This window comes from Anser brachyrhynchus, assembly GCF_964034855.1.
Source record: "Anser brachyrhynchus genome assembly, chromosome: 1".
Taxonomy (NCBI): domain Eukaryota; kingdom Metazoa; phylum Chordata; class Aves; order Anseriformes; family Anatidae; genus Anser; species Anser brachyrhynchus.
In genome coordinates this window covers 181,105,542-181,249,232 of record NC_137694.1, presented here as the reverse complement: position 1 = coordinate 181,249,232, position 143,691 = coordinate 181,105,542, and the positions used below count along the sequence as shown (strand labels likewise).

Here is a 143,691-nt window from a genome sequence, read left to right as displayed (position 1 = left end):
TGGCCTCAAGGAGAAGTGCTGCGGAGGAGCAAGGCAGGGATCAAAGTGCTCAGGTGGTAGAGCTGAATCTGGCCCTGTAATTTTAATTTGAGGTTAAACTACGCAGTGTTATATCACCCCAAGGATCATGGACAAAGGCCAGGCTGAGCTCAGAGGCTCCTGCCATGTCAAGGGGAAAAATATCAGGGCTGATGGAGAGCTGAGGTTGCTGCAGCTGCCTGTAGGACACCAGAGCTGGTCAGAACAACTCCTGCCGGGGGAGGTTGTGCCCCCACAAAGAGTGACACCCCAGCCTCTCCTTCCATAGACTCCAGAGTGGTCTCTGGCTTCCCAGGGCTCTGGAAAGAGCAGGGTCACAGACCTGGACCCTTCCCTCCCCATGGGGAGCTGCCTGCTTTGCCTGTGCCTAGAGCTTGTCCCCCCCTTTGGGGCTAGGCTTATTGTTTTATATAAAAGATACTTCCAAGAAGAGCAAGCCAGTGATTACTTGACACGCTGACGATTGCCAGTGATTACTCCCAGAGCAGTGCCTTCTGGACCCCACTGTATTTCTATCGTGTGCTGTAAGCTCAGCTCTCCGGGCTGACCGCAATCATTAGCTAGCAGATTTCGTGGAATTTCACTCTGGAAATGAGCTTCCTCTGTAATTGCTGCAAATTCCTTGGAGTTTGAAGGCACGTGGGACATACCCAGACTACATCCCCAAACTTGGGCAGCAGGAATGGGTCCCGAGGAGGGATTCCTTGGAGGGGCTGGGCGGAGACTTCTCAGAAGATGCTGGAGGTTACCCTAGCCACATGGCAAAAACTGCCTTCATGGCTTTTCTATAGAAAAATAGAGAGGGGGAGGAGACAGGACTGGGGCTGAAGCAGAAATAGGTTTGGCTGCAAGGAAATAGATGGCTTCACCAGGTGTGCCAGCAGTTTGGGCTGCCCTTGAAATATAGAAGAAACTAATGTGGGAAAGCCAGTCCAGGTGCTGTGGCTGGACTGATCCAACATCCAAGGGCCTGGTGGGCTGGAGACCTGGGTTCAAGTGTCCATTCCTATATCTTCTTGGGCAAACCTTTCAGCCAAATGGTTCTTCAGTCCTGCAAAACACCACATGGAGATAAAAGCTTTTCCTGACCTCTCAGCAACGCACACACTTGAATAAACCTTGAATACTGAGACCGTGGGTGCAAGGCAAAAGTAGTGGATATTTAGGTATAGGGGCAAAACCAAGAGCTGGCACTTTCAGGTCACCCTTACAGAGCACACCTCTAGCAGGTGCTACCACGGGCTGCCCAGAGAGGCTGTGGGGTCTCCTCCTGGGAGAGCGGCACAAGGCGCCTGGACGGGGTCCTGGGCACCCTGCGCTGGGGGGCCCTGCTGGAGCGGGGCTTGGGGACGGGGGCCTCCAGAGCTCCCTGACAGCATCAGCCATTATTTTTTTTTCTGTGATTTTAATAATGAAAGAGATGGTTTGAAGACCTCCCTGAAGGGTTTCACCCAATAAATCCTGATTATTTGGGCTTTGTGCAGACAAAACGATTGTTACCCTAACTTCTTAAGGCACATAAGCATTTAAGCTTTCTTAAATCTTTAAGGTAGCACAATGTAAGCATTAAAGCCAACTTAAATCCTTATTAAGTCTTCTAGGTGCTTAAAGCATTTAAGCCATTTTTAAGTCTTTTTTAGAATGACTTCTGATTTCCATGGGAAGGATGTAAGGCTGACAGACACTTTGTACCCAATGTCCTCTTAAAGTTCACGCTGTCAGACAATTCAGTGTCTCATATTCAACCTTATCAGGAAGAAATGAAAAATGTCTAGAACTTTAATTTCCCTGTCACTTCAGCTTTGGTCCTGGGTTCACAGCAATGCTTATAAATGCGACAGGGTTTTGAGAGCATGGTGCTCGATCCACCAGCTCATCCTGGTGGTTCACGTTACCCCATCCCGTAGCTTTGCCACATCGTCCCGTGGCACAGAGGACGGTGGAGGAAGTTGCAAAGGAGTGAATTTCATGCACATGCAGGGACAATCGCTGTTCATCACCAGCTAAAAGCATTTTGCCCTGACTTTTCAGCAGTGACCTTTGGATCGCAATCAACCTTGGAACGTCCCATCTGAAAAGGCAACGTTTCTGGCATGCCGTGAAGGCAAGGCTTTAGAGTAGAAGCCACTTTTGCAACTTTTACTGTATGATTGCACTCAAGAGGATGCCGTAACAAACTGCTGAGTACAGTAAATCTTTCTGTGAACAGGGATCCAATCCAGCAAACATTGTCCTTTGCACACAGTCAAAGAAACTGCTTAGCCCCATGAATAAAGGCTACATGTGTGGCAAACGCTTTAGGGGACTGGGCCCTCAGCTGACAGAGCGCTTTTCCAATAACTCCTGCTACAGTTCTGACCTTTTCTGGTTCCTAACTTCCCTTGCTCAGTTAAACCCCTCGTACAAGGGGACAGCTGATGGAGATCTCCTGTCTGTGCCATTCTGGATTTGCAGTGCCTGGGAAGTTGGCTGCCTCCTTCTGGTCCTTAGCTTCTGTCAGCGTCACAGGCACCCATTGAAGCTGCCCTCCAAAGTTAACAGAGGGAGGAATTTGCTCTGAAGGTTCCCACTGAGAGCAAGAGGGACATCTCATCTAAGTGTAGACCACTGTGCTGGAATCCTTCAAGAGCTGACACTGTAGGACCCGGGTCTGATTCATCTTTCTTAACTGTATCCTAATAAAATATATTGCCAGGACATCTGTGCCTGACCTAGCCACCCTTTGTAGTCAATGGCCAAGACTGGGCACGTTCAGAAAGCCATTCACCTCAGCTCTTTCACACATCTCTTTTAGTACAAAGGCAGCCGTGCCTTAAAAAAAGCTCATTTCTTTCCTCTGTGAATCCAGACAACCAGACGTAGGCACCCACAATGCCCATTTGATCAAACAAAACCATACACCTGGTGCCTAGGCACAGGCTAAGTGCTTAAATCGGACTGACAGGGTCTTACCTCCTGCTTCAGTGTATGCAGAAAGCGAGTGACTTCTTTACCCACATCTCAAGGTCAGTTTTGAAACGGCCCCTATACTCTATAAAACACCATCGCTGCTGAATCATGGGGTCAGTCTATTTTTTCCTCCTTGCACTTAATTGCAGACTGTTAGTGCATGCCATAAAAGGTTTATGCAAGCATACCCGAGTGGCTTTGAATGCTTTCCACTTCCCTGCATTTGCATGTGAGAAGTGACCAACTCACAGTTGCAGGTTCTCAGCAGACCCGGGGTTTATGACTGAATGCCTCCAAGTTGGGGTATTCAGATGGACGGCAGTGTTTGGAGTCAGTGACCGCACTCATGCCCACATAATCGTGAGCATGTACAGGCCACGGGGAATTGTTAAAACGGAGACTGATTTGTCTGCAACAAAAGTCTCGGCTGAGTTTTGCTATAAAGTGCCTCATTAGTCGGATGTTTTTTGTGACATCCCATTGGTAGTAGATATGAATAGAAGTGTTTTGTGTTTTTTTTCCCCCCCGTTTCACACATGAGCAATAGGCACAAATTCCCACGTCTGCTGAAAACTGGCCTGCCCTCCACGTGTGAGATGTGTACCCGAAGAGCCTGCAAGATGCTGAACATCCCCTGCTGATGAGAGCAGCCAGGTAGTTATGTGCCTCAGCCTCTCGGATAATCTAGCCCAAAAAGGGAATGGAAAAGTTCAAGAGCTTATTTAAGAGCTCCGTGCCCAAACTTAGCTCGTGCAGAAGGAATCCGCGGGCCGAGCGAGCGCAGTTTGCTGCAGCTCCCTTTCCTCCTTCTGTCCCGGGACGAGTCACGTACCCCAGCCCGCCCGGAGACCGCACCTAGAGAAGCTGGAAGGGGATTGCCACGCACAGAGCAGCACACGGTGGACGGGGCAAATATTTATCACGCTTGGAAGTGGCAACCCAGCCGATGGGCAATGCAGCCGGTCACCCAACGTGGGGCACAAGCAGGGGAGGGGGCTGGCTGCATGCCAGCCCGAGGGGATGGTGAGCTCTGCTGCTGCCACCAGGTGCTGCTGGCTCACGGTCACCTCGCTGGCCACCAGGACCCCAGGTCTGCTTTCCTCTGTGCTGGACTTCATCAGTGTTGGACCATTTCTCCAGCCTGTGGAGGCCCTTTGTGCATGACGGCCCTGCTCTTCAGCTTAGTGACCGCTCTCCCCGTTTGGTTTCACTGGTGACCCCACTGATGAGGCAATCCGGCCTGTCGTTGGGTCCTGAATCACAACCTGACAAACTCCTCCAGCAGGACTCTGCGCCACTGACCACCACCCTTTGACTCTGGCAACCCAGCTAATTTTTCACCCACCTTACATTCAGATCATGATAACCGGGGCAGGTCCTATCAAGCATTAACTTTACAGATGAAGCCACTGTGGTCAGGAATTCAAAATAATCATTCCTTTTGGGTGCGTGTGTGAAGTTTACCCTCTTCTCCTCCACTATGTAAAATGTAAAATGATTCAAACCGCCTATCCCATGAGAAACAGCAAATGCCATCAGAGATGTCACAGAAACCATCCCTTTTGGTATTATAGCCATGATTCTCACTAAGGAAAAGGTATAAATTATATTGAATGGATTACAGATCAAAGACCCTAAAAGAATCCTTGCTATCACCTCACCTATTACTTGGCTGGAGAAAAGAATATATTCCTGGTAGACCAAGACATCTCTGCTTATCAGAATGATCTGAAAGACAGATTTGTAGTCACCCCAATGAGATTCATGAAAAATATACCACATGCCTAGCTATCGTGGAGATGGAAAGCAAGTGTAATGCACCATTGTTAAGTTGCTGATCACCTGCAGAGACAATGACCTCTACTCTGCAGTACCCCCTTGATAGCTAATGCGAGTGATACTTTGAGATGACAGTCAAGAGCTCATTCTGTTCGCTAGACCATTAACATCATTATTCTAATTACCTATTGAGTCTTATTCTTGCGTGTGGTGCTGCACACAAACAAAGGGAATATTGTATTTGTCTCCCAAAGTTTGTGCTCTTAATCAAAGAAGGAAAGCATTCAGGCACCTAACAAATTGCAGAGGCTAGAGAGGGGTAGAAATTACGCGATGAATTAGCTAGGCAACATTTGTGAGAAAAATGGCTGGTGAAAAACATACTTCCCTGTCAATCCCAAGCCCCTACATCCTCACCAAGTGGAATGTGGGAGGGCTGAGTATCTAGCAGCCTGATTCGCGGGCAGCAATTCCTTTGGAGTATTTTGACTGATTTACTTGACATTTCCTTGTGGCGTTGACGGTATAAAAATGATCCAGCGATTTCTGCTCCATCATGTCAAGAAGGTAATTTGCTCCTTCCTGGTATTTGTTCATAAAGAACAAAAAGAGGTGAAGTGCTTGAATCTCCCTGAAATCCAATATGGTTTGGATGCAAATCTTTTTCTATAGTATAAAGAAAGAATTTGTGCAATTCCCTTTTCTATTCCATTAACAAAGTTTCCTGCTGGCAGTATCCAAAATAAATCTGAGGTCTGGCATAACATATAGCAATGACTCTATAGAAAAATACTTTTAATTTAATCAATAATATGGCTTTATAAGGAAATCTTGTCAGAATGTAATTACGTATCCGAGCAAATGGATTGTTGCGTGCGTCTTACTAAGACCATTCCTGAGCGAAGCTGTGAACCGAAAAGGAACTGAGAGGTTTCAGATACCCAAAATATGCTACAGTCCCTGTGAAGATGAAAATCTCAGTGAGTATGGCAGGGCTAGAAAGTTGTTGTAAACCTTCTGTTTAGCATAAGCAGCTATTAGGGACATCGTTTAATGGGTGACATTGGTGGTAGGGGGATGGTTGGACCAGATGATCTTGAAGGTCTTTTCCAGCCTTAATGATTCTACGGTTCTATGGTTCTATTTGGGAAAAAGAATGATCTTTTTTGGGTTGTGGCTGAGCGCATGCCTGTCCTCACTGATACATCAGGTTCACTACGCTGCAGTCTCCTGGCGTGGGTTCAGACAAGTTTGTATTGAATTAGATGGTTTGGCCCAATACACTGACCCATTTATTTTTGCCTACATGTTTAACCTTTCTGTTTCTGTTCCTGCTTTTTCTCACCCATATAGCTCTCCAGAATCAGTCCTTCTCCCATATTTATCGTGCTTACTTAGCAATACTCAGCGTGGCTTTGCTGAGAGCTTCTGCCCTGGGTACAGTGACTGCTCACAGAATCTCTATTGAGAGCACACGGTTTCTGTCCATGGCAGAACAGCCCTTCTCCTGATCCGATGGAGTCAGAACAAATGGAGGGTTGGTACTTGCTGTGCAGGAGTATCTTTGATTTGTTGCTGTGTCTCTTCCCTTTGTTTGCTTCCACCATCTGCTGTTACTCCCCACATATCTAGGTCTTTGCACAGGGGGAATGTCCTGTTACATGCACCACCCCCTGATTTGGGGTGCTTCATCCAAGGTGCAGGTTAGACACACAGCCACAAGTTCATTCCTACATGTAGGACCCAGCTGGGCTAAATAGATCATGTGAAGAAGGATGAAAATGGGCTATTAAGGTCAGCTCATGTCTGAGAACTGCTTTTGTGCTATATAAAGCTCAAATCTCCAAGCAAACTGTTCCATTCTGCCCATGTTATCTGGATTTTTCCACCATTTAGGGAACCCAAGAGCCTAGATACCCCAGCAAATGAACAGTTGACCTCACACATTCTTCAGGCTTAATGAAAAAAGGACCCAGGCCTGGAGCCATAGAATCACAGAATCACAGAATGGTTTGGGTTGGAAGGGACCTTAAAGATCACCTAATTCCAACCCCCCTGCCATGGGCAGGGACACCTCCCACCAGACCAGGTTGCTCAAAGCCCCAGAGGTATCACCAAAACACACTTAACTGGGTAAGGAGCACAAGGCCTGCTCTGCTGTTTGCCGCAGACTGAAGATCAGTTCTTGCAGGGTATGAAACCAGCTCCTCGTGGAAGCCCAGGGAAGAATTCAGATTTTTCAGGTTCTAAAAGCTACATGTTATTTCCTAGTACAAGCACTTCACAGCACACCACTACCTACTTTTTTTTTCTCTTTAATATTTTTTAAAAAAAGGAAATAAAATATCGTTGTAAGATTAAATTAGTGAGAAAAGGCTGAGCCACAGGTGCAACCTGATCTCAGACTTTGCCTACATTTATTGTGGTGCAAGTTACTGCACTCAGAGGAGTGCGCTGGCACCTGCTCACACATTGGCCACAGCTTGGGCACAGCTTGGAGAATATTTAAAGGCATGCACTGAATGCTAAGAAAAATTGGCAGTTTACTGACAATGGCTGTGCTAATATTTTTATGCAAAACTTGTCCTTTGATTCTCCCGAGGCATGGGCAAACACATGCAAGCAACGTTAATGACTAGCTGCAGAAAGTATCGATGACTGTGAGCTCTTATTTTACTAACAGCGCTGCATGTGTAGGCAGGCATGAAGCCCAACCAGCTCATTTGGGAAGGTCAAAGGGCTCGGATCCACACAGGTGCTCAGGCACTTATAGCCCATGTAGGCACTGGTGGCCAGGCTTTCCCCAGCTAGCAGTGAGCATATCATGGAGATGCACAGGAGAAAGAAGCACTTTCAGGCATGGTTCAGACCCAAAACACCCCTCAGAGGCACACATCTCCATGGAGGGAGCCTGCTTCACATATAAAGCTCCCAGCTCAGCAGCTGCGGGTGCCTGCAGGCTTTCAGAGCAGGTTCAGTGCTGTGTGAGACAGCAGATGAAGATAATCGGTGTCCTGGAGAGTGAGGGCCATAAACAAGCCTGGAGAGGAATTTCGTGGGAGAGGTTGGAAAACGCTTCTGTTAGCAGCAAAAAATGTGAAAAAGTTCGGTGCTTCACTCCCTGGGGGTGGCGGATAGAGGCATCGGTGTAACCCACATCTGGGAGGTGAATGGCTCTCGAATCTCCATTTCTGCCATACAGACTATTTTCACTTCAGTGCTTAAATGCCTTCCTTAGGACTCTTTTTTTTTTTTTTTTTGTAATGCTGTGAAGAAGTTGTCAGCTATTCCCATTTCCTAAAAGAGCCCTGACTCACCTGCAGAGTTCATTCAGTTTTCCGTTCTGCAAACCACCTAGCATGGGGAGGGGGGAAAAAAGCACCTGCAGGTAAGACAAAAGAATACCTGAAAGGTTTAAGACTTGAAACAGTGTGCTTGTCCAGTAAATTATTTTTAATAATTAATAACAGTTTAATTATTTTATTTCTAGAGCTGTGCTAGCCAGTTTCAGAACATACCAATGCCAACATTTTATTTGCATCTGCCTGCAAAGAGGTTACAAATCAACTAAAGATATACTATTTTATCTTGGAATTTATTCTATGAAGATGATTCATGCCGGACAGCTAAATGCCATCAGTGTTGTCTCAGCTTTTACTGACTAAAGTATTTTTCCATATGTGATAGCGGACTGTTCTCATTAATGGCTGAGCTGTAAAATCTTGCTTTCCTTCTTATTTATGATACTGGAAGACATCCAACGTAGCACAGTACATGTGTAAGTCATTACTCTCCCTCTAAGCTCCCCCCCAAGCATGGAATGTTGCTGTATTTTAATATATTACAGAAATAAACAAATGCTATACATGTGGGGGATGAGTATAAATCAGACTTTACTCGGAGGGCAAAATGGCCGGAGTTTGCTGGGCCTGGAAACCTCCGGAACTTGAGGGCTGCATGGGGTGGGGTTGAGCTCCCACCTCGCCCTTTTGGCCATGCCCAGTGCTGAATATTGCCAGATTTCCAGTCCATGCAAGCCTTCCGGACTGGTGGTTAAGGATCTCGGGCTATCTGATATGTTTTGGGTCGTGCGGTCTGTGCAACAGGCCACGATGCTCCTTGCTGCTGCGTCCCAGAGTGCGGCACGAGGAGCCTGCCCTTCCTGGTGGTGGCTGCCGGCTGCCGTGCCACCTCCTCGCCAGGCCCTGCAGTGCCCATCACCACAGCCTCCCGAGGGCCACATCCAGACCCTGAGCGCTCCCGTCCTGGCAGCTTCAGCCATCCGCCACCGTGGAGGCCATGTTTTTTCTCATCAGAATGAGTGAAGGCTGGTGGAGGCCTCAAGTTGGATCAGGCCTCGAGCTGGGTCGGGCCTCAAGTTTGCCGTGACAAACGCTGCAGCCCAAGAGCTGACACTTTGATCAATTCTCTGTCACAGAGGGGGAAAGAAAAAAGAATATACTCCTCCTGCAAGAGTCTTTTCTTCCCCCTGGATCAATGCGTACATCCTCATTCGACATCAGTGGGAGTTCTGTCACAGATCAAGAGCAGTAAATGGCCTAATGGCAAGAATAATAATGCTAGCATGCATCTGTACTGCTTCTCATCCATCTTGTGGTTTTAAAGACCTTCCTCCAGCAAGCTTGCTGGTCATAACGCTCACCCTCAGCTAATTCAGATCTTTTAATTATCTTCTCAAAAGTGCTATCAAAAATCAGGATGAAAGTGGAAGAGCAGAGAATACGCAGATTGCAAGCTGAAATGAGATGCTCTAAAACTTGAGTCTTTCTGCCTTTGAAACATAATAGGCAATATAACTTAAAAAAATAAGCAGATTTTATTAAGTGCACCACCATTTAAAAACTGTGAGCCTGAGACTTAATTTCATCCATAAGCTGCAATATAATACCTTATTGACCTCAAGTTGTTTTATGCTGCATGTTTCTTCTACCTCTTAATGCTAAGAAGCACATATTTATAAGCCACCAGCTTATTCACTAATGCAACATTTTCATTGTATTTCAAGTGGGAAGCAAATTTATTTGTTATGAGATTTTATTTTATTTTATTTATTTTATTTTATTTTATTTTATTTTATTTTATTTTATTTTATTTTATTTTATTTTATTTTATTTTATTTTATTTTATTTTATTTTATTTTATTTTATTTTATTTTATTTTATTTTATTTTATTATTATTATTTTTTTCCCAGTGATGTTGCGGGTATCTTTCACCTAATACTATATCAGCATATATGATGGGACTGGCTGCTTCCTTGACATTCACTGAAGCTGGATAACGAAGTGGGAAAGAGTTAGAGAAAGACAATCGAAATAGAAAAGTCTTGCACATACGTGTTGGCTACTTGTCTTTCAGCAGCACCATTATGTCCCCCCTCCAAACTGTATCTCTGTTCGAGATTTCGCTCTTGTTTTGACAATTTTGTGTCTCAGTGACACTTAATGTAATTATTGTTATTTTTTCCTTTGCTTGTACAGCAAAAATTTGCTGACGCTCTCAGAAATTCGGGGGTCTCATTCACTTATAGTTCCAGAAATGGAATTATCGGAAAACATTTTTAGGATACTGTGCAGTGAGTCAAATAGCACACACAGAAGGGATGCGAGCAAAGCTGAATTATTTTCTATATTTATTTTGTCATACAGAAACATGTAAATCACCATCTTGTTACTGTAAATGGTATTTAGGAAATAAATGAGAACTTCTTGATCACATAGTTGATGACTTCTTAAAAATGAGGACATTTAAAGAGTGCAATAGTGTTAACAAATTGTTATTGATTGCTTCTCAGGAAATATTCTGTCTATGTCATGTACCACTGTATATTCACATTATGGAAGGCTTCCTACATGGTGAACAAACAATAATAGTCTGAACATGATGAATCAGATAAAAGCAATTGCATTTAGTTTCAAAATGTACCAAAGAGCTAAAATTAAACCCGTGCTTCCTCTCCCTGAGCCGATTCATCTCATTCTTCAAGAGCAAAGCAGAAGCACATCTGTATGTGACACAATAAAATGCAGAAATTGAGACTATTGGTAGAAAATGATTTTAGGGTAATTGCTGTTTGCATTTAGCCTGTTCCTTGGAGAGGAATGAGTTGTTACTAACGAAATGCTCAAAAGCATTACACGTAAGACTGCATTCCTTCCACGGCTCGTGAGACGGGTTTTGGAGAACACAAAGGGTTACTGGGATGAGAGAGGCATTTTAACAGGAAACTTGCTGTAATGTGCCACGGTCCTTAAACAAAGGAGAGAACTTCCTTCATGTTGAGGAAGGAATTCATTCAGCAATTCTGAAATTTTCAGGGCGGACAATTGGGGCTGAATTCACACGATGAAACAGCGCACCAGAAGGTGGGCTTATTCAGCACCAGGAGGGCTGGGAAGAACTTGGCTTGTCCAGCGAAGCCTCGGGATGAACGAAAAAAAAAAGCTATGAAAATGTTCGGTATGTTCCCCGCGAACATCTGGGTGTGAGAACACAGGGCAAGGAGCCGAAATGCCTCGTGCGCGTTTGGGACCCTGCCAGCCACCGCGGCGGGGAGATGTGCAGCTGCCATGGGCTCAGGAAACAGGCAGGTCAGGTAGCGGGACGCCGCAGCCTGGCCCAGTTCAGACTTCAGAAAGCATTATCAGGGTCATCTGCTGTTCCTTGCTCCCCTTTTAACTCCTTCCAGCTCCCGCTAACGAGCAAAAGCAGCTCATTCCCAGCTTTCAGAGTGCTCCTCGCGTGAGGCTCTGGAGCAATTTCTTTCACAGAGGTCACAACTGAACCTCGGGGAGGTTAAGTGCCTTTCCCAGGACTTGAGGGCGACAGCAATCAGGGCTATGGGGAGCGATGACGGAGATAGGTCACACAGCAGAACAATTGCAAGTCAGGGAAGGAATCTGGGCCATGCGATGCTCAGACCCCCGCACAGCCGGACGCGAGATCACCATGGTGGGAATCTGAAAGAAGACATTGTTCCTTCAAACGTCTTGGGCCTGGACATTTATTAACATGGAGCTGTCTTCATATATATATATATATTTTTTTTTTTTTCAAAACAGAGTCAAGCCCAGTGCTTTCCTGGACATCAGGGAATGGCTTTGAAAGTGTTCATAGAAAGCAGCGAAGGCTAGCAAGCCCTTAGTAGGCTTGAATTCTTTATTTCAGCGCTGCTACCTCTCCTGGATAGATGTCTGCAAATCAAAATAGTTTGGGAAAATCACGGATCTCTCTCACCTTTATCCAGAAAACAGAACCACGCAATGAAAAAATTGACAGTCCCAGCAAACACCCACCAGAAAACATTATCTGGGCTCCTCTGGAAACGTATGAAAAAAGATGAGATCAAAGGTAGTTACACCAACATCCTTAAACCGTATTTATACATAACACTTCTCATTCTGCTTTTAGAAGTAGATGAGGATGGGAAACGATTCAAAAACTTCTCTGAAATGAGCAAGGGCCCTCTGCATGGGCACACAGCTGTAGGGACACCAGCAGCAGGATGGGGAAATGCTCCAAAAGATGTAGACGAAGGGCTGTAAGCGGAGCTGTTGTAAAGCCCTTGCAAGTTAAAGATGTTAGGGAAGACATCCAGACATGTGGGCACAGGGAGTGCCTGGTGTCACATGAGATCCTCAGCTATGAACAGAGGGAACCTGCAAGGACAGTCCAAGGAAAAGGGGGCTGAGCTTCCAGCGAAGAGAAACTAAAAGAAGATCTGTGTAAAATCTCTTCTTCATTTTATATTGCATTCCGGGCGCAAGAGAGAGACGGAGTGTGCATTTCACTTACCTTTTAGTACTGCTTTTCATTTTTTTCCTATTATGTCTCAAGCATACTCTTGCGCAATGAGCTAAAGTAGGCCTTGGAAACAAGGCTCCTTACCCTCTGCGTGCACCTCAGCTGCACAGAAAAAAGCAAAGCAGTTCCTTGAGGCTAGGATTCATTGATGTTTTCTAACTCCTGCAGCTGTCATAAAGGTTCAGCAGCAGCCTTATTTCACCAGAAGATTTGGGTGTGATAAATTATCCCCAGGGAGCGTGTAAGAGCTCTGCAGGCCCTACGCACACGGTCTGGGTTTCGTGTGTAGGAGAGAGAAGCAGGTAACAGAGGAAGACGTCTTTCCCTTACCATTTTTGACCAGTTAAGCTCTCTTTGCACCATTAGAGAAGGATAAAAGAGATGTGCTTGGATTGCTGGAGTGAAGGTGTGTAATCCAGAAGAGCCCCAGGGGAAGCAGACTGCAGCTTGGCTCCAGCATGGAGAAGCCTCACCCAACTTTATGGTCTTGGCATCGTGCAGGAGCAAGAAGCTCCCGCGTGTACCACCACCACCACCCTGTCTCTGCAGGGGGACACGTAACACCGGGCCAAAACCATCTGCAGCATTTCCTTTCGGTGCATCCTTCGCTTCCCATCACACCCAGCTCTCCTCCAGAGCCCTGACTTTCTAGGTTTCTCGTCCCCTTGAACATCTGCGTTTCAGCTGCTTTTTCCCCAGTTGTATTATGTTTCATTTTCTGAGTGAATGTCACTTTGTTATTTTTCAGCTGGTATGTGCAGGCTCTTTCTATCCCCACTGGTGTTTGCAGCAGTATTGTCTGTGCATCTTAATAAAGCAGAGAGCAGGCGATCAAAGACAGGCACTGGGGTTTTGGGGAACCCAAGCCTCCGCTGAGCCACAGAAACGGGAAGGCGAACGCCCTGTCCGCAGCCTCAGAGGTGGACTTGGAGTCCGATGGCGCCGAGAGTGTTTGAGCTGATGTTTTGCCTGATCTGCAAGGATAAGGTTTTAATCTGAAAAGAAAACAATAGCAATGATGACCCCCTCCCCCCCATCCCCCCCGGCCCTGACTGTTTGTATAAATGCATGGCAGAAAAGACAAAAAGCAACACAGATGGAAGAGGAGCAGCCATCCGTCTTAAAAGTGCAATTGGCATTTTGGATGCTGCTTTTGCTTTTAGATTTGTGGGGTTTGGAAACGAATGCGTGTTCCTTGATGCCATAAAAGATTGCTTTGCTGAGTGGGTCAGTTTGACGGTGTCCTTCAGACAGGCACAGCATGAAGGAGTTACACCCCCAGCCTGGCATTGCTCTGGGCATGGAGAGCTGGACCCCAGAGCAGACAGCAGCCCTGGGCTCTCCCTGGGGCCACCAGCATCTCTCCAGCATGTGCTGGGGTCTGGGAGGATGCTCGGAGGTTGGCTGAAGCGTATTTTTAGGGGTAGGTTCAGACTGGGACAGCCTGGCATTCCCTCTGAATGGGGATCCTTCTTTCCCTTTGGGGAGGACTGTTTTTCCCATCCCCATTTCAAAGTGCATGTCCTGACTATCTCATGGACTTGGAAACAGCAGGTAGAGGGTGGCTTTTAAAGCTGCACTGGTGCATCTCTTTAAAAGACATTCCTTCCCCCCTTCCCTCCTCACCTTTCACATCTTTCTTGGCTGGCTTCAGGGTGAATGGTCAAGGGCAAACACGATTTCACAGGCTGGGTATTACGTATGGTAGGCTGGAGGGCAACAGCTTCCCAAAGCAAGTATAAATATGGAAGATCTCGTGGGAAAAGAAAGGAGAGTGCACATATAGCCAAACGGAAAGCTAGAATGAATGGAGAATGAAGCACTGGGGGTGGTTTCCTTACGGCTACGGAGTACTTGTTTAGTTTAAGACAAAAGGTATTATTCTAAAATGCATTAGTTAGCGTGTTCTAACCAGTACCTTTTAACATTCATATTAAAGAATATTTTTAATTGTAATATATTATCATATATTTAAAGGTACAGCTCAGACTGAAGTGAAGGCTAATTAGGAGGCGACTTTGCTCTAGCTGGATAATGGCTGCTGAAATAGTTTCCCTTGCCTGGACGAAGGGCACGAGTCCATGGATGGAAGCAGTTTGTAAGAGCTGATCAAGTTGCCCGTCACCACCTGACCTGCAACACTGGTTGAGTGCCTACTCTGAGCTCATCAAGATGTCGGACTCACGTGGTTTTCCCAGGGGGACCCTCATGGAAAGTCTTAGCCACGGATTGTGCTGAGATGTATGAGACAAGTAGTAGCTGTGGCCCTGTTAGGCACTTTCAGAAGAGGATCTGCCTGATTTATGTGCCCCAGGAACGTCTCTTGATGCCATGAGGTCTGGGATCTGGATCACTCATCAGTCCTTTTATCCTTTAGGATCACAGCTTCTACGTGAGGCACTTCTGATAGGGAGTCTGAATAAAGCCCCTTTCTCTATCTAATCTGACCGGGCTGATGTAATGCACGATACGAGCCAGCATCCTCAAGAGATAGGAATCTAGGAGCTGCTTATGTGGCTAAGCCTTATACCAGACACTGCCTGGTAATGTCAATTGGATGAGGGAATTAACCAGAGGAACAGTCAAGGCTCTTTGATTAAGGGATTGCATCAATTGTCATAAGATATGTTTGCAATAAAGATCTGTGGTTCCTGCTAGTAGGTCGGTATCAGTTGTGGCTAAGAACACTATCTTGCCATCTGTTCTTGGCAGGAATTGTACAATCCTTTCTTTCAAGTCGCAGATATTATTACACTTACTCAGCCTTTGTCAGCTCAGGACTTGACCATCATAATGCTCTCTGCAGGATGCTGCTTGCTGCGACCATCTGGAAAATGAAGCCAGAGCAGTATACAGCTGCTTGCTTATTCAGTAGCATTTCATACCGCAAATGTCTTACACATCTGCCTTATCGTCTGTCCAAGCTATTCATTCGAGGGTGTGGTAGGAGCTGTTGCTTTGAATCTACACAATGCTGTGCGTGCACACACAAAACCATGCTACAGGAACATGGAGTTGCAAAGTGGGGTACACCCAGGAAGAGCCCGTAGGAAAGTGGACTCCGAAGTCTCTTCATTGACTGTGTGATCACTTACGAAGGAGTATTCACACCTCCCGTCTTAGGTTACACGGGCACGACCTCTCCCTGCTGACTTGATTTCTAACTTCATCCTTTAAATGGCCCCAAAGTCAGATCGCTGTGACATCCTCCAGCCACTGCCAATACCCCGTCCCCACACCAGTCACCCAGCCTTGCCTCTTTGCTAGCACACAAAGGATGGTGCCCACCAAGTGAACAGCTGCCCAGTGTGTGGTTTTCCATCCCGCTCAATGCATAGCCCAACACCCCATCGACCATACACCACCCAAGTTGTTTTCAGAGGTAGGTCTGTTCCTTTCCTCGTGTCCCTTCTGTGTCACTCATCATATTGATCCATTTACTGTCAGAGTCCCATCTGTGGGTGGGAAGGTGGCTAAGGAGCCGCCCAGGAGCTTCTCAAGGGGAGGAAGGCAGAGACCTTCCAGAAGAACAGAGGCTGTGACTGGAGCAAGGCCAGCGGCCCTGCAGGCTGGGGTGGTGCAGAGACCGCACCAAGGACTGGGAGGAGAGGCCAGGCCAAGGGTAAAGAGCTCACAAGCTGGCGTATAGCAAAGGCTGGAAAGGTTAAGAGACTGGGACAAGAAACCGGGGATTAGAAAAGAAACGAAACAGGGAGCTGAAAGAGGCATGTTCTCCACCAGGCCCTGGGACAAAATCCATCCTGGCACCCCGCTGTCGGTAAGACACAGCCACGGAGCACACCCACGAGCTGTGCTATCACCATCGTCCTCACCACATCCAGGTCCAAGGACTGGATAGCTACCTTCTGCTGCTATCAATTACTCCTCAGATCCAGTGTCTGAGTCACTTCAAGTCTTGGAGGATCGATCTACCACAGGCTGCAACTGTCCTGCTGGCTTTTCAAAGCAGATCTTACTGGTAGAGACAAGGTGGAAGCCAAAATCCAACTCACAGTGGAAAAATCTGTGAATCTACGGCCATACCAAACACCATATTTTCCCAATTAGTGCTCATGCAAGTTGTAGCAGCGATGAACAAGTAGCTTTTCTGTATGCAGTTACAACTGCATAAGGAAACCACGCTGCCTATTTGCACAGCCAGTTAGCTGCATAACTGGTCTTTTGTGCACAAAGTCTCTGATTCAGCAAGTTCTTTAATCATGTGTCCTACTTTAAGCATGTCTCTGAAAATCGGGCCTTACAGCACGTATCTCTGTAAAATCAATTTTTACAACAATTTACAACTACTTCTGTCGTTTTAGCCCTCGCGTTGGATTTGTCTAAACTTTTGTGCCTGAAGCAAAGCACCGAGCAAACAGAATAGTTCATATAAATGAGTAGGTTCATCAAACAATTATTTTTTTTTTATGGCTTAAATTGATGCTATCATCATTTTCCATTTTTTCTGCATTATTACCCCACAAGGAAGAACTACCACCATAAAAAAAATATCTGCTGCTAAGACTCCTTGGGGTTTTTAACCTCCTTTTGGTTAATGGGATTCAGAAAAAGACACATTTCATGGGTTCTGTCTGTGTCTTTTCTCAGGCTCTGTTAGCTGTATGAATATACCCTTTGCACTTTTGAAGCACGCTAAACCTGCATGATCCCACGCGGGCTATCACGCACTACCTCCAACCACACAGCAAGAAATTTGCCCAACTAACAGCAATTTATACCTAGTTAACATGCGTAGTACGAGGTTAGTTATTTGATTCTGTCTGCTGAGAAACAAGAAAAAATACCTGCTATTATTCTAGCAGTTTTCCTGCACATTTTCAGCCATTAGTGATAATATCTTTTTTTTTTTTTTTTTTTTGACTGGAGTTATCTAAAATACATCCTGCCCTCCTACTCCTCGTTATGCGCATCAACGTCTTCCTTGCTGCCTTCCCCAGGGAGGACTGGCTGTACCTGGGTATCAAGGAGCACATTCTCATGTCTCGGGAAGTTTTTGGAGGCAGCCAGTGTGTGAGTCCCGTGGTGGCTCACAGAGGATGTGTATGCCAGGTGTGAAGGAAAGAGACGGTGACCTCTCTTTTTGTCTTCAGAAACTTTACAGATCTGTCCACGGAAAGCCAGTTTGGGGAAAGAGAATAACCTCTGCATTCTCTAGGCTGCAGCCTGAATAGGCAGACAAGGAGGAAACCACTGTCAATAAATGCAAAGCTAAAAATAGGCAGACCAAAAGCCTCAGCAGAGCTCTGGAAAAAATCTGAAGGTGGAAGTAAGAGTTATTTATAAGGTTGGGAACTGAGAGGGGAGAAAGAGGTCACACGAAGACTTTATTTACATAGTTTGGGTTCCAGAAATTACTTTCCAGTGCACACAGCATCATTAGGAAGTGTTTCTGCTCAAGTCCCGAGTTCTGGCTACTTTTATGCCTACACAACGTGCTGTGCCATGCCAGGAGCAGGTTTCTGTGCACTCTCGGGATGCAAGAGGGCCTGGACTTGGGAGCTGCGACTCCACTTTTCAGAACAGAGAGTTTACTTGCAGATAGATAATGTGCAAAAGTGCTCTTTTTGGAGTCTGAATGCAGGTTAAGCTGCCTCCATAGGCATGGTCTTAGATGGTAGGTTGGTATGGTCCTGGGTGATAGGTTCATTGGTAAACAGATAGATAGAAAGACGGATAGATGCATGCCCAGGGGTGGAGTGATTTCTTCTGACCTGAGCTGCAAAGAAGTGATTTTTCTAAGTGAGTTATCCAGGGGGTATACAGATATCTCCATGGAGAGCAGGTGAGCTTGGACAATGAGCACTGACTTAGGCCATGGGCACTTCAGCAAGTGGTGCAGTGCATGAGGAGCAGATTGCGAAAGGCAGAAGAGGTGCTGAAAATTTGACATTTACTGGCAGGGGTCACTTCGGTCTTGCTCTAGTCTCATCCCATTTGCACACAGGTGTGTCCCCAGGGCCCATCTTTTTGTTTAGCTTCATCATCAGGGGATCCAGCTGGTGCCCCTGAGACAACTCCGTTGTGTGGACCATAGCATGGTCAGAGGGGATGGCAGGGGGATGTATTTCAGAAGCATTGAAAATGCAGAAGCTTCTGAAATGCAGAAGCACTCTCCCAGCACAAACACATACTGTGTTGTGGACATATCCTGACACGAGTAATTTTTGTACAACTAAAATAGTTACCACGATATTTGCCCCTTACTTGGAGTAGTCCAGTGCAAATGTGAGGTCTGAGACAAGAGCAAGAAAATCAATCTCATTTACACATCCGAAACTTGACAAATGCATAGGTTTTCCCCTCGCGTGTTCAAAGGCAATATAGGGAACATTTATTTCACAAGAAATCACCTGTATTTTTTCTATTTTCGCTGTTACAGGTAACTAAAATAGTTGGATATCTTTCTTGGGGCAGATAATTGGCATGAAAAAAAATCTGCATTGTACCTCCTGTTACAATTTTATTTAATGAGAAGTCTCGGGCAAGCTTAATAACAGATGGATCTTCCAGCCTAATGTAATGCAATAGAATATAAATGACCAGTAAGAGTGCATTTAAATAAACATCTCCTCTTGGGTATATATTAAATTGACTATTTACATTAATTATGACTTTAATTGTGAGAGATCGCTAGTTAATTTCATGAGGAATTTAATCTAGTTTGCCGTACGTGAGGAAGAAGGACAGCAGTTACGTTTGAGTGGAGCTGCTCGGGAGGGGAAGGATGCCCTGGAGAAGCTGGCTGTGCAGGTGGGCATCAGAAGGAAAATCTGTGAGGACCAGCACCTTTTCTCCTTGCCCAGCTCCTGGATGAAATCACGGAGAGCATCCCATGGGGGAAGACTAACATCTCACCGGCCTGATCAGCAGCTTGTTTAGCAGTCTTCTCGCGTATCAGAAGGACCCGCTGGCTTTTGGAGTGCACAGGATAAATAACTGATACCTCAGGAAGGGGACTGTAAGGTCTGATGGGAATTGTCCTCTCTGGAGGGGATGGTCCTCTGCAATGCCAGACTCTATGCAGTTCTGCTGCTAAGTGCTTTGGCTAGGGCGTAATGGGGGAGTTACCCATATGTCAATATTTTAATATACCATTTTACTCTCCGCTCTTCATTAAACCCTTATAGGGTCCAAAAAATCACGTCTACCTGGTCGCCACTGCACTTGGCAGAGCTCTCTCTCCCAGGCACCTGCTTGTGAGGCTCGTTCTTGGAGAGGGTCTCCTGATTTTGCTGCTGGAACAAAACAGCTCTTGGAAAGCGTCTGTGCGGGCAAGAAGGACCCTGTAGAGGCCACTTCCAGCTCCGCTGCGAAGCTCCTTGGACTTTTCAGTGTTTGGGAATGGAGAGCCCGGTTGCCTAGCAGTGGCAGATGAAAGCCTGGATCACAGAGGCTTTATCTGTGTTCGCCTGGAGAGGGAAATATTTATGTGACAATAATCTGCGAATACCGCACACGCTGCGGGGAACAGCTGTGAACCGGCGGGGAATAACACAGGGCAGAAGCACCCCAAACCAACATCTCGGGGGGCAGAACGGCTGCGGCCCCTCTCGCTCTCATCTCAGCAGCTTGGTGACCTGGCTGAGGCACCTCGCCTGCAGCTCTTCCCCAAGAAAACCACCCTGGTCACCAGCTCCACCTGGGCCCAGCCAGGAGCATGCCCCAGGGCTTGGCCCCGCGTGCCACGCGAGCCTCAGACCCGCTTCGGTCCGCGGCAGAGGCGTCTGCAGGGGCAACAAGGGTCAGGCCCGTCCCGTGAACCACTAATGAGCAAACCGGCGAGGGGAGGGGGTGATTTTGGCCTCCTCCCGCGCCACGTAACTAGATACGACGATAAAGTTGACAAGGTCGTTCCTTCTTTTGGCGGTGACCCGGTCAGCCCCGAGTCACGGCTCTTTCCACTGGCAGCCGGTGCGGGAGGGAGAGCCGGGTTAAATCCCTGCATGTGCCCCGTGTCAGTCACGGATGGGGCCGGGAGAGGCCAAGAGCTCCTTCACACCACGTCCCCTGCAAGACATCATCGTTAGCAACGCCTGGGTGAACTCCAGAAGGAGTCTGAATGCAAGGTTTGGGATATGGGAAGATGTACTTAAAAAACAGTCCCCTGGCAGAGAACCGAGCCTCTCCTGAGACACTGCCCAACACCCTCATGATGATATTAATCGCCGTTCCCATCTCAGCTATTCTGTCTGGGATCAGGATTTAGCCTGCCATGGAGCATGTTTGCATTTCATAATCTGCCTCTGAATTCTAACAATAATCCACTATAACCGCTGTAATAGACTCTTCAAATTAATATGCTGTTTAACAGGAAAATGAAGTTCTAGAAATGTATTGCAAAATTAGAATTACCCACAAAATGAAATAATTTTGACATGACATATCTGGCTGTAAATTTGCCTTGCAACAGAAATATTCATAATTACAGTAATTTGCAGCTCAGCCTCTTACTGTAGTTATATGATCCCGTAATTGCTGAGTTGTCTGCAAAGCGCTGGTTGTGCTAGCTCAACCAGTTTGCAGCTTTAAAGGAGCAGAGTGCGAGCCAGCTCCAGCCCGTTCTCAAGTCGTGGAAAACTTCCCAGCGGCTGCAGCGAGCGGCGGGCTGGACCCCGAGCTGGCAGGGAGGATAGACAGGCTCCTGCAGAAGGGTGCTTCTATTTACGTTTGCTGGGAAAAGAGAAATGCTGGGATGGAGGCAGATATTGCTTAAAAACTGTGAGCACAGAGCTCTACTGTAAGTTGCTGCATCTTAACAGAGTAATTCCAGGAGTATGCCAATGCAACTGGAAAATACTCTGGTCCACATCATGGATTAACCTCTGGCTGGTGCTTAGGGTACAACAAAGCTGTTTGCTTCCCCAAATCGAGAACTGAATGGGCTTTTCTTGGGAGCTGGAATTAGAAGTATAATTCAATAAGTCCACCTTCTAGTTCAAAGGAAGTTGCCCCCCAGAATATTAACTGTTTGGGCTCTATTGTAATTAATGACCTCAAGAAAGTCTTTTTGTTGCTGATATATGTGAAATGGTGTAACTCATGGAGGTACACTCTTACCAACACTGGTGAGCAGGGAAAGCACAGAAAAGGAGAGCGTGAGGTTCAAGTCCTCAGTCCCAGGGCAGCACCTGCATTTAACGTTGGGTAAAACACAAAACCTGAGATCCTTTGCTCCTAAACCCTGCACCTTCAGAGCCACCCTCCAGGTGTGTTATCATCTTGTTTCCCTGACCCTGTGTGGCAGCACGGCTCATATACAGCAAGGCCAGAGACTGTAGTCTGCTGGGATGTGGACACGATGGGTTTGAACCCCTCTAGACTGTATTCCTCTTAAGTAGAAGTATTCCTCTTAAAATGTAGCTTTTAGACCCAAGCTGTGCTGCATGGTCAGATAATACATAATGCTGGTGGGACCATAAATAACAGATAGTTGTTTATTTTTTTTTTAAATAAAGCATGAAAAATAGGGGTGTTTTTTTTTGCTTGTTTGATTGCTCGTTTAAAATAATGAATACTACTATTTAAGCTATTTTACTTCTGGTATGGAAAATAAATGTTGATTACTTCTCGTATTTTATAACCTTAAATAGAAAGAGAGAAACCTGCCACAGATATGTTTTCCTATTTACACCAATGCCATAACCACGCTTGTTCAGTTATCTTTATTGAGCCTGGTGTCTGAGTGATAACTCCTCTATTACCAAATGTATTTCAGTAATGATCACCCACTTATGAAGCACGTTTCCTTACAGGCAAGAGCATGAGATGTCTTCGCTAAAGGTCTGTGACCAGGGCTGGCAAAGTACCAACCTAATTCAGCTCAGAGACATACCCAATAAGAACTGTCTGCTGTGCCTGGGGAAAAAGCAATAACGAGGTAATTTATCTCAGGGTTTAGGTGAGCGTAAAAAGGCCCTGTGCCACCACGCCTGTCGGCAGCCCGAATCCTCCTGCTGAAGGGATGTCTGCTTCAAAAGGCTCTGTCGGTCCAGGCTTGTACATTATAACATTTCATTATGTCCACTGAAACTCAATACATCCTACAGTCGGCAGGCTCCTAGCACGTAAAAACGTAACCGGCCTGCATGGCCTCACTGCTGCGATGAGCCCTGAGTGAAGTGCCTCAGCATTTCGTACTCCTCGGCCTATGGCGGTTGGGTACAAATACCAGCGTTATTAGATAAATAAAATACGTCTGTCCAGCTTGTGCAAATCCTCTCAAAAAACTATTTCGGTATGTCACCTCTGTAAGGGGAGTCCAGCTGCATGTGCTGCACCTTGCAGCCGGCCACGGTGCCGCTGAGGCCTTGCCCCATATGTTTTAGAAGTTTGTTCTTCCTTCTGACCCACCCCACCAAGCTTTCCTCATCATTTGTGTTTAACTGGGTCTTCTTTAGCTTGTAAAACCTGAAAGCTGTCACCTCGCTGCCCAGGAAGGAGTCCAACCCTAGAAGCCGCTGCCTGTGGATAAGCCCAGACTTTCTTCTGGAAATAATTTCTTCTGGGAATATTTCTTCTGCAAGTTCTTCTGGAAGAAATGGTCTTTACTGGGATTGCAGAACAGGAATATAGGGGGCACTCTGGCAAGCTGCAGCAAAGAAAATCCCCCCTTCCTTCTCTCTCCTCCCTTCATCTCAAGCCAAGCGCTGATGGCACCAGCAATCAGAGCAGCATGTGAGCTAACGGACCAGCAGCAAGAGCTGCAGCCCCACCACCCCAACAGAGAGACCTTTTGGTCTAGGAAAGGTCAGCACTTTCTATTCCCGCTCTTTCTGTTTTTGTTTTGTTTCTGGTAAGTCTTTGTGGTAGGAGGAGTCCAGGTTCTTCTTTTAGGATGATTCCTCTATCCTCTCCCCCGTTCTGATTTAAAAACAAAAAACAAACAAACAAAAAAAACACAAACAAATTCCCCTCATGCCTACAGTTTTTGATTGCAAGAATCTTTCTCCCAACTGAGGAGCTGCCAAGTACTGACTCCTGGTGTCTCATAACATGGTGTCTACACAGGGAGACGCTGGTTCCTGCAGAAGCAGAGCCCACGGCACAGCTGGGCTCTGCAATGGGTCCCCGACGACCCGCAGCACGTGATAACAAGGATCTGTCTTCTCAGCAGTTTTCTTGGCTGTACTCCAGACCCTGGGTCACGTTTATGCTTCTCCGCGGACAACCAGCAATCGTTGCATTAAGTTATCGTCTCCTATCATCTACTTCTCTTTCCCCCGTCTTTAAATGAAAAGAAAGAAAAGAAAGGCTACATGACAAGAGGGTTGTTATATCAATAATAAAAAAAAAAGCAATAAAAACATTGACTTTATGGAGTCTCCTGCCCTGGGCTGTATGTTTTGTAAAGCACTTTTTCAGCCAGTGCCAGGCTGGGATTACTAAATGTGATAACCAGATTCTGATAATCTGCATGTACAAGCCGAATAGCTGGACAGTGCAAATTGCATTGGTTTTTGTCACACTTCATGGGAGTTATTATTCCGACCTTAACGCTTCCTTAACTTTCAAAGCAGCGTGTAGGGTTTTAGCCCAGTGGCTTCATGGCCCCATGCTGCTCCTGCTCAAGACAAGAGGAATTTTATCACTGATTCCAAAGGGAATGATCCCAAACCGACGGAGTCAACAGCAATTGCTCTGTAAGGCTGGTCTCCTGGTGGAAAAAGGGGCTATTGTATCAGACTGCTCCTGACCATGCAGTACCACGGTGATGGTACCGTTCAAGTATTTGCCCTGTGACACACCGCGCGGCGCTGCACGCGTCCAGCTGGAGCTGGGGGTTTCGCAGCCAGTGTGGCACAGGGTAGGTGCCCAGTTGGGCTCGTTTTCAGGTGCCCATTTCCTCCAGATGGAAGCCAAAGTCCAGACCTGTTGGCAGTGACTCTGTAAAATGTCAGCAGAGCTTACGCTTCTGTGGCCAAAGGTAAATTGAGTCATTCTTTTTAATGAAGTGTTCCTTAATTTCCTTTATTCCTCCGGATAGCACAGCAAACAGACTATACATTTCGTAAAGAGATTACAGAGAAGGAGAGTTGCCAATATAATCATACAATCTTGCAAACGCTAAACCTGAAATTGCCTTTTGTTTGCTGCTTTACAGTACATCTTTTCTTCCTGCCCTCTGTAGCTGACAGAATAGTGCTTGTTTAAAAAATATGTGACAGAAAATACCATGGGAAAAAATGTATTGTTAAATCTCAGCCAACCCGTGTGAAGGCTCGAGCCAGGACTGTCAACACATACAATCCCAATTTCATGTCTGCTCTTCGCAGCAAAAGAAGGCAGTGTGGAGCTAAGCACAAATTAATTAGAGGACTGAAAGGAAAGAACAGAGCAAATTTTATTCCTTTCTAAGCCGACCCAAACCCAGTTGGCAAATACCTATCTAGCGCACAGGGATGTGGTTTCGCTTTGTGGTCCCTACCTAGTGAAAGCTATAAACCAGTTTATGGTGAAATCACTTTTTTTTTTTTTTAAAGTCACAGACAAAACTCCCACTGATTTCAGTTGTGCCAGGCTTTTATTCGAGAAGTTGTGCTATTTCGGCACTTCCAGAAACCAAATATTAGTACTTTTTTCAGAACCATGTGTTTCTTGGTCTGTATATTTCAAGATACATACGGTGTGCCAATATTTATTTCTCAGAGCCGTGGGACATTTTACTGCTTGCCCCTCACGCTAGCTCAGCCAGGCAGACTTCGGCGCAGCTCTCCCAGCAGAAATGAAGGCCAGCTCTCAAACTGACCTCTCCAAGAAGAGACGTGCCCAGACTCTTGGGATTGCCAAACTCCTCGAGGGTTGAAGGTACCCACAGGCTCTGTCTGCGAATGCTTCTTTGCTTGGCTCGCTTCCACCAGGGAAAACAACGTGTGTCACACCCCGTCAGATTCACTCGGATCCGTTCTGGACACGTTGGACGCTCTCCAAATGAAAGCAGCTAGTTTCACCACAGCAAAGCAAAGGTTTGCACCTTTCGTTGTGTGTTGGAATCATTGCTATGGAAGCAATGCATAAAAGCAAACGAAGCAAGCAAGCAAACAACAACAAAAAGCATACAGAAACTTAAAGCATGTTTGACAGCCACTTCTGCCCAGGCTGTTGCTTAAACTTTCTCTGAAGCGTCAGGTTGATGGCAAGAGAATAAGCACAGACTAGTGAGCAGCTGGTTTCTGGGGTGCTCTTTTGTTTGGTACCCCAACCTTCCACAACTGCCATTGCACCTGACCATATCAGGGTTTCACCGTGTGCCAATGAACCTTGAAGTTCACAGGATCCTTTCTTCTACTAAACAACCTAAGGAAACCTGTGCTATCTTTGCAGGAACATAGGTTTTAAAAGTGGTCTGGATGTGGGATGGCAGTGCCGGGCTTACCTTCCCGTTCCAGAAGTTAAACTCACCCGAGATTGCCCTTCCCAGATGGCATGACTTGCCCCGAGGACTTCTGATATCATCGCGGCAATGTACACACCGCTTATCTTAAACAGCATTACACACGGAGCGTTTTGACAGCCCCTGGATTTGTGGGAGACTAGTGCTGGCCTTCCATAGACACCGCATATGACGTTACGGTAGGTGTGGGGCTTGGCGTGTCACCTCCCCACCTACCTTACGTCAGCACTATAAAGCCACCATAACACATGCTATTGTGTTAGTTACGGCTGTACGGCCACCCTCCACAGCTGCTGCAGTGAAGGGTTGCAAATCGGTCTGCAGCAGGGCTAGGAAAGCCCAGTTCCTTGTGGTTGTGTGTCTTCCTGCTGCATCTGTGAAATCTGGGAGTTTATACGGCTGTAGAGTTTCTGTGATTCTGTGATCCACAGCATCCTTCTCTTTCCTTTACACTCTTCTCTCCATCCCCATGTTAAATCAGGACTGAATGCTGCACTCTGCCATTTCTCTTCTACTTGCATAAAGCTTGTTCAAACCAAAGATATTTGGGACCTCTACCTTTTTGTCAAATATGGCAGAAATCACACGTAGCTCAGAAATAATTGCTGGGGCTTGGAGAAAATAATGGGAAAACAGGCATTCATGAAAGACAACTATCCAAATTTCAAGACTTTTGGAAAGTAGGTTTAAAAAGTAATATGTTAGATGTAGGGCTTTCTACCATACTGCTGAACAAAAGGGGTTAAGTGGTCACAGCACTTTTTAAAAATGGTCACAATGCTAGGACAATGCAGCTGGGCACCCCAATGGCAAGGGCACTTGTGCTCCACAGAAAAGAGCCCCCTTCATTGGTGGGAGGCTGATCTTCTTAATTTCCCAACAGTAACGATTCTAGTTACTGAGCACACTGGAAACAAGAGGCACAGGACTAAGCACTGTCTGAGGTGCATTGCCACCAAAACTTGAGTATAGGCATAGCCACCTTGTTACCTCCCTGAAGCTATTCAAGTGTCTTTCTGAAAGATGGGGCTTTGCACAAGACAGGATGGAGTACTACTGGGACATGATTTCTTTGGATCAGCTGAGGCAGAGACTCTAAGATGTCTGGGATTCCCACAAAATTATTAATATCCTGAGATTCGTTGCCCACACCATTTGTTTTTGCTGTCTTTTCTACTAATATGAGCAGGTAGTCTGCATAGAGTCTGGTACATGTGAACAAACAAAAGCCCTCAGAGAGAAAGAGTGGAGCCTATTTTTTTTTCTTTTTTTTTCTCTAAATATGCACTTTTTGTCCTCTGGAAATGTAGCAACCGATTACGTGGCTTTCTAACAAATTACTGGCTCAAAGAATATACAAAGAAAGAGCAACAGAACAGACAGACTTTGAGTCCTCTGGGACTTTGTGGTGATCTTTGCCAAAGTAGGTCAACGTGTTTCACATCAGTTTTAGCAGAACTCCGGTAGACTCCTGAAAGAGGTAAGAATCTGAAATTATTGTATTTGTTGCCGCCTTTGCAATCTGCTCTGGCTTATTTAAAGAACTGGTTAAAAATACACTGAAACAATTATTATGGCAACTGAGACAACAGCAGTCATGTTGAGAAGAGAAGAAACATGTTCACATAAATATGCAAGGGTCTAAATAATTCCTTTGTTAGACTGAAAATGCTTCTGATTTAATCACAGACATTTCTCATACTTATTACAATTTTTTTGCTTGAAAACCTAACAAATTATGAGAAATTTCAAAAGCCAACAAGCAACACCAATCCTCCTAGAAAAAATATTGGGTTACCTGAGATTTCCTCAAACAGCAGAAGAAATGGAAAATTTCTCGGATGTTTAGTAAAAGATGTGCTGATCCAGGTCCTAGCCTATATCTAGGAGCCAGAGCATTTTCTGCATCCTAAATATGCTGAAGACTGGATGTAATTTTTGAAATAAAATATTATTATATGCTAACATACTTTGCAAATTCTCCTGTGCCTTAGTAACTTTCTCCCAAACCAGTATGCTTCCTACAAAGTTTCCCAAATTTACTGCTACTTTCTTAGTCCCCTGTAGCTAAATTTAATGTCTTAGCCGATTTTTTTTTCAGCTTTGCTAAACAGCAACAACTGATAGCCAATTATAATTTTTGAGCTGTGTTTTCAGCCAGAGAGATGGATTTAGGGCTCTGGAATGTAAAAACTCAATCGGGGCATTTGTATCACATGTGATTGCGAGCCTTTCCTATAAATAGCCGGAGCGGGAGAGCACCTGTGCTTTTTCCTCCAAGCATTTTGATGGATAGCTTTGCTGGCATCTCTGCAATTGACACTACACTAAATTCAAAAAAGAGGCTGAGTCAGTCCTAAGTAATGGAATGCGTCCAAATTCTCCTTGGCTTTGATTCTAACAGAGAAAGACATCATTTTCATGTCTCCTTCCAGATTAAACTCCATTCCATTTTCTGCTGCCCTCAAAGCTCACGCCTGAAAATCCCACAGATGCATTAACATTCAGTCAATGAGATATTTCTAGCAGCTAGCCTACTATAATGTTTAGGTTCTTCTGTAGTTGCAAGGTCTTGGTTTTAGCCTGCCCTTGTAATGGAAAAATTGTCTTTAATCTTGACAGCCTGTGATGTCTTGTACCCATGCTAGCTGCACCATCCAATCTTTAAGACTGTCACTTTGATCTGATGTTGTTTATTGACAGAGGTTGTTTTTTAAATAAAAATAAAAATAAAAATCACCATCTTGGTCAAGAGAAATCTGGATTTTCATGGTTGCTTATGGAAATTCATGATGAATATTTCCTTTTTCAAGAGCAAATTGTTTAGAAATTGCTCAGAAGGCAGGTGAAAAATCACCATGTTGACATGTTTTTTCTTTTCCTTGGGCATGACAAATAAACCAGTCCCAGCTGGTGACATATCAACAGGCACTGGGGGAGCCAGATGAAAGGAGGGAGGGTGTACCAGGGGCAGTGTGAGAAGCAGGTTCAGACTGTGAGAATAAACTATACCTACTGAAAAGACCAGATGTGAAGCAGCTAATGTTGTTGACCTCTTAAACCCTCCTTTTGAGGATTCTGGTTTTCATGTTACAGAAAATACAAGCTATTTTCTTGCTGCTTGAAACTTTTGGTTCAGCTGCCTGCAGACTTGGGAAGATTTGCCGTGCAAGTTTGCAGTGGGTCATATTTTCAAGATTTCCTTTGCACCTTCAGAAGGCAGGAGGGTACTTTGGGCTGGAAACGGACAGCAACAACAGCACAAGCTTTAGACTGTGCAGACGGATTGCAATGTTTCAGTGCAGGTTGTTCAGACATATTGCGACATCCTTCACCTAACTTTGTGTTCACCACCCTGCATATGCTAACATAGCCCAGGAGAGGCTCACCAAACAAGAAATGATCCCACCATTCAACTGTCTTCTACTCTTCAGTGCTGAGCTTCAGATTACTACACTTGTAGGAGTCCCCAAGCTGGTTTAATATTGGCTCACGCACATCTACACATACTCACAGTCATAAAGATTTCTTGCTACACAACATAGTTAACCGTTGTATGTGTTCAAAGGCACGTGTTAGTTCTCAGTGGCCTTCTTTCTGCTTAAAATTCAGTTCAACTGATATAATTCAAGGGGCCTGACCAAACACAGAGCTTCAAAGGGCAAGATGCCCTGAGAAACTGAAGCTCACCTTAAGCCCCATCAAAACAGATTGGTTACGGAGCATACTCTGCCAGGTTTGACCATGTTATGTTTGTCCACCGTATTTCTAGCCTGATTTCCATATGAGAGGTTTGTGATTGCATCCTGTATGCAAGAACATGTACATACACAAATGGCTGTGCACATTAGGGTCTCTGTGAATTTCCCTTCCCATCACTGTCCATCACCTACTAATAACTGTGAAGCTTTCAATCAATTCCAGCCAAATCTGGCAGCAGAGCAGAGATTTCTAACACACTTATTTCCAACAGGTCTGTATAAACAGGCAGTTAATTAATGAATAAAAGCCCAATTAGCATATCAGTAGTCCTGAGGAAAAGGAATAACTCCTATTAGGTACCAGAGACTATGTCTATACCCCAACCTTAAATATTCCCAGCGCCATTCTCTGGCACTAAGGGTAGCTGGCAGTGAACAGCCCGTGCCATGTACTCCTAAATGCTCTTGCTCTCCAAAAGAGGGTGGGCCAAATGTGAACTGCTTGCTGGAAATGGCCTAACCTTGCTCCCAAATTGTGTTCAGGAATCATTTGGGAGACTGCTGGTAGACACAGGCCAGCAGCATGCCAAGCACCACGCGGGCAATTCAACAGTATGGACAACCAAACTCTAGTGGCCAGAAATGTTCTCTGGGACTTTGTAATTTAGTAAACTGGCAGAGAAACTCTGCGGGAAATGGGTTAGGTGTAGCCCATCCACAAGAAAAGCTTGGATCAAGGTTGGTTCCATATTAGACGACGGAGAAGCCAAGTATGAAGCGCAAATCCCCAGGAAATGGGCCTCGTTAGATCCGTTGCTGACAAAATGACTTGTTTAGCTGATGGCACCTTATTTAGAATTCACTCCCACTACCAACCCATTTCAGATATAATATAGCAACTCTCAGCCCTGGATGCCAGATGCATGAGTTGTTTTTTTTTTAGCATTCATTTAGCTGTTCATATTTTGTTCTCTAGTTTGTTTATATTAGTTGCCACCGTGATTGGTGTTTCAGACACTGTAATTAAACGAATCTTTATCACTTAACATGTGAATCGGATGATTTATCATATTTGCTATTTGTGGTCAGGACTGAGAGAATTCAGACCATGACCTCCAGAGCTAAAGCACGAAGATGTTAAAATCTTAGACTATGAAATCTGTTAACCAGCAGCTGCAAAGTCTCATCTTCCACAGCACAAAGGGAGACAGAGGACAAATACTGAATATCTGGATACTGGATATCTGGAGACTAGCCTGCTGTAAGAATAAACAGCTGAAAATTGTTTCAATGCTGAGCAGAAGATTAACAGAGGAGCTGGAAACTTGAATGCCCGGAAGGACTCTGAAAATTGCGAGCAGTAGGCAACTTCTCTTGGGTACCGAAGAACAGAGTCTAACACTCCTGCTGCAGTATTATTAACATCTCGTGTTCATATCTCAGTGGCACCTAGTGACCCAGATCCAAGACTGAGCCATCCAGCTGAAAAATGAATACACAAACACACACAGCGAGTCTATTACACGCACACACTCTTTCCAAGAAAAGAGACTCCTATAAAGAAAACTTTTTGCTCGCTTTCTTCTTTGTCATAAACGCACATTCCAGCAGCAGCAGCAATGAAGCTCGATGGCCTACAGACTTGTCCCCCATACAAAGCAGGTCTCCTTCCTTCCCACTTTGTCAGGGGAAGGTTTATCCCCCCTCTTGAAGCTCTTGTCCCCAGGAGAGAGACGTGCTGTGGCTGGTCAGAGCCAACAGTCTGGACTGCGACACGGTGGCTGCTGCTGCCCCGAATGGCTGCGGGGATGCCTGTTCTCCCATGAGAGCGGGGTGTTAGGACTTTGCCCTCTGCCAAACTGTACAACTGCACGAACTTTAGGGCGAGCATACCTTTGTGATCTCCCTGTATCCCAGCCTGAAATCAGCCAACAGGTTCAAAGTTATTAAAGAGAGGCTGACAGACAAGCAGATGGACAGCCAGGCAGAACAGTTGTGTAAGCTTTGTTTCCTTAGGAAAGCAGGCTAAAAAAAGAAACAAAATGCAGTATTCACTCATCATTGTCTACAAAAACACTGAAATCAGCTATTTAACACTTTGTAACGAGTGTAATGGCTCAGCAGAGTTATTTATTCTGCTAGAAAAACCTGTTTCTAGGCCTCAGAGGATTAGCTGAGAAGCCGAGAGGCAGCATAACCTCTCTGTGACCCTATCTGAGAAGAAGCTGGTCTAACTGGAAGTCTGAAAGCAGTATTTTGAAAGCAGGGGCAGCTATGAGTACATGTGCTAGAGGTGAATTAAACTAAGGGGAAGTTTTACAGAGAAAGAAAATAATCTAAGCATTAAAAATGAGAGTTAAAGAAAAAGAGAACTGAAAAGTAGGATAGAAGACAAATGAGAAAAAAAAACAGAAACAGCAAAGTAAGTAACACATTTCAGTATGTTCAGGAACATGGCAAATGACACAAATGACAGGTTAAAGGTATGTAAGGACAGTAAATAAAAGCTGAACAACAAAGAAGTTTGCAGAACGCAGCTTTGGTCTTAAACAGTTTTTAAATCAACATGAAGCATCACCGCATGGAAACGCAGCAGACGCACAGCAAAGAAAAGCAGACAAGGTCACTGAAGCCAGGGCTCAGCCTACAAATCTGTTTTCATCTACTTGGTAGAGTTTGCTTTGGGAGGTCTTGTTTATGTGGATGGTAGTGAGCTGTCCAGTTTTGGATGAATGAAGACAAAAAACATGCGAAGGAGCTCTCAGATGTCCAGGAGAGTCCGATTCTGACTCAGAGCAGCCTCAGCTTATGGTATCTGACTGCAGAGAAGCTGCAGAAGCGAGAATTAGCAAACACTGAAAGCACCACTAAGTTAGGAAATAAAAATAGCAGTTAGGAAATAAAAAGTAGATATATCGATATATGCAATATGAAAACACTTTTTAATATATTTATAATGTGTACATATTTATATATTTGTATGTGTGTGCATGTGTACAAAGAATGTGATTTTATTCCCCAGTATTATTATGCTAGGAAATTATATTATGCATTATTTCCTGCACTGGATACTCACCTGTCACTGTAATCCTAGGATCAGGTAAGAGCCTTGAATTATAGATTATTGTTCTTTCCCAGATAAAAGTATTGTATATTTTAATGGTACGACTAATCTTACAGATGATATGAGACCTCTCTTGGTCAGTGTAGGATTACTCTCTACAGGCACTTATTAAAGTATTTTATTCTGCCTGATTTTGAGTGTCCCTGTAATTGATTTTCTATCACATTCTCACAGGCTATATTTCACTATTAGTATCCCATGTATGTTCAAAACTGTTTGTCCTGATGTTCAAATAAAATATTCTTTTTCTCATGCCATTGGCTCACATACCTCCCACCTTAATCTAGTCCCTACTGAGACACACACATGAAATACCTAATAACCCCGGGCTCTTCTAGCAGTCAATGGGTAAAAATGAGCAGCTCCAGAAGATGCAGAAGTTGCAGGTGAAGGTTCATGTTCCCTACCAGAAATTTTACAGCAACACTTCTAAATTGGGTACTTCACTGGCAGGGGGTGGAGGGAACTGAATCTGGGTCTGAAATATCTTCTTGCTTCAACGTATCTCCCCTCTCCTTTCAACAGCCAGAGATTATTATCTTGTGGTTTAATGCCTCGACCTGCAGACACTTGCAAAACAAACACACATTATCCCCAGAATGAAACTCATTTGACTTAAACATCTTTTTTTTTTTTTTGCATTTCTCTGGACTATTACTGTTTTTTCAGTATGCTTCTGGTACCATAATATCTTTAAATTATTACAATTCCTAGGTATACCAGCAAGAGCATCTTTGCAAATGTCATCAAAATGTCATTAAAAATGTTTCTTTGCATCCATTTTATATTACAAAATCACATTTAATTTCATATTTACTAAATGCGTGAACTAAGCAATTGCACTTTTTTTTCTTCTGGAAATATTAAGTCCCTGTGTTATTTCCTGTCTCGTTTCCATACTACCTCTCATCTTCATGTCTGTAAATTCATTTGTATCCTATTAACTTCTCCTATTCATGACCTAAAAAAGAATTGTTTCCCTCAGCTAAGGTATCGCTATATTTTGTCCCACAGGACAGGCACGCTGACATACTGCCCCTTATTTAAGTAGGATGGGCTACTCGATCAGCACAGTTAGAGGCGTGTTTTGGCACTATTTGAGCCTTTGCTCATTTATTATCTAAGAATTCACTTTGCAGAGAGACACGGCAAATAATGCTGATGGGTTTCAAATTCTCATCAGTGCTTCCATGCTGAACTACTAACAGAGGCATTAAGTCTGAGCAGAAATAAAGCACATTCTAATAAACAAAAGCATTTTTTTGTGTAATACAATTTAAAATGGATAATTTTTGAGCCTCTTACTAACAGCAGTTAAAATGCCCTTATGAGTGGTAAAACTGGCAGTGAGGTAGTGTGACTTGATCCTAAAGCAGTGAAATATTGCAGGGCTGGTTGTTAAGCTCATGCATAAAGTTTATATAAGACAAAAAAGCCAGCATCTTTCAAAAAAAATATTGGAGAATCTGTGGTCTAGCAGTGTATGGAGTAACTTGAAAAGGACTCAACACTGTTACCAAATAAAGATCAACATAATCCTAAAGCTACAAAAGACCACACCTTAGCACATACCTCATCTTCTTGTCTTCTGAGCCTACAAATATTTACATATTTTATGTTAAGTTTTTAGGGGTTTAGTGACTAAAAGTTAACAGTCAAAGGGACTATCCACATGACTTAAGTTAATCCTCTGACTACAATGTCTAAAATTGTCTGGACATTTTTTTTTTCATATCTTTTGTTCTACTGAAATGGGAAGAGGCAATTTTTCCTGGTGCTTGAATCAGAATTTCCAAACCTGTTTCTTACTAAATTTTGTTACAAGACCTTTTAATTCAGCTTTTCAATGCCTGTCAGTGAGTGTGTGCAGAAGCAAAAGTGTCACATAGAGCAATTTAAAATGCAGAGGTAATCAAAGAGAAGATGCCCAAACAATTATAAAACAGGTAAACAAACTGAAGACCTCAGGTAAGTGGAGGAATTATATACACTGCTTTACTATTACTGTGAACAGGCCTGTATGTCCTTTAGTAGTGAAATAACTGTAGAGAAATAGGTGATTTTTATTATTAGAATTATGGGAAAATTACCAAGTGACTACTCATAAAAGTTATGTTTACTTCTGCTGTGCTCATGACCAGTCTGTGCTTGCTTTCAGTAAGCAATCCAGTTATACTACGACTAAGGCATATACAAAGCAAAGTTTAAGTTTGCTCAGGCACTGCCCAATAGAAAATTTTAGATTTGCGCAAACAAATATTTGCTTCCACAGAATATGTTTTAGATGGGAAGAAATACTGTTGACACAGTAGAAAGGGAGATGAAAATTAAGATACATGAGATTCAGAAAATCGAATGGGTTCAAGAAAAGCTTCTCTGTACCCTTTGCAACTAGGACAGACTATTTGCCTCCAGTTCCTGTATTATTATATAGTGACAAAAATTACGTGGATGTGTTAAAAACTAACTAGCTGCACAGTCTGCTTTTGCAAAGAATTCTGTATTCAGACAAGGCTGGTGGTTCAGGAAAAAAAAATAAATCCAGAAATCTATTTATTTACTCCTAGTCTAAAATTTTAAAGATTTCTGCCTCATCAGAATGGACCCACTCACCCTGATCATTGAAGAAGACACATAAATTGCAGAACTTTTACACACCACAGAATTCCTTGTGTAATCAATGGAGAGAAGTTTGTTCTTAAACAAAGCGTTTTCCTGAGTGCTTTGCTCTATCAGGGTTAGGATCTGCAAAAAGAAAACAATTCCACACAGTCCCTGTGACCGAGAACTACAACACAAAAGAGCTCAGGTTTCCAATACTATTTAAGAGTCCCGTGAAAAATCTTTCTGATTAATTCGTAAAAACTAAAGCTAATCTAAAAAAAACTGTTTGACTTCTCACTTTGCTCATATTTTCCAGAGGTAAAAAAAGGGAGCGTCTATTTAACAACTGGACCATTTTTCAATGATTTGATCATCATTTTATTTGATCTTCAGCTTAATTATATATACCACTTGGCTGACTAATCAAAGATCTAATAGTTAACAATCTAAGACCTGTACTCTACAAACAATTAAATAAATGATCTCAGACTACAATGGAACTGCATCTATTACAATGAGAGGTTGAGGTACCTGAGAAAGTCTTTCCAGAACTTGGCTCTGCTATGAGATGCAATTTCATCAACTGACTACAAAATGCAGTTGAAAATGGAAAATAAAGGAGAAAAAGATGATATTGATGAAGCTGTGGTGTTGGTTTTGTTGATAACGCATCTGTCAAGGAATGGTGGAGGGTTTACTTTTAACCATGGCTTCTGTACTACATTGCTGTGCACGTACTCTATATAAATATAGTCTATACAGTTTAAAGTGATGGTAAAAGTTTCTACAAGTTTTTCATAAACTCTGAATTTGAATGCAATCCTTACCAAGAAAAAACAGAGAGAGAAAGACTACCTACTTGGCCACATTCCCCAAGTGCAGGTATAGGAATATTTTAAAATGACTTCTCCAAACGATCTAGAAATATACGATTTTGAGAAAATTGGCATTGAAGTAGAACTGACTAATGTAAAAAAAACCATTTTTTTTAAGATTGCTAAGATTATCAATTTCTGCGAGCATTTAATAGAAACTTGTGAGAAAATTTCCCCTTCCATAAGGTTTGACAGTATTTCATAAGAATTAAAATAAGGACTGAAAAATGTCTCAGTAGGCGTTTTGGAATCAGTCAGTAAACCCAATCAACCAACTAACCAGCCAACTAAAAACAAAACAAGAAAGGAAGATCAAGACTTGACTTGAACTTTCTAAGAAAACACAGAAGCAGAATTACAGCTTTTTCAGAGCTGAAAGGTGAGTTTTCTTATGAACACTTCTCTAAGAAGGCAGAAAATAATTGCATACACCTTTGCAAATCAACAGAGACTACAGTCAGCAATATTAATGAACACAGAAAAGCCTTCTGTCTAAAGTAACAATGGAGCTTCGAATCATAAAAATTTCTTTTCATTAAAGTTTCAAAAAATATTTATGAGCAGTCACACAGGATTTAAAACACCTGTCAGATTGATCCCCCCTTGATTCTGACTTTGTCTTGAGTGAAAAACCAACAGTACTCCCATTTGTTGGCTTTATAAATACTGTATACAAAAATACAAACTACTGCATATAGTAGGCTGAATGTATACAACTGTGTCTCATAGTAAAGGAGCCAGAGAAAGAAAATACTAAAATACTACTTCTGGAATCCCTGGAGAATCTGTGATGGCAATAAGGCTTGTTTCCTGTCTGAAGAAGTACTACAAATTTGGAAGGCAGATCTCTAAATATCTATACTGTGAAGATCTTGTTCTCTTGCACTAACCTGAAGTACAAGATTTTAAGGTTGAAACAGAGTTCTTCCAGACACACGCTCTCCCTACCTGGCAGCAAGGGCTCCATCAATCCCATCTGTACTTGCCTGTTCAGAAAGCATGCGTGTACGAGATGTAATCCAACGGGATTCCTCTATACTGGCAACCCTTCCGTCTCGAACAGAGACCCCAAGAGTTCATGAAGCCATCACAGGACTGCCCTGTAGCCATGAGCAGTGACCACAGTGGATAAGGTGCTGGATCCAGACAGTGATGACAGAAGCACCTCTGTATCCAGCCAGTAGATTGATACAGTTCATTAAAAAACAGGAGGTGAACTTGTTTGGAATAACTATGGAGCAATTTCCCTTACAGTCCAACACACCCTACATGAAGGTGGTTAATTTTGTCATTGCCCAATTTTGAAATATTTGGTGTGTTTTAAAATAGGTATATGTTGAAGGTTCTTTTCCCACTTTGAACAACTAAATAACAACATTTATAGCAAACAAATTATCAATTTCAACAGTTTAATTTCAATTTCATCAATCTTGATGGATATGAAAAGGAATTAAAATCTTTAAATCAAGAATTCCATTCTGAGATTGAGGCTTCCAAAAAAAAAAAAGAAAAAAAAAAGTGTAAGCATATGGCCGGTGAAAAGGTGTAAGCAAAGAAAAAAAAATCTAAGATGACATTAATATTTATTAACAGTATTTAAAATATATTTCAATCAGGCTACTTCAGACGTGCTTTGTGTAGCCTAGACCATCATTTGGATTGTTAACTGACTAGTGACCACATTATGCGAGTAAGTTACGACTTATCTAAATTACATATTTTTTCTCCAGTTTCCCTTGGGGAAGAACTGTGTGGAGCTAATCTAAAGATGTTTCACATACTGTACTAAGAAGTGTATAGCCCAAGAGGATGACAGGTATCTTACCAACTACTTGAAATGAATGTAATTTATTTAGTTGGAGTGTGCTAAACCAGACGTTTAACCAATTACCATACTACTTTTTAAATTCTTTTTCAAGCTGATTGATGCCTATTAGGTGCATACAAAATTCTTTCTGAGTTACTTATATAGAGATTTTTAAGGTTAAAAACAGATTCATCCCTCTTCCTAGACTATGTGCTTTAAAAGTAGTTGGCCTTTGTTCAAACATTCAAAAAATCATCTTTGCGCTGGGACTAATCACAGAAGGCTTAATTCCTCAAGGAAATTGTTCTGGGAAAGTTATAAGCAGACAGAAGAGGAATTTATAATGGAAGTTGGCTTGCAACCTCAGGCTCTCATCCCAAAAATGTTTACACACATTTAGCATTCAGCATACGAGTATCTCATCAAAGATACATATAAGGCCGTAGCGTTGCATCAATTTCCATGTAGACAGATCATGCGCATCTTTGTGACGCTTTCCTGAAATCTGTGAGGGTCACATGAAGATGTCTTCTGGTATGGGGCTCACAACACGTTCAGGTAGCATGGTCTTCAATATGTTCTGATTATCAGCTTTAAAACATAATATTGCCTAGTTCTCGTAACAGGCAGAATCTTATTTAATTACATGCCAATCGCTTCACAGTGCTCAGCACTGTCTGTATACAGGCAGTGGGCTAGAGCCATGGAAGGAGCAATGGTTGCAAGTCTACATTTCAGGTACCCAGAGACCTGAGCTGAATGTCTGCATTCCAGATATAAAAGCAATTAGGATGCAAAAAGCAGGATTTTCTCAAAGCTACCCCTGTCCCTCACACTGACTGAGAGATGGATAATCTAGTTAACAGGGTGAGACAAGATGGAAGGCTGAGATTCAGGCACAGGCAGCAAAAACTCCCACTGTGCGTGACCTTGAAACCTCACCCTTTTCACAAAACGGAGCTAGAAAAACAGCATTTTTAGTACCTCAGTGATTAAACACCACACACTGAACATGGGAGACTCAAATCTCCTCTCTGCCTGAAGGAACTCACATTTACATCTCCCACAAGAACTCTAATGACTCAGCTATGATATAGTAGCTTGGACTCTCCCAAATTCTCCTGTTAAAGCTCTACTACTCTTCACAACATATTTACATATTCACTGCAGTAAACACCAAAATCTTTTTTTTTTTTTTTTTTGCTTCTCCCATGTGTCCTGTTGATTGTCCTAAGCACTGGCTTTTGTAAATAAGCTATAGAATTAGTCCGAGTCAGTCAAGCCCTGCAAACGTTTTATTGTTCCACACAAACCACAATAATTTCAAAGAGGTGACTGAGACATCTCCACCAGCTCATGAAAGACTACGTTAGGAGATGATGATGTGCTGCCAGAAAATGGGATACACAAGCACCCCTCCTGGTATAGGTGCACACTTCATCCACCTGGAGAAATGGAGGAGAAGGTGTGAACCTTTCCCCCTCTGTAGGAAAGCAGGACAGCCAACTTAGCAAGCTCTGAAAGTGCTCCTGGTGGGAGTCCTTAGGACAGGAGAGGTGGAGCAATGACTGTGGTGTGAATTTGTTGGGTTTGTGTTGCAGTGAGATACCTACCTACCTGCTGGATGCCCACCAAGGCATGCTAACAGGTTTGTAGATGCTATGGAAGATCTCCTGGCCAACGCATGAGCACCGAGAGCCTTCAGGGATCAGAGAGCAGCCACGCCAGGTTGAGGAGAAGCCAAGGTTTGGCCATGGGACAGCTGAAGCCACAAGGGGATGGAGATGGCTGAGGGCTGTATCGAGCTTCACTACGTCTGAGGAGGGCCACGAGGTCTTTCCTCCCTGATGAAACGCCAGTACTGAAACAGCAAGAGAAGAGCAGTGGACGTGACCTCAATTTCACTTAATGATAAAAAAAATACTTGTGAAGGGTGACAATTTTTTGAAAGAGCGCTTCAGTACGTTCCTTCTCAAGCTCCTCGATGCGCCCACACCACCTCAGGGAGTGGTGGCAGCCCTGGGACCTCCTGCCGCCCTGGGGGACATGGAGACCCCTGAGGGGGGTGAGGGCCGGGGGGCGGCGGCGGCCATTTCGGGGTGTGAGGGGACCCCCGGCGGCACAAAGGGACGGGCGAGGCGCCGCCGGCTTCCCCGCGCACGGCAGGAGGAGGAGGGCGACAGGAAAATTCTGGACCGAGGGAGGGGATGAAGACGAAGGTGATGAATAACGCGAATAAACCCGCGGCGGAGCCCAGGAGGGGGAGGGAGGCGGCGGGTCATGTGAGGCACAGTCACGCTGCGGGACCGCGGCACCTGGGGCGCGGGGCGGGTTGGTGGCGGGGGGGGGGGGGGGGGGGAGCCGCCATTTCGCGTCCCCCCCGAAGCCCCCTCCCCGCTCGGGAGCGCCCCCCCCCCCCCCTCGGCGGGGGCTCGGCGGCGCTCGGCAATTTCCGCCGGGCGAGCCGAGCCGATTTCCGTCGTCCCGGGCCAGCCGGGCTTTATGTCTGCCGGGCTGGGCGCGCATGCGCGGCGGCCGCCGCCATCTTACGTTGTCTGCGGGCTGCCCTCCCCTCGGGCCAGCTCTGCCCTCCCCCCTGCGGCCCCGCGCTGCGCCCTCCTCCCCGCCGGGCTCCGCGAGGGGCCGGGGGAGAGCCGGGAGGGAAGGGAGGGGAGGAAGGGAAGAAGGGGAAAGGAAGGCAGAGCGCAGCGGGAGGAGGACGCGGCTCTGCGGAGGAAGAGCGGGTGCCGCCTGTTATAAAGGGGGAGGAGGCGGAGGGGGAAGGAAGAGCGTGCGGAGCGGAGCCTCCTCCAGAGACAGCCAGACACGGAGGGAGGAGAGAGCGGCTGCCTGCCTGCCTGCCTGCCTGGCTCCCCCGGCCTCCCTCCCTCCTTTTCATGGACTCCCTCGCCGGGCTGCCGCTTTTCTTCCCTCCTCCTTCCGTCTCTCGGCTCCCCAAAATGATTCAGCTCCATGGCTGCCACTGACGGGGATGTCCCTGCCCGGCTCAGCCTGCCGCTGCCTCCCTGCCGTGCGCCAGTCCCGTACGTATCCGCGCCTTCCTCCTCCTCCTCCTCCTCCCCCGATGGCGAGGGGCGCCGGGCCTGCCGGCGGAGGGCGGTTCTGCCGGTTGCCGGCTTCCATGAGGGGAAGGGAAGGGGCTCGGCCCCGCCGCCGGCCGGGCTGAGGCGGGCATTGCCTCCTGCCCCGGGGGAGGCGCGGCTGGAGGGGCCAGGGGAGTTTGGGGGTGGCTGAGGAAAAGGGGGTGTGTGTGAGGGGGGTGCGAGGGGGAAAGTGGACGGCGGAGGGGTGGAGGTGTCACGTTCAGGGGCGGCGGAGGGCCGGTGCTCGCCCCCTCCCTGTGGAGGAGGAGGAGGAGGAGGAGAGGGGGAGGCGAGCGGCGGTGCCGAGGCGGCTCAGCCCCTGCGCTGCGGGAGCTGGGGGGGGGGGGGGTATGGGGTGTGGGGGGGGTTGTGCGCGGTGCCTGTGCCCTGCTGCCGAGCTAACTGTGTGTGTGTGTGTGTGTGTGTGTGTCTGTCTCTCTCCATACCGGGGGACTGCACTCTTAAAATCCGCCCGATACAATGCACCAGCCTGACTCAGCCGCAGACATTAGTGCTAGGAAGATGGCGCACCCGGCGATGTTTCCTAGAAGGGGCAGCAGCAGTAGCAGCGGCAGCAGCTGCGTTACTGCTCCCACTGCACCAGGTACCGGCGTCGGGAGCGCTGCCCTCTCCGCCGAGGATTATCAGCCGCCCTTGCTGGTCCAGCCGCCGCCTCCATCTCCTGCAGCATCTTCGTCGGCGGGTCCACAGCCGACACCCCCTCCTCCACAAAGCCTGAACCTCCTCTCGCAGTCTCAGCTCCAGCCACAGCCTCTCGCGCAGACTGGAGCTCAAATGAAAAAGAAAAGTGGCTTTCAGATTACCAGCGTGACCCCTGCTCAAATATCGGCTAGCATGAGCTCTAATAACAGCATAGCCGAAGATACCGAAAGCTACGATGACCTGGATGAGTCCCACACTGAAGACCTGTCCTCTTCAGAAATCTTGGATGTTTCTTTATCCAGGGCCACTGACTTGGGAGAACCCGAGAGGAGCTCCTCTGAAGAGACTTTAAATAACTTCCAAGAGGCAGAGACTCCTGGGGCTGTTTCTCCAAACCAGCCTCACCTTCCTCAGCAGCACCCTTCTCTGCCTCATCACCCACAGCAGGGCGTTGTGATCAATGGAAGTGTTCACCCCCATCATGTTCACCACCACCATCATCTTCACCACCACCACCACGGACACCATCATCCATCGCATCCTGGGGTGGGCAGTGCCCCGATTTCTGGAGGACCACCACCCAGTCCATCGTTTAGAAAACTATCAACAACTGGAAGCTCTGACAATGTCATATCAACTGCACCGGGTTCTGCTGCATCATCCACTGGTTCCCCCGCATCTGTCGCGTCTAATATCTGCACTACGAGTACTCCTGGCAATTTAGGTGTAAGTCCTGCTTCTGGAACTAGTACCTTAAATAATATGGGCGGTGGTAGCTCTAGTGTGGCAAGCAGCATGCTTGGTACTATAAATTTAAGCAACATCACAAGTACTGGTAATGTAAATGCTTTGTCTGGAACTAGCAGCAATGTTAATGTGAATATCTTGAGTGGTGTTGGCAATGGTACGAGTGCTTCCTCTAGTGTCATTAACAACGTTACTAATCCAACTGCAGGAATGGCAGTGGGATCAAGCCAGCAGCAGCCTGCATCTGGCACATCAAGGTTTAGAGTTGTAAAATTAGATTCTAGTTCCGAACCTTTCAAAAAAGGTAGATGGACATGCACTGAATTCTATGATAAAGAAAACACTGCTGCAGTTTCAGAAGGAGTAGCAGTAAACAAAGCAGTAGAGACGATAAAACAAAACCCGCTTGAAGTGACTTCTGAAAGGGAGAGCACCAGTGGGAGTTCTGTTAGCAGCAATGTAAGCACACTGAGTCACTATACAGAAAGTGTGGGAAGTGGAGAAATGGGAGCACCTACTGTGGTACAGCAGCAAGCGTTTCAAGGTGTGGGTCCACAGCAGATGGATTTTAGCAGCGCTGCTCCTCCGGCAATTCCAGCATCTAGTATACCACAGAGTGTTTCTCAATCACAGCTTGCACAAGTCCAGCTGCATTCTCAAGAGGTAAACTATCCGCAGCAGAAGCCAGGGGTCCAGCCTCCTGCACAGGCCAGTCTAACCACTGTTCCTGGGGTTCAGCCAGCCCCGGTTAATATCCTAGGTGTAACCCCGTCTCTGGGCCACCAGCAGCCTGCCATTCAGAGCATGGCTCAGCAGCAGCTGCCGTACCCTCAGCCGGCGCAGCCCGTGCAGACGTTGCCGGTTGTCCAACAGCAGCAGTTGCAGTACGGACAACAGCAGCAGCAGCAGCAACAAACGGTTCCTACGCAGATGGCCGCAGGTCACGTTAAGCCGGTGAACCAAAACTCTGTTACAGGGGCCATGCCGGAGTACATCCAGCATCAGCAGATCCTCCAGCCCCCGGCGCCTGCTATGCAGCCCAGTCCTGCCGCGGTAGGAGCGGGGCCGCCGGTTCCCGTCGCCCAGGCCCAGAGCATGCAGCCTGCGGTACAAGCACACCCCGCTGCTGCCCCGGCTCAGCCTGTCGCGCACGCTCCCGCAGCCCTACCAGGCGTAGGTACCGGCGGCCAAATGCTGAGCGTCGGGCAGCAAGGAAGCGTAGCCGCTGTGGTGCAGCCACCGCCTGCTGCAAACCAAATCCCACCTCCGGTCATGCCGTCGACGGCTGCTCCTCCATCTTCACAAGTGGTGCAGCCTGTGCAGACAGGAATAATGCAGCAGGGGTTACAGGCCGGCGCTTCGGGCCTTCCCCAGCAAATGGTCATTGCTCAACAAAATGCTTTGTTACCTGTGCAGCCGCAGGCGCAAGCGGTGGAGTCGGTGGTCCAAGGAATGACCGGCCAGCAGCTGCCTGCAGTTAGCCCTATACCTTCTGCTAGTACTGTTCCTGCACCGAGTCAAGCTGGTTCAGCTGTGCCTCCTGGCATACCTTCTGCCTCTATAGGTTTGGGACAGCCACAGAACATAGCGCAGGCTTCGGCTGTGCAGAACGGGAATTTGGCTCCGAGCGTTAGTCAGCCTCCGTTGATATCAACGATATCAACAAGTATAGGTCTGCCGGTGGCACAGAGTGTGCCGCAGCAGATACCGCTAAGCTCTGCCCAGTTCCCCGCACAATCACTAGCTCAGTCAGTCGGAAGCCAAATCGAAGATGGCAGACGCCCTACGGAACCTTCCCTCGTTGGTTTACCTCAAGCTGCCAGTGGCGAGAGCGGCGTCGGAGCGCCAGCCGTCTCCGACGGCACTAGCAGCAGCGCGCCATCCTCTGCTTCCCTCTTCCCGCTGAAGGTGCTGCCGCTGACGACGCCCCTCGTAGATGGTGAGGATGAGAGGTAAGGCTGCCTGGAACTTCATTTAAAAGATACGTCCGCTAGTTTGGTACGCGCTGACTTGCAGCTCTTTTCCCGGCTGTTCTGTGAGATGAAGCGGCGCGGTGTCTTTGTCTAATTAGAAATACCGTTCCTCAGGTCCCAGCGCGTGTAGGTATTACATTAAAACGCTTGTTTTTCTCTTGAGGGGGTGGGTTGTATTGATTATGCTCCGAAACTACTGCGTGGGTAAATTGTGTTTAACAATCTGTGACAGTGTGTATATTCCCATTGTATAGAGGAAGACAAAAGAATACTGTGGAATGTGGGTACGCTAGTGGTGATTGTAGTTTAGATTATTTATTATACTGAAATAATTAATATTTATTCTTCGGTGGATGACTTTTTCTCCACAAGCCTAGACTTCATCCTGCCTCAGCTTCTCTTTTCAAGTATTGACTTCGCTCAGGTTGAACCAGTTGTGAGTCTGTGGTGTATATATAGAAGCCTTCTCTTTGACAGCCAAGAGATGCTTTAGGCAAATGAGTATGGTGGGAAAAGGGAGATTCAGCAGCACTGTTGTGGCTCTTCAAATTGAACTCGGGGCACTTTTGGTCTTGGTGGTTTTGCTTCAAAGCATTAATCCTTTGTGAGAGCCGCTCAGGCCTGTGGAGGGGCAGCGAGCCTTTGAATCTGGTGCGCCTATTTTGTGCAGTCAGTAATAAGCTACACATGTTCTCCCACCTCCACTTTTTCAAAGAAATGAAGACTGCTTGGTCTTAATGGTGTGTGCTAGTGAATATTCTCATTTCGTTGATGATGTGTGTAAAGAAGCTGTGTCAGTTGCAGAAGGCCCTTGGGTGCGCAGGGTAAAGCAATCTTCATAGCAGTTTTACAGTGCAATTGTCTAGTGTTCATTATATCTGGAAGTTCCTAGCTATTGAGGACCTCTGGTGATACGCCTTTAGAAATGGACAGGAAGGCTGCGGTGGTTTCCCAAGGAACTTCTTGTCTAAGAAGAAACTACGCTAATGGGGGAAGTAGATAACTTTAAAATAAGTAACCAACCTACCTTGAAAATGGGGGGGAGGACAGAAAAGAGCACTAGAAAAGAAAAGCTGAGACTTGGGGAGGAAGACAAAATAAAACACCGAATATTTACAAGGTGGGGATGGGAGGCAGGAAATAAGAGAAATATCAATGACCAAACTCTATTAAAAAAAAAAAAGGTTGCTGGGAGAGGCTGGCTTCTTAATACTGAAAATACTAACTCTATCAGCAGTCTCTGATTATGTTGATCATGAGGTGTTGACTGTCTTAGTGGTTTTCATCACATCTTTCTAAGATGCCAGAGAGCTATAATGAGTAGCAGCTTGTCTTCGAGGAGTGCTGGAAGACAAGTTCCAACACTGTTTCATTTTGATCATGTTTTTTAGTCAATAAATACGTGAAGGTGGAAGAAGACAGATGGAGGTGTTAAAGCTCCCAGTGTCACTATTGTGCTACTAGCAGTCAATTTTCTCAAACTTTTTATTTGCTTTTCCTTTCTTCGATCTTTCTAAACTTGGACACTGATCCTGTTTTTTTTTTAACCAACCAATGGGGCAAAAAAAATCCCAAAGCTTTCAGGAGATCCTAACTAAGTAAGAGAATTTTAAGCTCATTGATACTCAGTGTTTTGGAAAATCACATCTAGCACGTGATTGTACCCTGATTTTAAGAGCATATGTTAGCTGTTTGTCATGATTGGTAGCTTTTCCCAGCATGTTTAAATCCCTCAGGGTAACAATAGCCAGAAATGCCTTCTTCCTCTGTTATTTGGCCAGCTAAAGATCATATCCTTTCTTCTCCCATGCACGTTGTGTCTTTGTTCTATCTGTCATCTCCAGGTAGGCTATACTTTTGTTTAGCTGCAGTTGGAAAATCATTTAGATGCTTTACACAGAGCAGGATATGACTCTGTTAAATGGAGACCAAAAATAATTTTGTGTTTTGCATGGCAGCGGTGATCAGTTTGCTTGGATAATTTATGGTGGAGTTTCTCCCTGCGTATCTGCCTGTAAAACTGAAAATTTGTTGAGATGGCTTCTGTTTCTGCTCCCAGGGAGTCTCAGGGCAAGGCATCGTATCGTCTTGACCGTGGAATTTCTTTTGGTCTGGACCTCAGATCTTGTCACTCCCTACAGGTAGTGCAGGACATGCTGTTACTCTCCCTGGCTCCTCATTTACTTCTCTGGCCACTGAATGTCTCTAACTAGAGTACTCTTGAGAGGGTTTTTTTTTTTTGCCTCTTTGTTAGCTTATTCCCTGTTTTACAAGAGGTAAGGTTGTAGTATGTTGTAAGAGTACGTAAACATTAAAGGAGGAGCTATACTATAAATAAATACATGTAAGTGCGTGCATGTAAAATCCTGATTGCTCCTTCTCCCTCGTGCACCCATACATCTCATTTAAAATTATATCAATACATCCCAAGTGGTTCTAAACCTGGCAAGGGAAAAGGTAGGGGAGGAAAGCAAGCAAGCACTGACATAATTGGGCCAGTGAAGAAGCTGTAAAATTCCATTTAGTGTGCCTTTGAAGAAACATCTGACCTATGTAATGCCTTGTTTAGATTAACTCCCAGCTTTCCTTAAACCCGCATATAATTGCGCTTAAAGACATACCGGTATCTTTAAGTCTTCAGCTCTCATTTTTAGGATGCTGTTTGCAGTTCTTTTGATGCCTGTTATCAGGGCACGGCCTTTTAAATATGGGCAGCGTGGGGCGTATCTGCTTTGAAAACAGCAACCTTTATTTCCCCAGTATGGGTCAGGTTTTTTAATCACCGTTATGACTCGAAGAGATATTAAAAATGATATGCTTGGCAGAATGTCCTATGGAAAATTAATTTACAAACTTTAATAAGGAGGATACAAATAATACAGTCAGGTTCTGTATTTATAATAATAAATTCTTCCGACTAATATTTCTTCAGCCTGTCAGGTATGCCATAGATGTTTACATATTGGTAGACTTCTCTTCTGATATTTCAATCTACAAAAATGCCAGCCAGTTTTTTGGATCTTACATCTTGTTTTTGTTAGTTTGAACCGTAGTATGAACTCGTTTTAATATGTGATTCTCATAGAGTTACACCCTTAAATCTGCAGTGGTTACCTCAGTTTATTCAGTTCTGTTACTGAATTCTATCCGTTTTAGACATTGGTCTTTTCAGCTCAGTATTTAATCTCTAGAACTGTAGAAGGGGATTTTTTTATTTCGATGCTTCTGAAACCTTTAAGTATGAAAACATATTTATATTGCAGCAAGTTCTTTTGAGTATTTATACTGAGTGTTGCAAAATATATCAGTTTTACATCTTTATAGACAATGCTTTATTATGTTATAGGCACTTGCAGTAAGAATTTGTACAGATAGATATAAATACTCCAATTCAGAGGTAACTTAAAAACTAAAGATCAACATATTTATACCATTTCTAAAGGCTATTTTAAGTTAATTTAAGAAACTGAATATGAGTACCATTACTCAAAAGCAGATTTTATGAATGAAAGATGTGAGAACTAATAACTGTCTCCCTGTCCTTGACATTTCCTGTACAGTTGCTTTCATTCTTTCATCTGATGCAAGTTGTTTTCACCTGTTCGTGCATTTCATCTAGCAGTGAAGCAAAAGAGGAAGGAGGAAGAGATGATAAACACATAAAATTGGCATAGATATTTGAAGTATTCTTTATTATCTGACAATCTCTCCTGTAATTCTCTTTCTGAGAGAATTTTTTAGTAAAAGACGTCTTTACAGCAGAAGAGACAGCAAAAGAAATTTTTGGAGGAAATGTTTTCTGTACGCCGTATGTGTTCTGGCCTGCTAAATCCGTGGAGCAACTGGAATTTTAAAGCTGAGCATGAGAATTGAAAGACCTGTGAACAGAATTTTAAGAATCTCTTGTAGGAGAATCTCTACTAGTAGTAACTAGTAGTGGCTTGTAAAGCGAGAGTACACTGGAAACTGGATGAGGTTTCCTACACACAAGTAGGAAGGTTGGTCAGGTTTTTACAGGTGCAATTGGGTTCTTGCTGAAGCTGTTAGTAGGCAGCATGAATGAACATATTGAAGCACAACTGGAAGTTTCAATTAAATGTTATTTTTAATGCAATAACTGCTTTTTTGCGTGCTGTTTAGAGTTTATATGGACTTCTTCATTTGCTGTGAAGTTTGCTTCTGTAAATTTGAGCAAAAGGAGGAAGATAACCTTTAGAAGATGCTTCACAACAAAGCATTTGTGGTGGCTCAGCATGGATTCATGGTCGTTATTTTTTTTAGGTGCAGCCTAGTGGCAATGTCACCATCTTCCATTATTCAGAGGTTAAGCTTGCTTTAGAGTTGTGTCATTTGAAAATGACACAGCTTGAATTCCTGAATATTGACTTTTTAAAAAGTCTGTTCGTATTTTCAATTTGGCTATTTATGGAACTCGGGGAAAAAAAAGTAGTTACCCTCCTTGTTAATGACAGATTGCGCGAGTGAAGAGTGCTTTGGTGAAGAAAATGCAGTTACTGCTGTGTGGTGCTGACAAGTTCAGCTTTTTTTGTTTTCATCTGAGGAAAGAAAATGCCTACCACTGGCAGAATTGACTTGGTTAGTTCTCTGCTCTAAGTGAAGGAGGAGGAATTCAGGGTCTGCACCTTGTGTGTCTGCTGGCCAGCTGTAGGCACAAGAGTGCTGCTGTCTCCTGTGTCTGCAGCAGCCTTGGTTCACCGTAACTCGTCAGCCGAGTTTTGTGACACTGGGGCTGTGGTTATCCCAAACCACAGCTTGGGATAGTTAGCACATTTCTCCCTGTGTAATGACAGCAGCTGCTTTGCCAGCACTGTGTAGTTGCAGTAAGGGTGAACTCGATGCAGGCAAAAAGTGGTGATATCTGTTTGGATGGACCTCTTCCCGGTGTCTTTTGTGGATGCGTTTTCTGCACGCATGGTATTGTGTTCATTAAAGACAGGAAGAGCAGACGGGTTTTAATGGGATTTCCAGAAAATGTTCATTAGCACTACAGTTTTGGCTGCTCTTTGGAATCGTCAGTGTATAAGCAGGCTAAATATCTGCGTGCGTGAAAACGGACAAACAAAAGGTTAAGCGTTCAATGCTGAAAAGCACTCTTTGCTTTCTCAGGATTTGCATTCCTTAAGCTACAGGTTAATTTGGAAATTGGAATCTGCCAGTCAGTCTGTATTGGGAGTCAAGTGGTTCAGCCTTCACAAGTCACCATGGCCTGGGCAATGCCACAACAGAGCAATGCCTGTAATGCTCCCTGGTAAGCAGAGTTCTGTGGGTGGGAGGGAGCCATTAAAATGTACCTTGCTTAAACACAAGTAAAAAGACGTGGATAGCACACCTATGCTACGAAGAGAGCTTTAATAATGCTCTTCACTTTGCAAAGGATAATAGTGAATATATGGTATTAGATCTGAAAAGGCTTAGGAGGTAGATCAGCTGTAAATAGTGCTGCTTGTATGCTGTTCTAGAAGAAGAAATTATGGATGCCCAAATACCAGTATAGTAATAGCAGGTGTGTTCTTGGTATGACTTTTTGGAATAGTTTGTGATCTGGGTCTGCAGTTCAGTGTAGGTAAACCATAAGAATCGAAAAGAATGCTGTGTCTTTGTTCTCATTGATTTTTATGCCCTCGTTCTCTTCTCTTCTTGATTAATTTATGAGAATGAAATGTGCTGTGTGTGTAATATGTATTTACTTGAACAAATATTGATAGCTGCTTAAAAAATGGGCCTATACCTGTCATTTACTGCAGTTGGGCCACCAAAGGCAATGATATTAAGCAAAAGCATGCTTTACAGAGCATAGATTATGGGCAAGATTATTAAGTAAATTATTTTATGGTAACAATCACTGTAAATAAGGAACTAGTTTATTCTCAGTGTGATTGTACAAGAAACCGTAACCTAAAGGTAAGATGGAAAGACCTCTTGAGTGACTGGAGATATCCCTCAGTTTATTTTAGCCTATTCTAAAACATGTACAGAGTTATGAATTGAATGATGGAAACACAGTGTAATTAATATATGGCATCAAACTGGGGCATCTTGTCCTTATGGCTTTACTGTCTTACAAAAATTAACTCTTGGTCTGTACTGGGGAATTAACTAACAAAGGTACTATTTATGCTGTAGTCAGCTGCGGGGTAGAAACCCTTATCAGCCCATTTTGTGCAAGCTTCCAAACACCTGGTGTGAATTAGCAGCGTTTGAAGCAGGATTTGCTTTGTGGTGCAGTCCTATGCAAAAGTCTCCATCTTCTATTGAAGCCAGACTTCACTGAGAGATCGAGTAGTTCCTAGTGTTTGACGGGCAGAGATTGCCTGTCAACCCTAGCGATCCTATACATGCAAATGTGTGACTCTTGCCGTGATATTCTGGCTCTTTTATCATTGTTAGCTACCTTGTGGACTAAACGACTTGTTGGTACCTACTAAATGAGGGTTTCTCACTTTGGTGCTGTGCAGAGATTAAGAATGACTCATCACAGCTGAAATACAGCATTGTGCTTTAATAGCTGAACCCCTTCCATTTTATGAAAATATTTATACTTGCATCCTAATTCACAAACACTTGATTAGGTAGTGTGCTGTGACTCTTTAGGCTTACTTACCACTTTTCTCTGAGCAAACACTTTCGATTTTTGTATTTCAGATATGACTCATGATTTTTTTCCTACTCCACAGTCTTTAACTTAGTGGTTTTGACTTCATCTAAGCTGTTTTAATGCTATCGGTAATTTAACCTTTTATTGTTCAGTTAGTAATTAACCTAGCCTGGTGTGTGCTTCTATGGGATTTTAAAATGTTTTCTTTTTTTAAGTAAGTGTTTATTATACTGTTATGAGGTGCATGGTATAGATGAGACTTCATATGTTGAGTACCTTTGACAGTCAGGATGTATAGCTAAGTATTGCAGGCATTCAAGCTTTAAATTCTCACCCCAGTTTTTTTTTTCCTTATTTTTTTTCCTTGCAGTGCAGGGCCAGCAATAGTCCAGAAGAGTCAAAGTAATTTTTCTTTGTCCAACGTAGAACTGTTACCTAAACAAACTGCTCTTTATTTTAACCTTCCTTGCTGGGGGTTACAGGTATTGTACATACTGCAGTGGTGCAAAATTCTGAAAGTGCAGTAGAAGAATAGAGTAGGAAGTAGAGCAGTTTGAGGTTTTTATTATCACCAGGGATTAGGAATTCAACACTTTCTGAGAAGCTGCCTGTAATCCACGAAGCACAACAGATGTGGGTATGATTGTTTTTTCTCAGGGAAATTCTCAGAAAACTGCATCGTATTTATTTTAATAAAATGAGGGATGTCTTGGTTATCTGTTCTATATTCGTTATATTTTCATCTATATTGGAGAATTACACGTATAATTTGCAAAAACAGACGCAGGAAGATCTCCTGTAGGTTTAGGCTTAACTGAAAGTTAGAAACGGACCTGTTAAAAAGGTGTAGATGCTATTTCTAGTAAGGAACTAGAAATCTGATACCAACTGGAAGTTGTTTGTAGGGAGTTTTCTAACGTGCTGTTTAAATGTGCTAAACCACTTGGCCAGGCAAATTGTTCGAGCTTGTGTGCGAGTTGTCCAGCCTTCTTTCTGTTGTTGGTGTTTAAATTAGCATGGATATCCAGCAGCAACTTCTCAGGACTCTGATTTCTTCATGTGTAATGCAGATCTGGACTTCTGTGTCAGTTGCTTAAGCAACAGTGTGAAAGTGCTGTGCTAAGTATTAGGGACAGAACTTGAAGCAGCTGAAAATGCAGATAGGTATTCAACAACAGTCTTAGTGTCTTTGTGCCTTAAATAATAGCTCTGTAGTAAAAATGTATATTGTAATGTAGTTCTGAGAGTGCTGTTAGTATATGCTTATTTCCGTATCCTGAGCCTTACACTTGCTTCATTCCTGGAAGATCTGAAGCTTCAAACTACATGTAGCTTATGCCATTTTTTTTGCAAGCATGGATTTATTTTATTTTTTAATCTGTAATCGATTGTCTTTGGTCAGTAGCAGTGCTCGTTATTGGTACCAAGCGTTAATTTTCAGTGCTGATGTACCTAGTCAGCACCCTTGTCATTCCATATGCTGCTACGTTGTGGAGCTTGGTGCTTGGTACCTGTGATGAGTTTTGTGCTTGGTTTAGGAATGGCTTTTTCCATTAGATCGCTGTAAACAAATGCATGGTATAGAAATACCTTTTAATGTTCTCCCAGCGACTTTGAACTCCCTATGCACTGGAGAGGGATGAAATCCCTGTCAAGATGAGAGAGAACTTTTACGCTTTTAAGCTTCCCCTGACCTGCCCTTCACCCAACTCTGTCACAGTTGTGTATGGATGAAAGAGAGATGATTGCTGGCGGTCGTAACTTACATGCAAGAAATCAGTTCAAAACTTAACCATGCTAAGCTCGTGTTTCTAAATATTTAGTGCTCTTACAGCTAATCAAGAGTGTGATAAAGCCCAATAACTCATGTGTGGTTGTTTGGACTGCTCTTGTGACTGCAGTTTAGAGATCTCTCTTTTCAAAGAAGATGAAACAAAAACTTCCCAGGCAGGATTTAAATTATACATGACTTGTTGGGCATATATCGCAACTGAATTGGGATATTTTTCGTCAAAAAATTAGCTTCTGTTGATTTCCTGAGAGATTATTTTCAGCTTGGTAGCTTTATGAGACTGTTGTGTATACACACATCCAATAACGTGTTGGTATATCGTGTGAAGAGATTCTTTATTTCTCTGAGGAAGTCAGTTGGTGGTACCATTAATTTAAGGAGGTATTAATTGTCATTGTCCCTTGACGTCACTTGCAGTGCTGGATCCTCACTAACTCTGAGCATCTCTGAAATCCGGCAGGGAAGGATTCTGGAGTAGTAATTAGTTTCTATTCAGCATTATGGCTTATGTTGCGAGCAGTTTAGTGAAAATCTTGACCTGACCTTAACTTGAAATGTTAGAGGTTTTTGATTCACTTTTTTTTGGACTGAAAACTCTGAATGTTGCTTATCTGTGTACATGTGTGTGTGTATGTATATGTACATGAGAATACATAAATCTCACTTCTTTTTTAAAGAAAAAAATCCACAAAAACTGCTGGTGAGAAGAGAAGCAATTGCTGCTGTTGGTGTTTCACTTCTTGCATTCACACAAAAATAAGACCAAGTGAAAATAAAACGAACCATGAGTTAATATTTTAAGTACTTGTTAAATAATTTACTGTACTACTCAAATGAATTTAAGGTATAAATGCACCTCTTTAATCTATTGAATGAGGTTATTATGTTAAGAATGGATCAGTGCATTGTGCTGCCAAGTGTTTCTTTAGTAGGCCTAATATCCTAAATTAGGTGAAATGGCAAGTTACTCATAAGTGCCCAGGGAATGGGGCAGGATGTGCATGTGCTTCCATGTTCTTTTCTTTCTTTCCAAGTTTTTAGGGCTTTTTCCAACTCCGTAACGGCTTGTAAAAGAGGAGTTCCCGAGCCTGGATTTGATTGGAGAGAGAGGAGGGAGTAAAGGAGGTGTGAAATGTTTATGATGGTGGTTTTTTGGTTTCCTTCTTTCTTTTCTTAGAGGGGAAAGGGATTTCAGTCGGCGTGAAATGGTGTCAGGACTGTATGTGTTTGAGCCAAGTGTACGCAGTTGTTGGCAACTCAGCTTCTCAGAGGAGAGAGGGATAGTAGCCAAAGGGCCTAGTCAGGAGTTGGGGTTCTGCTTTCCCTGCCTTGTAACCAAGAGCAGGGTTATGATGATCCTGAAAGACTTGCTGTCTGATTTCTGTGCTATTTTCGAAATGATTTTAAGATAGCAGTCCTTTAACACGTGCAAAATGTAACAAGTTTTCAGTGGTTTATGAAAACGGAGCAGCAAGGCAGGATAGTAATCTGTGTATTCCTGTGGAGGTGCATCCTGTTAGGAACGAAGGAGGCTCTACAACGCTGCTGCACCGAAACCCGAGTCACCATTTTGTCGTGGAAGCATAGGTTAGCCTCTTCTCTGAGGTTTCACTCACTTGGCTCTTGGGATGTGTGTATTCTTAGTGCTGCTTGCTTGTGCTGGGGCACAGCAGTGTAATTGAGCAGTCTTTCATTTCACTGGAAATTAACATGTAAATGGCAGTTGATGACTTGCATGAGGATATTTTTGGCTTGTGAAGAATACTGAGATCTGTGGAAGCAGAAAAATAAATATTAACGTTGTTATAGCAGACAGTTGTGGCTAGCAGTAGTTATCTTTTTTGCATTTGTCTGACTGTGAGAATCTGCTCGCTGAGAATCTTTAATGTGCATATTTGCTGTCAAAATGCTTAAAATACTTTAAACATGGAATTTTAGTGCCTGTGAAGCTATTGGATGAAAGTGTTTTCTCTGAAGGTGTCACAAACAGGTCTCCAAAGAATTTTTTAAGGGACATTGAAATTCTGCTGTAATTGTTCATATATATTTTCACATAGAAGACTGTGTTGAGACTAAACAATGTGTTGAAACTAAACAGTGTTTAAGAAAGCCATGCAACCTTCCATCTTAGTACCTTTTAATTGAAGAAATGTATAAGGAGGCTTTTTATTATGTTTTCTAAAATTATTTTTAGAAGGAGATCCTTCTTAGTCCAGCCTCCAAACAAGGTAGTCTAAACTACCCTTGATATTTCAGGAACTTAAAAAAATATAAGTATCTACTGTACTACTACTATATATCTATATATAGTGTATTATTTATCTATATTTATATTCAGTCTTAAAACGTACAGCAACAAATACAGTGGATATTGGGATATCTCTGTTAAATGGCCTGTGTATATTATGTTCAAATATAGACTGAAGAGCAATGTAAGACACAGGCAGTTATTCAAAATCCCAAACATCTTTTCTTTCTTATTCCACTTTGGCTTTTAAAAATACCTGCAATTCACTGAAATTATAGGTACTCTTTAAAATTGCCTTCTCAAAATGGAACAGTCACGCAGGTTGCGTTTGTCTGATAATAATTGCCATGTAGCTTTGCACAATTTGGCATGGACAGCTTGACACCGAGGTCTGTGTTCAGAAATGTTCAAATGCAAGTTTTAATCTTCTGTAGTGAATCGTAGTGTGTGTATGTACATCTTTTCTTGCTAGAACTTCCTAAATTGTGCCCATTCTACTAAGAACTTTTGTTTTCCTGAACACCCATCTTAGAATGTAAGTGTAATGGAAAATCATACTATATGAACCTCTATCTTTATAGGAATGTCAAGATAGGAAAAGAAATAGTTAAAGTAACTTCCAATTCATTTTTCTCCAAAACATCAACGTTTTCAATTAACATATTCAATTCAATGACTTACCAGTCTGTACGTCAGGATATATTTGCACTTAAGTTATTTTATAGCTTAATGGTATTTTTTCTGTAGCACTTCTTATGCCAAATATAAATTTAATATTTTAGGATAAAGTGTATAAAGAAGTTAATGAAATTATTTGTCCCTGTGCAAAATACTTCTGGTGTGACTGGCAAGCACTGGATATTTCAACTTGTGCTTATCAGTTGTTTGTGTTCAGCCACTGGCATATGTTGTCTGACTCTAATGAAGAGGGACGATTATATTAAAAAAAAAAAAAAAAAGGAAATTGCTGGAAATGTTTCGCTTCAGAAATAAGAGTTAGAAGAAGTAATTACCATAGGTAGTCTAGTCTGCCTAAAGTGACCACGAAAGAAATGTACCAAACATAATTGCTGGTAAAAGTAAGTAGCCTTTTTTTCTTAATGAAAGAAAATCTAGCCATGGCTTAATACTATTTAATTATAGTGTCTGTCAGTGAATGTGACCAGTTCCTGTGAGACTGTCCTTGGGTACTAACAAAGGTTGTTTGTAATCTCAGATGGGTAAGTAATGGCTTGAAGTGCAGTGCCTCAAAAGATAGGCAGTATTTGTCTGTAAGTATGTTAGTGGGTTGAATTAAGATTGCACAGACACGGACCATGAAACGTGAAAATTAAGGCAGTCTCTTGCATCTTGGCTTTTCTGAAAACTAAATACAAAAATTGTCTGAAACTAAGGCATAATGGCAGGATAGCTGCTGTTGGCGTGGTGTCTTGGTTGCCTTGAAGGCAGACTTGTGTTATTTCATCTCATTGAGTAATTGATAACAACGCTAGTAGAGGAGGCATCCACTGAAGAGGGGAGCTGCATATAGCACGTGAGGTGGAGAGCTTGGAAACTCTCAGTTCGTGTTCTGGAGAGGTTTGTGCAATGGAGACTTCTGAACCTTCAGCTTTGTACAAGGAAGGCATCTAGAAACAGCCATGCTTTTCTTATCTTCAGTATCATTTCTTTGGAAGGACGAGTACCTCTCAGTACTTTATGGACACACAGGCTCTCTGCAATAGGAAGAAGTGGAAGAAGGTGACAAGCTTTTGGCCACCTACTGTAGGTTTTGTACAGTCTGGCTAAGTATGTCCTAGCGTTTTGGGGATGCTATGTTCTTGGAAGTGGCTGTTTTAATTGCTGTAGCCATCGCCTTCAAGAATTGTAGGTAATGATTGATGTGAACTGTTGTATTGAAGCTTCTCTGTATTGCTGTGAATACTTAACCTAAATACCGTCTTGGAAACTGTATTCTGCTCTTTCCCTGGTAATGATGGCAAAGTTTAACACTTGCAGAGCTAGGTTATGCTGCTTGAGGCAACTCATTAAGAAAAATGAAGTCCTCATCATCCTGTTTTTAAGCCTGGAATAGTTTCTTGCAGTTCTTATTTTCTGACACTGTGTTGTGCTTTTTCTGTTGGAGTTTGGTTCAGCATCTCCTGTTTTTCCTTCAGAACGCTGGAAGAATAATGACTTGGGTTCAGGAAAACTAGTCTCTCTGATGGTGACTAGAAGTGGTGGAAGGGGTAAGATAAAGGATAGTGTTTGTGATTAACCATATCATGTTTGTGTGCTGCTAGTTCATCTTGTCAGACTGAGGGAAGACCTGCTTTTGTATTTTCCCGTTGTTTTCCTAGAGAGTCACTCTTATTTAACCAGAAGTCCTTTGTCTTCTCCTCTTAGAGTAGGCTTGCTTGCTCCAAACTCGAGCCTTGGAAAATAAAAAACTAATGAGTTAAGGCCTGGTGTGTTGCTGTAGCCTTTACTAGGACACTGTAGAATTGAGTTAGTGTTGTATTTTAATTAATGACTAAGTATGATCTACTGGGATTAGAAAGAATTCAAAATAAAACGGCAAAGTAATACCTAAAACAAGAAACACAAATCTCTAAAGCTGAATGGTAAACCTGCATCTCACTGCTGGTTGAGACCGTGACTCAGAAGGAGCCTAAAGCTATAACACATACTTGTTTTGTATTTTAGGTTATAAATGAAAACTAGTTTAGATCAAGACCTGGTACCAGTAAATGTGCAGGTAAATGTATTTTTTCTGAGACAAGTTACCCATAGCTTCCTTCTGCAGCAGCTTCTGAAGTATCTGGTGCTGGCATTTATTGAAGACAGGATGCTTCTTCATACCTTTTTTAAAAACTTTTGTTGAAAATGGCTTTGAAGTATGAGGGCAGGAGAGGGAACTGATGGAGTCAAATGGAAGAAGAGGTACAGAAGAAGGCCATACCCCAGACTGTTTATAGAAGTGTGAGTGATCACAATTGATCACATGGGCTGCTAAAAGCTGGAAAGCGAGGATGTGTTTCTTTGTGGAATAACAAAAGTTGAGAGGTAGGGAAAGGTGTAATTACTACCATGTTCTTTCAAAATGCAGCTCAAATTATGATGTCACGTAAGCATGAAGCAAGATATTTACAGTGTCATTAACAACAAAAACATTCATTCACAATCGTTATTTTTCAGGAAGCTGTTCTCGTGCTTGAAAAATGTAATGGTCAGCACAGCAATGGCTTAAAATAGCCCTTTGGATGCTACAGCACTGACACTAGAGCCCCATTGGCAAATATCCAAGAGCCCTGTAAAAGAAGAAGAAAAATGCTTTACGTGTTAAACTTGGTTTCATAAGGCAGCTTCTGATGTTTAGTTTCGCTGAAATTTTGAAATTTCATGCCTACTTAAAACTACTGCAAAGTTTAAAACCCTGTGAAGAGTCTCTTCATAGAAACAGTTCTTACTGGCAACACAAAAATAACTCTGTTATAGGAGCGCATGTAGGGTGGCTAACTGCGCTGAAGTGAAGCAGTAGCTGTATCAGTAGGGTCAAAAGAAATAAGCTTCAACAGTTGCATGCTGCTGTTTTCCCTACTTGCATATTTTGCAAATGCTTGGTTGCCTTATCAGCATACACTGTAGGCCTTTCTAGGCAAATTCATCTTTACATAAATGTGTTTAGTGGTTATGTGATAGAAGTGAGCCATGCCATTTGTCCCCTGCTACACAGCAGGAGGAGGGAAACCCTTTAGCCTTTCTTGCTCCTGCCCAAGTCATCCTTAGTAGTTATGCATTCCCCCACAGGAGGAAAGATGCCTTCTCTTACGATATCCTCTCTCAAAGCTTCTGTGAACAACTCCATTAGCTGTTGCTAATGAATAAATAAGCAAGTAGCAAGCATTAAAAATTACCAGGTTCTTAACTTTACTGCTGCCTGCGAAGGTCTCTGAATAAAAGATGTGAAATGCTTCTTGTGCTTCCCCTCCCAATTCTGTCAGGTGAGTGCTGGTACCAAAGCTGCTGAGAAATGTCTTCACAGTGGAAGAAAAGGACGGGACAGCTCCACTCCATTCACGGCTGCATGGTTGCTGTTGCAGCAAGAGCACTAATGGTCATTTTGAGAATCTGTGAGATCTGATACACATTTGTCAAAGCGCTTCCTCATCAGGGTGCTGCTTCTCTCAAATGCAGTTACGCAGTTCCGTGTGGAAAGATACATATGTCCTTGTTATGCTTTATTCTAGTAAGTAACACTGAGGGGGAATTGGACTTTAATAATAGCTTCTGAAACACGTTTTTCAGGACTTGCAAATTTCTAGAATTGCTGGTGTTATCAGATGCTCTGCAGATCAGCAAGATGTCAGAGGTCACTAAACCCTAGAGGAGACAAGTAATCTACTTAAGCTTTTTATGACTTTATTTAGAACACCTAGCTCTATTGAGAATAGCTTTCTTTCCGTTGTGTTGTATTTATTTTTAATCCATTCAGCAGTCATTCTGGGCAAATAATGTTCTGCTTAATGCATTTGTGCTTGAACGAGACCTGAATGTGCTCCCAAAGGGAGTACTACTGTGGTGTGGTCTTGAGTCAGAACCTGGGTTAAGATGAGCCCCAGCTACCATGTCTGCCATTCCCTCTTTGTATTGTGGCTCTCAGCTGCATATTAGTATTGTATTGGATGATACCTCTCCCAGGAATCCTACTTCATAAACTGGAGGAGTTTGCAGACTTCTCTGGAGTTGTATTTGGTGTTTGGAGAAGGTGTTTGATTCAATTTTAATGCAGTGGGATGTGGGTTATACAAAAACAATGCAGTTACTTTGCAAGTTAGCAGTAAAATGAGTAATAAGTCTAGAAATACTGGAAGCCTAATGATCTTGTTTTAAATATTAAAAAAAAGTTCAAAACTTTTTTTAAAAGACTTTTTCAAAAATTAATCCCAGTTACTAAAGCCAGTAAGTTATTGTAATGTTTTCTAAGTCTCAAAACCAAAACATTTCAAATGTTCCCTGCTAGCTGAAACATTGGGTAGTAGTGAAGGGAGTTAATGCTTGTCTTAAAATGCTTGTCTTAAAATTAAAAAGCATTCTTAACTTAAAGCACCCATAAATTGTTGAGTATGTGATTAGAAAGTCAGTATATAAAACTAACTAAAACTCTCTTAACCAAGTGTTCTATTTACACCTTACTGTTCAGGAAATTTATTTCTTCCTCCTTCTGGATAGTCTTGAAATTCACATCATATTATGTAGGTGATATAAAATGCTGTTATGAGAAGGATAATGTGTTAAAAATAATTGTACAGTTTTCTCAGGAAATGGAAGTGAAGCTGGTGAAGGGTCAAGAGAACGCGTCCCACGAGGAGCAGCTGAGGGAGCTGGGCTTGTTTAGCCTGAAGAAGAGGAGGCTCGAGGAGACCTCATTGCTCTCTACAACTGCCTCAAAGGAGGATGTAGCGAGGTAGGGATGGGTCTCTTCTCCCAGGCAACAAACAACAGGACAAGAGGAAATGGCCTCAATTTGCTCCAGGCGAGGTTTAGGTTGGATATTAGGAAAAACTTCTTCACTGAAGGGGACATGAAGCATTGGTACAGGCTGCCCAGAGAAGTGGTTGAGTCACTATCCCTGGAGGTATTCAAAAGATGTGGAGGTGTGGTGCTTAGGGACATGGTTTAGTGGTAGACTTGGCAGTGCTAGGTTAATGGTTGGATGTGATGGTCGTGGAGGTCTTTTCCAACCTAAATGATTCTATGATTCCGTTCTATGAGTTTAAATATTCAGAAATAAATAACCGTAATTCTTAGGCGAGTGCTTATGACTTGTTTGTATCTACACGAAGAGTGACAGATGTGAACACAACGCATTCCTGCAGGATAAACTAGGTGCAAAGGACTGGGGAGAAGGATGCAATAAATTTATAAACTTGCATATGGCTTTACTCTCAAGAAACTGTGACCCCTTTTTGTCTAGTACGAGTTTGCTTATCTCTGTAAAACATCCTGGGGGAAGTCTGAAGATGTCCAAGAGTAATAATGGGCTAAATTATTCAAAGTACTTTTTACAGCACAGAATCAGTTGCTGCCACCTGTAGCCAAGTGATTCTGTAGGACGCTGTCTGCTGGGCCGGATAAGTTTATACACCTCATTAGGCTAATAACCTAGTGCCAATAACTTCAATAGGTGGCTTTTGCAGGAAGTCCTTTTGCACAGTCAGTTACAGTTTCATCAGAGCATTGCTGGAAGAACGCAGTGCTGGCTGTGGAGATGGATGGAATATTACTCCTGCTGGATGAGGACTTAAGGCAAGGTGCTCCTGATAACACTTCTCGGTTGTAAGTTGAAAAGAAAAGTGTTGGCTTTGTTTTCCTTTGAGAAGAACTGTCACAACTGCTTGCATTTGGGAAATGATTGTGCTGTTGTAGGCTTCAGACTAAGGGAAGAAAACAATGAAGGATCACAGTTTCTAGAATCTGGGTCTTTAAATATTTTGAAATATTGAATATTGAAATATTGTGAAATGGTATGGTTTAGATGCTTTTTTAAAACTGTATACCACAATGACACGGAAGCTTTTTTAAGGAAAAAAAAAATGACTATGTCAGTAGAATGAGGATGAAGACAAAGCTAAGAGGAAAAAATAAGGAAGCCAGACAAGCTCAGAGCGTAATTCTTATACTGTGTAAAGACCTTTGAAAACAGTGACTTCTGATGTCAGTGCCCTCAAAGAATGTAAAGGGAAATAGAAGCACTTGTATATTATGTGGCTCTGCTGGAAAACCTGTTACTCTTGCTAGTATGTGACTTAATTTAAAGAATAGACTGGTAAAATTCAGAAGCTTTAGGAGTAATCGGATGGAAAAGTGTACAAGTAGAATTTCAGTGATCGTATTAGTACGTGTATTATTCAGTGGAGTAAGGCTGAAATGCAATTTTTTTTGTGATTGTTTGAAACTTACATGGAAAACATGAGCTGTTCTAAGGACTGTTGAACCTGATTCAGGTTATTGTGTACAGCACTTTCTATTTTGGTTTGGACCATCTGATCTCCCATATTATTTAAGCTTTTTAGTTGCTGCACAAAAGAGCCTTACATCATGTTCCAGCATCAAAACAAGCTGTTAAATTCTTTGTTTGTACTAACAGTTTTTGTTCTTTTAAGTTTAATATAATTGATTCAAATAATTAGCTATGTAAAAACCCTACTTAATTAAAATCCCAGCACCTGAGGTTTAATGCATGAAAGCTTGGGTTGGAAAAGGAGATCAACAAACAAATCTGTTGCTTAACTTTTTAATTGATACTAGATCGTTCTTGCAATCCTGCATAAATTCGGGAAAAGGATTGTTCGCATATTTAGGGGTTATGATAGGACGGTTATTTCTGTGCTGTGTCTAGGCAGGAGGAATTTCAAGGACTCTGACAAATGCTTATTATTTCTAGTTATGTAGAACCCATTTTTCTATGGAGGAAAGGGAAGAGTGATGTAGCCAGGGAAGAATTTTCTACTGGAATTTGCTCGTAGCTAATTCATTGAGATTTTGTACTGCAACTGCTTATTTATGGTTTTGCTTTCGACTAAGTGAACATTAACAGAAAGGGAGAAAATGTGAATTGTTATAATTTAACACTGAGTTGATTATATTTGTTCTTTGAGCCTCTTGCTTACCTTTTGCACCAGTGAACCACAGAAATAGGAATTTGGATGTCTTTCCCTTGAGGCTCCTCATTTTTTCACAATTTTGACTTTTTTTGAGTAGTTTCTCATTACTATTCACTCTACATTTAGTTAACACTTAAGGATGTAAAAAGCTTGTCTTAAAAATGAAGATTTTAGTAATGTAGCTTTAGCTTAAATCATACATGTTAAGAGCTTTCATTGAAGTCAGTGGGACTATTCATGAGTCATATTACAGTTCTTCTTCCATGTTTACAGTATCATGTTTTCTCTGTCATTGATGTGGCTATTAGTTTATAAAAGCTAAAACAGACTTCATGGCATTGTCTCCAAATCTTTGATGTATATTTAAAGCATGATGATATATAATATAAAAACATAAAATGCTCATGCTAATTTCAGTCTTTGGCCCAGTTTAAATAAATCACTGTCTTTAACGGGTCCCAAGTGACTATAAATGTTTACTTAACAACTTCGGAGGAGTGATTTAGTAATATTTATATAACTCATTTAATTCTGCTTATGGGTTTGAGTTGATAGTAATTAAAAACACAACACTTCAGCATGATGCATTATTGTTAATAGTTGTGCTTCAAGAGGGGTTACATTACTTGCTTCCGGTTCTTCTAGTTTATTTAGTAGGCGTGGTATGTACTCATTAAAAACAGGGTATCCCAAGCCATCCTGATGAAATTCACCGAAGTCAATAAAAATAATGTCCGTGAATATTACTATCTTTACTCTTTTTGGAACTGGGTCTTTGAAGCTTCAGCTCACGCTTTTCATGTCTTTTGGTGTTTCCTGGGTTAAGTCACGCTGATAGATAAAAAGGTTCAGGCGTTGTCTGTAGCTGTCTCTTGGCTCTCTAGTTTCAAAACAAGTAGTTATCAATTAAAAAAAGTTACTGATAAGCTTCAGGTTTGTATTAGCTGGAGAAGGAGTTAGTTCTCACTATACCTTTTACATCCTTGAAACTAAAGTTGTAAGATGAAGGCTTTTTGTGTGATGCCCTGGTTTTGCTGTATGTGGGATTTTAATCAAGAATCAATAATAGACTCTTCCCATCAGTTAAGGTACAGCGTATTGCCTGGAAGAGGTTCTCAACAAATAGAAAAAGGCTTCCCCTAAATTGGGAAATACCAAGTTGTGACACATATATAAACAAGAAAGTTTGCTGATTTGATAATGAGGTGTCCGAATGATATGTTAAATATAGTTACTTATACAAATGGCCTTGTGGCACGTGGTGCTCCACTGTGAGTGGGGTTGTTCCTGTAAAGAAAAAGCCTGCTTTTCCAAAGGTTTGTGTACAGGTCTCTTACGGACAGCTTCTGTTCTCAGTGATGAAGTACAAATGCCACTGTTACCCATCCTTAATGGGCAGGAGGAGGGGAAGGTGGGGAGAGGTGGCTAGCTCCCAGCCCTGCTCGTTTCCATCTCAGGAGGCAGTACCCTGGAATATCCTGTAGCTTATTGTTCCCGTTGTAGCTTATTATTTCTTTCTGCTAGCTGACCCTGCTTTGACCTCCCTTCCAATCACAACTATTTGGTGATTCTGTGATAAATTCAGACTTCTTATTCTTCATAAAAACAACTTTTAAAATATATTGCATATGGGACAGGAAAGCGTGGTGTGACGTTTTTTGTCTTCTGAAAAGAAATGAGCAGAAATGGGACCTGTGATGTTAAAACAGGAACTGAAGGCTGTGCTTCCCTGAAGCAGAGATGGCGTTCGTTCTTCATCAGGCTGAAACTGGAAATCTCAAATACCTTAGTTCTATGTGTAGACTGCAAGTCTGACTTGTATTATTCCCCTTAGTTTGCAGTTAATTCTTGTTTTCTCTAGAGCACCTATACCTTATTCCTGACACACACCTGCACTGAAACGTTTTTAAGGAACTTGAATTAGGTACTGCTGTAAATTCCAGTGGTTGGCTTGTGTCAGGCTGCTTGCTTCCTTCCTAAGGTCATTCCTTACCTTTCTCTGTTACCTGTATTTTTGTATTTTGTATTTTGACCTGTTGGTTTGCTTTATTTGAAGGTTTCAAATGGGATATTTTGGGAAGGGGAAAGGAAAGGAGGTATGGTAAATGTACTGTAGTATTTTATCTGACAAGTGCATGGTTCTGGCATTGGCTGTTATTGGTAATTTAGTTGTCTACTCTTAGAGAGAGAGAGAGAGAGAGAAAGCATCTAGCTTTCTGTAAACTAAGCTTTCTTGAAGGACCGTAAGGAAAATAAGTTTATTCTGCTATCTATAGCTGGTGCTTGCCTGTTTGACCCTTTGTATCCTTAGAGCCATGTGATGCCCCCCTTCCTGGCTCCTTCGGTCTTGGAATCCACAGCGCAGTCAGCAAAGCTGTCTTGAGCTCAACGTCTTGGGATTTCTAACGTGTTTTTATGCTGACTTTTTGGGGGAGGCATCTGGGGGTGGGCTGGGGAAGAAGAGCCTTGGTTTTATTTTTTTACATTCCAAATTCCTTTTCACTGATGCTTACAGAGGGGAGAACAGAAGCCTGAAGTAAAGCTCTGTAAAGTTTGACAGTATTGAAGGGGAACCTGTTGGCCTGGCTCTCTCTGTGTGCCAATTCTGTTTTTTCCTTTGCGGTATGCTGTTACCTTGCTGCTTCAGGCAGCAGCCTGCAAGTTTCTGGACAGCTGTCAGCCTGTGCAGACACTGAAATTCCTCCCAGAGGAAGCTGCAGCTAGGGATCTGTAAGTCAGCTGTAGGAGCAGAGAGGCAGATCCTTTGGGCTTGCTGAATTCATCTAGGTAAGTCCTAGGGTGATCACTAGACCTAACGTAGGGTATTTTTGACCTATTGATTTCAGATATTCCAGCGTCAGAAGCCTCTGTTCATCACTTTTCTCCTTTTGTGTCTCCCGAACTTGTAGCGAATGTGGCATAACTGGGTGAAAATGACATGCTCAGACTTCAGTTACACCAGTAATTGAGAACTTGTTAGGTTTTTTGTGGTTTCACTTTGGCCAGTGAGCAGACCAGAGTGGGTGTAATGGAGCCAAGAAAACGGAATATGCTGTTGAATCCTTGTTCAAACTATTTCTTTGCCTGTTTGTTAAATTGCTAAATGCCTTTGGCAGATAAGGCAAAACAAAGGTGGAGGAATTGGCAAGAATTTCAATTTCAAATCTCAATTGGAGAAAACTCAGCAAAACCATGCATTTTTTTATTGCATTTCAGCTGAAGTCCTGAGACTCCCAAATTCTTCTTTTCATGATGAATTCTTCTGTTCATTGATATCATCATTCATGCAGCCTACCGTAGTAACATGGAAGTTAAACAAAGCTGACAAAACTTTTTAGTTTACTTAGAAGGATAAATTTAATATTAGCTGCTCTCTTGTCAAGCACAGCAGTCACTGCTTTTAATAAACGCTTCTGCTAGTTGATGTTGCTGCGTGAAATTAGAATGGCTCTTAAATATTTGGCAAGTAAGACGAATGTTGAACAAACTACTCTTGAACAGTTTTTTTTGGAAACAATCATTGAGGCTTGCATCAGGTCACGAAAGAAAAGCTGAATTGTACTTAAAAATAGCAGAGCTGATGCAATATTCAGGTTAATGTTCAAGCCTAAGTGTTATACCCATAACGTGGGCTCTGGTCCTGCAAATGGCTTAATAAACGCAGAAAGTTAGTGCTGCTCTTGCAGCATTCAAGTCAGGGAAGTTCAGTCAGTGGCTCTGCTTCAGGGGGAGTGTAGGATGTAGGAACCAAAGCTAAAAGGTTTGACTTCCATGTATCTGTTTTCCCCCCTCCCCAGGTGTTTTTGTTTGTTATTTGAGAAACAAACAATATATTCCATGAGTATTAGAGTTAAAACACAAATAGGTAGTCCTTCTAGGACTTCCCATCGGAAATCCCTTTTACTCTGGCACTGCAGTTATCCCTTTCCTATTGCCGTGCTGCTCTTCCCTTCCCTTTTCCCCTGCTACATTAAGTTCTTGTATCTCTTTCCTCTTCCTCTCCCCCTGTAATTTCCCTTTTAGTGGCTGCCCGAAGAAGACACGGTGCTGCTGCTCTCTGAGCTCAGGATGTGCTGCCTCGCTGCTCCAACAGGGGAGGTGTCAAACTGGATTTACATTGAACCATCGATTCAAAAGTTGTCTTGTAGGGAAGATGCAGCAGAAACACTTTGTCCTCTTGTTTTTTAAGGTCCTATCAAAATTGTGGTAGAACGACATGGGCAGTAATCTTGCGGAATCTGGCATGGTTTATCCCTTCAAACCATTTAAGTGTGGTAACTAGTAATTTGCAAGTTCATGGGGTTTTAAACTGTGTGTGTGAACTAAATCACCTTCTAGTAATGTTTAGTCATTGGCTAAATAAAACGAGTAATTCTAATAAAATATGTAGAAGGGCTTATAGTTCAAACAGCTATGAGCCATTTTTTTCTTTAGGAAAAGATGTTTTTTTGTATTTAAAGTTAGCTGCAGTTCTGATGTGGATTGACAAGCTTGCTTGAATTTGTCTTCCTCACAGTGACTTAGGTTCCTCCCCTGTAATGGTGTGCTTTATGGCTAGTCCATACGGATTACTCAAAATTGACATCCTTGTCTGTGATGTCCTGCTTGTTACCTCAGACGATTTACACTATATATTTATGCTCCAAATTAACAGACAGTAGTATAATTTAGTTTATGGTAGATTGAAAGCAGGGGAGTCAGATGATACTAACTTTTCTGATTGCTGGCTGCTAAATAGACTTGTTTTACTTTATTATTGCAGTTTACATTATTGCATTATTTTACAAATTTTGTTTTACATTAGTATTTAGGACACTACTGAGATAGGCAGCCTTTTGTTATGGTAGGTCTTAAGTGACAAAGAAGAGGGAAGGAATTTGCGTTGTGTTACTGCATGCCGGGGAGTGCATGGGGAAAGAAAACCAGTTTTCTGTAGTGAAAAGAATTTTAAGACATTTATTCTTTCTCTCTTGACTTTCCTTTCAGAATGCTTACAGCTCATAGTTTCTGTAACCGCAACTTAATAAGCAGCGGTAAGAGTCATCATATGTTGGTGTGCTCTTTTAGTGTATAATCAATGTTATTTTGCTGAAGTTAAGCAGCTTCAGGTTTTGTAGAGCTCAAAAATCTGAGAGATCCTTTTAATGATTCCTTTCCTTAAAGGCTGGGGTTGTCATGTTTAAATTACTTGCTCTTTGACAATTACCTGCCAATGTACAAGCTGCTAAAGGGTGTTTAAGTGGGTCTGTTGCAGTTGTGGAGTATCACCCTCCCCACCTCTCCTCTCCATCTCCCAGTTCTCTCTTCCCCCACTTTGGAGACTGGAATCATTCCCCTTGTTGTTTTGTTGAATTCAGAATGTTTCACTGCATGTTTTGTTTAAAAAAAAATAATGCAGTAAGTATGAAGACATTCTTATTTGCTTGTGGTAGTGACAGGCTGTCAATACTTTGTTACTGCTTTTGTTTTTCCTAACACGCCCTTTTTTCTGTCTACATATTTTAAACGTACAAGAGAAGAATTGGTGAAGCAGAATGTTGAGTCATAATATCAAGCTACACTGATGGAAAAAACAGACTTCTGCTTAGCACAGGCTTGAATATTCCATATTTCTTAAAGTTGTGTTCAGTTCGTGTCATAAAGAATGTTTTAATGGTGCATTGCAACATGCCACTTAGTGCTCACCAAAATACTTCGTACAGCTTCTCTCCAACAAAGTTGTGCAGTTGCCTATGCAAGTATGATTAGAATGTATTTTATTGGGTACCATCAATGATTCTTCTGTCATCCAGGCTGCTTAAATATATATGCATGTTGTGTTTTATAAGCTAGAGTGCAAGAACTTGACTGGTAAAAGGCAATTCCCTGATGACTTGAAAAAAAACACCACACAGGACATTGAAAGATTGCCAGAGCTGGGAAAAGCAGAGTGTTGCAGTAAGCTGCATCTTGAAATATGAACTTGGCAGTTCCGTCTGAAGAATTTTTCCTTTGGACTGAAGTCTACAATAAAAATACTTAGGAAATAAAGGAATAGAGAGTTACTTGTTGCTAATATATAGAATTGTTCGTGTGAAAGATACTCAGCGTAATGGTTGCCCAGCCAAAAAGGGAGGAGAGGAATAAAACAGTTATGCTGTATAAAACTCTAGTACAGTTTGCAAAACGCTTATAGGGATTTCAGTTGTGTAGCTATTAAACTATGACAAAGAATTACTTAAAACTTGGGGAAACAGCTATTTGGAAGAGTAACTACACTTAATGCAAACTCATTCTCAGTTGAATTCTATGTAATGCTTAACTTTACAGCCACTAGAGAAGGGATTTTGAGCACACGCAAACAGTGACTTTTACTTTATTAGGCATCAGTGTTGCAGTTTTCCATAAGCTGGCTATGTCAGGCTTTGTCATGTGTTCTGTGCTTTCCTTTTTGTGTTTTTGGTTGACTAGAAGACGGAGTTCTAGTTAAATAATAATTTGAGAGTGTGTAAGATAGTTTTGTTACAACCTTTCCTGCGTGTAGAAATAATGCTTGTGAGATTTTTGGCTTTTATTTTTCTTTGGTAGCTAGGAAGCCCCTCAGATGAAAATATACTAGTTTGTTCACATATACCGTGCGGCTAAGATCTGATAACTGTAAGGCAGACCTCTCTCTGGTCCTGCTGCAAACTAATTTTAGAATCTTGCCTTAAAAAGAAAATGTGATGGAAGGGAAGGAAAGGAGCCTCGCTGGTCTTTCATAGGAGAGCCGATCTTAGGAACTTACAGGCAGAATCATTTTATTAAATATAACAGCTATTTTGAGGAAACGGTGATTTTCACATTTTCGCACAGATCAGGCAACTAATTTCATGCTAAAAAACCCATCAGGTCAATTTCTGCTGTATATAGTTGTCAAGCTTGCTTTCAAAATAAGCTTTGCATGTTGTGTGCGTTGATCATATGTAGAGGTGTTCAGTAATGATTCAAATGGCGTTTTCTGTCAAAAGGGTTCTTAGTCTATTGCATATTTATGTGGGAAGCTCTTTTTATCTGTCCCGGATTGCATTTATTTTTGTCAATAAAATCTTTATTTAAATGAAGGAAAGAGAGGGTCCTGTGAGATTCAGGGTATGGTTAAACACCCCAGATCAGTTAATGGGGTAAGTTTCTGTTTGGTTTGGATGTATGGTGTTTCTTTTCCCTGTTCTGAATAATTTTGTGCAAGCCACTAAGTCTGGACTAGAAATAGATCTCTGTATGTGCTCTTATCTATTTTATTGTTATGTATGACTTGCTGCTGTTTTTTCCTTTCACACAACCTAAACCAAGTGCTAATATTTCAACAGATACAGAATGACAGTCAAACATTGCACACTGGTATGCCTGTGAAGAGGCACTGCCAAAGTTAATTGTGTCTAGTGCAAAAGCTGGGAGTTCTGGCTGATCAAAGCAGGTAGGTGTGAAGGTGCTTGCATGGAGAAAAGATACAGGGGAGCTCAGTGCAATCTCAGCTCTACTTAAGCAGAGCCAAATAACATTTCAGGTGTCCTTTACCTCAGCTGACTTCAGAGTATTTGACTATAAAACTCGTGGCGGTCTGTCTTCAAATCATATTTGGGAAGAGTCATGCAATTTTAATTTGATACTAAAATATGGGTGAACTTAGGGCAGTGGTTCAGTAAGGAAAACTATTAAGTCAGCAAACTTAAAAAGTCAAAGTGCTTTTTGTGTGGTGGTAGCAGTACAAGATAATCTAGAATGCATTTTTCATGTACTGTTACTACTTCGTAGGCAAAAATAATCAAAAATGTAAAACAGAACTGCCACGGGAATTCTTTAGTTGAGTTTTGAACCCAATGGCCAGACTTCCTGTTGCACAAGTATCGTGGTGCGCTTGTGCATCATTTGCTATTCATGACTCTAAATTGGTTTGTCTCCACTGTCACCGGCTCACGTTAGACAAAAATAAGCCTTAGTTGCATCATGCCACTTCGTGGTGCTGGAGAACTAACGCAGCTTACGATAGCATTTGACATCAGTTTGTGCCTCAGCAGGAAGAGTAAGTTTGGAGGAGACGGTCCAGTTCTGGCCATAGAGTTCCTATAGCTGAGAAAATGATCAAGCCTGTTGGTCAGATTACATGCTAAATTTGGAAGGACAAGAATTAGTAACTTATTTTAATATAAAAGATGTTGAAATTAATATTTAATAGGGAAGGAAACATTGTAAGGGTTGAATTCTGAAATGTGTGTTTTGAGTACTTTCCAAAGTAGAACTTGTTAAAACTGAGGACTTCAAAAAAGGCAAATTAATTGTCTAGGTTTCATTTTTTCTGGTTCATCCATGTTGTCATTTATTAACATAAGCCCATTAAATCTCTATATATTTGAGTAAATACTTTTGTGAAAGGGATATTTTTGCTGTATTTGAGTTCTCCAGAGACCATAGGCATCAGAGGAGAGTTTGTGGAGATGAGCAAACGTTAGAACCTACAGAGAAAAGCTTTGAGCTGTTTTCACCTGAAAATTCATTTTGGGGAAGAAAGACGACAAACAAAAAAAACCCACCAAACAATCTGCCAAAACCCAGCACTGGCATCCAGTCTGGTGTGGCTCTGGAGCTGTATTGGGGTCATTCCTAACATTGCTCGTGTGTAGTATTTCAACTTCTAGTTTCTACAGAGAGACCCTCAGCAGAGAACTGTAGGAATTACATGAAGATTGAGAACTCTGAGAAAAATCTCTTTTTAAAAAAAAAAAAAAAGGCTTGAAAAAAATCTGTAAGAAATGTATAGAAGCTAATTGCATGTACACGGAATCAAATTCAATCAAGTAAACATCTATTTAGAGCTGAAAAAGAAAGCACAAAACCTCTTAATATTAAGAAACTGCTGGTTTCGTGTACTTTCTTTAAGTTCAAGGTGTGTGTAAGTACTGGGAGTACTGTAACCTTTGTCACTATTGTTGGCTTTTTTTAAGGGAGAAAAAGCTAAACAACCTGACATCATAAAAGATGTTATTTCTTAAAAAACACTGCGTATCAGCTCATGTACTCTGCCTCGTTGTTCAGAGCATAAGATTTCCCAAAGGCTGAATGAAGGTCTGTCTTTCTGGCAGAAATTTGTTAGTGCCAGTAAAGTCTGTTAATCTGATTTAAAATGTGTTTTAATTAGGCCATAAAAGGTTTGCTATCAACAGTACTTGGCATACAAAGTTGACAAGAAACAAACCATGCTGATAAACTGTTTACATTGAAAGAATATTTGTGTTCTTAAAATGAAAATAACATTGTTTAACAAGTACCCATTTATTTAATTTCATAAAGTGGATGCATCTATTAATGGAATTTATTCTTACAAGGCAGTGTTTTTCTATAATCAACCAATTGTTGAGTTTTATACCCCTAGTATTTTCCTGCTGTTACACAAGCTTGAGGAAGTACTGTCTGTATTTCTCAAATGTATCGTTCTGTGGCAGCTTTATACAACTTTGGAATTCTGTCCTGCTGAATTTGGAGAAGCCGTAGTTTTTTTTACCACTCCTAAACGGGAAATAGGAAAGGTCTTTCAGTGAGCAGTACCCACGTGGATCTCAAGTAGGTCCTAACTCTTTGTATGATAATCTAGACAGCTCTGTGGCCTGCAAAGGTGTGTAGTAGGCTGTTCAAGAAGCTGAGCACAAAACATTTCTGGAAAGAGGCCAAATGCTTTCAAAACCATTTTGAAATTCAGCAAGTCAGGATTCCTGCCATCCCAGTTGCCTGCAAGTTTAGCTTTTAACGATGGCTTGCATGACACTTAATTTTTTAAATCAATACTTCGATCTATAGTTTTGCTATCTTTTTTCTTTCCTGAGATTTGATAATGTTTCCTGATGTGGCTATTGTAATGTCCAGTGACTTCTTCCTTTCTGACCCCTCAGTTCCCTGCTCCTCTCCCACTCCCTGAAACCAAAATAGACCAAATTTTGGGAAACATTTTGTGTTAGTGGCTTGAAATGTAAGCAGTTAACTTTACATCACTGTTGTTGCTACTTCAATATCCACGTCATGTTGGTGCTAACTTCCAGGAGAAAGGTGCTTTACTAAAATTTGTTGTTCTTGTAATGTTTATTTTGAGTAACAGTTCAACCAGATGCTGGTGCATAAATCCTGCAGTGGGTTTTCAGCCTGCACATTTCTAGAGGTACGACTAAACCAGTGAATGGCATCGGGATAACAGATGCTTCTCAACCTAGAAAGTTTTGGTTTTGGAGCTGCAGATATTCCGTATGACCAGTAGCACTCCAAATCTGAAATAATTGCATAATTGCATGGTGCTGTAAGACTTCAGTTTGAGGGGCTGAGAAATAGTTAAACTAGCTGCAGGAATTGTGAATCAGATGCAGCAGTTTGCTTTTTGTTTCCATGTTCTTTCACTTGGATCCTGTAGTAGTTGGAGCTGCAGTATTACAGAAAAGAAAAAACAAGTGTTGCTGCTTGTACTCTGTACCACTTACCAAATGCACAGATTCAGTTTTTTGCTTATTTTGCAGATGGTCTTCCACAGAATTTACTCACAGTCGTTTAGACTTTTCTTTACTGGCTATGGAGCAGAACCACACTGCAGAAAAATGGGGATCAGTCTTCACTGTCTCTTGATCTACTTAGTGGCAGTAAAACCTGCTGTGTAGAGAACGTAGGAAAAAGCACTAAAGGGAGCTTTGCTCCCAGCATTTCTGTCGACTGTCAGGTCACTATGGAAAGACAAAGACACTGCGTTGATCCCTTTCTTCCCACAAAGGAGATGAAAACATCCATTGTAAGATTCCTTAATGTCTTCTGTATGCTCAGAAGCAGAGATACCAGGGCCTTCCTGACCTCATCTTTATCTGAAGATCATCTACATATGCTGTTCTTGTCATCACAGCCAGACTTTTTCCCTGCTCCAACTAGATGGATCCCATCACAGCCTGCACTTGAGGTAAATCAGCAAACTACAGTACAGTGACTGAGAGAAGAGCTGTTGTCTGTTCAATTCCTTAAGCCAGCCGAACACCCGGTCTCTGTAACAGCAATCATTTCTGAAGAGGCAAAAAAAAAAAAATCCTCTCCCAAAATTCCCCTGAGAGGAATTCAGGTACTTTTGGATGACCTGTTTCAGGTCTTTCTGCTCTTCTAAATCTTAGAACAAAGGAGTGTTTAGTTGTTTCAGCCAGAAATACATATCTGCATATAGAAATCAGGCTAGTATTTTTCATAGCTAGAACACAAACATGACCAATTTTCTAATTCTTTAGTGTTCAAAACAAGTCTACAAGGGAAGAAAGATGTATGAAAGGATAAAAAGTAGAAATAAAGGGTTCTCCCCCTTTTTAAAAAAAGGAGAAATAGTATGACCTTGGTGCAAAGAAAGGAACTTAAAAACAAGTTATTCCTAACAGCGTGTTTCAGAATGATCTCACAGAAACTGTTTTGCTGCTTATCTGTTTCTATTTTCATGAGGAAAATACCAGTGTACCAAGTTCTCATAGATGCTTTTTTTCCTCAGGTTTTGTGTTGGATCTTTGTCTCCTCTACAGAACTGCTACATGAATAGAATATGACCAAGTAATCTTCTTCTCCACGCCCCCTGAAGCCTGAATAGGTGATTTCATAACGGGCAGTATGGTCTGGAGTCTTTTTTTCCAGTGAATAGGATCTTTCCCTCATTATAGAGGACATCTCAAAGGCAGCCTTTTCTTAATATTACAGAGATGCCAGACAAATTGCTGTTAGAAAGCAACCTATACTAAGCTGGGTCTCACTGCTTCAGCTGGGTTGATTTGCTCTGATATATTCTATTGCTTTGAGCTGGAAAGGAATATCAGCTGAGGAAGTGTTTAATAGCATTGTAGGCTTCGACACCTATCACCTGAAATTAAGCATGGAATGCTGTGTATGGCATTGTGGTTGTGTGATAGGTATTATCAAGTAAGCAGGTGTTATAAAGTAGCAGGTACTGGCTGCTGAAAAGTTGCAGAGTCGAGAGTATTTGCAAATTATTTAATAAGAAAGAACTTTATCATCACAAGGGTACCTGAGAAGATACGTGGTTCTAATTGTACTGTCCTTTTGTGATCATTTTTTAGCCAGCTAGTAGATATCAGTAGAGATTCTTTCCTTGAACACATCCTGTTTCTTATATTTTTTTCTCTTTTGTTTTTATCTTGTATCATCTACCTTACTGGAAGTGGAGAACATAAACATCATCCCAGAGACATCTAATGGCCAATTACATTTATGTATGTTTTGGTCAGTTCTTTGCATACAGAAAGACCCTTTTTCATAGAAACAGGCATGCAGGATGAATCAACCTGAATCCCTAACCTTTTGAGTTGATACTAAATAATCAAAAAGTCAGTATTTTGTCAAATTGAAAAGTACAGAAACACATCTTGGTCTCATGATGTTCAGGTGAAAATATCTAAGCAAATGTCATGAAATTCCACTAAAGGATGGTTAATCTTCATTTTTTTCTATAAAATAGTCTGTTTAGAGCAAAACCTTATACCTTAAATTGAAGTAGTATCACCCTGTTTGTTTGTCCTCAGGAATCAAGAGGCTGAACATCTTTCTGCGTGCCCAAGTAGTTTCTTTGGAACTGATTTGCTGATTTTTCTGTTTCAATTAGCGCAGGATATCAGGTCCTGTTACTGATGGCTTTCAGTCATCTGTGTAAAAAACATATGAAGCGTTCCTGTTTTACCCTAACAGCAAAAGTTAAAGGTGCCTTTTTAACAACATATTATTGCAGTGGTTTGAATGATGAAACTTAGGTTTCATTCCAGCTTCTCTCTGTTACCTGGAGCAGCATCAAGTAAGGATGGGAAAGCTTATAATTGAAGGACACTCAAGATACCAAACTATACAAAGTGTTTTTGTTAGGTGTAGGGTCTAAAGGAGAGAATGGAGGGAGAAAGCCACCAAAACTGCCCCCAAATTAATTATGGGAGAAATTGCATCAAATGCATCTTCTTGGTTAACTACTGGACTGTGCTTTACCTGCTGTCCTGAGAGCGCTGCTGATAAAATGGTAACGTCTCATCTGAGGTATATGGATTAACAGCTACCCATATGCAAACACCAGACTGCTGCTGTTGTGCAGAAGTTACTGCAGTGGGTAATGGCCAGTAAACATGTACACGAATGTATGTACAACAGTGCTTTAAGTCCCATTCTGTACTGTTCTGTTGGATGCTGGCTCCTTGCTACTGATAAAACTTCTCTGGAGTCTGTCAGTCTTCAGAATTCATGAAGAGGAAAATTTCTGCTCTTGTGCATTGATAGTTTGTATTAAAATAAGTTTAAAAAAAACAACTTCTAGATTCTCAGGAGAAAAAAAAAAAAGAAGAAATATTCTACAGATCCAGAAGCCCAGTCAGTAACTTGGATAGTTTCTCAGCTTTCCACAGCTATATCCTAATGTGTCTACGTTGAGCCAGGAGCTGTCACAGGAGAGTTAAACTGCTGTCAGTGTTTGATTGATCTGATTTTGCAAAAGGATAGAGAACTTGAGATTGGAATAAGGCCTTTTACAGGAGAGCTGGAATTATAGGGTTAGGGAGTCATTGGTAAGGGAAACATTCAGGTAAGTATAATTTCTTCTTAAAGAGACTTCCTGTCTGTGATCATGGGGAGCTGTTCACTGCATTGCAATAGATGCCATTTTTAATTCTCTTGAGTGAACAGAGGAGAAATTTGGATTTTTTTTTTCCCCCAGAAATAAAATCACATTTTTTTTCCCCACCTACATCTCCTTGTAACAAACTGAGAGAACTTTCTGGACAAAACATCTTATTGATCTCATCTATTGGTAGATGTCTTAACAGTCTCGAAAGTTCACAGTTCAACACCTTGGGTTTTTTTTTGCATCAGAGCATGAAAAAACTGCATGTCTAGTACTCATCTCTTGTCATCCTCCCCTATTACAGTGACTCTATGTGTATGTCTCTGTGTGGCCAAAAATGAGGGAATGCAGATCATTTTCCAAGAAGTTACCAACTAGCACTTTTCCTTCCCCTCCAGTCTTTCTGCCTCCCTACCCTGGAAGTATGGAGTCCCTGCCTCAGCCTACGGCTTCATTCTTTTTCCAGCTGCCCACAAAAGTAAAGAACCAGTGTGAAAGTTTGAAGAAAGAATCCGCTCAGAGGACTGAGTCTCAAGCAAAAGCTACAGGTTGCAGACTCAGAAAGAAACTTCCTTTGGGGAAGGATCTGCTTCCAGGATTTGCTCGTCTCTTTTTCCTTGGGCAAACAGAGTTCTTGAAGCAAACAACAGGGTTGCAGGTAGGTAGGGCCCCTTTGAACCGCCATCCACTCCGGTGTGAAGGATGGACTTTATGCTGTTTCTCTATGCTTTTTTTTGTTGATGTTGTCTTCCACTTCTCTAGGCTGAGAAAGTGTGAGCAGCTTAACGAAAAACGTGGGGGAGAGAGAGAGGAGAAAAAATATCCTGGGTACTCGGAAAGAATGTTTTTATACCTCTGCATAAGCTTCCTGTTCATGGGGTCACATTTGCACTGGAGCTCTTTGAGGCTCTAATGGCACTCTTTGTCTGACCCTCTTCTATACAGGAAGCTAAGTCAAGTAGAAATTGGTGGCTAAGGCCTAGGTAAAGCCAGTGATTGATTGTACAAGGCCCACAGCCACATCATTTTCATCTCCTCCCTGTCTCTTTACACCAATGTTAGTTAGCTTTGGATGTGCAGTAAAGGTAGAGGCCACCAGGTGGGTTTGAAATCCTCCTTGGTTCCCAGCAGTGAGAGTGTTCCCCAGTTCTAAATGTGTGAATATGTTCTTCCTTCAGAGGAGTCTGTGGCTGCGGGGTTTGTCCTGTTTCTTTCTCCATGTGAAGGAAACTGACTGGAATGCTCTGAGAAAGGAAGGGGATGTGCTGCTAAGCCACTCAGTCAGCAGTTCCTAAGGCCCAGATATGGGCTATCAGTCCAACCAGTTCAGGTAAATTCTGCCTTCCTCGCTTCACGCTGTGCAGAGCAACAGCCTCTTCCTTGCAAACATTAGTAGCCCAAAGTCAGACCTTTCTTTTTCTCCAGCTATGTCACTGCTGACACAGGAAATTTATTCCCAATTTCCTTTAGATTTTTTTTTTAGCAGAAGGTGTCACCTGAAAAGTGGCAATATAATTCTAAGGAGATTTTACCAGTTCCTCTTTGATGCTGAGTGAAGTCATTTGGAACTATGTTACGTGCATTATTACTTTGGTGCATCTTGTGACTCTTCTCTCCCTCTTCATTCCCTCCAAATCGCTTCAGGACACCTTCTAACCTTTATACTGCGTCACAAGCCTTCAGCAGAAGATCTTGAGAACCATTTATGTTGCTGGAAGATGACTGGGTTTGGATCTTGGCCTTCCTTAAGCAGGATCTCCTGGCAAAAATGGGATTGGGAAAGAAATGACTCCTTTTCCATCACACAGAGCCACCCTAGATATGGAAGCGTAGGCAGAGAATTACTTCTAACACGGGATTCTTTAGGAAACTTGTTTGGCCTCCCATGGTCCTGTTGTTACAATGTCATATAGCTGTTTTATAAAAAACCTAAACCTGTCACCTTGCTATCTAATGAAGATGAAATCAATAAATCCAAGTTTTAAGAGTTTACAGGTCTAACAGTGTGATCAGATCTTGCTGACCCCTGTGTAGGAGATGCCACATGAATCTGTGAAAGAGGGTTCTGCTGTGGTTTGGACTGATACATTTGTAAAGCCTTTTCTACTTATAGCCCATTTAAATGATGATAAAGCGTATAATGAAGATTCTTATGGAAATGACATTTAATTAGGCTTTCCACATCTTCAATTTTATTAAAAAAAAGCCAAAAATGTCAATGGCATTGTGAAAAGTACTGCATCTTTTGAGGTTTCTCGTGGTTTTCTGTAGATAAAAGGTATATTGGAAGTGCTGAGAGCTGTGGAAGTAGAAAAACGTATTTTTTTTCTTTAAAAATTATTGAAGATTGAAAAGTTATTTGTTAGAAAGCAGAAAGCTCTAATTGTCTTCCCCTAAGGGGATTCTGCAGTCAAACTTAAATTAAATGTCTTGCAAGATCTCAAATAAAAACCTTATGTTTGGCAGGAGCGACAAACACACGCATGCCCATGTACTTTTGTACTTTTCACTATAGGAAATGACTTTTGAACAATAAGAGTGACTTTTAATGTTCAGATTAGGAGAGGGGGAAGCTTTGTTCTGAAGCTGAATGTGAGAAGGGGTGGCAGGAGGGTGAACCGGACCCTCTGGCAGTAGGTAAAGAGCACTTTGATTTTCCTGTTTTCTGCTTCTGGCACTTGGAGGAAAGTAGACGCTCGTGCTTGAATCCAGTTAATTTCTGAAACCAGTCACCATGAAAACATTGTTTTTAACTAATGCCTAGAACTTTCATTAAATTCACCAGCATATTTAAATTGTTGAACTGTCTTAACGTAGCCCCGAGGCTACTGCTTCATGGCAGTTGTGACTTCTTATTATGCTGGAATGCATTGCAGTCTTGGTACATTCTAAAAATAATTGTTCAGATGGTGCTGTTTAAGTGCATACTTATGTAGTGAGCCATTTTCATTGGACTTCTTGAAATTTGGCTCTGGTGGATGGCTTTACGACTTTTTGCCATGAATATCAGACTACTTTGTCTTGCTTCTTCTGTGGTTATCAAGTAAAATGCTAAATTTATAATGTGATATTTTTAGAAAACTGATGCATGTGTTAAACTATGCAACCACAGTCACACTTCTGCACTTTAAAGTTTAAAGAAATCAGTTTAATGTATCAAATTCAATGGTTTTTAATTTAAAAAAAAATGTGGAAACGTGTACATATGTGTATGGTGACTCTGAGTAGTTGTTACAGGTACAGACCTTTGGACATGAATTGTGTGCATAACAGGAGTAATCTGGAAGTTAGAAGCTGAAGATCTGTGAGTCTGAGAAATAAATACTAACATCTGTGGCTTGAGATCTCTGCCAGCGGTGCTTTTAGTTGAAAATACCTGTGCTTTTCTAACTTGTGGTCTGTTTAAGGTCTGATGACGTTTTGTGCCTTCCCTAATAGGTACGCTTACCTCAGCCACAGTTCTTGGTCATTGTGTTCTGTAGAGTAAGGTAAATTTAAGACCGTGAAATACTTGTGAACACGAAATGCTTACGGTGAAATAACAGGGGCACCGAGAACTTTCTAATGTTACTGTCTCAGTTGCTGTCTCTTGGGAGACCTAAAATGACTTCACTTGTCCCCCTCCTCTCCGTAGTAACAATTAAAAAAAAAAAAAAGACAAAAGACTTGCTTTTATGAAGTCAGTGTTTTGATACTTGTGTATCAGCATTGTTAGCGTATCATTATCGTGCTCTGGGTTTTGCAGCTGGGATCCTGGATTCTTGATACGCCTTTAGAGCAATAACTCCTACCTTTGTGTTATTAAATAAAGATGTCTAAAACCATTTTCTTCCTGTTTATATTGTACTTAACGTAATTGTATGAGTATTGAGTTGCTCTCTTCTGATTGTCTCCAGAATGTCAGGAAACATGGAAAAGCATGGTATGATTTTAGGTTTTGAATCCCAAATACTAACAATTTCACAAGATAAACTTGCTCCTGTTTTTCCTTTCTGCTCTCTTTAAGATTCCTTGAGCATTAGAGCTGCGTAACTCACTGTATGTAGTTCTTTACATCTCCTTTACCAGATGCCAGCCCCTCCTAACTGTTTCATACTCAGTCCATAAAATCCTGGCTGCTGACATCTTTTCTCCTGTCCAAGAAAAGCTATCTTGTTTAACCTGAAAGATTTGCTTTCTTCACACCTTCTCTCCACCCTTTGTGGCTTATGTTGCAACTTTCTCTGTTATGGGATGTTTTGAAGGTGATGGAGCCTTCTGTAAAGTTTAAGAAATTCCAGGGAAAACCTTGCTAAATACTTCTGCCAGAACTAAACCTGTTTTTTAAACCTATTTTTTTGTGAGATGAGATGCTTTGTCAGTTCAGAGTATTTTTTTTAAAGGAAGCACCAAAAGTGTGGTCCTTCTATAAACAAAATGAGAATAAGCAGTATAGATTCTGGGGTGTTCGTCCTCACTTTTACAGTGAAGGGGGGGGGGTGTGGGTTACAAAACCATCAGCAGTTTATGGTGAACTTCTGAAAGTCAAAGACTGGTTCCATCAGCAGTAGTGTACTGTAAGTTGGGTTAGGTTCTCTATATCATTTCTCTATGCCCCTGTCTGCAGGGCACTGGGATTTGATTGAGTAGAAATGACAAAAATATATTTTTAGCTTTTTTTCTCCTTGAGGAAAGGAGATAGATACCTTGGTTTGCCAAACATGTTACTGATTCTTGAAATCATTGTATGTGATTTGGGGGTTAACTGAAAAAAGTGCTGTTCTAAAATTGGAGAAAGGCGTTCTCTGAACAGCAGTGCTAACAAACAGGTGAACCGTTCCAGTTTTGTTTCTTGCATGGACTTTATGAAGAATTGGCAGCTGCACAGCTCCTAAGCCAGGCCCATAAATGATTCAGGTTGTTATCAACAAAGTGAGGTGAGTTGACGGGTTGTTTCAGGGATTATTGGGTTTGGCTGCTTAAGAAGCTGGATTGTCTAAATGGCATTGAAGGCATTAAACATCAACTATCTAAAAAAAAAAAAGGTTTTGAAGACCATATTAAGTTGGTTTCTTTCACTACTGGCAGTGATACTTTCCTGATCACTACCAACGCTTTTTTTGAGTGAAATATGAAATTAATGCTCTGTCAAACTGTCCTGTATTGTTTCATTTCTGTGTTCCACTCTAATAAGTGGGTGGCTGTTCCTCTCTCACAAGAGAAGGAAACTCATGTTTCTGCTTTTCCTGAGTACCAAGCGGATATCAGGAAAGTATGTGGGTTTGGGGCTTCTGTTACAGAATCGTAAATGAAGAAATCTATCATGTTCAAATGAGTATTACCTTTATGGGGAGAAATAATTTTATTTATTCCAGTTGATTGTAAAAGTTTGTACAAATGGCTAGAGAGATATGTGACTCAGGGTGGCTTTCTTTCTTATGGCTTCAGTGCTGATAAAAATACTAAGTAATCTTCTGTAGTTTATGAACTTTTTCAGGATCTTACCCTGATTAAAATTGATTTGACTATCTAGGTGGTAGAAGTTTGCAAACATTTAGCTTCTTGTGAGTAGGAATTTTTTTTAAAATGCAAAGTAAAATACACTGTTATGGACTTGTTGCATGGGCTACAGAAAGAATGGAAAGGCTCTTTGGAGGTGTAATTTTACAGAAATTACTGACAAATTAGAGATCACCTATTTTTCCGAAACGTAATCCCCTATGGCCAGGGGAAGGCTTAAGGCATACAGTCAGGAAATCTCAGCTCCTTGAGGTTGCAGTCAAATTCTGCTCTCATTGCTTGTGCTGTCACGCAGTTGTCTACCCTGACATTGACCAGGGAGGGAGGGTAATGTGAAAGGTTAGGAAGTACAGTTGAGTGTGGAAAAAAAAAAAATGAAGTGGCATTTGAATGTGAAATACAAAAATACAAGTCTCTAAGAAATTGGAAGTTACATTGAACTCATGTGAGCCCTGAGTTGACAACATCCCCTGAAGTGATTCATGGGGTTTTTTACACACCTGCTGCTGCTCTTGTGGGTAGAACTTCACAGAACAGTGAAACTTGAAACACCTTTTAAAATGTCTTCCTGATTTGTGGTAGTACTTTGCATTAGATGAGAAAGCAGGAGAAATTAATTTGCAAAATCTTTTTTGAATGTGTAAAAGAGATGAAACCAGGCTGAAGTGCGTGAGAACAAATGAACAGGTAACTTCAGCATAAGCTTCTGTGTAAGGACAGGATGCTTCTGGGTCATCTCAGAGAAATTTTGGCTAAGCTGGGTAGTGGAATAGCACAGGAATTTAAATATACAATCAACTACTGTAGGAGCTCTCCCTTGTCAGGCAGAAAATAACTTGCAGCAGTTGTTGCTTACAGGAGGGCAGGGGGGGAAAAAGGCTTGAAACTAGCAAAGTCTGGGTTCCTGTGAATCTTTTGCTTCTGTGGTTGGGTTTTGTGGTGTCTAAAGCGTGAGCTCTGATTTGCAGCTTCATTACGCCTTTGTCACTGATTGATTGTGACCTAATGGTGTCTAAAACTATAGAGTCAATGCTGCGTTTTGTTAAGGAGAAAGTAGGCACGAGTTCAGAGGGCTTCTGGACTCACCCATTTATTTTTATGCAACTTTTTAAGAATTTACTTTAACTTTGGAAGCTGTAGCTCTCTGTTGGATCTGGTTGAGATCAGAAATAGGTTAAAAAATTTACTATGGACGTAAGAATGAAGACTTCATAGAACAAACTTGTACTAGTTTTTGAGTATTTTGGGGAATAATGCTTTTTTGTAGTGTACTGAGGAGTGTGCCATGAGTTGTGTTCTGTCCTGACATTTCTATTTGTTTTGTTTATATTAATGATACCTTTTAAGTATGTTCTATGTTAATGCTAAATTTAATGTAATTATTTTTAGCTATCTTCTTCTATACTTGCACTTGGCAGACCTTTTCCATCTATCCCCCTCATTAAGGGTACTCTAAACAAGTGTTGAATTACTTCCTTTAACTAGTTGAGAATTGTTGTTTCTGTTCTTATTAAATCAATTCTGCAGATAGGAATGATGAACAGTAATACTACACTTGTCCAGAGAATAAATGCTCAAAAAAAATCAAGGCAACAAACTTCCTCCCTGTATCAACCCCCCTGTTGTGTTTTTGGAGAAAACTGCTTGGAGGACTCGAGTATCCCCTTGTGCTTCCAGCGTGGCAGTTCTGCAGCTGCAGGGCCTGTTGTTTGCCTTTCCAGGTAATCGTAACACCCAGATTCCTGCCTGTAGTTGGGCTCAAGTTACCGCTTCAGATTAACTTTGTCTCCTTAAGAGACTTTTTTCATTCTAAACCTGGTGGCAACGTAATAATGGTACAAGGGCTGTGCTCTTGCCCATTCCTTATGACTTTGCTTAAACGTTTTCTTAAGAGCTTGAACACCGTATGTAGGTTGATGAGATAAATCTAAATCTAAATGCTTGTACACTGAAGCAGTGAATGGTTTGTATTGCCACATTTCGTTCCCCTGAACTGCCATCTGTTTTTTCCTCTCGTGGAGTGCCTGCTGTTTCAAAACCAGCCTTACTCTGCAGTGTGGTGTACTTTAAGGCAGAGAGGAGAATTTCTTTATAAATGCTGAAACAGATGCAAGGTGTTGTGACTTGACAAGCTGTTTGTATTTGTTCAGTTTGCATGTTGCTTTGCATAGAGTACGGAATTTTAAATTGAAGATGCTTGAGAGCCACCCATGTGCCAGGCCTTGGTTCAGTGAGTAGTCTCCCCAGTTCGACTGACATGTGATGCGCGGTTATCCTCAGGACACTCCTTCTTGGAAAAACTCTTCAGCTGACTGCACTGGAGTAGATGGTGTAGTGACTGGCTTTCTGCGAGTTGTCGTCTGGCCTGAAGGAACTTTCTTCAGCTCTAGCTAAAAGGAATTAAAATAAAACTGCCTCAGTCCCCAATTTCTTTTTGCCATTCCTCATTCCTAATGAAGAGGTTTTTCTTTACCTGCTAAACTCCCCACACTTCTCAGCGAATCCTCAGCGACTGGATAACTCTAGAAAGTTAATCATTTTCAGTATGATCAATGATTTAACTTATAAAATACAGTAATTGTGATACAAAAAAAAAACAACCCTCAATGTATCTCAAAATTCAGGAATTTACCTTTTTCTCCAGAATTAGTGACTATAATGTATTGTGGATGCTGTTCCCACCTCTCCCACTCAAATCTACAGGTATACTTAGTCTGCACGAAGTACTGTAGGATGTCATTTTCTCCCTTTTTTACTTGATGCCAAAAAGGAGGAGGCCGTGCTTAATAAATGAGTCCTATGGATGTTATTTCATCACAAATATTTAATTACGTGGTTTATAATGCAAGGGTTTTTATCTGCTCACCAGCTAAGCTTGCCTTTCCTTGTACCCAAAGTTTAAAATTGTTCACTCACAGTTCTGGCTTGGGTCAGATGGTATGGCAGGCTGTCATGCAGGGGTTTCATTAAGAAAAAATCCCATTAAGGTGGTGTTAGAGAGGTATAATATGAAGTAAAATAAGATAGAACATTTCTTTTTAACGTGACTAAGAGTAAGTATCTTCAAAGATTGGGGATTTTTCATTTTTCCCCGTAGCTGAGCTTGTGTAAAAGGAATAGTTAGTGAATATTCTGGAGCTTTGTTAGTGAAGATCTTCTGCTTACAAGCCCTGTCCCCTTGTTACCTAGTTTGACTGTTCACCCTGCTGACCTTATTTTTGACTGTTAGTAGTACTTTCTTACTCCTTTAAAGATAGATTTTTAGCTAAACATTTACAAGTTAATACATATTTTTCCCTACCGCGCTGTTTGTGACAGCTTTAGTGATGAGTTCACTTTTGCCAAATTAAAAAATTCATACAGGTAGAGGAACTAAATATATATTTGTAGTGTTTTATGTAAAATTTTATGCTCTTGTCTACAGAACAAAACAGTCCGTTTTCAATCCATGAATATTACGCAGGGATGTGTGTGGAAATGTACGCTGACATGTATGTAGCAGGTTACAAAGGGATCTGTTGTTGAGTAACACTAATGTGTATTTTGTTTTTACACTGAAGAAGAGTTTTGGAGATGATACTGTGTTGTGTGAGACACATTGAAGGGTGAAAGAAAAGTGGTAAAGTCTTCAACTTAAGATGTCTTAAAGAGTTGATGTCTTAATGAGCTGCTTCATAGCACTAGGTGCTCATACTGGCCTTTAAAATGAAAGCTAGATCCAGCAAAAGCTCACACTAAACTCACACTAAATCAACTAACGCGATTACTTGCAGAAAGCAGGCTGAGATAACGAATTCTAGGAGGATTCCTCTTGGAGTTACACCTCAGTTTGTGGGGAAGGCTGTGGGTGACTATTTTTAAAGTGAGGACGTTGTGGGAGGGATGACTGCTTCCTACAGCTTCAAAACCTTTCCTCTGTGTACGCTTTTTAAGTGTTCAGTAAGCTAAGTGTGAATTTATATCGATTTCAGGCTCCTGTGAGAGCATATTGGAGCATCAGGTATATTTTGTGTCCAAGCTACACGTGTAGTGCTGGTGCAGGATATCACTTCGGTAAGCGGCTTCGAGGATTCAACTTAAATTTCTTTAAATTTCTTCCTTCGGACTTGAAATTCCATCAAAACCAGCACCTAATCATTAAATAGATAAGGCCTTTAAAATAACCAACTTACCACATTATAACTATGCTACACGTCCCTAGTCCTTAAAGACTCTGCGCTGATGTTGAATCTAATGGTCTTGTCCCCGCAAGGAGCGATGATCTGTTCCTGCAGCAGTGGTACTCCTTTGTCATTAGACACGGCTGTAGGGAGCTTTTTTTTGCCATCTGTCACTCCTGCGTGCTGCTTTTTTGACTTGACCTGAATGCTCTTGCCCTGTCAAGGTTTAAATGCCGAGCGCAGACTGATTAACAAGGCATTAAGTCACTTAATTCTTTCATTTTTAAATAAACTCTTAACATGGTTTTGGTGGCCACTGGTTTGCATTTTAAGTGAAAGACATGGCGTATGTCAGCAGTGTGGATTTTTAACCCCTTTGTGGTGGCTGGTATTTTGCAGTTCTGCATCTATCTAAAACGGTGAAGCTTAAATAGCAGTGCTGGATCAGCTTGCTCATGGTAACTGTTGCAGTGATGAAAAGCAGATACCTCACTAGAGATGAAACATTTGTTAATGAGTATTGAAAAGCGTGCAAGCTTGGTTCAGAACAAGTATTCGTACATTTCTTTTTATATATGAGGTTTCATTTATCTTAGTGGCTTAGTACGTGAGTACCTAGTACCTGAAGGGTGGCTCAGCAAAACTTGGAATAAAGTGGGCTAGGACTTGAGGAAGGTTGAATCGTGCCTGCTAGCAATGGTAGTGAAATGAATTATCAGACCTGCAACTTAATTGTTTTTAGCAGTTTCTAAAGTTCAAATATATTGCCCTGAGTATTTATCAGTCACAGCCATAGTAGTATATAAGACCCAAGGTCCCACTGGAGGGGAAAAAAGTGAAAATATTGAGATACTTTTGCTTTAGAAGTGGATTTGAATGCTGAAGTGGCTCTCCTATTTTTTATTGTATTTACAAGAGCCTCAATTCCAGACTTCTATTTTGAGGAGATGCTTTTGAATCCTGAAGCCATCTATAAAAAGATTTTCATAAAAGGATCTCTCCTTCATCTAAGAGCTCAAGAGGATTCGTTAATACCACTTTAATTTCCTGTCGGTGGGGAGGGCATAAGAGCAGCTAAACCTCTCCTTCTCCGTGCGGCTTTAGCACAGGACCCGTCAGTGCATCGTATCTGCTGGATCTTCTCACGGGCATCGTGCTCCTTGGGGATTAACGGGTTCTGTCTACCGCTGCCACCAACTCGTGGTGTCTTGCCTTTTTTAGGAACCCGTCTCATTTTATACTCCCAGCTGACGTGCTCTTGGAGGGCACGTTGGTACTTCTGGTAGGCAGAGCTGACTTGTGTTGGCCACCCAAATTATGGGGTACCTGCTGACTCTAAGCACGTGCTTCTTGGGCATCACTGGCTCGGAAGAAGGGCAGTGCAGAGGGCAGCTCTTTTCCCCCGGTGCTGTGCTGCTTGGAAGGGGTGTGCTGACATCGTGGCTGGAGATCCTGGGGCTCTCCTCTCCTCCTGTGGCTTGTTACAGCTTTTGTTTCATACCAAAACCCTTATTTGTTTCAGTGTGTCAGAAAAGAGAGATGAAGCCCGGACGTGTGCAAGGAGAAGCGAGACAGGTTTCCCAGGGAGGCTTTTCCTAAGAACTCTGCAAGGATTGTGCAGGATTTGGTAGAGTAAACACAAGTACGCCAGGCTTATCTTCCCCTCCCTAGCTGTGTATCTTCTGTGTGAAAGGTTATTATTCACGTTCCTGGAGGCCAGGGGAAGATAGGGAAGCTTATTGCTTGCAGATGGTGCTTAGCATGCAAAAATACATGCTTTGTGCCTCTGCGGAGACGTTACTCGGAGAACATCTTACACGGCTTGGCTGTAACTTTTTAATTGCACGAACACAGCCGAGGCTGGAGTTTTTTGTTCTTCACCAGTCCTTTTTCTAGAACTTACTTTGATGTGATGTAGACCGAAGAAAACTTCTTAGCGAATTAGTTGTTGCAATAAAGGAACCGCAATTTACTGAAGTCATATTTTTCATCGCCTTTTAAAATAAGACTTGAAAGTATAAGTGAGACTAGGAAATGGTCTTTGAGCCTTAAAGACTTTTGTTTTTGTGTTATACGTGCACTTTGGACTAAGCACTGTGCTTCTGATTTTATGCGAAAGGAGAAGCTGCACGCAAAATAATTAAAAAAAAAAAAGTTGACATAAGTGTATGGGATGCTTGGCCATGTTGCGTTAGTCGTCTCTTCTGTGACCTGAGTGGTGAAACGATGATGGTTTGCTAGGGGGTTTTAAGTTCATATTTCTCTGATCAGCAGCAGTGAAACTGATGAAGTTCTCATAACTCTTCCTGTACTATTTAATTCTGAGAATTTCAGGCTGTGCGTAACTGCTCTGTAAATACCCAGGTACCTTCTTGAACGGCTTCTTTTCATGCATTCATGCTATTCCTGTCATATCCGAGTTCTGTCATAAGTGGATGTGCCAGCTCTCGACAAGTTGGACCAAATTTAATACTGCTTTGGTAATGGAATTAAACCAGTACAAATTTGACATGATTGCTTTCTAATACCGAAATTATCCCTGAACCTCATCAGCGTGTGAGTAATTCTCAACTGACACTGATGGCATGTGTGTTGTTTCCATTCTTACTATTATTGAAAAATCTGGTTTTTTAATGATGGTTCCAAGGCCTGTGGCTGCTGATCTCAATGAGCGTGCTTAATGCGTTTAAAAGGGTCTTGTCTGCCTTGTATTATTTCTTCCTGTATTCCCCCACTCTCCCTGGAAAAGTTCAGAGTAAGTAAAAGTAGTTTTTGTAATGTTTGACATTTTCACCTGTGAAAATACAGTCTTGATTTGTAGCACATTGGTAGCAGGCTTCAGCCCTGTATGGCTCCAGGTACTGTCATAATATTAATACAAAATGTGTGTATTTCATAAAACTTTTGAAAGTAGGGGATTAATTCTACTGGGAGCTTTTTAAAACTCAACATGCAATGTTTTAGAGGACGTTTTAAGGCTGGAGATGTAGGGAGTTGTCCTTTCTTCTCAGCCTTACTCTGCCTAGCTGTGATTCTTGCTGTTAGCTGTATGTTTTAGAATTTTAAACCCCTTTTTTTCCCCCTTTTTAAAAGGGTAGTAATACTGTTTGGCTACCTACTTCCATTTGGTGGGTATGACATCTTTCTCACCACTTTCCTCCCCCCCCCACCTCAGCTGTTACAATGCTGACTTTACAAGTGAACTAGAGCTTCCTCTCCCCTGTTTAACCCAAAAAAGATGTTCTCAGCCCTAAAACCGTCCCAGAAACAATGCTGACAGGTCAGCGTTTGCGCGAAAGCGGCTTAAATCTGCTGTATATCCTCTTGCACGGTCTCCGTTTTATATCCTCTTGTGCGGGAGTCTTCGCACTTGTTTCCGTGTTGAGCTCTAGGCTGCCAACAGTGGTGCCACAGCTTCCCCGGTACCACGACAGGTGACAAATCCGTCACAATGAGGGGAAGATCAAACCGAAAAATCAGGCAGCTTGCGTCGGGAACGTCTGATAGGAACGCAGCATATGGCTGTGTGGGCGGCCATAGACTCTCTGAAGCTCCGTGCTTAGAAAACCTGCCTAACTAATATTTGGGTTAATCTCTCGCTAGTAGAGCATTCAATTCCAGACGCTTGGTAATCAGAATTTCTGCAGTCTCACCCACTGCTCCAGATCCCTATCATTCAGCTGTCTATTTTAAATGCCTCTTTCAGGGAGTAGTTCTAAAATTACCCACTGTTTTGACCTGACAATAAGAGGAACATGTGAGCTCCTCCCGGTGCCGCTCAGCCAGTGCGTGGCTGCTTGCACCATTCATCAGCGGCGATACTTCGGCGCAGAAAAATGGGGCATTTAAAATGCTACACTGACTCTTAGTGTCTCTTTGACCTTTCCCTCGCTGTGACCGACAGGGTTTCAATTTATCATCGCGGTGACAAGAGCACAGCTTGTTTGCTACGTCTGATCTTCAGGGCTAAAATTCGACCATGAAGACTTTGCTCCCTGTGTAAGCACTGTAAGAGCTTGGCTTGTTTGCCCCTACAGATGTTGAGGGTGCTGCCTCGTTCAGCTTGTCTGGCCAAGCTCATTGCTCTCAGAATATGGATTTTTGTAGAATTGCACACAAACCTGGGGAAGGAGCATTACAGTGTGTAATTCAGTAATAGTAGCTGTGTCGCCAGGTGTTAAGTATGTTGTTGGGACTGAATAATTTGGAAACACTGAAGTTATTGATTTGCATTTTTATATAGATTATCTCTGCTTTTCAGAACAAAATGTGGAAATGAAGAGGGATTTGGAACAGCCATCGCCTCAGGCGTTGGGGTAGGGAAGGACAGAATTAGGGTTACTGGAGAAAGTAGTAAGTGGGAGGTGATGGAAGGGAACAGCTTCTCAGCTGTAACATGAGAAGCACTGCCCTGCTTCCTCTTTGTCTGTTCCTCTTCCATTTTCTAAGTACCTTTTTTCTTCCCTTTGTGCATGAACAGATTTGCATCTTTGCAGCTGTTATAACCGTGAGGAAAGCTAGTAGGGAAAGCGAGAGAGGTCTCGCATTCTAGGCATGAAACGGTACTTTGCAAATTCCAGGTAACGTCTTTAGTTTTGTTTTACCTACCATGCAGGGCTGCTGTATAATTAAAACTTCAACTGTCATCTCCCATACAACCCAAACCTCCCATATATTTCCATCTTTTTATGGTTCCGATCTTCTAAATACTAGTGGTGAACGAGGTTTTTTTGTTGTCAGATTTAGGTAATTTCTCAAAAGCTTAAAAACCAAACATCTGCCTGGCGTTAGCTACACGTGTAATTCTGTTGTGAATTAAAACGGTTCAAAATCATTTGTTTGCTGATAGGCAGCGCTATGCAAATAGTGCCCGGTAGATAGTCCAGTTGCTTAGCAATAACATTAACAGTCCTGAGTGTTTATAGAGCAAATATAACGTGATATGGTCAACAAGGTATGTGGTGCTTTTTGTATTACTTAAGTGTCCTGATAACTGTTGGAAAATGCTTATTGGGATTACACATGGGCAAGCACCTGACACTTAAGAGCAACAACTCGAGTAGGTGAATCTGATAAATGATGTGCTTGTGTTTTTTAATCTACCGCCGCCACCAGCTCGAGGCAAGTGGCGAACACGATTTTCCGAACGCCTCAGCTGTGAACTTTGAAATGTTATTTTCGGGACTTTGATAAATACTCGGGGAATGGCTTTGGATGTGCAGGCTGGAAATGTATGGGTGATGAGTTATGTCACTGAAGGGCTTGTGTCCACGCACACAGAGAAACCCAAGGGCATAGCAGCAGGCAGGGGAGCCCCAGGAACCTCGTGGGAGGCGGGAGCCCCCTGACCAGGGTCCTGCCAGGGCTGCCGCCGGGGATGTCAGCCCCGGGGACCTGGGTGGCAGCCACACGATGAGTGAACGGGGCTGGGAAGGGCAGGTGGGGTCACTGCGGGACTCCCTGAGGGACATGGGGAGAAGTTTTGGGGTGCTGAGGGGAAGGACCAAAGGTGGGGAAAGGGAGGGATCAGGGTGATTTTGGGGGGAAGGAACAGCTGGGGAATTTAAAGGGAGAAAGTGGGCTGGTTGCGTGTAAGCGGGTGGCTGGACTGTATGTTTGGCCACGCAGTGCCCTGGTCAGTGCAGTCTGGCCTGTCTTCTCGTTAAACCATTTTTAATTGTTTCCTTGGGTACGGGGCCGCCTCCTGTGTGTATGGGGCTCTGAGTGCCAGCAGCTACTGTCAAGCTACTGGAGTCAGCAGCTCCTTGTGGAGGGAAGCGGGTCTGAGAGGAGATGCTCGATGTCTCTCGCCTTTTAAATCTCAGACTGGATGTCTGAGACCACTTCAGAAGGTACTGACTATGCTTTTCAGATAGACTGTGGTGGTAAAAAGCATAGAGAGTAAGGAACGTGGTAGTGTTTTAAATATTACACAAGTAGAAAAATGGAAAATGATTTTAATGCAAGGATTTGCGGATGCTGTGGCTTTTAGAAAGTCAGAGGTGACACCATTTGGAAAACAAAGTTAGTTATAAATTATATATGTTCAAAACCTGCTTTAGAATAACACTTCAAATGGGCATGCTGTGTTCAGCAGCATCATTCCCCTGCTAGACCTCTATGTGGCTTTTCAAACTGTTAATGGGGTCTGTTTGGTACCATATTGTCACTTGGTTGTTATTATTAAAGCTTGTTATTATTAAACTCATTTTTTAGACTGCTTAGGCAAAATTCAGGGTCCCAAATTTGGCCTTGAAGACTCTTCCCTGTGCCATTTCCCTGTGGAAAAATACAGAAATGCAGATGGGAGCAGCATGCAATCAAGTGTCTGCAGTTTCTGGGCTAGTCTTCTGATTTAGTGCAGGTTGCAAATCATAGTTAACCAGCAGTAAGTATCACCCTACTGGCATCAAAAACTTAATCTGAACAAAAGCCACTATTCATAAGGCCTAAATACTTAAACTATTTGTAGCGATATTGTTTAATCTTACACCAGTTGACAGCTTTTCAGACGTTTTGCTTTGGTGAATTCTCTCAGCCACCTATTTGGCTGGAGGAAATAGAAGCGTCAGACAAAAACCAGGAAAAGTGGAAAGGTACTGTGAATAAATGTTTGATGCTGTTGTGCTGCGTGGAGCCTCACATGTTTTGCTGCAAGGCTGTTTGAAAATGTCACAGGGACTGTGTAAATAGGTTGTTGTTGTAGTCAGCCATATCCTCATACCCGGTACAGATGCACTTGTCACCTTCAGAAAGTCCTTTTTTATTTTTAAAGCAGAGTCCTCTGGAGAAACTCAAGATAGACACTAAAGCACCATTTTAGAGTCCCAGCTATTTTGTGCGAACTGATGTAGAAAAAGGGGGAATGGTGTTTGCTTCGTGTGTATGTACTGGTTAAAAACAAAACAAAACAAAAAAAACCAAAACAAACAAGCAAAAACTGAATGGCTCGTGCTATTTGAGGAATGGTATGCAGCATAGTAGCTGAAGACTGATGTAACACCAGAAAAGAGAGTTAAAGGTCTCCAATATCTTAGTGTGGAATAAAGAAATCAATAGGACACACAAAAGCTGAGAGGGATCCTGAATCTGGGAAGAATTGCCTTCAGGTAAAATCTGTAGGGTGGCTGCGTGTGTTTGCATGCCATGTAGAAATGGAAGGGCCATCTGCTCCGTTTTAGATGCAAAAAAATAAGTGAAAGTTAGAAACTAAAAGTGAACTGCCTTATCTTCAATAAAAGAAAAAAATATATTTATTTCAGCAGAGGAGACTTTTGGAAAGAATGTGTTATGCAAACTGAGTTTCCAAGGAGTCTGTAGACAAAACAGACTTCAGAGCTTGATATGCTGAGTGGCTTGTCTTCTTCTGCAATTATCGGGGTGTATGTGTATTATCAATACACTGATGGGAAGGTTCACACGCATCTTGGAAAAACCTTTCTGTGGGTGTTTAGAAAGCGTGGTATTTGGCCTTGTGTGGCACAGTGTGTTGTAAATAAGATGGTCTTGTGCTTCAGCTGTCTTGTGGAGTTCTCTGTCTGGCCTTTATATGGGGTGGATCTCTGAGAGGTGTGGGAACGTCCCAGTTCTGAAGTACTGAAATAGTTCTGGGAACTGATTTTTTTGGCTATTTGCTGAGAGGATCTTCCTGGGTACATGTCCTTTGAGTCTTTGTTCTATCCGTTCTTCCCATATGGATACATGGCGCTTTTAAATTTTATATTGTTTCCTGACTTGCTTAGCAGGTGACTTGCTGAGATGAATCCTGCTCATCCTCAGCAACTGAGCACTGTGGTTCCATTATAGGATTAAATCTTTAATTCAGAAGTCATTAGCCTCATCCTCTTTGACCACTAAGTACCAAAATAAGTATTTTCCATTGTATATTGTGTTAGCTTCTACAAGATAGAACTTGACTTCTAAGGCATGTTAGCATTTAATCATAATAAAAAAAAGGGTAGATCCCTTACCTGAATATTTAGATAAGGACTTTTTTTTGTCTATGTAGTGTCTGCTTACTGATTACTCACTTTAAAATGCAAAACATCGGAGTATGGGAACAATTGTCTGCGATGATTCTGGATTCCTTTCCATGATAATATTTTCCCTGTTCCTTGCTAACATACTTGCGTGCCTATTCCTGCCTTCGCTGATCTTATATAAAAGCTATCAGTTCTTTCCTATTCTTGCTTGCCAAAAAGTCTTAAGCTAAATTAGTTGATGAAAATGTCTCTATTCTACTGTTGCTGAGTCAGAAGTGTTTATTTAAAGATGATGAATTTAGTAATCATCAGACCATGCTTAAATCATCAGGAATGCTAATTATAGATAGGCTAACCTATATTTCTGAAATACTTAATGACTCAAAGCCCAAATCCTTCCATCTTAAGTTAATAAATGAATCAATTTCAGCTGGAAATGGGTGAGAATATTCAGAAAGATTAAAGTAGTAATTATCTAGATGAAAACATGAAACTTGTATCCCACAATACAGGGTGGGGGGGAAGCTAAATGAGATGCTCTCTTTTTATGTTCTTTAGCGTAAGAAAAGAACAAAACTTTGAGATTTTTTTTTTTCTGGAAACATAATTTCAAATGTCTTGTGTCAGTGATGGTTTCTTCTCCTTGTTGTCTTTTGAATGTTTTTACAGCTCTGCCTTTCCAACTTCGCAGTCTATTTTCCTAATTCTGGTGTTTTCTGTAGGCATGTTTATTAGCTAATCTATAAGGATTATAGCTAGAGTTATTATTTGAGAGTCAGATTTGGACAGATAATGAGGAATAAAACAAGTCTTCATCTAGTTTAAACTAGATGCAATGTTTTATTTCCAGTAACTAAACCACTATCTATGGTGGTACCCACAGCCACCTTAACTCGGAGATGGAGCGCTCTTAGAGGAGAATGAAATCTTTGGTTTCTTCTGGGTGCCGTACGTGAGACACTTTTTGAGGTACAGCCTCTGAAATTTTGATCATTTAACTTCTGTCTCTTGCACACGGTGAGGAAATACCCAGATTGTTGTCTGCATATGCCACTTATTATCTGGAAGTTCTATTTTCTTGGTGATTGTGCAATGTAATGATGATGTAATGGACTCGTATATTGATGCAAAGCAGGACTGTTCTACTGAATATAGAATCCTCTTTGTTTTCAGAGATCATTTTTGGTTTTCAAAAAAGCCTGTTGTTGTTCCTGGGTTTCCTTTTAAAACTAGTGGAAACCTGGTTAGTTCCTCCAAAGAATGTATAAAGAAAAAAAGGAAAAATAAAAGGATTTTATTGCATCTGACTAATCTAGGTGCAGACTGTCCAGTTAAGTGTGCATGGTGTGCTTTGAGAGAGTGGTCACCAGTTCTAGGGAGGAGTCCCTGTTTAATTAGAGTTGATTGAAAAATGATTCAGTACAGCTTTCTAATATGGGAACATTTGAACTAAGTGGACCTTTAGATGTTAAGCTACACGGTGATAAAATGAACAAAGAACAGGCAGGTACAATTTCTTAAATTATTGCTAGTGTGTCTGTATTCAGGGTGTTTATGGATGTTTTTAGATCAAATTTTAAGTTGAAATGAGGCTTGCTTGTACTAGTACAGCCCGGATTTAAGTATACTTCCCTTTTGAAAGGGGAATGTCAAATAAAACTGCATGTTTCACTGTAAATAAAGTGGATGTCTTTATGGGCAGAGGTAATTCTTTAATTGGTTCTATGACTTAATGTTTTTTTTTCCAGTAGCTGTAGGATTACAATAGCTTCAGGAGAAATGGTATAGATAGCATTAGAGATTTAAAAAAAAAAAAAAAGCTAAACTTGTAAAAGTTGGTATTTCCCACAAATGCTCTGGGAAGTTCTGTGCTTTTAATGATGACAGTCAGTGTGCCAGTCACCTTGATGAAAGGCAGGCATCACTGTGGCCAATGTTACATGCACTGTTACTCTCTACCAAGCCGTCACCTCAAAATGTGGTTTTAATTCAGTTTACACGTAAAGGTAAGGCTGCTTCATGATGATTTTAGCTCCAGAGAGCTTTGGGAAAAGAAATTGAGAGGGGTGCCTGCCCTGAAAAGAGGGGGGTTAATCAGAGGTTTTTAAATCCTTCCCAAGACTCAAGGGTCAAATATACTTGGTATCAGAAAAATTGTGTATGTGCCTTCTGTTTTAATGTTTGGGGGGGGATTTTGATCTTGTGTGGGGGGAAAAACCCAGCTCCCAGCACCTGTTATCTCAGTCTCTTCAGTGAGTTCCTCTTGTGTCAAATGACTTTTTTTATTTTCCCTCTGTGACCTGAATCTCTCAAAACTTTTGTTACAACAGGGGATTGTCACCTCATTAAACTTTTGTGCGGCTTTGGAGCCGGGACAGTTAGTGTTTGAGAACAAATGAGTCTGAGCATCACAAGAATGTTTTGTGCCTGTGTAGAGTCCCAGTTCATAACTGCCAAGTTTAGGCAACTGCTTATCTTTGGGCTATTCTTAACCTCTGCAAACATGTATTGCAAACATTTCTAGCATGTCTTTAACCTTGCTGTTAGAGTTCAGTCTGGAGTACAATTTCTGGCATTAAAAATACCCTTCCATCATAACTTTTCTGACCATCAGGTTACTGAAACTGTGGAAACATCAATATTCTCTAACTCACAAACTATAGAAAAATACTTCAGTTAAGCATGTGGTTACTATTGTCTGTCAGTGCAGGCAAGAGTATTTGGCATTCAAACAGTAACTGGATCTTAATGGACTTCAAAAATACTCAGTTGTTGTTGCTTAACATAGGCAGTTTGAGAATAATGATAACTGGGGTGATACAAGGTTATAAATTAGCTGGGGATTTGTCTTGTACTCTTAATAATGTAGCACCTACCCTGCCTTCTTCTGTGCTTTTTCTCTATAGGTATTAGTAATCATTCATCCATATATCTCTTAATTTTCAATGTTTCTGTTCTCCTTTTCTGCTTTATTTTCTTTTCAGGTTCCAGAAGTGACTGTAGAAAGCAGTACCTTCTGAGTTAAATATGTAGTAAATATTCTGAGTACCTTCATTAAATATGTATCTTCACACTTGAACAAACTGTTAATGGTGGTTTAATTCAGCAGCCTTAATCTACACATTTGGACTGAAACAGTGGTTCATCTAGTTGCAGAATATGAGCAAAGTAGTCCCAAGTTATGCAGTTGTTGGACTTTGTGCAAGTCTTGTGATGGTAAAATGGCTGCTTTCACGAAGTGTATGAAACTCATGCAGACTCATTGGCAGTCTTTGAATGTAAAGTTAAGACCAAAGCAATCTTATCTGTGCCTGCCTTGTTTTTCTTAATTTTACCTATAGTTACCTGCTAATCAGACTTTTTTTTATTGGATTCTACTTAGTCTTAAGTCTGCAGCAGTCTTTAGAGCATTAATGTTTTGGTTCAGTTTCTTGGGGTTGCTTTTTTGATAAGATCTCTTGCCAGTTTGAACATAGCCTTCTTTTAATGCTGTCTGCACCCCAGAAAACTGTTTGTGACGGTTGTTCCTACGTATGTAATTGGACCTTATTAGCATGATGGTGATATGGTGATATTGTTTTCAGTTCTTGGGGTTTCTGGGTGGTTTGGAGCTGGAATGTGGTTGGATTTACATTTGTAAGGCACACAAGCAGGGTGTCACCTGGGACAGTACAGTACAACCAAGTACCTTCTGTATGATGGATGTATTTGGTACTCCTTTCACTGTCATCTTTCACTTTGATTTTTGTCTGCAGTTCAGATTCAATTTGTACCCGTCTGAAAAGGTTTCATGGGCTGAGCTTCTTGTTCTCTTCAGCTGTTGCCTTATTTGCCCTCACCAGTGGAAGAATGACGGAATGTGGCTTTCCTCCTTAAAAACAACCGGGAAGGGAGAAGGGTTGGTTGTGCTTTCATTTTTCAGGCTAGCCTGAGCTTCAGCTGGTATAAGGAACTGTGTGCCACATACTGAAGGCTACTGCTGTTGGAGAGCTGCGATTGTGGCTTGGCTTCCAACCAGGAGTGTAGAAGCCAAATAGGTGATGTAATTTTTAAAATATAACTTAATATAAGGTATGTTCTGAGGAGTTGTCTGCTGTACTCCTGGAGCTGTTTTTCATGGGCCATACAGTCTCTCCTGCTTCTCATATCCTGGAGTTAAAATATTTCAGGAACCAGTTGCAAGTTCATCTAATGTTTTATTTTTCTTTCTGCTATTTCAGAAAATCACTTACTTTGTTTTAGTTCCTGGAAGGTGATCGCAAGCATAAGGCCTTTGCTGATCTAAATTGCAAGGCCTTTGTAAGGTCTGCACCATTCTTCTGCTGAGTGCTCTTGAGCGTTGTGGTGGTCTTGCCGGGGCAGTAGTGCCTGTGAATTCTGAGTTCTGTCTTCTCTTGTTGAATTGCTTCAGAAGGCCATGAGCAACCTGATGTGATTTTGAAGTTAACCCTCATCTGAGCAGGAGGTTGGTCTAGATAGAGAACCTTTCCAAGCTGATTTTTTTTGTTATTCTTTGGTTGGTGGTACCAGACTACTTTGTGCTACATTGTACTTCACTTAGTGGTTTCTGAGGCCTACATTTCAGCTAATTTCCATGATTGTTTTTTTAAATTGGTCTGCCATGTCATTACTTGTTCCCATACATTGAAGGTATAAACTTCAGTTCTCTGACTTATCAAGCCTCCAGCAAAAGGCATTTATTTGGTCAATTAAGAATATTTGTACTTCAGTATTCCTGTTTCCTATGCCCCATGTTTTCCAGTGTATCCCAGCTGAGGTCTGTTTTCAGAGTTTTCTTGTAATTTCATCCAAAGTAGATGGTAGCAGAGAACTCAGCTACTTGGGTACTTAAGGAAGCTAAGGTAATTCATTGAAATAATTGAATAAAATATTGATTTAATAATTAAAATCATAAATACAGTTTTGACCAGAAAACCCATGGAGTCTACATGCAGTATTGGAACTACAGTAGTAGACAAAACTGTAGCTTGGCACAATAACAAAAGATTTAGACTCTTGTGTCAAATTCTGTTATGACAGTTGATTACTAAATCTGGAAGTGTAGATTTTATAAAATGCCTGTTTTCCATCGAGTTCACAATCTTGCGGGCAGTACTTTCTGCAGAATACCACGTTCTGTGCGTGTAGAGGTGAGTCAGCTTAGAAGGGGGTACAGGAGCCCCAACAGGTCATGGTTTGATCTTGTTGTGTATTGTTACCTCTATGATGTCCTCAGTCATTTGCAGTTTGTGAATTGGATTCCTGGGCATATGGATCTCCAGAAGTGAGTGGGGTGATTCAGTTCGAGGTGATCCCAGATCATCTTTAATGATGCTGCCTTGTCTTACGAGCTGTCACGCTGCTGGGCTGAGTAAACTAACAATAGTTGCCATTAATGCTTGACCTGGCAATGCGTGTGTTCTGCCTCTTCAGAGAGAAGGCCAGCTTCCTAACAAAGCAGTGCTGACATCACTTCTGCACGAGTGATGCTTTTGGCAGTTGAAGAACAAGTCTTTGCCATGTTGGCTGATGCTCTATTAAAACAAACAAACAGGGAAAAAAAAAAGCAAGAGGGGGGGAGACCAATACCCGCAAGCGTTTTGGTGTTTGTGAAGGGAGAAACTCTGAATAGATACCAGCATGGTGGAAATGATTGTGTGTTGGAGTACTTTTAAGCATGCTGTTTTTTGTAAGGAAGTGTTTTTTTTAAGAAACATGAAATCTGATTGTAAAAGTGCATTCTGGTATTTTAGCAGTAAACACTCTCAGAAATTAAGATTCCCTAAAATCTGGCTGTTTTGACATACCAGCCCTGCGTGTGTACGTACCTGTACCTGTGTGTATTTTCACAAGCTGGGTTCAGCTCAGAGTTACTCCGTCCCTGGGAACAGTGGCAGGAATTCAGGGTCCCAGTGCATGACATCTTGCAGCCTGAATATTTGCTCAGAGGTAACTGCCAGTGAACAAGTTCAGATGTGCTGACGGGGAGCACAGTGACCCTTTGGCATCCTCTGTTAAAACGAGTTATTTTTGTCATATCTTGTGAATCTGGCTCAAAGGATAAGGGTCGTTTCTCAATAAAGCTGCAACACCGTGGGCATGTGCTTTGTTGTGGGTAAACTAATGGCCTCCTAGCAATGGAAAGTAATACGTTTGGAGGAGTTTAGTTAGTTACTTTAGTCTAGAAGGGACATTGGCTTTGCAGTGGGGGAAAAAATTAGTTTTAAATGTTGTCACTTCAGTGTTTTGAAAGGGGAAGAGAACAAGGTGTCTCTTACTCGGTTATGCCTCCGTAAAATGAAATGCTCTTTTCCTTTCATCAGCACCAGTATCTTGCTCCCCTTGCCTGTCACGGATCAGAGGATTGAGGGAAGGAAGTGTTCTGTTACCTTTGTTCAACTCACCCAAGAAAAACCTTGTGAGTGCCCAGCCTGTTTCAGATCCCTCTCCTTGCGCCTCTGTGCAAGTCAGCCCCTAGGACTCGAAGCTGCCATGGCTTCCTATCCTTAGAGCCAGGGGGACGTTTGTGGGGGCTCCTCCTTAAACATTTACTCTGAAAGCCACCACATTTCTGGTCCCTGAGCTCTTTTACAGTCCTGAAAGTGTAGGAAAGCGTACCTGAGCCCTGCAGCCACCCACATCCCATTTCTCGGCGCCTTACCGAGAGGGGCTCAGTGACAGGGGCACCCACACGGGCACCTAAACGCTTCCTCAGGTTTTCTCCTGCCAGTTTTCCACTGGGATATTCTGTGTGTTTTCCCTCTGCTACCGAGCCAGCTTCAGCGGGCTGTACGAGGTGGCAGCGAGGGGCTGGCGGCAGTGTCAAGGGCCGGGTGCGGCGAGCTCTGAGGTGACCAGGACAGCCGAGGGGCTTGAGCCTCGCCTCTCCCTTCTCCTTACCTCCCGCTAAGGCGGATTTATATATATATATATAAATAAAACATATTTGTATGGCTCCCACCTGGCGGGGGCTGGCCGCGGAGGGGCGCCAGGCACCAGGCGAGGCCGGTCCCCGAGCGCTCCCTGGCGGCCACGGCTCCCCCGGCCGCGGCCGCCAGGTGGCGGGGTTGGGCCGCGCCTGGGCCCCGCTCCCCCGGCCGCGGGGCTGCGGCGGAAAACAAACGGAAACCCTGCGGCCTCGTCCCGCAGAGCAGCTTTATTAGCCTTCTGAGCCATTGATTCAAGTTTTACGCTTAAATGATGTATTTTGGCGGAAACAGGATTAAGACCGAAGAGCATCTGACAGGCAGGAGGAGCCGTGACGGCTTCGGTCAGCAGCCACCCGTGCCTGCGTGCGCTGAAGACGGCGGCGGGGTTTGGTGGGGAGCAATGCGCCCCTGTCACCTTCAGGGATACGTGGTCCAGCATGTGGCCGTCTGGTGACGTGCTGCTCAGGATGCTGGAGCATTCAGGTCACCTTATACCTGGGCTTCTATTCAGGGACCTGGAGGAAGTAGCTAATGGCATTAACGTTGCTTTTTCTCTGCAGCAAATCCGGCTGTTTTGCTTGTATGTATGATGGCGATTGTTTCGCCTTTCTGTGGAATGATTCCTCAGAGTCCAGCTTCAGGGCTTTCAATTTTAAATTTCATTTATACTTCGCTTTTAACTTTGAAGTCATTCAGAGCTAAGCCCCCGGTGAGAAGTCACCACTGAGAGGAGTGGATGTCTCTCCAAGCCCAGGAGGGAAGCAGAAGAGGTAGGAAAGGTAGAAAGGGCTTCAATAACGTCAGGACCAGGTTATTTTTAGCCGAGGCTGTGCTATCAGTAGTGTAGCGTATTTCAACAGAATTCTCTTAGGTATGCTGCTCTTAATTGGGCAGTCTTAATTATTGTTGCAGTTGAAGAACACTCCCAAATTATATGATGCTTGGGGGGAAAAAAAGTAGGTGAATTGTGTTATCTATACTTACACCTCTTTATCTTGTTCGAGTTCCCAGCTGGAAACAAGAAGCCTTTGCTGCCCTAGTGTGACTGTAGGAGTTAATTGCGTGCTGTAAGGAGGCCTTCAGGGGCAGGCTCAGCGGACAGCATCAGCTGCAGCAAGGCTGGGGACTTTCTGGTTACATAAGCCTTGTGCACTGCTGATTCCCATTTTTGTGCGCAGTGTGCTGTGAGGAAGCATAAAAATATGCGTGTTACCTCCTCGGTTTGCCTCAAACGTTGTGCATGTGGTCAAAGGGTAGTTTATTTTAAAAGCTGAGTTATTTGGTGTCCGCTGGTATCAGTGACAATTTTGTCTCGCTACGCGATCAAGCTGATGCAGAAGTAAAGAATAAAAATAAAGTTGGTTTTTATACATTTAGAGGAGCGTGTAGCAAAAAAAGATTTTTTTCGTGCTTTTTGTGTGGCGATATATAATTTTGTAGGCAGCTGAGCTATTACATAATATGGGCCTTGAAGGAGAAAAGCAGCAACCTGACCGGTGGATGCAGGGAGGCTCAAGTCAGCATGAGCAGCCTCACTTAAAAAAAAAAAAAGTGAGGATGTGTTTTGTGGAATAGCATTTAATTCTAGTAAAAGCTTTCTTTACCACATGAGCAGAAATTTGAGACTGAAAGCTCTCTAATTTCCTCTTAATTCAGGTTGTCAGGGAAATAATTGAGACAAGTGATGAAACAGAATGAAGACTGTAAGGTTCCAGATTCTTCAAATAGCTTTTGCTCTGCAATGTAACAAAGGTCCAGATCTTTAAAAATCAGAATCCTTCTATTCCACTAATTCCTGTTGCCCTTAAAAAAAAAATAAAAAATTGTGAGCGCTTTTTGGAACTGCTGAGACAGCTGCTGAGCTGAGTGTAAAAGATCTGAACCTAAAATGGTTTTAGGGTTAGTCTGCAGTGTAGGATAACAAGTAGTGATTTCTCTTTTTAGCTGTTACCTGTGGCTTTTCTTAAAGGTACCAGATAGATCTGTTCTTGTGGGCTGTCCCAACTTTTCATACAGTGTGCTAGTAAGAAAAAAAAAAAAAAAACACAAAAAAACCCACTTTCTCCATTCTTAGTGACATCAGTAGCTCAGATGAACTATGTACACTTGGTATCCATTGCTCTCACCCTCAGCTCTGTCTTTTGTTTCCTTTAAGCTTGTAAGGTGATTACTAAATGCGTCTTCTGGGATGGGAAGAAGACCTAGAAAATTTAGTATGCCACAGTCTACTAAATCAAGGGGGAAAGGACAGAAATGCTGTGTGGAAGAAGTGGATGGACTGGAAACCAGGAGAACAAAGCATAGGAGCAGAAAACCTGTGACTCCTGTGGAGTCACAATAATAGGAGGGAAAGGTATTCCTAAAAGCCAACTTTGGTGCAGGGAGATTAATTTTGTTGGGCTGCTTCTCTCTCTGGTGGAGAGAGAGGTAGGGACAAAGTGCCTTAGGCTGGGTTCTGCCCTCTAGACACCGAACCTTGCCTATGCTAAAGGAAGCTTTGGGAAACACCTCGAGGAAACACCTTGACACACAGTACACAGACTTATTTCAGTAATATTGCAAGCAGACTTTTTTGTTCCCTTTTAACAACGGGCTTATCTTGAAGGGTTCCTTTGAATGGACTGAGCAGTATCATAGCTGACAAATCTGACTTAACTATATTTTTTGAGTAAAAATAATTGGCTAATGTCAGTGCCAATACCTCTTTGTTCCTAGGTGCAGATGATTCAGTCACTTGTCAAATAACCCTGAAGTATTCAACAGGCTTCATGTTAATTGTGCTTGCTGTTATGTTTCTCTTCAGTATTATAGCTTTGACTATAACTTTGTTTTTTTCTCTTTTCTGCTGTTTTTTTCTGCCTGTTTGCCTGCTTATCTTCTTTGGAATGTGGTTCTTCAACTGTTCTGATAATCTTCTGACACAGGTAAATACTAGTCTGTTTATATCAATATTTACTGAGCATACCCTTTGCTTGGCAGCACGCAATGAATCTTTAATCAGATGTTGCACACAGCTGCAGACCGGGACAGGGCAATCCCCCTGCAATTGCGGGTATCGTTAGAAGAGAAGATTAGCCGGGAGAATGTCCTGAATATTTCCTTCCTTATCTGCTTTTCTTATTCTTCCTGAACCACCCCCGAATCCTCCTTACACAAAAATAGACAAAAAATCATCCATGCTTGCTTTCTGGTGCTAGTGCTTCATGTCTAGTGTGTTCTGGAGGACTTTACCCTGATAGCGTGGTTGGTGTGTGTACGTGTGAGGAAGGGGAAATTAGCCTAGAATTAATAATGTTAATATATTCCCTCTTTCCCCTCTGTCAGCCCCTCATTTCTGCCTTCACTTTTGTATTGTCTGCATGGTATATAGCAGGTAATCTTCAGTAGATTAGTTTTCCCATCAGATCCGATGCGAAGGAGAAGGCAGGAACATGTGGGCAGGATGAAGTAGGAGAACTTTTCGCAGCAATTAATTGGAGCCCGTTGCGAAATACAATAGTGGAATACATTAACGGGGTGAGAGGAAAAGAATGTAATTTGACGTGTCTTGTTAGCTGCGTTCGTGTCTCTTATTAAAACATGGAGTTCAGCTTCTGTCAGTGGAAAGCCTGTTGACATGAATGCCTGAGCAGATTACATCCTTGGACTTAGGTCCGTATGTATGTACCAACAGGGCTCACCACAAATGTTTGATGGGATATTGAACTGCTCACTGAAGGAGAAAGTAATAAACTTCGATTTTTTTCAGGCATCTTGGAAACAAGAACTCTCGGTTCTTATAACTTGATACATTGATATTCAGAAGCCAAAAGTACAGACTTCTGGAGCACATTTGGAACCTATAATCTTTACCTCTGCTGGTGCTCTTTTTGTTGGGCATTATCAAGTGTTGGCCATCATTAACTAAGAATGAAATGTGAATGTGTCAGTAAGCGAGCTTTGCCTGCCTGCCTGCCCTCCCCACTCTAACGCCTGCTCGCTCCCTCCCTGTGGTACGAAAATGATGCTGTATTATTTGGAGCTCACACAGAGCCGTTCTCTTGAAAAATCCCCATGCTTGCTGTGACTGAATCAGTGGTGATCATGGAAAGGCAGGTGTAGGCAGGCTTTTTACTTCTAATTGCCGCGCTGTTTAACTCACCTCCACCGAAGGCCAGCAGCGGTAGCAGTGGAACCCAGGGCTGCTACTGCAGTGCTCCTGGCAGCAGGAATAGCGTGGGGAGAGAGGGTTTTGTGCATGGTGATGAAACGCGGGCAGCGTGGTCAGAGCTGTGTGAGCTGTTTTGGGATGAGCTGCCCTAGCACTGCCACATTCACCCTTTCCAGTGGGGTAAGCCGAGCAATTCAAAGATCCTGGCTAACACAGCTGTTACACTGCAGGTGCCTTAAGCGTTTCTCTAATCTACTGCATTTAGAGCATGAACTAAGGAAAGAGTCATAATAGGCTGGATATTTCTGCATACTTACATAGAGAAAAGAGTTGGGCACTTCCATTTTTATTATTTTCACCTTTTCCGAAAGCTGTCATCCTAGGACAGCGGTGTCATGGCACTGGGTAATGAATCGAAGTGCCGGTCTGCCAAGGGAAATTGCAGGGCTTTAGCAACCACTTATCATAGATTTAGTTTCTTAATCCTTCCCTTCCTATGTTTTGCCTTTCCCCGAAAAATCCGGAGTTTCCAGAAATGTTCTTTCTATTTTTCAGATGTTGTATTAAATGTACCAAAAAATAACATCTGCTGTTACCTTTCTTTTGGATATTTTTAGCTCATAATTCCTTTATCCTCTTCACTCCCACATGCAGTTCCTGACCCTTCTGTCTTTAATGCCTTGTTCTCCTTGCTATTTTCTCTGGCTACTTTTTTCTCCCTGTTCTTTCCCTGCATCCCCTTGCTGTTTCATTTCTGTTTTCTTCTTTGTTCTATCCCATTGTTATGTCTGTCTTTAGTTCGCTGACATGTTTTTTCTAGTCTCCAGGTCTGTAGTTAGGTGGTTTTCTTACGATTCTGTTACTTAATACTTGATTTCATTATAAATACATCCTTCTATTTCTCAGTCTCATTAATAAGTGTATATAAAAATAATCTCTCATCCTTTGAGATACAGTAATACCCTTTCAAACCTTTACGTGTTTAGCTTCCCAGAATAACCTCCATAGCTCTTATTTACCCAATTTGAGCAATTCTTTTCAAGAAAAAGGGTTGATAATTGCTGGCTATGGAGCCGAAGTCACAATTTCAGGTTTAAAAGAGGGCCGTTTTGGTACATCTGGACTTTCTTCAGTTCTGTGCTCCTTACTGATAAGGGAAGAAATAAATATACAGTCAGAAGGTGTTTGAAGAAAATGCTTTGTCAGAAGAAGCTAATTTCAGAACGGCTTGCTTTTGTTACGTAGCCAGATCAGAAAATTGAAGGTTGTGACTTCAAGTCCTTGTGAAATAAACAGTGCTGAATGCATTCAATTTCCAAAAATACCGAAATAAATACAGAGTAAGAACTGCGTAAGAATTAAACGTTCACGGTAAAAATAAGAAGGAACGGGATTAGTGCTGTCTCCTGATGCCTGCTGAAGTAACAGACGCTTAGGGGTAGGGTATTGGTGACACATGAATTACTGGGGCTTAATCATTCATCATGGGGGGGGAAAACTTGCTGTATGTCAGTGGCTCCAAATGGCAAGGTGTTGACTTCGCTGCCTGGGGTGTTCTTTTGTTGCCGCTGTTGTCCTGTGAAATCCCTTTATCTAGGAACTTGTATATACCTTCGTGGAAATCAGCATGTTTTAGTGAGTTTCATAGCCACCACGAAAGTTATTTATGTGAGAAGGGTTTCTGTGCAAAACACGTGTCGGATGCTGCAGTTCCCGTTTCAGCAGCGAGTTACGCCCTTCTTCCTTCTGCGTGCGTGGGGCAAGTCCCTGCTGCAGTCCCTGCGCCGCTACTCATCCAGGAGCTGAGCAGCCTCAGCACCAGCAGCCTTCAGTTCCTGGAGGCACCGGTGAGAAGCTAGGCTGGCTCTGGTTTAGACCTCAGGGGATCGTTTCAGCTGCATCTCACCTTGCAGAGCCTCTGCCCTAAGCGAAGAAGGGAGTCAGGATGGCAAAGCGCTGTGGGGAGGCTGCTGATGGCTTCCCCCCTGTGAAAATGTTGAGCAAAAAAAAAAAGCTTTTAATTATCAATCCTTTTTCTTGAAAAGTTTAAAAGCTCTTACTGTCTCCAACTTCAGTTAGAACTACAGTGTTGTAAGCTTTTATGGGTATCACTGAATGCCCAAGCAATATCAGATATGCTTTAGTCTCATAAAGTTCCTGTATTAATGAGGAGCTTCTGGTGTTCAGGAATACTTGTTACCGGTTACTGCTAGCCCACGCCTAGTGATGCACCTCAGTTTGGGCAGGATGCTGATTTGTTTCGTTGTTCTGTGAAGGTTTTGGGTATGGAGGGTACAACCGCTGCTCCCTCGGGAGCTGCCCTTCTGAATAGAAAGGCTTGTGTCCTGCTCAGTGCCGTATTTGTCTGTTGAAATCAATTTACCCTTGACCTTGAGGCTCTATTTCATGGGTTGTGTGACTGGCAATTTCATCACACTCTGAAGTTTTCTTAAGAACCAAATGTACGTGAGTGCTGGGGGAGGATGCCTTCCCCTCCAGTCTCGCTGGTATCCAGGAATCCTTAGCTACTTGTTTTGTATTCAGCTGATGTAACACGCAAAATAAACTGACAACCCCTTGCAGCAAGAAGTGCTGAGCCGCTGTTAGTGTGCCGTGTCAGTCCACGTTAATCAGGTTCCTTGTTAATCACATTCTGCTCGTTTGGATTTCACAGGTGCTATAGCAAAGAAAGGGAATGGTGCTTTTTAGAAGAAGATAGCATAGCGTGGCCAGGGGAAAGGTGTCTTACCTGGAGAAGCTGAAGAGACATGAGGCTCTTCTTCCTGAACACCTCTGGTTTTACTCATCTCCACAGTGCAAAAAGCCACAAATCGGTCATACTGACACAGTTCCACTCTGAACACGCTTGGAGGCCTTTTGTTCTTGTCTGTGATGAAATGCTAGAAGCTCAGTGATTTCCCTTTTAGCGGCAGGTAAAGTGTTCACTCACATTGCACACTGTGGTTCTTGGAGGAGACTGGCTCCCTGCAGCTGCCCTGTCATGCTTGTGGTGTCTTCCAAATCTCTGTAAATAAGAAATCACTCCTGGATCTGCTCCAGAGATTCGAATTCATCTCTCCTTAGCAGCCAGGGTGGTTGATGCTTCAAAACTGCCTCATCAGAATTAACTAGCCAGAGTTTCACAAAGTCTCAGCTATGTGACCTGAGTGATTTCTTTAAAATAAACCAACTAAACCAGTTCTTAGAAGAAAATTCGAGTTAAGCATTAAGGTATCTCTTCTTGTGCAGGAGCTGCAGATTGACAGGTAGGAGGATGCTGCGGGAAAGTTAAACTTGCCTGCCTGCCTTTTTTAGGTTGTCCTGGAGCCCACTTCCTGGGCTAGATGGGTATTTCTGATGAAAATATGAAGCAAATGTAGAACAGCAGGTTAATGATGTGCAATTGTAATGCTCATTTGTCACTGAAAAGCTTACCTTCTGTATCGCTTGGTGGTGATTGGGAAGGATTTCAAACAATACTCCAAAGATGCACAACTGGGATGTTCATAGCTAAAGACATGTTCTTTTTTTTGAGTTGCTTAATGGTGAGCTGAAAGAAATCGCAGCTACAGAAGATGTATTTTAGGCTGATGTTATAAATCTAAAGATCACAAAGGTCCTGCAAATGTCCAGCTGCGTCTTCTGCTGCTATAGCGTTGGGGATGAGGCACCTCCCAGGCTTGGCATCTACATACTTGTCTTTCACTTCGGTGCTTTGGTTTTCCTTACGGTGCAAATGTCTGTGTACAGCTTCTTGTAGTTTTTTTCACCCCTTCTTGTCGGTTTCACTTCCTTTGATATTTCAGCACGCATTGCTTCACTGCTGAGTTCTAATGAATATTTTCTGAGATCAGGTTTGTTTTTGTGTGCTGCTGTCTCTGCTGAGCAGCCTTGCGAAACACTCCTTGCCGAGTGCACCGTAAAGATTGATCAAGGTGTGTGTGTGTTGGTGGGGGTGGGAACAAAGCATAAAAAATACATAAGTTACAGTGCAGAGGGTGTCTGGAGCGTCTCCCCTAACAGTAAGCACTGTGAATTCGTATAAATTGGGTGGTTTAACTTCTGAAGTAGTGGTCTTTGGAGACTGTTACTGTACCAGTGTCTTGCATCAGTCTTAGATCTCTGTTCTAGTATTTTTTTAACTCCGAAATATATGAAGGATTGCAGACTTGTGCATTTGAAACTTCGCAAAGGGCTTGAATGCTTTGTTTGGTGTATGTTCTGCTCCATCAAGCACCAGTATTCACACCAGAATTTTAACTTAGGTTGCCGCTTCATAGCAAAATAGGCATTTTTACCAAAGGGCTTTTTATGTCAGTAGTCTAAAGATTGGCTTGCCTTTTATCTTTTGTCTTTTTCCTATGTTAAAAGTTGAGATTATTCAAGCTGTCTCTGAAGTCCTCTCTAGTACACGGAAAATGAACCTGCCAAGTGTTTATTCCACAGAGGTACGGCAGCTCCCTCGGTGCTGCGTGACGTGCTCAGGAGCTGGTGCTCGAGTGCTGAACTTCATTCAGACTGACACAAGCAGTAAATGTTGTTGGATGGGTGCCAGGTTAATTCACTTAGATTGAATCTAAGCTGGTGTGTATTTCTGTGTTGGTTTTTTTATTATTTTTAAAAACAAAGCTGTTGGGGAGTACAGCAAGTTAAATGTCTCGCAATGCTCTCCCCCTCCCCCTTTGGGCATCCCAGCTTTTGAGGCGGGGGGGAGCTAGGTACTGTGATGCGATGATGCAGGAAATCTTGTTGTGTTTTTTTTTTTTTCATTAAATGCTAAAACTTATCCATATCTGACATCCTAGTGTACCCACGGTGATAATTCATCTGTGCGCAATCTGTCACTTTATATAACAGCCAGAGTGGTTCAGGACAAAGGAAGGAAAGCATAGCTCGGTGCTGAGTTCTTGAATGTGACAGCAGAAGAAAGAAGATCCTTGTACTTCAGGCTTTTTTTCAGTTGCAGCTAGAGGCTATTTTTCAAAGCAATAAAAATGTTCCATCCCTTAGTTCATCCAGTTGACTTACAATTTTGTTGTGGTTTCTATTACCTGTAAGTTGTTGACCTACACATAACTGAGCAATATTTTTAATTACTTGAACGCTTTGTAACCAGAACCGGCACATTTATGGGCATGGTTGCAAGCAAAATCACGCAGTTATCAGAATACCTGCCTCTGAAGTGGTTGTGTTTTAAAATTTAATTTGGTCTCAGCCTAGTAACTGACAAAGCAAATCCTTCGCTGTTTTTCTTGAAGGTGACAAATTAAACTGATAGAACTGCTCTGGGGCACAAACAACCCAGATAAAAAGGTGATGCATTGGAGTTATGAATATGTGCTTTTGGATCGGTGGTATGGAAACAGCTTTACTTATAATAACTGGAGAATTAGCATTAAATAAAGCCTGTGAGTGTTAAAGCCTGCTTTTACTGCAGAGTTGTTGCCAGAACTGGGGCTGAGGCATGAGGAAAGGCGCAGTGTTATCAGAGATGGAGCTTCTTTGTGAGTCCAGCAGCATACTTGCTTCTCTGCCAGACAGAGCAGCTGAACGTATTCAGTAGTGCTGCATCGTATGTGCATATATATATATATACATATTCACCTTTCTTTTTCAGACTGGCTCTGTCATGACTTCTTTTAATGATCAGAGCAAATTACAAGGATTTTGGCATAAGCTTGTGAGGAGGAGGATGGAAAGATAACTTTTTTTTTACAGTATCTTTTAATTTGTGCGTGGGCATGAGTTGATAGTACATAAGGTTATTTATCTTTCATAAATTATATTTAGTGCTTAAAGATTGGTCTCTGAATTTTTTTTTCCCCATGTAATCTAACATTTAATCATCCTTCTGACTATAAAGGAATCCCAGATTCGAGTCAGAGCAGCGCTGGAGCTGAGTGATGCTGTAGGTGAGATGTGCATACTTACTGGGCCTCGTTCTTAACTGCCTCGACGCAGCCCCTAGCTGATGGAGCTCCTGTGCAGGGCTCATCTTGGAGTAGGAAAGGAGGAAGCAGAGACTGTCCAAGTAAAAGGTTAACATCGCTGCTTTTGTCCTTTCCCATGCCAACGTACTCGTGTATTCGTTGGCTCAAGCACCCTGCAGGACATCTGTGACTGCTGTATGCACAGTAGCTAAGGAGAAAGGCTGTCTTCCTCGCTGATGTCAATAGTGCAGCTTTAGAGAGGGGAACACAGGCAGCACAGATGGCAAAAAGGATGTTAAAGAGGTTTGCGGGAAGGGCAGCTTAAAATCTGAAGCCATCGTGTGTTGGTGCAGCTCTGTGGGATATAGGTTCAGTCAAGCCTGGCTGCCACTGATGGCAATCCTGCAGTCAGCTGTGGAGTGTACAGGATGCCAAGGGAGGCTGTAGGATAAGTGATAGATAAGGTGATGCTATCAGTAGGGTTCGTTAGAAATTGTTCTTGTCCGAAGCCTCTCACTATGCAGTGCTTCACACGGCAGCTCTGATGCCCAGCCTAAGTTATCTGAACTCCCCCTTGGCTCTGGGAGTGGGCAGCTACTCCCCCTCTGCCCAAAATTGCGTTACTTCTGTCCGTTTGCTGCCTTTCTGACTCCTAGCCAAAATACTCCCTTCATGCGATGTTCGACTGGTCGATTCAAATAGGTGGGGTTGGTTTTCTGCCGCCCTGTGCCTTCCTCCCCCTGAGCCAGGCTAGATTTTCTTTTTATCCTGCAACACCTGGTTCTGCTGCCATCTGAGTCGCCTCATCAGTGTCGTAGCAAGGTGCAACAGAAATGCAGCTGAGTAACAGATAGATGTTCACCGAGCCACCTTGCTTGGCCCTTCTGCTTTTTCTTTCCTATTTAGTCTTGTAAGGCGAATCCTACCGGAGAAATGCATCTGATACCGCTTTAACAGTCAGAGATACACCCAAGGAATATTTGCTAGGTTAAATTCCTGGCTTTATTTCTGCGTTTTTATGATCTTGGTCTGTTGGGAGTGTGTAACCTCAATGCCCGTGCCCCCCTGTGTGGCTGTGGTTCTTGCAGTTGTGCTTTGATATCCCACTGCCGTGGGGAGGGGGTTTCTCTGCCTGTCCGGATCACGTATGGACTGGGAAGGTGAATCCTGTTTGCTTCTCTAAGTACACTGTAGGTAGTAACTTGGGTTTGCACTGAAAGCTTTCACCCTAATAGAGTAAGGAGTAAGGAACGTGTTGAATTGGTCTTGGGTGGTGGGACCTGTGTGAGTAGGCTTGTAGTTAATCAGATGTGTTGTATACATAATACAGTTCCCTATGGTGATACGTGTTTGTGAGGAGGAATACACAGCATTCAGGTGAATTTTGAATTGATACAGGGCTCAGGAGGACAGACGAGTTACCTTAATGTGGCCTGCAGGAGAAGGCTCAAATGAATCAATCATGTCTGTAACTCGTCACCAGTGCTTGTGGTGATAGCAGGCAGGGGTAGGATTTGCCTGTGTAAATTTTTTTGGGGCTAACCCAGTGCCATTGGTTCTGTGTCTTAATTACAGCTGTCATTAAGTGCTGGGACTCTGATCTGAGGAACAGTACAACTCAGCTGACCTTACGCAGAACTAGCTACCTGTTAGCAATGATCCCCTGCTTCGCAAAAAGCGGGAGCAGTCTGAATTAGAGAAACGGGCGCTGCTGAAAGCAGATGCATTTGTTTGAGATTTGAAAACGTAATCGTGAAGATTTTAATCTCTCTTGATGCTTTATGTAACAGAAAACCATGTGATCCCAAGATCTGCGGTGTCGTCACCGTTTGCCCTTCTTGTTTTTGTTGATCGTGACCAGCCGCTATTAAACTCTGCAAACTTTGAATAGGAGCAAGTGGATAATCTTTAACGGGCAAGGCTTTGTGATTCTTGAAAGTGCTGCGGAGTTCAGGGCTCGCGGTTAATAGTGGAATGCTAATGCTAATCTCACGGCTGCCAAGGATTGAAAGGTATTTCTTCAGGCTCTCGGTCTGGGGGAACTAATCAGCAGGTACTAAATAGATACATCAATGAAAGTGACATTTCTCCAGAAACGGGGCTCTGACGGAATAACCATGAAAGTGTTATTCTTGGAATTGGAACAGCACCTAAAGAGGTATTTAGAAAGTTTAAATTTTTCGATGCTTGGTTTACTCGTCTCTGTGTTGTTATTATAAGGGTTTCTTAAACTATTTTGTTTGAGCAAGTACTTAAATGCTTCTCCTAAACCCAAGTACTTGGCACTTGTTAAAACCATTTCAGGCTATTTCAAGCTACGAGTGTAATACTGGTTGAGAGTACTGTGTCATGCAGAGTGGTTTACTCATTCACTAAAAGTCTGTGTGTCTTGAAAAATCTTTACTGCGATATTTAAAATAATCCCTATTATAAAAAAGCATGAATGGAAAATGTTTTTCTCTTTTCAAAAACGTGTTACTGGAGTCATTCTGAAACCTAGGTGAGGTACTGCTGAACCAAAAATGAGAATTTGAACATGATTTGAATCATGTTATCAAACAACTTTGTGTGTTTCAGAAATAGGATATAGCATCTTCCACCTTGACACACATTCAAAGTGTAGTTATTCAGCCATGCTGAATGTTTGGAAAGGTGATGAAATACAACTAGGTCTTCTGCAAGTTGCATTTATTAACCTAATTTTGCACATAAACAGGGAAATACACAATGCACACTTTACTTTGATCTGTTTCCCCTAGTGTTCAGAAGAAATACCATGTAATTTGGTGAATGGGAACAGTTATTTTACTGAGCTGATTTAAAATCCATGATAGAGGGGGGGAAATGCCCTACTTTGGATGCTGCTTAGTTATCGGTCTGTGCACAAAAGACAAATAGCCTTCAGTGGGAGGAAACATGGGACGTGTTCCTCATAGCTTCGAATCTCTGAACTGGTGCTTTTGTTACACCACACCCTTAAAACAAAAATCTTGCCCTAAAATAACTTTTTGACAAATAGTTGCTAGTACATTTTACCTTGTCATATGTCTGTTAGTGCCTGTGGAGAATAGCTTTCCTCTGTGAGTGGTGCCTTTTTAAAAACTTTCAGTTCGTGCAATGAAAACTTAAAAGAAACTTAATCTTTTTAAATTCTCCTCAGTGGCTGAGAGTTTCTGAACATACACTTGAACTTTCACATGAATGTTAAGTTATACTACGTCAGTTCATCTGAACACCTATGGACCCAGTGTAATGGAAATCGTCTATAATAGCAATTCAAAATGATGACAACGGGTATTTCATACCCAAGCAGTGTGTGTATACAGCCATAACCTCTGTCGTCATATCTTACTGGACAAGAAGTGTAATACTGAGAAGACTTTCCTACCAGGAATTAGTGTATTACATAGTGTAGTGAAAATGTGTGATGGGGTAGAGGTGTGTGAATTTTTTCTTTAAGCTTTTGGCGTTGTCACGGTGTTTGGCTGTTCCTAATTTTACTGATACGCAGCAGTATGATGCAGCACCTCTGCTCGTAAAACACAATTTGCATGTTAGCTTTATACTGAGAGTTTGGGTGCTCTCTGCTGCACGTTTTCAGCAGGCTGCTTCCTGTTTGCTTCTTATTTGCTTTTGTTTCCTTCAGTGTCTCGTGCAGAGATGCTGGTTTTGCTCTAGTTGCTGTTCTCTAAGTTAAGATTGAATGACTGTCACGTCACCAGGGGTTACAAGTGAAGGAGAAACCCTTAACTGCTTTTGCAGCTGTTCTTGGCTAATATTGCACATGGTCGTATTTTCCTTCCCAAACTGACCCTACTGAATGCATAGGCCGAATCCAAAGAAGCATTTGGCCTTCTCCAGGTTAGAGACACGGTGCCTTTGCAGGGCGAGTGAAGCTGCGTGCAGCTTTCTGTAGGAAAGAAAAATGAATCCCAGGTCAGAAGTTTCATTTCAGACTTCCAGGATGCTAACACACAGTTGTTCATCCCCTCTCACTCCCCCATGTGCAGTCCTTGGTCAATGGCAGTTTACAGGGGACTGAGAAGGGCTTTTTTAATAGTTAAATATTTTACACTTTTTCGTTGTAAGCTTAGCTGCCAGCATGCCCATCAAGGCTGGGTGGGACTTTGAGCAACCTGATCTAGTGGGAGGTGTCCCTGCCCATGGCAGTGGTGGGAACTGGGTGGTCTTTAAGGTCCTTTCCAACCCAAACCATCCTATGATTCTATGAATGAAGTCCAAGATCTAGATTCTAGGCACTTGAGCTCTTCCACAGTGCTTTGGAAAAGTGACCCCCAAATTCCTACATGCTCCTGGGCAGCTGGAAATAGGGACGATACGGGTGTGCATGAGCTCCTGCTTCCTTTGTAGTCAAACTGCAGGCAGTCAGTTGTCTGCTTGAGATCTGTTGCATATCAGTGCCTCTCCATCTTGATACTGAAAGAACAGTGCTGTGGTGTCCTCTGTATTTCTTCTTGAAACGTGGTTGGAAATGGAGACGACCTGGGTCTGGGAAAGGAGAAGGAATAAAAAAAAAAACAGAAGATGCTTCAGCCTGTTGGTTATGGCATCAGCTGGAAGAAAGGAGTACTGGGGGCGAGTGCCAAGTTCTTGGCTTGCTGAAGTGTGTTGTAGGTGCTTAAAATACATGAACAATACTGAAGGGCAGGGACAGAAACTTCCGTATGTTTAGGTTATCCTGTCCTGCACTCGAAGACCTTCAGCTTGGTTTAAGGGTACCTTAACGAAGGGCATCCAGTCACTCTGATGATGGGCTCCATCTGATGATACCAAGGGGTGGAAAGCCCACTGTATTTGTGGGCTAGTCCTTCCTACTGTTTTTAAAAGGTAGGCTTTAATTCATCATTAAGAAAATACTAAATAGATGTGCTCTGATAAGTGAAATAAAAAAAAAAAATTGACAGCACCCAGCATTTTCTCCTTTAAAGGTAGCTGTTCCTCCAGTTAAACAGGTCTCAGTCCTTTCGAGGACTGTTTCGAGTACACTGACATCTCTCAGTCCATCAGTACAAGTAAATTCCTCTGACACCTGAACCCATTCAGTGGTTGTTTTCTGCCCGCTTTGGTTTATCAGCGGCCAGCTTTACAATGCTCAGCGCTGCAGAAACGGGGCTGAGGAACAGGTTCGGGCAAACTGGCTGAAGGCAGGAGCCTGGCTTGGCTGCACCAGCGCTACCCTGTGACTCAAACGTTCACTTCCCGATGTTTTTGTTTATAACTTGTCACCATCGCTTGCGCTTGACCTGCTGGCTGATGTTACCTCTTACCTGCCCAGGGCCTCCAGCAGCCGGGAAGAGTCAGAGGAATTCCCCTGCGCTGTACCGGGTCAGAGCAGACGATGACTCCGCCATGGCAGGCTGCCCAGGGGTGTTTCTGGAAGAGGTGGCCTGTCCCTTGCTTGGGGGGGCACTGCCACCGTGCTTCCCCGAGGAGGGACTTTAAGCCCAGGATGGCTGCGGAGGCCCTCTCTCCTTCCAAATCGGTTGTGGTGTGGCAGCTCAACGCGCCTGCTGCTGGGCACCTGGGCTAACACCTCGCCTGAGAATGAGGAAATGCACCTGGGAGCTGTTGGGGACTCCCGTGCGTTGCTAAACAGGTTACTGATCTCACGCTTCTGCTGCTGGAATTGCTCGGGATTGGGGTTTGTGGGGTTTTTGTTTTGTTTTCAGGGTTGTTTTTTCAGCTGTAAAGGCTCAAGGTGTCATCTTGGTGACAGTGGTTTCTGGAGGATTAGATAATAGTTTTGAAGAAGTGTTATGTTCCTGGTGCAGCCTGTAAATGACTTCAGACCTTGCTTTGTACGAAAGGCTCTCGGAATAGCTTACGAAATGTATTTTAGGTAGGTATCCACCAGGAAATCATCATCAGTGTGAGGGAACGGACTGGACTGCTTCATAACCAGGGCCCCATTCATAAACTCAGCCAGCTCCCCATAAAGATGATTACCCTTGTACTGAACAGCTATGAAATAACGTGCTGTAATCCTCGCAGGCTGTGCGTTAGGAGATGAAGAGTACATCTTCTGCTGTTTGCAGCGTCTGGCTCAAGGGTGGCTAAATGTCAGCGCTGTCTGCTCGGCGTGGCCAGCGCAGCTCCAGCAGGCTCAGGGTGAGATGCAGTCCTGTGGAGAACGAGGGCTTCACAGAAAGCCCTAAAGAAAGCCCTAAAGAGTGGTAGCAGGGTACCGGGGAAGGCTGGACCCCGCTTGAAGGAGAACAAGGCCTTTGGCTTTTTTTTTTTCCCCTGTAAATGACATGGAGCTCTGCCAGCCGTTTGCAGTCTCTGGCCTGGAAGGTGCTCCAGGGACATGTTCAAAATGTGCTGAGCTCGCACATCTGCGTGCTGGCTGCTCTCTGGTTTGCAGTGTGGCAGGGCTACAGGAAAGAAAAGCTGTGTTAAAACAGGTAGTACATCTCTCAGAGCCTTAAGGCAAAGTCGGATCGGATTGAAATACCTATTCAGCTATCGTTAGGTAATTTCAAGTAGTTTTCGAGCACACCTCCGTTCGTAGTCTTTACACCAAGCACCACATCTGTATGGCTTTACAGTTTCTTCCTTGAGCAAGGCAAATTTCAACATATTTCACATGGAAGTGCTCTGTGGGAACGTGTCTCTAAGTCACAGAAGCTCTGCCCAGAGCAAGGAGGCCAGGAGAACTTCTCTGCTCCAGGCTTCAGCTGTGCCACCCGCTTCTCAGGCTCACTTGGCTCGAGGCGTGGGCATAGATCAGGTTCCTCTCCTCCTCCTTTCCACGGGAAGGGAAAGCAAAAGCACAGGCTGGGCACGATGAAGGCATCGTCCAGCAAACGCCTGACTTGGTGGTTGGTAAGGGAGGGAGGCTTCGGGATGCCCCGCAGTGTGCAATAGCCGTGCTAAATCGGGTCATGTTCTTGCATGGTTCTGGAAATTCCCCCCTTGCTTCCTGAGTAACTGGAGGTAGGTGGATTTTGGTTCCTGTAAATGGAAGTCTTCACTCGGGTGTAAGCGTGGCTTTACATACACCAGAGTGAACACAGCCTGTGCTTCTGCTTGGATGGAATAGCAGCTCTTGAATTTTCTCCTGATTTTTTTAGGAAGCTACCTAAAGATGATGAGCTGTAAGCCCAGGCACAGCTGAAGCAGTGCCCTGAATGCTTGGAAATGAAGGGATTTGGTTAACGTACATGCACTAGAGCCAGGAGATACAGTGGACTTGATTTGAAACACTCCCTCAGTTGTCCAGTGATATTGCTGACACCTTTGAAGCCCTTTCTCTGTGACTGCACAGAGACTGAAGTTGTGGGTGAGGAACAGGCACGCTGATAAGACTTGCATCCAGTTACCTGCTGAGGGAGGAAAGTGGCACTGAACTCACCTTACTGTCTCCAGGGGATGCATCCAGAAGAGAAGTCTGCAAAAAGGTTGCAGGAAAAGCTGTAAGTGCCCCTAAAACCACCTCTGGCCTCAAGAAGGTCTAAGACACACACCTGCAAGTTGGGCCTCCTGGGTTCACTGAGTTGCAGTGTCCTGGGCTAATTATTACTCACCAGGATGGCCTTAAAAATGGCTCTGCACACAATAGTGGTGGTGATGTGCTGCATCAGGTGTAGGGTAGGGGCTTACCTACATCCTCCTCCATGGCAGTTGGGGTTCCACGTCCTAGGCACTGTGATCTTAGTCTTGTGTTCCCACATTTTTCTCCTTTGACCATCATTGACTGTTTTTAATCATTTCTGTAGGAGCTGGAGTAGAGAACTTCTTTTGAAGCTTCCTGAAGACCACAGGATGATGCTTTTTAATTGCAGTGTATGGACTTTTTGCTCGTAGCAGTTTTGTTCTGGCTTCTGGTGTGATGTGCTTCTGTCTGAAATACAGGCTTGCTTTCATGCGTTGAGTTGAAAAGGAAAAACAGAGGAGAAGCACTATGTGGTGAGAAGTATACGCCTGCTGTTGTGCTGAATAATTTCTCATGTGGTTAAATTAACTCATCCAGTTTCCCAGTATAGTTTTGGGGGCACAAATAAAAGGGCGGAGGGGGGGGGAAGGAAAAGATTAGTAGTGAAAAAATGCATCAGGGGCACAGGCTTTACAGGGGGCTGAGGACAGGGCAGATGGGGAGGATTTAAGGTCTACCATGCCCCACACGTGCTCAGCACCAGTAGGTAAGACCCAGTGCTCCCGCTTTGTGTGACTTGGTTGTAGCTGGGTGACTTTTTGGCAGCCTTAGGGACACATAAGATACAGAGAGTTGAAAAAAAGAGTAAGGTGACTCTCAGTCCTAGGTTAAATCATCTTTTTTTTTAATTTGATGATGAAATCCTGCTGCGTGCTGTGCAAGGTGAGGGGTGTGTGTGTGTGCCACCGTCCCGGCGTCTGCCCTCTGGGGCAGAGATGCTGGTTAGTGCAGAACTTCCCAAATGCTTGTTGTGTCACCGTGCCAAACCACTTCCTATACTCGCTGTGTTTCTTTTGTTATGTTAGGTGTAACTCGAAATGCTCCGGTGACTCTCTTTCCTCCCTTCTTCATTTAATTCTGGAGTAGATGGTTAGGAAAAAAAAAAAACCACTCTTGCGCAGTCAGGAGAACAAGTGGGATTAAATTTTAACGTAAGTGGCTTTTACTCCAAGGTGTTCTCCTCAGCTTTGAGAAAAGCACGGTGCATGAAAGCTGCACATAAGACCAGGGAATAGAATGCTCTTTTTAGGAGTTAAATCTAGAATGATTTAAACAATTTCACAGAGAGGGAAAATGAATTTCAGCTCCATGCTTGGGGTAGTGAGACCTGAAGTTGTGACATTTTGTCGCTTTTCCACATATGCTGTTTTATGGCACTAAATGTTTTTCTCCCCTGCCATCCTGGGGATAGCAACAGCACACAGAGTGAGGTTGTGTGCAGCTTTTTTGGTGTGTGTGAGAAATACAAATCAATTCCTGGGTCTCATTTAAAACTTACAGGGTACCAACAGATTTGGTGGATCTCTTCCTGCTCGCAGTCTTTGGTTTAAAAGCAGTTTACGGGATACCGAGGAGGATTTTTTTCATTAAGGCAAATATTTTACACTGTCATTTTAAGCTTGGATTATGAAATCCGGGAGGCCTGTGATTCCCCGACTAGATGTTACTGCAAATGTGCAAGTCCTTAAATTTAGGTGGTGCAGCATCTGGATGCAATTTCAGTATTCGAGCTATGATAAACCTTGCTTGACTCCGAGAGGGGACTTTGAAACTTAACCCGACGGATGTGCGCGGAGCAGGGTCCTTCATCCCAACCGCATCGCTAGATAGCCATCTATGGATGAGCTAAGGGAAAGAAATGTCCCGAACATCACAATTGCTTTAAGATGGCTCGGATTTCCTTGCGGAGTGCGCTGTGACCGGTAAGAGGGGATCCTCTCTGTGCTTGCTAATATCCAGGTACTCCATACAGACCTTATCTTTTATTTTACCGGCATTAAAACGAGTAGATTTCCTATAATTCTCTTATTAAAACAACTGGAGTTGACTTAGCAATTAGTTCTCTGTAAAAAAAGAGGGAGGATATCCTCAGAGGGGCCGGCGAGAACCACTCCTTGGCTGTCTTCTGATCTTACCCGGTTATCTCCTCGCTTTTAAACGCGTCGCTCTGCCTCCCGTGCCGAATGCCCAGCGCGGTACCTGTGTGTGTGGTGCAATTACGGCTTCTGCCAGGCTATTGCCAGAGCCCCGGTAGGGTGCTGGTATTCTGTCCTCTGCATACTTAGTTCTGTTCTCACATCCGGCAAAAAAAGTAATAACACTGCTAGTGTACTGCATCTTGCATGGCTTTCCCTTTATTGTTTTTCATAGGCGTAAATACAACTTCCTCATCACAGACAAAATTGTAGACGCAAATAGTTTTGTTGCTTTGTGAGAGATGGAGCACACAGTTGGCGAAACCCCGAAACGGCTTGGTAATAGATACTGTGCTATTGATTTAGAAGAGGTGTGCAGACAAATCTGCAGAAGTCAGACAAGAAATAAAAAAGGTGTCAGCCTTTGGAGCTGAGCAGTGGGTTCTCGTTGGCTTGGGGTCTCTAAACAAAGATCAGGGCTACAGGTTTGAAGCTGGAGGAGGAAGGTGGCTGAGATTGTGTTCCTAACTTACGTTTTTGGTTTTTTCTTGGTCCTTACTGTATATAGAAAAATCTGACTTACTGAGGGGAAAGAAATTATCGTACAATTTCTCTCTACCTCTTGCCTTCATTGAAATGAGGAAAAAAATCATTGCCTATTGAAATAAGTAACCCTTCAGCCCTTGATTTCAAGTGCAGCCAGAGTTGTTTCTTCAGGTTGTTAGGTTTGAGCAGTTTGACAGAAGTTTGATGCTGGGAAAATAGCTGTCGATGCCTATAGGATACCTCTAGCTTTGAGCTGTTGACTGTTAAGGCAGAATTTATCATTTTTTGACCATTTTCACGTTCCAAGTGAAGCGCAGAGTTGGGTGTCTTAGAATCCAGTTTCTGTAGTCCTTTTCTTGAGCAATTAAGGTTTTTTTAAAAAAAACTTATGAATTGTGCCATTGTTACAGCTGAAAACTGTAATCCACGGGAGCGGGGTCTGTAGTGAGTGAGATGAAAGCGGCTGGGACGGAAGTCACCGTCTCCCAGTGTGAGTTCTGGTGTGGTCTCTTGCTGCAACCCAGTCCAAAGATAAGATTCATTTCAGCTTCGGGAGATGCTTGTCCAGGGCTTCCCGTGCTGGCACCTGAAGGAAGCCCACCTTGACGAGGTACTTGATAGATAAAGCGACATTTTTTTTTAAACAAGCACACAGAAATGTGCCGAAGCAGACTCGCGTAGAGACAAAACGATTCTGTGCTGCAGCTTACCTCATTATGTGCTCAAGATGAAAAGCACTTCAAAGAGGAGCGCTTAGTGGGATTAAATTGAGACAAGAGGAAATTATTTAATGGGAGAAACGGCATTTCAGACCTCAAACACCACAAAAGCCGAAGCTCGCTAAAAAGTTGCCGGCTCTGGTATGTGTTTCGATGCAAGCATCTGATTTATTTCTGAATAGCGCTTGCGAGCTGCTTGCTTAGCCCTGTATTACCCCGCTCAGCAACCCCTCTTTGAGCAACAGCAAAGTCATCCTCCTGACCCCCTCCTAGAGCTGGAGGGGAGCTGAGCGAGCCCAAACAGCCACCTCCTGGTGCAGCGGAGGAGACAAATCGATGAGCAAGCGAGGAGAAGGGGTGTTTGGAGGAGTGTTTCCCTTAGCTCTTCTACAGATCGCTGTATTTCATGTATACACAACAGCAATAGGGGGGGAAACCTTTAAATATGGCATTACGACTGCCCTTGGCAGGCAGGTGGAGGGGAGTTGGGGCAAGAACCTCAACGATCACCATGACGAGAGGTGCCCCGTTCCTCTTCCACCAGATTTCGGGATGGAAGTAGTGCATGGCATGCTCTCTGTTTCCGAGATCTGAGAGCTCGCCGCTCTCCCAGCCGTAGAGGGACACTTCGAGCTTTTGTTTTTTTTTATAGGGTGGGCAGAGCAGAGCATGCATGTTAATGCGCAGTCCTACTTACGCAGCTGACAGCTTTCTGTTGAATCACAACCCGGGCTCGTAGGCAGCTAAAAATAAGCGGAGGAATTTGCTGAAAGCCCACACTGAAGTTGATGGAATATGGTTAAGGACTTCAGTGGGGATTGGGCTTGGGATCCTCCCTCTTATTCATGGACATTTATTAATATAGGTTGGAAGAGGGCAGTGTTATTTGTTGATTTAGAGGATGATAGCATTTTTTTGTTATTATTAAATGTCACCGTTCTGCTGATTTCATAATTGTCAGTCATTAGGACAGCAACAACAGTCCTACAGTGTGTCCATGACTTGATTTTCATTTGCATGTGTAAAAACACAGGTGCACGTCTTGCAACAGCACAGCAGGCTTTTCGAGGGTATGTCTGTCCGAGCCCACAGGTTTGCCATCCTCACGTGAGTTATTTTACATGGATCTATATGGATCTAAATACAGGAGGTGGGGCTGCTCCCCTTTTTATACCCAACCTATCTTGTGGAGTCAGGGCCTCAGGGGACCGCCGTTGCCCCTTGAGCTGGTGTCCAGCTGCGCTTTTACTCATCCTGGCATCCCGCGTAGCTGCCCCGCTGAGGAGCCGTTTGAGGAGTTCCTGATTTTTCAAGCCCAGCCCTCTGTAAAACATTAATTTTTAGATCGAGCCTGGGCCAGGGGCCGGTAGGGATTCCCGTGCAGGTGATGAGCTGCCGGGACCGCTTGTGAGGTGCGCGGGGTGTCGGGGGCGAGGTGGGAAGCTGGAGCCTGGTGTGCGTGTCGTAATGCGTTGCTCCCGCTTTCCCTGCTGGTGAATTTGCAGGTGGTTTGCTTCGGTTGTGTTGGGGTTGGTTTTTTTTTTGGGGGGGGGGGAAATTGGGTGCCACCGGCCGTGTGAATGGAGGGCTGGCGGCCGGGGGCAGGAGAAGCGAGCTAAGCAGGGTGCCGCCGCGACGCGGGCGCTGTGTTTAGCCCTAAGACGATTACCCCGCGCCTTCCTGCTCCCCCCGGACACGTGTGGGGCTGCAGGGCCCCGCAGGGCATGGCGCTGGCCGCGTGGGGCCGCGTGCTGGGCTGGGTTTGGGGTGCCCCCCCCGCACACACACACACACACACCGCGTGGGGGCCGGCAGGTGGCGGTGTCGGCGAGGCAACGGGGCCGGGCTGCTGCCCGCCGCTTCCCCGCGTTTTTAAGTTGGTTTGGGTGAATTGCACCATTTCCTACCGAATTTTTTTTATTGAGGGGGGGGCGGATCAGCCTTGCGGGGGGAGGGGGGGGTCTCAAGACCCCCCCCCCACCTCTCTGAGTCTCATTTTAAAGTGACGGGGGGGGGGCAGGGGCTGTGCATCCCCCTCCCCATCCCCACGCCCCCCTCTCTGGGGGGGAGGTCGGAGGGGAGGGGGGGGGGGTCCGGGGGGTGCTCGGAGCGGGGGGGGGGGAGCTCGGAGGAGGAGGGGGGGCTTAATGAGATGCAGGAAGGGGGCGGGGCCAGCCGGCGGCGCAGCCAATGGGCGGCGGCGGCGGCGCATAAATGCTGGGGGGGGCCGGGATGGCCGGGTTTTGTGCGGCGCGGCCCCGCAGCTCGCCCCGCGGCTCGCCCGGCGCCGGCCGGCCACGGACCCCCCCCGGTAGCCCCCGTCCCCGCGTGTGTCCCCTGGCGTCCCCCCCCCGCCCCGGTCCCCCCGTGTGGCCGCCGTCGCGGGGAGCGCTCCCGGCCGCGCTCGCATGAGCGCCCGATGTTGTAGAGCGGTGGCGATGGATCTCGGGGTCTATCAGCTGCGGCATTTCTCCATCTCCTTCCTCTCGTCCCTGCTGGGCACCGACAGCTCCTCCCTGAGGCTCGACAGTAGGTAAAGAGAGAGAGAGAGGGGGGGGCTCTGCCGGGGGGGGGGGTAGGGGGGCGGCACGACCCCCGGGGCCGCATCCTTTGTCCGCGCCCAGCCGCACCGCTGCCCGCCTGCCCCCACCGGCACCGGGACCAGGACCGGGACCGGCACCGGCATCAGGACCGGGACAGGGGCAGGGAGCGCGGCCGCCGCCCCCCAGCCCAGCGCCGTCCCCCCGCCGTGCCCGGGGGGGGAAGCCCGGGGGCGGCCGCCCCGCTCGCAGCGCTGCAGCCCCAGCATCCCGCCGGGGCTCGGGAGGGATCCAGCCGCCCCGACGCCCTCTGATCGTTATTTTGATTTTTATGTTTTTTTTTTTTTCCTTTTTCTCGCAGCTCCTCCGGTGCGAGCGTGGTAGCGATCGACAACAAGATCGAGCAAGCGATGGTACGTACGGCGCCGGGAGCCCCGGACAGCACCGGGAGGCGGCGGGGCTTCGCGCTTAGGGCTTCGTGCTTAGGGTTTCACGTTCAGGGTCTGCCGGGGCTGGGGGCTTTGCTCACCGCGGGGCTGTGTCCCACCGCGGCCGGGCAGGGCGCGACGGCTCCGTGCCGGTGGGTTGGGGCAGAACGCAGCGTTTTGCCTTATTTCCTCGGTTTTTTTTGCTGCTTTTTAATTTTTATTTTTTAATTTATTTCTTTCTCTCCCGGGGCATCCCGCGCCGTACAAACGGGCGCAGCCCCCCGTGCCCGGCCTGGGCAACCCGGAGGGGCTCGGAACCGGCGGTTCCCCGCGGGGGGGTCCGGCCCCGTCCCGTCCCGTCCCGTCGCGGTGCGGGCCGTGCCGTGCCGTGCCGTGCCGGTGCCGGCCGCCCTCTCCCTTTGTTGCTGGAGCGGTGCCGGGAGCCGCCGCTCTCCCGGGAGGGCTCCGCCAGCCGGCTGTTGCTAGGCAAAGTGCGAGCCTTTAACAACCGGCTATAAATAACTCGGCCGCTCATTGGCCGCGCCGCGCCCTGACGTCACCCGCGGCCGCGGCCGGCCGGCGGCAGGGGAGGGAAATGCGGCAACCTGCGCCCAGAACTGGCTGCAGCCGGCGCGGCGGGGGGGCGTGGCCTGAGCGGCGGGGGGCGTGGCCTGAGGGGGGAGGGGGCGTGGCCTGACGTTGGGGGGCGTGGCCCGCGGCGCGCCACCCGGCGCACGTGTGTGGCCGTGCGCTGATGTCCCCCGGGTGTCGCCCCGCAGGACCTGGTGAAGAGCCACCTGATGTACGCCGTGCGGGAGGAGGTGGAGGTGCTGAAGGAGCAGATCAAGGAGCTGATCGAGAAGAACTCGCAGCTGGAGCAGGAGAACACGCTGCTGAAGACGCTCGCCAGCCCTGAGCAGCTCGCCCAGTTCCAGGCGCAGCTGCAGACGGGGTCCCCGCCGTCCTCCTCGCAGTCCCAAGGGACGACGCAGCAGCAGCCCGCCCAGCCGGCGTCACAGGGATCGGGGCCTTCAGCGTAGCCGCCCCTGGCGTCGCCGACGTGACCGCCGGCCCCTGGACTGCCCGGAGCGAGAAGGACTATAGCGGGAATCCGCCCGACACCCATTTCAGCGCGCGTCGCAGCCCGGACTGAGGACTCCGTGCCCTGCACGCATCACTACGAGAGGCTTCCCGCCCACACACCACCATGTTACGCGCTCATCTCTCCCTCTCTTCCCTCCCTTCCCCCTTTGGCTTGAAGGAGTCTTTGTTCTTAGGTTGGTTTAATAAAATAAACTTCTTCCAGAGAATTAGCACAAGTACACTGGGGACTGGAGCAGCTTCTGCAAATGGCTGAGGAACGAAGCTGCATGCCTGAATATTTTTTTTTTTTTGGTTTGTTTTTAAATCTTCCACTCATCCAGTGATGCTACCGATACAAGTGCTTTTCAAGCTTGGAACGTGTGAAGAAATAGACTGGAGTTTAAAAAAAAAAGAAAGGCGATGGCTCAATCCCAATAGAGCACTGGGGTTCCAAAGTGAGGACTGGTGCATAGGATCTGAGAGGAAGAGGGAGAAAGGTAAACTCAGTGTTTAACACTTAATTGTCACCTGAAACCTTAAGTGCAAATACTTGCACCGTTTTCTGCAGCAGTGGACAGGTGCATAAAGCTGTATTATATATAGAAGGCAGGTAGGTGACACACAGTTGGGTCATAGGATAATTACAATGAAGGTTATTTGCCTACTTGTATATTTGTGTATTTAGTGTAATTACTTTGTAAAATAGAAAAACTGTAACTATTTAGGTTGTACAGATTGAAGTTTAGTTGTTTCATTGGCTGATCTGAAAAAGTTTGGAAAGTCTTTTTTTTTTTTTTAATGCTACATAAATAAGAATGCACCTACGCAACTGTTCAGAATTTGGCAGATTTATGCTGTTTGTGTAACTTCTGAAGTTCCCTGGCTGCTGATTATCTTGAAGTAAATCTTTGTTCATTGTAGTTTGGTTTAAGACAGGAAAAACCACTCCAAAACTTATTATCAAACCCTGCTAGCAAAGAATTTAAAAAAAAAAAAAACAACAAAAAAATCGGATTTCCCAGTATGGATTTTTGCATATGATCTGTATAGTAGTATGCATATGTTTTTGTGCATGTTCTCTAAACAGTTGTAACACGTCAATGTATTTAACTGTTGCACTTGTCAACTTTCAATAAAGCATACAATGTTGATAAATCACTGTTTGCATGTTGTAATAATGTCAGCCGCGGTCACTTCAACGTGTTGCAATTGGGCTCTGCCTGAGCGGAGAGATGAGGAAGTGGGGTGGAAGTGCCAGGAGCACCACCGGGTGCTTTCTGTACCTTGTGAGCAGAAGAGCAGGAGCACGGACCCAGCAGTGAGCCGCAGCGACATGCTCTCTGACGCTTTTGGTGCTTAGACCGGGCTGAAACGTTGGATGGCCAAGAATACCTCGCTTTCACACCCACAGCTCTTACCTCGGTTGTTTTTCTGCGAGTTGAAATTGTGCAAACTTGGTATTAATTGTGCCTTGTGGGATTGTGGAGGAGAATTTCCAAGTTCTTCATGAAGATAAAAGAACTTTCAGTTCGGAAAAAATGTTTTATTTCCTCTTCAGTAATCGTGATTAAAATATAACTGAACCAAAACCTACAAAGCTACTGGCGAAAGGCTCGTAGGTAACAGCAAGACCGCAGCCTGCAATTGGGGTAGCAAAGAGGTATGCAGTTTTACTGTGGATCCTGGGTACTACAGTATTCCCAACTGATGAAGTATAAAATGATTAGTCATTTACAGACTGGTGGGACAGTACTTTGCCATTGAAAGCACCATCCTAAAAACTGAGTGCAGGAATTTGACTTAAAATGTAAAGGTTAATTACAAAGTTATGGAGTCTTTTCCAGGATAGCACCTAGTGAATATCAGGAGGTACAGTTCCTGGGTAACAACATTACCGTGAATGAATACGTGTAGCAGAGGAAACAAGAAGGCTGCGGGCTCAAAGATGGGAGAGACTGCCTGTCTGTGATTTAGAGCTGAAAGAACTAAATCTTGCTTTTGGGTTCAGATCATGCAGCAGTTCAGGCGCTGCTGGGCTGCGTTACGGCACAAGTAGCTGCGTTAGTTCCCCTTGCTGGGATTAGTATATCAAAGCAAGTGCCTGTGTCCCTGTGGGAATGTGAACTTTAATTTGTAGTTTGCATTCTCAAGGTTTCAGTATATAATTTAAAAGTATCCTTAATGAGGAAACAACAGAGAGAAAAGCTAGATGCTTTTTTTTTTGCCTTTTTTTTTTTAATGGATTAAGCTAAAATTAGAAATTGATGATAGCCTTTGTGGCAGAACAGCACTTGAATTATCTGGGCCTGACAAAAGGAATGCTAATTTTGGTGCTTTGTAAGTGGCTTAATTGTCTCCAGTTGCCTTTATATTCTGAATGTCTCTTTAGCACTTCCAGGCCGTAATGTCGAGTGTATAAAAAGCCAATGTTAACATGCAGATAAGCTTTTTCACCCACTTCGCTCACCCAAATTTGCAAAGAATTGTTTTATGTTTAAAAACGAGATTGACCTCTGGATTGATTTCTTTTTCTTTGTTTAGAGAACAGCCTGAGCATGTTCTTAAATCCAGGGTTGTTTTTCAAACTGTTCTTTAAGACAGTGTCTGGAAGTTTGAAGGCTTTAGGTTAGGTAATACGTTGATAATTTTAGTACGCTGTGCTTCAGTGTTGGCAAATCCTGTCGTTTATTCCTTGGTGAAGTACTGTTTTAATCGCTTTAAAACCATGGAGCCAGCTTTTGGAGCTGTTTATTAAATTGCTAAAGTTAGGCAGAGAAACTTTGTTGCTGAGGTTATTTTAGCAATCGCTCTGTCAAAACTGAAGGCTCCCTCTGTGAAACAGACTGAAATTGACCGAAATTTCACTTGAGACCAAAACAAAGGGTAGACTTCTCAGCTTGTTGTGCTGTAATACTTCTGGAATGAATTGTTTTGATTTTTGCTTTTGTTCTATAACAAATCATTTTTCAGAGCACTTTAAATCCGATGGTTTCAGTAGCCAAGAGTACCCTTTTTTTCTTTTCCCACTAGATTATTTTTTTTTTTTGGTAAGAATTCTGAAATGCTCGGGCTTTCATCCACAGTGAGCATCAAATTAAGTGTAATCTGTCAGGCTTTCTAATCTCTGCCTATCTGCCGTTCAGTAACTCTTCAGGCTATATTCAAACTGTTTGTCATTTACCTTCTTGACATTTAGCCGCACACTTGCTTTATTTTTAACAGCATCATGATGAACTGATGTAAGTGAATTATCGCAGAGCACAACTTGCTATTTTTCCCTAATTGCTTTAAAAAAAAAAAAAAAAGATTGGCAAATAATTCTAAGGCAAGTCCAGCTTGTCTAAAATGAGGGCTTTGTAAATAGCTGGGAAAAAGAAATAGGCTTCCATTATGTGTCTGAAAACTGTCCGGAGAGCATCCAGACGAAACCTCCTAGCAGCAGCGCAGTAAGCGCAGGGTCTTAGAGATGCCTCTCCCTAATTCTTCCGGAATAAATCAATGCCTGGAAGGCGGCTTTCCCGTCTTTCAACTGGAGAAGGAACCCAGCGAAGCTATTTGGGAATTACCTCCCTTGAATTCTGTAGCTCCACGGTGCGCGTATTGAGTTTAGTACAAAAAAATACATATTTATTCTTTGTGGGGTAGAATAGCAGTACTCGAGCTTGCTGACTCGAGTCAAGCTCGCTTAGCTTAGCTTAACGTAGCCTCTTGAGTAGTAGCAGTTGGCATCTGAGATGTTGAAATATTTCTTGCTTTTCTCCTTTCTCTTTGGGATGACACATTTTAACTTTCTGGAGAGTTTTCTGCTGGGGTGGACCTGAAACGAATTGTTAAGTCCAAGGCTGGAAGTTCGCCCAACTCAGTCCCAGCTGGTCAGTGTAACTTCAGATGTGCGAAACTGAGCCGAGGCCGGCTGCTGGAGGGAACTCCTGGGAAGTCTGGAACAAGCTCAGGAGTTTTAAATGCATGTTTGAGGATACTCTGAGAAACGCTTGCCGCTTTTCCTGCGATGAGTAAGCAGGGCTCTTCCTACTGCATTTACTTTGTGCTGAGCTAGGCCAACAAACAACATGTTTGCAAATCCCGTGGCAAGGAGTTTCCAGCAGACACTGGCAACTGCCCTCCTGAATCAGGGTCCAATTTCCAACAGGAGCAAGGCCAAGCTCAACAATGAAGTTAAAAGCCAAACCATGAATAAACTAACTTCCTTACATTGTAAATACATCGGAAAAGGGCAGCAGTTCAAAAGGGAAAATGAGAAAACCTCCAAGGACTTTCCTTGAAACTCAGTCCCGGGTTGTTGTTGTTGTTGTTCGTCGAGATGCCCCCGGGAGAGTTGTGCAAGGCCAAGAGGCGAGAGAGAAAGTTCAAGTAGGACGTGGCCGAGAGGCCCCCAGAACGTAGTGTAACTCCGGTTTGTGTACAGCCAGCTGTGGAAGGGGAGCGCGGTCCTCTGAAACCGTGTTCCTGAGCTGAGCCAGGTTTTTAGGTCATCTTGAAGTTCAGCTTTGATTCTTCAGCTGCGTTGGGTGGGGGTGGTTTTTCAGTGATGCGTATGTGGTAATATGCATTGGATGTGGTTCAAGTCGTCATGAGGGGAAAAAAAACAACAACCCATAACGCTCCGATTTAGTTTTCTAGTTTGGGTGGGCTGGGAGCTCTTCTGAAGATCTCCCTCTTAGGAGCTCTGAAGGCACCATAAGATCTCAAGAGGCTGAGATGTAGCACGTGCAACCTCAGGGCGAATCCACCTGATTCTTGGAAGCGACAAAAGGATGGAGCAGAAAAACTGCCAGCCTTTAAAAACAAAATAAAGAACAACAAACCTATCTGGCCTTCAGAACAGAAAGCGGATCTGTTGTTCATCAAGGAGTATGGGAAGGGAAGGGGATGAGTTTATTTGTGGAGCATTTAAATGACGGTCAGCTGCTTTCCAGCGCTACGTGTATTCTGCATCTCTAGGAGCTGGGAGCCGGGTGTTTGTGCTGAGCTGTTGAATCTCAAAAAAAAAAAAAAAAGTCATAATAAAAATAAAATCTTGTTTAAAGTATCTGCCTGCTTTATGCTCCCCGTGGAGCCTGCAGTAAATGGTCATTCCTCCTTCCATTAGTTTTATTACTGAGAACAACAAGCCTGTTCTGCCTCTTTGCTGCCGCTTTAATCAAAGCTTTGCTCCCAGATAGCCATCAGAAAAGACATCTGCAATTCAATTAGATATGTGCTTAAACTCGTGATCTCCATGAAACCGTCCGTGGCCAGAGCACCGCCGCGGCCTGCAGGGGCTCTGCCTCGTCCGTAGGCCTCGTCCACGGCCTTGTCCCCTTGTCCCCCTCATCTGTGGCCTTGTCCCTGCTCCCGGGGCACTGCCCCTGTGGTGATGGCCTACAGAGGCTTGCAGCGAGGTCCTGTGTCTCGTGGGGGGCTGTTAGGAGTCATGCCCTGGAGATACAGGTGGCCTCCGAGCGGTGTCGGGCTGGTCCCCGGGCACGTATCACAGCCTTGAAAAACGCTCTAAAGGAGGCTATGGAGCGCTTCAATGGTCTCGTTCAAAGTGTTTCTAAGGGCTGTTTCTAAGGCTTGCGACATCACAAGTGAAAGCAGTCAGGAGGGAGGTTTGTGTGGGCTCCTTTTTAGAGAAGGTGCTGTTGACAAAAACCCCAAACCAGAAGAGAGGCGAAAAGCAAAGGTGGGCAGCAGGAGCGCGTGCGGCTTGCAGCTCGCTGCAAGCTTTGCTGCCTCGGGGAGCAGCTTTGGTTGATGGGGAAGGAGGTTGAACGCTTACCTGAGAGAAGAAGGAAACTGGGATCAGGGCAATGCATCTGCCCGCAATGCTGGTGGGTTGGGGTTGTTGTACCACCAGGTCTGGGGCAGCGTGGGGCTTGCCGTCCCCCACCACAACGGTATACCTGGAGATCAGATGTGTCTGCTTTGAATTTGGGGGTGCATTTACCATTTCCTTCAAATAGGATCATGGCATTAATCCTCTTAGCTACAGTAGGCACTGCTCCACCCAGGATTTCCCACAAAGTGCAAGGTCCCGCTCGGGAACAGGACTGGGGGAGCATGTGGGGGTGAAAATATTCAGCAATGCCTTGGTAAGTGCTCCACAGTCGTGGCCAAAACCCTTCTCCATCTGCCCTTTATAAGGGATCCACCCCCACCGGGACAACAAAAGTGCCTCAGGGCTATCGGGCTGAGATGAGGAGAGGATGGAAATGTAGATACTCATAGGTGGTGTAGGAAAATGTCCCCTAGCCCTTCTCCCCATCTCCATAGGTTTCAAATCCAGTTAGGAACGGTGGTGAATCAGGTTCAGTCATGTTCTTAATGAACACCAGCTCCCCTTTTAATGGGCTTGTGTAAAGGATCTGAGCCAGGACAGCCTCTTTTCTCAGGAGGCAATTACTCCTATTTACTCCTTAAGGGCCATAAACGGAGGCACTCCAGATTTCTGGGGAAGAGCAATAGCTGCATTGCCATGGCACGCAGGGAACTGCGGCGGCTCCACCCTACAACAGGTTACACATAAGTCAGGGCTGGGGTGCTCAGGTAGATTTAGGACTCAGGAAGACTGTGGAAGTGATCACATTCTGATGTGACCCGTTGGATGCCAATACCCACGTTGGAAAAGCCATAGATGAGCGGTGTGTTTACTCCAGCTCTGGACTTCTACTGGCTGTTGGTGGCCTTGGTGGCCTGTGTGGTCTGCCACCAAATGCCATGACTTCCTAGGGGAGGGATGGTTGGTGGGACAGGGTCTGTAAATGCAGCCTGGCTTGGGGAGATCAGGTTTCTGGAGCTGCTTGGGGCTCCTGGTGTTCATAATGCATGGGTCAAGTGAGGATGCAGGCACCACTTCATTTGCCCCTGGGATGGTTCCCAAATCCATGGGGGATGAAGAGATCTTCATGTTCTTAACACATTTTTGCCATCTGTACAAGGTCCTGGGCTACCTGCTCTGGGGGACCCTACTTGAGAAGGTTGGCCCAGATGGCCTCCAGAGGTCCCTTCCAGCCCCAGCCATGCTGTGGTTCTGTGGGTTTTAATAAGTGAAGAGGAATCTCACTGGGGAAGGGAAGCCTGGCCTGGGGCCCTATTTATTACACAGGGTTGCCAGTAGAAGTTTGGGGATATTCACGGGGCACATTTCCCAGCTTACTGCTGCAGTCTGCCTACCTACACCAAGCCTTTCCCTCTCCTGCTGGCTGGAAAGCCCCACAAAATCTGAGAGAGTTTTTGGGTAGCCCAGGGAAACTGGCTTTGTCCACATTTTTGGTTGGCCTTGGTGCTGTTCTCGTCCATCCTCTTGCCTGAGGTACTATGCCCGGCCTCGGAGGCAGTGGCAACAGCACTGACACTTCCACGACAGAGGTGAAAATTATCAGGGTGCTAAATGGAGTTGTCTGCAGGACGGTTGCATCATTCTCTTTTTCTCAAAATAAATTTAAGGCGAGCATTTGAATTAACTGGGGAGAACGAGCAATGCAAAACAAACACACACACACACACAAAAACCCCAAACCACCAAACCGAAATAAACAAAGAACACCCTGCAGAAGGAGAGGGCAGTTCTGTAGATGGTGATTTTTGGTGGCTCTGGTCACGAAAATCTTACCCCAGTCCAGCCTGGGGGGAAGAGAGAGTCCAGTTTGTTAACAAATTCCTGGTACCTCATTTTGGAACCTCTACAGGCTCCCCAGTGTTCACACTTGCTCCCCAGAACAGTGGTACCCCTGGAGCCCAGCACTGGTGGTGATCAGTGCTGACAGCCCACGTGTGTTGCTTCAGATGTTGCTTTACCTCCCTGGTGTGCATTGTCTGTCCCTTGCTCCCCACCCTTGACATTCTGGGTAGACTCTCGTGGCTGACGTGGTGTCCTCCACAGGCCTCCTCTCTCCTGCTACACCGCTTTCTCCAGCTCATTCCATTACATAAAAGAAGTAATCTCCCTCTTCCTGATCTGGAGAGGGCTTTAGGCATTGGCATCCCTTATTAGCATTGATTTTATTTGCTTTTGTGGGCAAGTCATTAGAGGAGACATCATTAAATGGGTCACTTTCATTTCTGTGCGCGGTTTTACTTTCTCTCTCTCTGATGAGAGTGCAATCCTGGCAGCGCTGCGAGGCAAAGCCAGCCAAGGCAAGGCTCAGATGAAAGCTGCCCACCCTTCAGAGATGTTGTGCGTGACCCTCACAGACATTGATTTCTGTTTTCTTCCTAAAAGGACTGAATAGGAAAACAGCCCTTACTTTTGGTCTGAACCTTCACAAAATGCAGTTTATAGCTATGATTAATTCCTTAGTTTGCCAATGAGGCTACAGGCAACGTGGCAACACACACATATATATATATCAGCTTTGATCTATGTTAGGACACCCAGGACGCACCTTTGGTGTTGCTAATTTTTGATGACCGTATCATAACGCCAGATGCATTTGATGTTCCCGTTAAAGTCTGAGCTCCTGAAATTGTGTTGCCTCCAAGAGGCTTTTACCTTCTATTAACAATGAGTCAGCTTCCAGCCTTTGGTTTCCGAGGAAAAGAGCCGAAAATATCAATGAGCTGCAACGCACAGAGCCAGAAACCCAAAAAGAAATAAAAGAAAAAAATCCCAAATTATTTCTTCAGATTAAATGGCACATCAGGGCCTTGATTTATGCAGTTTCTGGATGCTTTGAGAGCACTGAAACTGTGTTGGAACAAAGTTTCTGCCCCTGTGCTCTGACAGCAGCACAAGCTGCCATTGCTGTTGTGTCCTCTGATCCTGCAGTGAATTAATTAAAATTGAACAGAAATACAGGATTGGCCTTCCCTCTTCACAAAATGGGGCTGAAGGTTTTCTTCTTGATGTGCGACAGTTTTGCGATATAGAAGGTTATGTCAGGTCCTTAATCTTCAGTATGTTTTATCAATTTCTCTATTAAGGAACATTTTTGTACCTACGGTGTTTTGTCCCGTGACTCATTATATGCAAATAATCAAGCTGAAACAGGAATTGCTTTTGTAGACTGAGTAAGTTATCACATTGCTCAGGATCATAAAAAGAAATTCAATCTCTTCCTTAAGGAAGGAATGAAGGTTGCAACCTTTTACCTTTTTTTTTTTTTTTTAAACTATTATTTATTTATTTATTTATTTTCCCCCCAGAAAATTGGAAAAGAAAAATGTCCTCTTGCTTTTGGCTGTGTAGACAGGCGAGGAAGAACAGCTTCAACCCGGTGTGTCACAGTAGTGCAATTGTACCCAGCCTCACAAGGTTAGACTCTGCTTTTGCCTCTGAAGCGATGGCATTTGCTCCTTCACCCCCCAAAGGCTCTCTGGAGTGCTTTTATTCTAGCATCTGCAGCGTGGGCGTTGAACAACATCAACTGCTGTATATTAGATGGCTTCATTAGAGAGGGGGCTCTCGCAGGCCGTGCTCAGGCTGGTGTCCCTCTGTGCCCAGTGGGACGGTGACCATACAGCCCTTGGTGGCTTCCCACCGTGCCACCAATGGTGAGGGCAGATCTGAGGAGGGAGAACCTTCTGACCACAGGTTTCCTATATCTCAGGTTGAGTTTTGCAGCGAAGGGTCAAGAGAAAGCACCGATTTTTCTTTTTTTTTGTTCTCTGGAAACCCACCGGCTAAATCAATGAGATGGAAAAAAAAGCAGCAGCCGTTTCCAACAGCAATAACCAGCCGCAGGAACAATCCCACCCCGAGTCCCTTCTGTGTGCCGTGGCCTTTGCAGAACTGCAGCAGGAGTGTATCGAATGAGACAAGAGCTATCATTTGAAGAAACAGACCTTTTCCTCCCCCATAAAGCTGCTACCTGTCACGAGCATGCCGGGAGATTTGGTTCATCCTGAGTGTCCCAAAATGTGTGCTCAGGGAGGTTTCCAAGAGGACAATCCCTCGGACAGCTGTATTCTACCATCAGCAGGATGATTAAGCAAAACAACCCAACCCTATAATTACACGTAGGCATTTCTCATGTACCGTGGTAAGTCTGGCAACTGCTAGTAAAGGTCTGTATTCACATGGGACTGCTCCATCTGGAAAATGGCTGTGTAGGCAGCCTGTTTCTTCAAACCATGCAAATAGAGAGACAGAACATACTGCACGTTGCTGCTCCGACAGATGCACCCCGGCCAGGCTAAAACAAAGGGCTCTGCTGGAGCAGGTAAATGCGAAGTGCTTCCTCCACTGTTTGCTTAACGGGGGCAAGGCACTTCAAAGAGGAGCAGTGGAATAATAGCCCAGTCCTCGTAGAGATGCCTTTGGTTCTTGGAAAGGCACGAACATCGTATGAAAAGCTGTTCTAAGAATAGATATGGCAAATGACACATTTGGGACCTGGGCTATTACTGCACGGTGTACTTCGGCATGGTAACAGGAATGCTGTTAAACGCTGCTATTAAGGATCACAGCTATCTGGCCAACAGGGGGGTTTATGAAGCCTGTGAGATGCCTGGGTGCGGCTGGACTCAGGTGATCTCTGCTGTGTCTCAGAGCAGCCACAACTGGCCACCTCTGGAGAGTGCAGGGCAGAGACCTCCTGGCCTCCTGGTGCTGTATTTTGTTGGTATTATTTCTGCGACGGCTGTAACACCTTGACCAGGACTGATCCTCCCTGGTTTTGGAAGCCAGGTAGGATTAGGAGCTCCTAGATGGGAGCTGAGGTACATGGGGTGGCCTGGGTGCTACTGAAGGTTAGATAGTACTTCTCCAAATGGCACATGAACTCTGCTTATAGAATCACAGAATGGCCTGGGTTGGAAGGGACCTTAAAAATCATCTAATTCCACCCCCCTGCCATGGGCAGGGACACCTCCCACCAGACCAGGTTGCCCAAAACCCCATCCAGCCTGGCCTTGAGCACCTCCAGGGATGGGGCAGCCACAGCTTCTCTGGGCAGCCTGTGCCAGGGCCTCACCACCCTCTGAGTGAAGAATTTCTCCCTTATATACGATCTAAATTTACTCTCTTTCAATTTAAAACCATTGCCCCTTGCCCTGTCGTTAAAGGTCCTGGTAACAGGTCTTTCTCCATCTTTCTCATAAGCCCTTTTTATATAGTGGAAGGCTGCTGTAAGTTCTCCCCAGAGCCTTCTCTTCTCGAGGCTGAACAACCCCGACTGCCTCAGCCTCTCTCCACAGGAGAGGAGCTCCAGCCCCTCGATCATCTTTGTGGCCTTCTTCTGGATCAGCTCTAACAGCTCCGTCTCTTGTTCTGATCTGACCCACTCTCACTGTACCAGAGCAAGGCCTGTTGGTAGGCACTTCTGGCTTGCTGGCAAGCAGCTGTTCCCTTTAGGCCACAGCTTCAAAATATTTTCACTGGGGAAGAGACAGGCCCTTTGGGACTTGTGGTTGTCTCTTCCCAGTCATTTCCCTCTCTTGGTGAAGAGGGAAGCCCTTGGGCACGTCGGGCTGTGTGGTCTCCGGGGTCATCCTGCACGCAGGGGTGTGGGGGAAAGGCAGGAGCTAATCAGTAGCCCTGTGGGGTACCGAGGCCTCACGGGCGGTAGGAAGTGCTCTGATTTTTGCCTGGAGAGGGAGAGGAAGGGGAGGAGGTGCTAAAAGACAAGCAGTAACAATAAACAACCTGTGGAAAGCAGGTCCTCTTTTCAGAGGGAAGAAAATGCTGAACTCTCAGCTTTCCAAAATAAGTGAACTTTGCCTAGTGCTGCTGCACTTCTGAACGCAGGCTTCGGGGAAGAAAAGCATGGAAGTGGTGAATTCGGGGGGGGGGGGGGGGGGGGGGTGTGGGACGGACAGGGAATGAGACATCCAACGTGAATTCATTTCGGTTGGTTTGCAACACCCAACCCACACGTCTAGCCTCCCGGTCTGGATTTCTGTCCTTTTCCTCTCAATAATGATTTATTGTGTATTAAAATACCGCCATTGAGTTGAAACGGGGAAGTGTACAATACTGTGGCTTTTGTTTCCAAACAGCCTGCTTAAAAAGGGAGAAAATGAGCTTGGGCTCAGCGTTTCTTGAGCAGCCCGTGCTGTGCAGATGCTGGAGAGCCATTCTGGGGACAGCGACCTCCCGTCAGGGGAGGAAAGTCGCCCTGAATGTGAAGCGTCCTGCGTTTGGCCGCTGTTAGTGCTGCACGTCCTGACACAAAACCCCGGTGTGTGGTGGCCGGGGCTGCGTGCTGGCTGTGCCCCACGCGTTGGTGCTGCACCAGCACGTGGCTTTATTGCTACAAAGGCTTCCGCTGACGAAACACCCAAAGACCAGTACTCCTTGTGGTCTCTTTGCGACCTTGGGCTGGGGGATATAGGTTCTTCAACCCGATCCCGGCTCCAATGCATGTTTGGAGATGTTGTTATCCGGGAAACCAAGGCCTTTCTCTCGGAAGGGGTGAGTGCTGTTCCTCGAATGACGCATCTGGGGTGTGGGATGCGGTGGTTTGCACGGCCACTGCTGCAGCAAACATCACTGCTGCGGTGGGGTGCAACCTTTGTCTGATTTCTCTGACAGTCACCCATGTTTCCTCACAATTGTTGTATAGCTGAGACCTAAACTTTGGGTATCTGTACCTCACCACCTCTTTCAGGGTGAGACAGCTTGCAGGTTTGAAGACGGGCTCTCCTTGCCTGTGTTTTCTGCTACCGGTCTGTGCCCACGGAGGACACCCAGCCTCTTCAGCTGTGCTTGTCCCCAGAGAAAGCTCGAATGGCAGGCACAGAGACCTGCTTTCAGGGGGAGGAAGAGGAGCTGGTCACCTTCACCAGCTCCCAGTGCAGCTCCCATGTTTGGGGCCACATGTCCGGCCTCACGCACAGTCCCCGTCCTGTGCCCAGGTGCGTGGTGCTGTGCAGAGGGCCAGAAGAGATGTACAAGGCTACGGAAGAGCCCTTTTTTCCTTGTCAGCACGCAAATTAAGAAAGAAATGACAACGTGCATGTTTCTTTTCTCGGCGTGCAGCTTCAGTGTTTGTGTTATTGCAAAGCTGTGGGCTCTCTGCGGAGGGAAAGCGTCGTGGCATAAAAGGAAAACGTGTGTACGAGGGCCGGTGGGAAGCGCCGTGTTTGGGAAACACTGAGAAGTAATCCTGGAGCAATTAATTTATTTAGGAATGACAAAAAAGCCAGCAGGTGATCCATTTGTTCTCTGACAGGGACGATAATCTTTTGTGTGTAAAAAGGCTTTCAGGAAAAGCTTTTTAAGTTGACTCCATCATTTTTCAATGCAGCATTTTTGACAGACGATACCGATTTGTTGAAAAGGATTACAAAAAAATGGTCAAAACACTAACAAAAAGTCACAGTCACGTAGAGGGAAAATATAAAAGGCATGCTTTCAATTCAAAAATTGTTAATTTAAAAAAATCTGGAATCTCACGATGATATTCTGAATGTTATATATTATTTAGGGATTTTTTTTTTTTAAACATTACTGCTGACATGTCATGAAATCATCACAGTGCATAATAACATCTTATCATTTCTAGCTCAGAGTGTTGCCTGCTTGTTGTAGGGAAACAGTTTGGCACCCGATCAAAGTGTCTCCTGCCCGTCTTGTTAAAAAAAAAAAAGACAAACTTCCACTACAACACAGACAGGAGACACTTTGATCTAGAAAAGAAAATATGTTAGTGTTTACTAAGTGGCAGATGGTTTTAATAGTTTTAAAATGAAACAGAATAAAAAAAAAAATGGCACAATATTCTTATATGATGTACAGCACTAATGAAATGCCACAAAATGAGTATAAGGCAGGTAAAAAGTGAAGTGAAGGTAGGGAAGAGCATTTCTGGAGGGCTCTTTTCCTGGATGTGACTAGGTTGAAGCCCAGTGAGCAGGTCCTCACCCAGGGCATCTGGAAGGGGATTTGGGAGAACGTAATGGTAGGCGTTGTGAAATGTTGCTCCTCACCTTTGAAACGGGACGGGGTGTTTTTCTGAAGGTGTGCAGTGGATGGGGTCTCCGTGGGGCTGCTCCTGGAGCGGGGCTGGGAGCCACTTGCTTTGGGGTTTGTTCAGAAAGAGAGATGAGGTCCAACAAGGGTGACACTTGCAGCTGGCTTGTTCAACATTCAAAAAAAAAAAAAAGTCATCTACATGAACAAGAATGTATATTTGGTGAATACATTTCTTGGGCAAAAACGAAAACCACAAGAGCTGCCCGGTCTGGTGTTTATGAGCACGAACCTGAGATCATTAACCGTGGTACCTTGGGATCTGTTCCAGTGAGTCCCGAACCAGCGACTGACTCAAACCATCAGGCAGCAGCTCCTGGGGAAGAGGGCGCAGACGTCACAGGGCTGTGCGTGAGCGTTCGTTTGTAACAACAATAACATTTTTGAAAGCTCCGGCGTCAGACAGAACGGCGTTGTAGTACACCCGCGGCGTGCAGTGCCCAGAAACAAACGCTCACGTCGTCGTCGCAAACACACCCCCGTGAGGGTGCAGGGAAACCCGCCCAGCGGTGCCAGGCCAGGCAACTGGTGTGGTTAGAGTCGATGCTAGAGGGAAAATGAACTGTCCTGTTGCAGCTGGGCAGGCTGGTAAAAGCCTGGTGACAGTTCCCATCCCCGTTTGATAATTTTTCCCCCTTTATTTTAGTTATGAATGTGTAACCCTGAGCTGCTGCCATTCTCAGGTCAGGCTGGGACAGGAGGAGGAGATGGCATTTATGCCGTCAAAATTGAGGGTGCCAAAGCCCACAGTCACTCCCAGTCACTCTCAGGAGAGGTGGGTGCCACAGGGGGTTGCTGCGCTCCCTCAGGGCCTGATCCTGCCATCCTGCTGCGTGCTGAGATGCTGGAGCCTGCCCTCGCAGTCTGCAGGGTGCCCTGAAATCTCTTTGTCACGGCACTTGTTACATGTGGCTTTGCCAGAAGGGTAAGAAGGGTTTTGCAGAAAGCGAGCCCATGGCTCACAGAGGGTTACCGCGGGAGGAAGCACTGGGAGGAGGAAAGGCAGATTTCAAGCCCAGCATCAGCCAAAAAGCTGAGACTGAGGGAAGCTGTGCTAGAAAGGAAGAAAACAGAGGGGATTTGAATAGATCCGAGCCTGCTGAGAGGGATGAAGAAGGAGAAAAGCACCACAGGAACGAAACCGTTCCAGCTACTTTCCACAGGCAGAGCAAGGAGAATTCATCACAGGAAGCAGAGAAAGGGGCTGTGAGGGAGGAGGATGCATCCAGGGGTGCTCCCAGCCTCCAGCCAGGCGTCAGACAAACCCGAGGCAAGCCGAGAGAGGAGAGGGTCTGGCTGCCGTGCCTGACTCCTGCAGTCCCCGCGTGTGCTGTGCCCTCTGTGAGCATCTGGGAGAAAGATGTTCCCCAGCCTGTGACTCAGAACATGCTGTAAGAGCTGTCAATCCCGCCCTTCGTGTGATAGCTGGATTAGCAAATTAAATAAATAAATAAATAAAGGAAGGAGGGAAGTAACTGGATTCCCTAACCTGCCCCAGCTCATTGAGATGGGCTTCAGTGGCCCGCCACAGCCCAGGCAGATGAGGACACCTTTAGGGTGGTGGCCTTGTGCTTCCACAGGCTGGCTTTCCCTCCCAGGCACTTTGCAAGCCTTAGTTTAAGCCTGAGTGGGGTGTATGGGCTTTAGCTGCAGATGTTTAACAATTAGCTACAGCTGAGCCAGTCACCCCCTCCCCCGAAATCTCCTTGATGTCCAGCAGAGAGGAGACCTCTCTCTCCAGATCTGGATTACATGGACCCAAAAAGAGTGCCCGGGAGCTTAAGCAGGGATGCTGCACATCGGGATGCCCTGCAGAGAAAAACTGAGGGAAACAAGATGATTGCTTGCAAACGTGCAAAGACAGTTTACTAGTGAAACCTGTGAGGTTAATGAGGTTGTAGAGCAACGCAGCTTGTGTTTTTGACCTTTGGTATTTAGGAAAGACATACAGAAACTAGCTCAAATACACAGAAGGCTGACACGTGTAACTTCTGGGGTCACAAAGGGCTCTGCATGGGAATAAGCGAGGGGGGAGAGGATGGGAGATGTAGTGACAGGTGCTGACAGAAACGAAGGGAGGGAATTGCTCCACGGGCAGATGAGGAGCAATGGCCCGAAACTGCAGGGGAAAAATCAATCAGGTTAGACTCGGACTTAAAGTTTTTGGCAGGCCAGGTGGTTGTGAGAAGTCACCCACAGAAGTCAAGAAGTTTACGAGAACTAGGTGGTGTCTTGTCCTGCAAAACGCAGGGGTCGGCCAGTGTCATCTCGGTAGGTTTCACCATCTGTACCACAAGCTCCGTGCCCCTCATCCCTGCACGCAGCCCCAGGACACGCTTGTGAAGGTGGCTGGGGTCCTGGGGTCGCTGCAGATGCCACAGAATGGCCATTTGTAAGGGCAAGGGCCCCAGGTGAAGCTGGCTGGGATTGCACGGAGCTCGACCTGCGCTTCGGAAAGGTTTTCCACAGGCAGGAAGTGTTTGTCTAAACACAGCCCCCCGGCTGTTTTGCTCAAGAGTGAAGTCTGATTTTCTGAGAGCCAGAACTAAACAGAGGTAATTATCAGTGCTGTGTTTTCGAGATGGGCCTCAAGATAATGAAAGTAATTCTGTTTCCCATGTAACTTGCCGACAGCTGAGTGCAAACGGCAACCACCACTCGGGGTTCAATACCACAAATGTTTTTGTGCAGAAATCAATCCACTGATGGAGGCAGCATTCACGGCTGGAAAAACTGTGTCAGCTCCCTCCCAAAAACCTAGCTATGAGTTTTAGGAAACGAGGCTACCTACGCGGCTGTGTGCCATCGACTCCTTTAAGGTGCAACACGCTCCACTTCCACCTGCATCCTTTCCCTCTGCCTTCCAGTGCTCCAGGAGCTCTGGGGTGGATTTTGTGCCACTTGTCCCTAGAGGCCCTGGTGATGGCTGCGGCACTGCCACCTCCACCAGCGATGTGATGAGTGTGTGGGGAGGTGGTGCGGGAGGGAGGTTGCTTTTGCTCTCCCTGCCTGAGGATGCTTGAAACGGCTGTATGGCTTGTCACGGGGAGGAACAGCTCTTTGGAGGTCATCATAGCGTATCAGGTTTCTTCTTCGTTGAGGATCGCAGAGTCAAAAAAAAAGACAAAAAACCCACAGAAGACCAAGTACGGCTGTTGTTAAAAATGAGGACTAAGCACAGAACCCAGCTTTGCTGAGCCCATGCAACACTGGGAGGTAGCGAAGGGACAGACTTGCTAAAGGATTTATGCCAGCACACTTGTCCTGCTATAAAACCATGATGTTGGGATGTATCCAGCACCACTACTGGACTGCACGGAAAACAAACGTCTTCAAAATGTGCTTCAAAATGTGATTTTGAAAGCCTGAGCCTGTTGGGAAATTCTGAAGGTACCAACATGGCACAGCCTGGAAAGCTCGCCAAGTTGACCCCAGTTAGAAGCATCTTCTCCCAAATGTGCCAGTAAGGGTGCAAACTAAAATCGAACCACAAGCAAATTTTTGTCACTTGCACCCATCCAAAGGCGTTGGACCTCCGTGGGGGCTCCGAGAGCTGTCTCAGATGGAGGCAGTGACAGAGACCCTCCTGCAGCAGCCCAGGAGCAGAGGCCCGCTGCAGGTAAAGCTTCCACACGGTTGAAGCTTGGAATGGAAAGGTACCAAAATGAGTTTTTTTGTTTTGTTTTGTTTTG

At 43.9% G+C, this 143,691-nt stretch overlaps 1 protein-coding gene and 1 long non-coding RNA gene across 16 annotated transcripts; one reads left to right on the top strand and one right to left on the bottom strand.

Moving 5' to 3' along the window:
* Nucleotides 1–31,734: 31,734 nt before the first annotated feature.
* On the bottom strand, nucleotides 31,735–40,447 carry LOC308180323. 5 transcript variants are annotated; one of them, XR_013940889.1, is made up of 4 exons: nucleotides 39,725–40,447; nucleotides 35,439–35,570; nucleotides 33,132–33,394; nucleotides 31,735–32,531 (listed from the first exon to the last, which is right to left on the bottom strand). It is a non-coding gene; the product is annotated as an uncharacterized lncRNA (long non-coding RNA). The 5 variants fall into 5 exon arrangements; XR_013940890.1 differs by lacking the exon at nucleotides 31,735–32,531 and adding an exon at nucleotides 36,289–36,347 and having other exon boundaries at nucleotides 32,598–33,394; XR_013940892.1 differs by lacking the exon at nucleotides 31,735–32,531 and adding an exon at nucleotides 36,289–36,347 and having other exon boundaries at nucleotides 32,598–33,394; nucleotides 39,729–40,447.
* A 197-nt stretch (nucleotides 40,448–40,644) lies between these two features.
* Nucleotides 40,645–127,239, top strand: TSC22D1 (TSC22 domain family member 1; the record flags this gene model as incomplete). 11 transcript variants are annotated; one of them, XM_080561623.1, is made up of 4 exons in its annotated part: nucleotides 40,645–41,155; nucleotides 41,705–44,577; nucleotides 124,935–124,986; nucleotides 125,781–127,239. In XM_080561623.1, the coding sequence occupies 3 exons, from the start codon at nucleotides 41,738–41,740 to the stop codon at nucleotides 126,039–126,041; spliced, it is 3,153 nt and encodes a 1,050-aa protein (XP_080417749.1). In that variant the 3' UTR covers nucleotides 126,042–127,239. The 11 variants fall into 11 exon arrangements, 10 of the variants coding, with proteins under 10 accessions (XP_080417749.1, XP_080417751.1, XP_080417746.1 ...); XM_080561625.1 differs by lacking the exons at nucleotides 40,645–41,155; nucleotides 124,935–124,986; nucleotides 125,781–127,239 and adding exons at nucleotides 73,713–73,842; nucleotides 74,410–74,505; nucleotides 76,926–76,972 and having other exon boundaries at nucleotides 41,696–44,577; XR_013940872.1 differs by lacking the exons at nucleotides 40,645–41,155; nucleotides 124,935–124,986; nucleotides 125,781–127,239 and adding exons at nucleotides 70,229–70,335; nucleotides 73,415–73,514 and having other exon boundaries at nucleotides 41,696–44,577.
* Between the last annotated feature and the right edge of the window lie 16,452 nt (nucleotides 127,240–143,691).